Source organism: Scomber scombrus, chromosome 8 (assembly GCF_963691925.1).
Source record: "Scomber scombrus chromosome 8, fScoSco1.1, whole genome shotgun sequence".
In the NCBI taxonomy this organism is placed as follows: domain Eukaryota; kingdom Metazoa; phylum Chordata; class Actinopteri; order Scombriformes; family Scombridae; genus Scomber; species Scomber scombrus.
Window position 1 is genome coordinate 22071265 of NC_084977.1, and position 130388 is coordinate 22201652.

The 130388-nt window shown below is 38.2% G+C and overlaps 3 protein-coding genes across 4 annotated transcripts; 2 read left to right on the plus strand and 1 right to left on the minus strand.

Moving 5' to 3' along the window:
- The first annotated feature begins 1598 nt into the window (after positions 1 to 1598).
- Positions 1599 to 58670, plus strand: LOC133984891 (homer protein homolog 3-like). The gene is made up of 10 exons (XM_062424392.1): positions 1599 to 2000; positions 26207 to 26363; positions 28794 to 28925; positions 30120 to 30227; positions 37094 to 37102; positions 39848 to 39984; positions 44045 to 44201; positions 51462 to 51572; positions 52660 to 52740; positions 54952 to 58670. Exons 1-10 carry the CDS (start codon positions 1996 to 1998, stop codon positions 55135 to 55137), a joined length of 1083 nt encoding a protein of 360 aa, XP_062280376.1. The 5' UTR covers positions 1599 to 1995; the 3' UTR covers positions 55138 to 58670.
- A 913-nt stretch (positions 58671 to 59583) lies between these two features.
- On the minus strand, positions 59584 to 62045 carry LOC133984902 (ubiquitin-ribosomal protein eL40 fusion protein). The gene is made up of 5 exons (XM_062424405.1): positions 61985 to 62045; positions 61432 to 61543; positions 60459 to 60545; positions 60140 to 60242; positions 59584 to 59738 (listed from the first exon to the last, which is right to left on the minus strand). Exons 2-5 carry the CDS (start codon positions 61532 to 61534, stop codon positions 59645 to 59647), a joined length of 387 nt encoding a protein of 128 aa, XP_062280389.1. The 5' UTR covers positions 61535 to 61543; positions 61985 to 62045; the 3' UTR covers positions 59584 to 59644.
- A 9593-nt stretch (positions 62046 to 71638) lies between these two features.
- Positions 71639 to 83830, plus strand: arrdc2 (arrestin domain containing 2). 2 transcript variants are annotated; one of them, XM_062423761.1, is made up of 8 exons: positions 71639 to 71728; positions 72679 to 72933; positions 80449 to 80666; positions 80761 to 80863; positions 81005 to 81261; positions 81385 to 81547; positions 81972 to 82132; positions 82375 to 83830. In XM_062423761.1, the coding sequence occupies exons 2-8, from the start codon at positions 72681 to 72683 to the stop codon at positions 82426 to 82428; spliced, it is 1209 nt and encodes a 402-aa protein (XP_062279745.1). In that variant the 5' UTR covers positions 71639 to 71728; positions 72679 to 72680; the 3' UTR covers positions 82429 to 83830. The 2 variants fall into 2 exon arrangements, with proteins under 2 accessions (XP_062279745.1, XP_062279744.1); XM_062423760.1 differs by lacking the exons at positions 71639 to 71728; positions 72679 to 72933 and adding an exon at positions 77404 to 78279.
- The last annotated feature ends 46558 nt before the right edge of the window (positions 83831 to 130388 follow it).

Here is a 130388-nt window from a genome sequence, read left to right on the forward strand (position 1 = left end):
CCTGGAGGTTCAGCCCCTTCCTGCCCAGTCCATCCAGCTGTACTGCAAACTGCCCTTTACAGGTCGAGAACTGTCTTTCTAAATGAACAGGAGGGTTGAGAGATCTGATGTTCCCTGCTGCATCCCTGCAGCATAGAGGAGCAGTCAGCTGTATCACTGTAACAGGCCAGTGAGCAGCATGATTAGTGCACAGGAGCTGCTCCCATCGCTCTTCCACTACATTTGATTCTCCACTCTCCCATGTTGAGCCTATATTCATGCAAATAACTGGTTTATTTTAAATTGGTGGTGACTCCAAACCAAGAATTAATGAGGTGAAATACAGCTCTTTCGAAGCGTGTTACTGCAGTGATCGTCAATAGTTTTATGAGGAACAGTGTGAAGCTTTAATAAGGAGAAAGAAACGGGTCAAAATCGTCCCGTTTTCTTGTCATTTTTTAACTAATTAGCAGCTTCGTGAAAGTTTTACATTCTAAAAATCTTAAAACACTTCCCAGTGATATTCTTTTGGACTTTTATATTTTAATTTTATGTCTATGGTATAATTGCAATATTCAATACAAGGTTTATATAATTGTATATTTCATATGTGCTTGTGTGTATGAATGCCTACATGTGGTTTTGACTACAACATGTCAAATCAAGTGAGATTTAGAAGAGAAAGTTAAAACATTATGCAGGATAAAGTTTCATTTTTCAAAAACCTTGTAAATGAAGTCAGTGATTTGAAAAAGTTCAAGGATTCAAAACCTTATTGATCTGATCCATTAGTATGCAAAGTATTTTAGAAACAGGCGCTCTGTTTACTGAACTATCACTAAAATATTGAAATTGTGTATGAAATAAACTATATTTCAAAAGAAACCTTTTTACTGTGAGCATATTTTTTCTGTTTTTTTGATTTGGTATAATGTGCTGCATAGTATTTTAAGGGCACTGGTTATATTTGTACATCAGGTTTACTATACTGTATGCTAACAGTACCTGATGTTATGTGATTATCAGTGAGATGAACACAAATAGTCTCTGAGAAAAATCTGCATAATATTCCTGTAGGGACTTATATTTGGTTATTTGATGGCGTTTACTGAGTTATATGATATTTTCATAATCAGATTTCCAGTCTGACCCCCATCATCTGCAATATATCTAATGTTTTGTGATATTATTAATCTATGGTGTTTGATTGGATTACCTTACACCTCTTAATAAGAGCACAAGCAAATGTATGTTTAATATAGTCTGGTTTTAAGTTAGATCAACACATGCAGTGAATGCAGGATTATACATCTGACTGTTTATTTGCTGCAGCATTTTTGAAAGCAGCCATTTGGTTTCTGTTTCCGCCAGTCATTTCAGATATAGCAGGCTTTTATATTGCTGCATCTCATAAATACGCACTGAAGGGGGCTTTTAACACTGTCCGCAGGCCATTTCCACATATATTTCACATTCTGACATTTAAGTGGAAAGTGGGAAAAAAGGAGGGGGTTATCTTGCAGTGCGTATTTTGACCATTAGATGGCGTTGAAGAGTCCCTTGGCTTTCACTGAGAGAGTTGAATGGGATCCCAGTGTGATCTGGCACAGGAGCCGGAGGGGAGCACAAGTCCCGGAGGAGGTTTGAGCTAAAAGCACTCTACAGTCCGACTTTCATCGACATTCCTCCGTCTGTTCGGCCCGCAGAGCTGAGCCAAACGGTTCACGGTGCGTAATTACGCACGGAGACGGTAGATCCGCGGTGTTGCTTGCCGTGGAAATCCGCGGACAAAGGAAGGCAGGCTGGAGTACAACAACTGACTTGAGAGGAGAGGAGTACTGTTGGAAGGGAAACGGGGGTAATCTGGAATCGGAAGTGATTTGTCTTCTTTTTTTTCTGAAATGCAACTTTCGTTCAGGATTTCGGGGTAGAATCGAGTCACTTTTCTGGGCGAAAAAGGACAAAAAGACTTACTGAGTGGAATCAGTCACATATCAGCATCCAGATCCTCGGAGCATGGGGTAAGTTAGAGATTTGTGTCTGAAATGTTCACTTTGCACACTCCAGCTGTCTGGAAGTGATTTGTTAAAATGATGAAATGGTCAAAAAGTGAACTTTGTGGTGACTTGCGTGATTTTCCAGAGCGTTTGGTTAATAAATCCGGTGAAACAGAACCAGCTCTTATTCGTTAAGACTTTCACGATCACCATCATAATTAAAATCAATTCATGGGTTACTGCGCTGTTTTCTTTGTTTACATCCTGACAGGCTGCGTTCAGAGAGGCAGCCTGTCTTTAATTAGTGAACCGTGAAGCTTGACCCATTTCAATCTGGACTCTGATGTCCATATACACCTTAATGACACTTGTGACCGCAGGAAGGTCGTTGAGAGACCGAGGCTGCGTTACGTTAAACTCTTTAGCTGATATAAAGACAGCTGTTTGGGATATTTGTGGTCATATGATAAAACACACGAGCGGAGGTCACACATACATCCTCCAGTTAACAGAAACTGCTGAGGTTTCCTGTTCCTCTATTTGCATCACACACACACACACACACACACACACACACACACACACACACACACACACACACACACACACACACACACACACACACACACACACACACACACACACACACACACAGTTTGGACCTTTTCCAGGCTGATTGTTGTGCAGGGGATACTGGGTGGGTTTGCTTTGGGAAGCTGCTGGTGTCAAGCTGTGCTCAGTCTCATTAGCTGTGGTGTGTGTGTGTGTGTGTGTGAGAGAGAGAGAGTTGTATTATACAAGCAGTTCTCTAGCTTGGTTCAAACACACCTGAATCCTCCAGACATTACTGGAGTCCTTACTGTCAGCTTCCACCTTCTAGGCCAGTTTACTGACCGTTTTCTGTACTACTGAAATGACTATGAGCACAATATTAGATCATAATCAGTACTATGTTTTTTTATTAGGGTTTGACTGATGTTTGTTTTGAAGACCATTTATACTATTGCAGATTTGCTCATGTCATGTCCCCTTTTCCACTTGACAGTGAAGGTTTTAACTCTGCAGGCTGTTTCTACGTGTCAGTCAATGAAAAGACAAAAAATGAAATATTTGAATGCATACAATGTTCACAAAATGCTGTTTTATTATAGTCTTAAGTATGTAAACCATATGTGGATTACATAGATATGTGAGAAAGGACACACTCCATAAAGGTTTGTTCTTTGATTGTCTGTAAGGCCAGACCAACAGTACTGATGCATTCAGGTGGTCTTTAACTACTTGTAAAGTCGATTTACCAAGTTTGGATGTTGCCCTGAAACAGCCAACAACATCTGACAAATTTTCCACTTCAACACATGATGGATGATGTTGTACCAAGATAATGGCATTTATATCGATATAGCAGAAAGTAACATATCAATCATGGTGAGTGAAGAAAGTCTCTCCTAGCCTAGTTCTGTATTCCTTGCATACAGGGACTGAAGCACTTTAAGACAAATCACACTGCGGCATAATGTCCAGGCAGAAATCTTCAGGTTGACTGTAGCATCCACAATCCAGTGGGAAAATCTGTTTTTGAAGGCACATGTTGGATGTGTATACTCTGTCAAATCCTAGGTCAGACATCATCTCTATATCAATGCTACCAAACCGAAACCAGCACCAGGAGAAGGAGAGTCTGATTAACAGACACTTGAACAAAATGAGTGTTCGGTGCACAGGTGCTCTCTGCTGTGTATATTTTGTCTTAAAGGGCTTATCTCTTTTTCCATCCCTGTTTCCTGTCTCTCTGCACTTCCAGCTATTGAATAAATCCAAAATGTCTATAAAAATAATCTTAAAAAAGTGCTTATCTATGTTATCTGACCCATGTAGACAAGGTCAGTCCCGGTAAACAGGGAATATGTAACTGGATATAAAATCAATATGATGGAGCGCTCCTCTTTTTGTGTAACAATCATTAACAGCATTTCCAGGCTGCTGACCAAAACAAAGTAAAGTTTATGTCAGGTTTTTATTGCAGTAGTTTTTTCTTTTAGTTCAGATATGTTTATGAGAAACTGATGACCAACTAAAGTCAAATAAAAACAAAGTATCATGACCAACTGAATGCATTATTGAATAAGTGAGCAGTGAGAAATTCTTTATGGGACATCAAATGTAAGAAAAAGCAGCACACACCAGTTGTGTCCTCCACATTTGTCAAAGAGAACTAATTTCTTGGCCACATTTAGAGAAGCTTCTGGACAAAGACAGCCTGGTTGACCTGTGAGATATAACGTACAGCACATATTTGGGTCATACAATGTGAGTGTTACTGGGGCGGTTTTAACAGATATCCCTTTAGTCAGTATGTGAAGTGTGGAGCTGTGGTTTAATCAATGCTCTGATGCTGTTTCTTTTCTATTAATGTTAATCAAAAGTTTAAGCACATTTGACCTAAATTTGATACCAATGTCAGCCTTGTGCAGCTGTACTGTGTATAAACATCTCATTATTGGATCTGTTCTTGATAATCAGAGTCAAAACTTCATGACCAGCCTTCAGTAATACCTGCCAACCTCTACAGGTACATTGTTTCACCTTGTAACATTGACCCTCTTTCCTCCTGTTCTGCTGCAGAGGAGTTGTCTGCGAGCTATAAAATGTACCCGCTACATCGAGAGAGGTATTAACACGCCGTCATCTCTGTGTCGTGGCTCTGCATGGCAGGGATGGGCGATAACTCAAGTTTAAATTAGTTATGATCTCCTACCACATTACTCTGAGTCTCAGATTGCTGTTATTGATACCTGTATCTTCTATCAGCAAAACCTCCTCAAATGCCTGAATGAATTGTGGTATCTATTCATAATTTATTAGTCTGAGTAACTATACGCTGAGAACAAGCTCTTCAATACAAATAAAAGTAAAAATGAATGTAGGTAACAAAAAAAAAAATCAATATAGTACAACTTTTAATATAAAAGTCAACAATACATGATAGATTGTATTGCTTTGGCTCTTATTAGATCCTCAAAATATAACATAAGGATCTATATGCCTACTATTGATAATTGGGGATCAATCCGCCCATCCCTACTTCATGAAGTAGCCTATTCATCTACCTCTAAACAAAATCCACCTTCATCCCATCCTCATCAGGTTCATCCTACCCTCAGTATCTGTGGAAACTCTGTTACACATTTGATCATATCCAGAGGTTTCCTGCTCGTCATGATGTGCAGATGTGCAGGCGTTGTCAGCACGCTCGCCTCCTGCTGTTGTTGCCTGATATCTCTTTCATCATATCATTCTCCTGTCGCTTCATTTCTGCTTGACTGTTCTGTATATTGTTGGCTAGTTTAAATTGTTTAAAAGTGCATTCTATTTTCAATGTTCTTTGTATGTTCTGCATGTCAAACATACATGTCAAACCTTGAATAGCTACACTTATGAGAAATGTGTAGTGGAGTTAAAAAAAATAAATCCCAAGAACCACTGTAATCACCACAAAACTAAATCCACACTGACCATCATCATCATGTTCTGTGAGAGATGAAACTGTAACATTTCATAGCCACCTTTTCAGCCTTTTGAGTTTTTAATACTGAAAAGTTGAGAGTTTAATATTAACTAAAGGAATATTTCAACATTTTCTTGTATGGATCTAGAGCCTTTAGAGGATCAGCATAGCTTTAGCTTTAGCTTAGCAAAAAGACTAGAGGCAGGGGGAAAGGGCGAGCCTGGATTTGTAATAAATACACATGACAGCACCACTAAAGCTCACTAATTACCTTGTTGTATGTAATTTGTACACAAACAGCTGTAAAAAAAAAAAAGAAGAAAAAAAAGGTAGTTTTAGGGTGAGTTACATGCTTGGAGTACTTCTTGACAAACAGCAGTTTGTTCTGCATCTGTGTGCAATTGTAGTTTGACAAAAAATAATCTCCTCTAAACTCCTCTAAAATCACAAACTGTCATTTTCACAGTTCTGTTTGTATATGAATTAAACAAATATAATATAAATGCTATAGAGGTTTTGTTTGGTTGTATTTCTGAACTTTAGCCAGCTTGGAGTAGCTGGAGTTATTTTGATTATTGCTCTCTGTCTAAATACACTATTCCTTTTTAAAATATAAAATATTGTCAGTTTTTCAAGGTCTATATTTTTAATCTGGGGCTGCACTGGAATATTTTAGGATAATTTACTATTTAAAAAAAAAACTCCTTATGTATCTCGTACTGGCCCTTTATGGAGTCCCTCAGTTCAGCCTCTGTCCGAAACAGGCTGATTTATCTCCTGTTTCTTAAGCCCACCCTCCTAAGGAGCACACTCTGTTCTGATTGGCCAACCCTTGTACGCTGCCCCTCAACATCTGCCAGCTCTGGAGGCTACATTAACAAACCATAAAACAAACTATCGTAGTAGGATTTCACTGCTTTTCCTCATTCTTGAAATGTCAGCTTCTCAAATACATTAGTACATGTTAGTGGCTGACATCCAATCCGAAATGTGACAGTGGACAATGCAAACAACACATGGAAACATGTTAGAAACAACTTTAGCATGCAAGGCTAAATATGGGCATGCGCAACAATCCAATGTCAGCTTTTGGAAAGGTAGAAAAAAATGTCCTTAATGAAGCCTTCGGCGCAGGTTAAAGCCCTGACTTTTGACTTGCAGGGAATATTTCTACATAGCTACATAGCTACATACCTAAATGTCAAATTTGGACCTTTGACCATGTTTAATGTAAATATCCAAAATCATAACAGTATATAAATAACAGAAAAGCACTAAAAGCATAATGTGTCCTCCTTAACTCTGAAACAGCTAATACATTTGCAGTATACCTACTTGCGACAACTTTTGAAATGTACGTACTGTATGGCGGCATAGGTCACAGTATGATCAGCAGTTGACATAAACACCATAGAGTCAAATGGAAGGATGAAGATATTTCTACCCACATCATCTCATTTACTGCTGAAATCCGACGTATTGTCACAGCTCAGCCTCCCTCTACAGCACAGGGGGCTGCTAACTTTGGTTTCAGTGGGAACATAATACGTTAATCTGCAGCATAATACCATAAAAATAATTTGGCGTCTCTGCCCTCCCACTGGCCAAGGAGAAATCAGCTGCTCTGTGGGGAGTAGAGCTTCTTAATTGCCATTTTGGAGACCTCTAAATAAATAAATAAATAAATAAACAATAATCTCACTGTTCTTTCTATTCACTTTGTTTAACCGCATATTATTGGCATGAAGGTGAATAACTGCGGAGATGAAAGATCCATTCTTGCTTTTGTGTCTCTCACTGACCTTCATATCCTGAATAGGCAGAACAGTCCGGCTTTGTGTCACCTTCACAATTTGTGACGGCAGTAAGTTATCAGTCGGACTGCAAGAGGAGCTGACCTTCAGATAAGTGCTGTCATTTGACAAACACGTCCACAGCTTGTGTTTTTATTCTCGTTGCCAGTTAGGCTTATGGTGGAGGGTTTTTTAAAAATCAAAGAGCCAAATTAGATGCTTGGTGAGTTGCTCAACAAAATCTCTGATCAAAGGGAACATAAATTTAAAGATTATTAGTTTACTCCAAAGGCAAACGTTGGGTTGTGGTTTGTGCTGCACATCTGGTGACATGTTGAGCAGTTATGAGTTAGCGTTTTCCCTTGCTGTGCGGTTTTGGTATGTTGTAGTTGTAGCGTGTAATGTTGTTGGATTGGGCCAGACACTTTCACTCGCTCAGGAATGTAGACACGAGGCTGCTCGCTCTCAGAGGTCAGAGGAAATAGACCCTTTAAAGGAGAAATACTTTCAAAGGAACAAAACTGAAATTTGCTAAAGCATCAACAACAACACTGCAGAGTTCCAGTTGTATGTTGTCTTAATGCACAGATGGTGAAAAAGATGCTTGTTTGATGCACTCAGCTGGTGCTTTCATTTGGACTTAATTTTGGTCTTAGATGGATGCAGAAACCAGGACAAACACCGACTAACTGGTCAACACATGTTATTCAACCTAACCTGAAGAGAGGTTTCTATGATAACTTTAGGATTATTATAGTTACTGTTTCAATATTTATATAAAAAAACTATAAATAGTAAATACTGACAGCAGCTTCTTGCCCATTCAGTTATAAGACTTGCTTATTTCAGTTGGAAAAAATACTTGAACCTTATTGAAGATTGTGAGTTTTTGTGTTAATGTTTCATGAGGTGACTTAGTAATGAAATTAAATCCAATAATAAGAGATTTGGAACTGCAGCTGTGGACCTTAACTGTAACTCATGACCATGTTGTTTTGTCTGAATGTTTCCCAAAAAAATAGCTGATCACATTTAGTTTGAGCCCATGGTGACATCTTTGAACTACTTTTTTGTGTCATAAACCCAAAATTAGCAATTATAGGAGACAAGTACAAGCAAAAAATATATATTTTAGAGGTTGTAACCACTAGCAGTTTTGTACGGTGGCCGATGACCTGAGCAGTGAATCATTGGTCTAATTTTTCGCACATTCAGTTTTTTGCCAATTGACTAATTGATTAAGCGAGTAATTGTTTAAGCTCTAGCTGCAACTAATTCATATTAATTAATTGATTAATTGTTTAATCTGCTAAAAGGTTTGGAACTAATGACTAATGCCCATCTCAAGTTCCCAGAGCACGAAATGTATTTAAAAAAAAGCTGAGAAAACAGTAAATCCTCACATTAGAGAAGCCAGAGACTTTTTGCATTGTTTTTGGATCAATGACTAAAATCATTGTTTCTGGTTTATTTTCTGTTGATCGACTCATCAATTAATGAACTAATTGTTCCAGCATTACATTACACACAGCGTTTGTGAGTGAAACTGTTACAATGTGTGAGCAAGCTGACTTGACCTGAAATTAACAGTATAATCAGAGTGATGCACTACAAACAAATAATGACGCACACAACAGTCAGTCATTATGTTTTATTTCTTTTTCCATTATGATGCTTGTAAGTGTTAATCTGAGGTTACACAATGCACAGAACAAAGATTCACAGACATGTAATAGACTACATATCTCTTTGACAAGCAGAATATGAAACAATCATGAAGGGAGATAAGATACAGCAGCAGTACTGTCTGATCTTATTACTAGATTTTGCGGTTGGATTAATCATTACTTATCATTTCTGCTTTCTACTTCAAATGAAAGATAAGATGAAAAATACATTTTGGTGACAGTGTTGTTGACAGAAGTCTCGCATGATACTCCACTGTATATAAAGTAATTTCTTTACATCTCAAGACAGCTTGTTTATCTGCTCTTTTTTGACCCTTGCTCAACCCCTTAGTCATCTCCTCCCTCCTCAGATCTCTTGCAGGAGCTTTACTGCTTCAAGTGTGAAACAGTTGCTTTTAAGTACAACCAATAGGATTTTTCTCTTTTATTTGGAAGCAAGTTTTGCAGCTTCGCCCTCCCCTCGGGCTATTTACAGCCAGCTAAGCTTATAGGCTCAATTACTGGTGGGTTGAGGAGTATTTTTTTCTAGCACAAAAACGACTGGTTGGGTCTGTCTGCAGGGGCCAGACAGGAGGGCGCAGCTTCTGTTTCACAGATGAGGGATTTAGGGTGGTGAATGGGTGCTGAGGTTAAGCAGAGAGATGAAGAGAGCAGCGAGAGAGGATTAGAAAGTGATGACTTGGGGCGAACACACACACACACACACACACACACACACACACACACACACACACACACACACACACACACACACACACACACACACACACACACACACACACCATGTTTCCATCACTTCAGGGGACATTACATTGACTTACATTCATTTACTGGACACTTATCCTAACCGTAACCATAACCACTACATGCCTAATCTTAACCCTTATCATAAACTTATCATAACCCTAAACTTATATTAACTTTAAATCAAGTCTTCACCCTAAAATAAATCATTTACCTTAAGGGGACTTGCTTTTTGTCCCCATAAGACAGGCGAGTCCCCATAACAGAACTGTGTGAACAGATTTAAGTCCCCACAACATTAGGAATACCTAGTACACACACACACACTCACACACACACCACAGATTTGCTATCTGTCTTAGTTTGTGTGTGTGTGTGTGTGTGTGTGTGTGTGTGTGTGTGTGTGTGTGTGTGTGTGTGTGTGTGTGTGTGTGTGTGTGTGTGTGTGTGTGTGTGTGTGTGTGTGTGTGTGTGTGTTCATGTGGGAAAAAACTGAATAAGAAATACATTTTTAAAATTTCTATACTGAAAGCCACCATTTTTTTCTTAGATTTTTATAGCTGTAAGCTGATTAAAATGGGAATAGCTTTGCAAAATAATGGTAATATTTAACTGATATGAGTGAGTACGCAATCTTAATGTAATATATCAAGTCTCATCAGATTTGCAATGGTTTAAAATTACTTATGATACGGAATTATTATTATTTTTTGTATATAAGTATTTTATGCAGTATTGTAATCACTCTGCTGCAGTCTTGTACTGTTGGACACATGTGACTGTGCTGTTTGGGGAGTTCAAAGTGTCATTTGTTGATGTGATGATTTCCTCCTTCAAAGGACTGTCCCACTGTGAGTCTGACAAGTGATTGAGGGCCCCCTTTCTCTCTCTCTCTCTATCTCTCTCCCTCTGTCTCTCTTGCATCAGAAAAATAGAAAATTAAAAAATGCATGAAGGTAGTCAAGGAAATTGTGTCTTTTTAACCATAAACGCACATATATTGTTAACCAGCAGCTAAGTATGTGTACTATTTTGTCCCGTGGCATGATGATAACCCCCGGATATGTTGATTTGGTTCAATAGAGTTGTTTTCCTGATGAACAGGGAGCAAACAACAGACTACAGTTTATTAAACTACACACAACTTCAAACTTAACTGTCCACAGAAGTGTCTTTGTCAAGGTAACTTGATTTCACAAAGTGTTGTCCCATATGTCATGCAGCTTTTGGAGCCTTCAAACTGTCTTGCTCACTTGACATATCACTGGGGACATCTTAAGTCTGTGAAGGTTCAATGCTTATGGTTTTTAGAGGGGACACTGGGCCCCAACTGTGTTTCCAAAAAAATGCTCCAGTTCTTGGTTATTGTCTTGTTTGTCAGGAATGAACAACAATGACTATAGAACATTATATTGTTATTCACACACACCACATCTGAAAGTTTTCTAATTAAGTCCTTTGCTGAATCAGTTTAATTTCTTTGCTCTCAAAAACTGTTGTTCTTTGTTTATTTGCATTCTTTGTATGAGTGAACTTTGCAGCTGATATCTAAATAAACACACACAAAACCGTTCTTGTAAGGTTTTTAATTAAATGTATTCTTACTTTATAGATCTTCAGAGGTCCAACTGCACGGACTCGGTTGCAGATGATATATTTTCTCTAATCAAACCAGTCAAGTTCTATTGTATTTTAAAGGGTTTCGGCTCTGTGTGTCAATATCTGTAATTATCTGAGAGGATTCGAGTGGAGCGTCATGCATCATGAGAGTGTAAACTGTGCTTGTTAATTTGTGGCAAATCATGTTGCTGCTAGTGTTGGTTCTCTCTTTTTGTTTGGGTCTGTTGTGGTCAAATACATTTTGAATAATAATCCTCGAGTGTATAATGATCCTCTTTCCTCCCGTTTGGTTGAAAATGATTTTATGTAAATTGGGTGCATGTGGGTTTTCATGTTTCAGATCAGGACACACATTTTTAACCAATGAAGACTAGAGCTGTCAATTGCCACTTTAAATCATTTTTCAAGTAAATGTGCCAAACATGCTTCTCAGTTTTGATTATTTGCTGCTTTTGTTGTCATTAATCATTGTAAACTGAATATCTTTGGACTGTTTTGGAATTTTGAAGCCATCACCTTGGGCTTTAGGAAACTGTGATATGAACTTTATGCCATTTAATAAATAGACCAAACAATATAGATATATGCCAGTTTTTCAAGTTGTATTTTGAGCTTTATTGGCTCATTCATGTGTAAAAATATGATAAGATATTTTCAACATGACTTAAAGGCAGCATAATTAAACATCTTTCCATTGATACAGTGAAGAGATTATAAGTTATTCATTGCAGTTTTTCCATGTTAGATGTTGATGGTGTAGATTCTAAAATGGTACTCTTGATTAAATTCAGCATGTCTTTCCAACATAATCACTGTCAGTTTATATCTATATGAGACATCGTTTCTATTTTAGAGGAAGTAATGAACCGTTATCAAAGAGGTCCAAGCGGTAATTTGAAACTGAGCATGAAGCCCTGCAGTGAATACACCCTTGGAGGTCAGAGGAAGTGTGTTAAAGCCTCCTTGCTCGCTGATAGCTCCCTGAAGAAAACTCATCCCTTGTATTGTCTGTCTGTCCTCTCCAGCTCATCCAAATGGAGCTATCACAGAAGTCTTTGTGTTTATGGCCGATGCTGAAGGCAGCAGCCAATACCGTTGTAATATTTTCCTGGCCCTGAAAGGAATTATTTCATCTGCATGAATGTGAAGCTGAGAAAGAGCTTGCATGCTCAGCAGAAGCCTTTCCAGAAGACAAACTGTTGAAGTAAAGGGCTGTTTGTTTGGTTCACATTTCATCAGATCTCTCATACTGTATTTACACCCATATACCATTAATTTATCATGAGGGTGTAGTGTTGCTGATGGCCTCAGGGCTGCGTGCATCTATCTGGTGTCATTGCATTTAAGGAGAGTGAGTAGTTAGCAGATTAAAAAAACATAAAACTTTCAGCTCAGACTCAGTTGCTTTACTCGCCCATCCTCTGACAATGGCAAAATATCAGATAAAGGTTTTCTCAAGGCAAACCTTGAGACGTTTCTTTGAGGGAGATTGAAGTTTTAAAGCTGTACACACACACACACACACGACACACTACTGCAGAGTTGTGCGTTACATGAATACAAAGAAATGAAAATAAAATGTTCCAGAGAGGAATGAAAAGTGGTGTTGCCCATAGAGGTTTGAACCACACTTGAGGATTCAGTCCTTTCCCCTCGCTGGCATGTCTGGACTCAGATCTCAGCTGTGGTTCTTGTCTTTGTGCCTCACAGGTTTTGCCTGACTGTATTTTTCTGTCTTCTCTACTCTGACCCTGAAAACAGACAAATGAAAAAAAGAAAAAAACAAGGATGTACTACCTTTTCTTTTTTAATGAAAAACTGGTTTTATAACAGGCAGCTCTGCCAAAGTTTCTCTAAAAAAGCAGCCTCTTACAAGCTTTGCAGATAACTTGTATTGGTTTGATCACATCTCTTCTTTAAGCACTATTACCACTAAAAATGTAGACAATGATTTTTGGATTATTTTGTCAACATTGCCATTACAGCTGGAACAATTGATAGATTAGTTGACACATAATTGATATTGACATTAAAGTGATCACTTTTTTTTCTTCTTTATCATGATATTCTGGCATGATTTTATTCTATTTCTGTATATTGTTTGAGTTTTGTCATTATATCACACAGCATTCTTCTCATATGTATAATAGAGAACAACTACTTGTTGGGGTTGTGTCTTATGAAGGTTTTTTTCAGTGACACATTGGTAAAAGCATTCAGGTTGAAGACTCTTTGAGTGTGTGTAGTGTTACTCGACACTGAGCCGAACTATAGAGCAGCTGCTCGTCTGAATTACATGAGATATATATATATATATATATATATATATATATATATATATATATATATATATATATATATATCACGAAAGCAAACCCACCCATATATATATATATATATATATATATATATATATATATATATATATATATATATATATATATATATATATATATATATATATATATATATATATATATATATATATATATATATATATATATAATGTAATATGTATATAAATGATATATATATATATATATGGGTGGGTTTGCTTTCGTGATATGTTTTCTAGCTTTGCTCCACATTACACATCGGTTTGTTGGATATGTAAAATGTGCACGCACCTACATGCAAACACATAATTTGATACATAATTGTGGACTTCATGCATAAGTAATCACTATTGTAACTGGGACAGTCATTTTCAAGTAAAAATACTGAATATCACTTAGTCCCAGCTTCTCAGTTGTAAGGATTAGCTTTTTGTGTGTTGTGATATGATTCACTGAGTATTTTTTTTGTTTTGAAATGGTGGTGGGAGAAAAGAAGCATTTTGAAGATGTCATTTGGGCTTTATGGGAAATTGTAATGGATGTTTTTCATTATTTTCTGACTGTGATTAATGGATTTTTCAAGAAAATATCTTGTAAATCAATATCAATAATATAAATAATTGTCATAGTTGCATGATGAGATGAGCAAGCAAGGAGATATTCAGTTTGAAGACATGCTCAGATGAGACATTTGTGATGAACGTGTCAATCTTTTGACCTTTTAGTCATGGCAAGTCTTTCTGACCTCTCACATTTAACTTGATGAAAAAACGAAAGATTCATACATTTGCAACCAGTGATCCAAACATTCAAGAGCAATCAGTGTTAAATGTTGAAGAAAAAAAAAACATTTAAACAAGCTCCTTAAGTTAATAACAAACAAGTCACAAAGTATTAATCAAATTATGGCTTGCTGTTACTCTCATTATGCTTTAATAACAATTTATTTGGCTTGGAAGTTAAATGTATGTCTTTTTCTGACCAATGACTATTTGTGCTTTTTTGATAAATAATCATAAGTAATGTGGATACATGACTAAATGGGTAAAGATAAATCTTAGAACAGCCTGTAAGTTAAGAAAACAACATCACTTTACTGTAATGCAGCATTTAAAATCAGGAAGATGATATCTAGTCTCATATCACAACATTGATAAAATATTGATATATTGCCCAGGCCTAATTATATGCCGAATTTCATGGGACAGTTATCTTGGTATATAATTTTCTAATCACTAAATTAAATTGGAGCGTGACTTTAATGTCTAAAAGGTTTTTGCACAATGGACAGTGGTGGTTATGAGCCAAATAGGTGTCCTGTGTTGATGCCTTTTGCTGCGACTCTTCAGTAATTTGTAACAATTTTCTGTTGGTGCTTTCCCCCAAAAAAAATATGTCAAACATTTGTGTATTTATACTGTAACTTTAAACTTGACTGTAAAATGACAAAATCCTCACAAAGCTAAAATTTTAAATCGTGTAAAAAGCAGTGTGATGTAGCTCTTGACGTACATGTATATATCACTTAACATAGAGTGCTATAGTGTGTCTGACCCCTTTAATTACTGAGCTGTAATCTGAACGCAGTTCACTCACTTCCACTCATGCATAGATGAGTAACAGTGAGTGTGTATGACGGAGGGGGAGGGATGGGCGGATGTATGACCTGGAACTGATTAACAGTAATTGATTCAGATGACCCTTCACTGGATTCATGCGTCTGGCACAACCTCTACACGCTGCTATACGACCACAAAGAAACAGCGGAAAGCAACTTGTGAAGTGCTACAATACTTCTACTCCTTCAGCCCATAGACTTTTACTATATTTGACAGCTATAGTTACATTTTAGATTATGTTTACAATTACACACACACACACGAATATAATAGATTTATAAAATATGACTCAGTGTTAGAAATTAAAGGATAGGTTCACAATTTTTCAAGTTTGTCTTAAAACAACAGACACAGAATAAACAATGAAACAAGTTTTGCTTGTTGTTATTATTCCTCCTGTTCACACTGACCATTAAAAGATCCCTTAATGTGCTTTCAACGTAAGTGATGGGAGACGAAATTCACTTTAATTCACTTTCGTCTTTCTGTTACAGTCTTTTTAGTGCCAAATTCCCTCTTTTTGTCATAATCCATCCATTATAGCTCAACAGGGAATTCAATACTAAAAACACTCTAAATATGGAGGATTTACAGTAGAGTCCAAAAGTCTGAGACCACTTTCCCTTTCACTTACATGACAGTTGATGTGATTAAGTCAGAATGCTGAAGCCTCACATTAACTAAATAAACTAGATAAATAGATCTAGATAAACTTGAAAATACATTTTTGCATATAACAAGGGCTGTGGATTTGTGCCCTCATGACTTACATTGTAAGTGCATTATGAAGCCACATGTGTCAATGTTCATATGAAGATGTGACTCTTGTTTTAATCTAGCTGTTGTGCTATTCTCAATGAGGCAGCACCAACAAATTTTAGTTTTATGAACAAGTGCCGAACTGGTAAGAAAGGCGGGGGAGTTGCTGCCATCTTTAAATCTGTATTTCAATGCAGGGAAATTACATTAGGTGATTTTAGCTCTTTTGAATATCTCTGTTTTTTATTAAAAGGTGATCCAAAAGTTCTTTTTTTAATCATTTATAGACCTCCAAGATACTCAGGAAAATTCATCGACGAGTTTGCTGAACTGCTGTCAGTTATCTGCACTGACTACAACTTTTTTATCATAACAGGGGATTTTAACATTCACGTAGACAATAACATGGACAGTAATGCCAAAAAACTCTCTGCTCTACTTGACACTTTTGGCCTCTTGCAACATGTGAAAGGGCCCACACACACTCGAGGCCACACCCTGGATCTGGTTATCTCTAAAGGAGTTGACATTTCTTCTGTTGATGTTAAGGACTTGGCTCTTTCTGATCATTTCTGTGTGTTCTTTGACTTACAGATCATTCCAAATGTTCAGTTAACCTCTGTGTCTATTAGGAGAAGGTACATAAATGAGAATACCAGTGCAAAGTTTATGGAGGCTATAGCTATGTCACCAACTGTGAGTGCAGAGTCAGTTGATGAACTCCTGGATAATTTTAACTGGAAAATTTCAAATGTCATGGATACTGTTGCACCTATTAAAACTAAAACCAAGACGACCTTGATCAGACAGAAAACACCGTGGAGGAACACTATGATGGTAAAGGCTTTGAAAACAGAATGCAGAAAAGCAGAGCGTAAGTGGAGAAAAACTAAACTTCAAATTCACCTTGACCTCTACAAACAAAGTCTTTGTAATTTTAACTATGAGTTACTCAAAGCTAGACAGCGACACCTTTCTGAAATTATTAATAAGAACATCAACAACACTCGCACTCTGTTTGCTATGGTTGATAAGCTTACAAACACCCCTAAACAGATAGCTCCAGAACTCCTTTCCACAGATAAATGCAATGAATTTGCTTGCTTTTTCAGTGAAAAAATCCAGTCCATAAGGTTAAATATCAACACAAATCAACAAAACAATAAAAAGACGCAATCCCTAAGACCTCCCAGGAATAACTCAACTGCGATGTCAGAATTTAAAACAGTTGACCAAAAAACCATAGAGGTAACAGTTCAGCATCTAAAACCATCAACATGCTGTCTTGACACAATGCCATCAGACTTTTTTAAAACTATTGTGAACTCTGTCCAAACAGATTTGCGACAAATAATAAATAGCTCACTTCAATCAGGCACGTTTCCTAAACCCCTAAAAGTAGCTGCCATTAAGCCGCTCTTAAAAAAGAGAACGCTGGATGCTTCCATGTTAACCAACTACAGACCTATCTCAAATCTTCCTTTTATAGCCAAGATCATTGAGAAAGTGGTTTTTAATCAACTCAGCAATTTCTTGAACTCCAGTGGCCTTTTTGACAAATTTCAATCAGGCTTCCGACCTCACCACAGTACAGAAACAGCTCTTATTAGAGTGTTAAATGACATAAGGTTAAACACTGACTCAGGCAAGGTGTCAGTTCTGGTCCTGTGGGATCTCAGTGCTGCGTTTGACACTGTGGATCACAGTATACTGTTGAACAGGTTGGAAACTTGGGCAGGACTCAGCGGAACAGTCCTAGAATGGTTCAGGTCCTACTTGGAGGAGCAGAGTTATTTTGTGACCATTGGAAGTTATGAATCCGATCGAGTGGCCATGACAAGTGGAGTTCCTCAGGGGTCAGTTCTTGGACCCCTTCTGTTCAGTCTATATATGCTGCCTTTGGGTCAAATTCTGCAGAACTCTAATGTACACTATCACAGTTATGCAGATGACACGCAGATATACCTAGCACTGTCCCCGGATGACTACAGTCCAATACAGTCATTGTGTCACTGTTTAGAGCAAGTAACAAATTGGATGAACCAAAATTTCCTTCAATTAAATCAGGACAAAACTGAGGTAATTGTTTTCGGCAATAAAGAGAAGAGGATTGCTGTCAGTAAACATCTCGAGTCACTCTCTCTAAAAACTAGCGACCAAGTCCGAAACCTTGGCGTGCTGATAGACTCAGATCTGACCTTCAGCAGTCATATCAAATCAATCACCAAAACAGCCTTCTATCAGCTTAAGAACATATCCAGAGTGAAGGGTTTTATGTCTCAAACAGACCAGGAGAAGTTGATTCATGCTTTCATCTCCAGTAGACTCGACTACTGTAATGGTCTTCTGACTGGACTCCCACAAAAAAGCATTAAACAACTGCAGCTCATTCAGAACGCTGCAGCTCAAGTTTTGACCAGAACAAAGAGATCAGAGCACATTACTCCAGTTCTAAAGTCTTTACACTGGCTCCCAGTCAGCTATAGAATATATTTTAAAGTTATGCTACTGGTCTACAAATCACTGAATGGTTTAGGTCCAGAATACATGAATGTCATGTTAGTAAAATATAAACCCAGTAGAGCTCTGAGATCTACTGACTCAGGTCAGATAGTGGAGCCCAGAGTTCAGACTAAACATGGTGAAGCAGCTTTTAGCTGTTATGCTGCACACAACTGGAACAAACTACCAGCAGAACTGAAATCAGCCCCAACTGTGAATATTTTTAAATCCAGGTTAAAAACACTTCTCTTCTCCTGTGCTCTTTCAAAGCACTTTAAATTTTAATCTTTCATTTGCACTCTGTCCTTTTAATGATTTTAAAGCAAATCATTATTTTATGCTGCAATCTTATTTTTAATGCTCTATTATAGTATTTTATTTCTCTCTCTTTCTATGTTTCTGTACTTTGTTTTTATTATTAGTGTGTGTGTGTGTGTGGGGGGGGGGGGGGGGGGGGGGGTATGTATGTGTTTACTATGATTGGGTTTTATTTTTATTTCTCAAATTCCATGTTTTTTTCAATTTTTTCTGTTAAATGTTTGTTTTATGTAAAGCACATTGAGTTGCCACTGTGTATGAAATGCGCTATATAAATAAAACTGCCTTGCCTTGCCTTAAGATAGACTTTGAACCCATCCTTTAAACTTCCTAACAGTATATAAAGTGGATACAATTGTGCAGGAGCTGTGGGACAGAGGGGTGGTCATCATAATTAATAAAAGTCTTTAGTTTAAGTGTCTTTAAAGTTAGCAGCAGGAGGTGATAATTAATTTGAAATTCAAGGTTATTCACTGATTGTGGCTAAAGTCTATGCCCCTAATATAGATGGGAGTGAAGGCATGCTTGATGGATGATAAACTAATTATAATGGGAGGAGATTTCTATCAGTTTCTGGATCCAACCCTGGACCCCAGCTGTCCATCCTTTCTGGACAGCATAGATCAGTGGTGTAGCTGTGCTGGAGAATTTATGTTGAAATACATTTTACTCCTTTCCCATAATGTATTTCCAAGATCTACTACATCTGGATTTCCAAATATCTCCTCTTTTCCACCCTAGCCTGTGCTATGGGAAGTATTATTGTGTCATCAACTCCTTATTTATCTCATACTATGTGTTGACTGTGGCTCAGGAGGTAGAGTGGCTTGTCAATTAATTGGAAGATGGGAGGTTCGATCCCAGGCTCCTCTGATCTGAATGTTGAAGTGTCCTTGGGTAAGAAACAGAACCTCAAATAGATCTTAAAGGCTATGCAAGCGGTGCATGAGTGTGTGTGAATAGGTACTATATTCGATCTCCTGATGAGCACGTTGGCATCTTGCATGGCAGCCTCTGCCATCAGTGTATGAATGTGTGTGTGAATGTTGTAATGCAGTGTAAAGCGCTTTGAGTGGTCTGAAGACTAGAAAGGTGCTGTTTAAATACAGTCCATTTACCATCATGTTGATATAAACTTAAAGAGGATATGTAATGTACATTTCCAGGTCTATATTTACATTCTGGGACTGTACTGGAATATCTTTTCATGATTTACAGTTAAAAAAAACTCCTTATTCATTTTGTACCGACTCTTTACACAGCCCCTCAGTTCAGCCTCTGTCTGAAACAGGCTGTTTTAGCTCATGTCTCTTTAAGTCTCCCTTCCTGATGAGGTTGCTCTGTTCTTATTGGTCAGCTTCTGGTGGCTTGGGAAGCTGCATAAACAAACAGTAGTAGTAGGATTTCACTTTTTCTCATTCTTTACTCAAAATATAAACTTCTCAAATACATCTGTACATGTTCGAGTCTGAATCAGATCAGAAACATGTGAGCAACAAACATTAAGAACAGATGGCCCTTAGTGGGCATGCACCAACAAATTTAGGTAACTTTGCAAACTAAGTTTTCAGAGCAAGCTGACCATGTTTAACATAGACATCGGACATCATAGCAGTATAAAAATAATGATGAAGACCACCAAAAGCATGATATGTCCTCTTTTAATGATCCTCTTTAGTAAATCAAGTTGCACAGATTTCCAGTCTGTTTCAAGATGGCAATTTCAGAATATCTCTATCATTGTGTAAGTGTTTAAAATGCTCAGAGAAATGGAAATTTGAACATATAAACCTCCACAACAACTGGGTTGAATCTACTCCGTTACTGAAAACTGTTTCCAAGATTAAGAATGAATTTTCAGTGACATGTAGGATATTGTTTGTGACACTTAAACACTCTTGTGGTTTTTTATTAGATAGATTTCTGTCAGCTTGTCACTCTGTCAGATTATAGATGTTAGGGTGATTGTAGTTTCTGTAGCTTTACTGTAACATATAGTTAGTTATCCAGGCTGTCAGATATCAACTGTCTCCTTCTACCCTGTCAATGCAGGGTTTCACTCTCACATCGCCTGATTTGATTAAGGGACTCCCTACAGACTCATGTTAATTGGATCAGGTGTGCGTAAAGTATATGACACTGTACAACATCAGAGTTCACTTTTCTCTGCTGTGCTGCATTAGTTCTGACAAGACTTCTTTGGCCGTCAAGTTACTGTGCACCTTAGGAGGAATTTAATCCAGTTTTAATCTGCTCATATCATCAAACCTCGATGTGAAGCATCCTGTCTGAGCTGATGAGTTTGAGGGGCTTATCACAGAGCAACGTCAAGACGGGACTGAATGAATGACAGGCCGCTCATTCCTGCATGATCCGGTGTGACGGCTGGGAGCTGATGAGCAGTCAGTCATCACTTCTCATTAAGATGAGAGTGATGATAGAATGGAAATCCTGACAGAAGCTACTCTGCTTTGATGTTTATTCTTATTTATTTTTGGCTTATTGGCTTCATGCCTTGAACAGCCTGGTTATAACTTATGCAGGCAGGTGTTATTGAGTAAAATTAAGTACTTTCATGGTGCTCTTTAATTTGCTTGATTCATGGAGATGTTTTGAGCAGGATTTTACCTCTTGACAGATGGATAATTGATGAGGTTTACCACACATTTCAGACCAGACGCTCCCAAATGAAAAGCTTAGTTAATATATTCTCACCTCCTTCTTTTGCTTTCTTAAACTTAAGAAAATATTTGTGCTGCTCTCAGAGAATTACACACATTCATGTCATAGTTGCTGTACTGGCCTCTGCTTATTTTCATTTGATAAGTAGCTGCATGGATGGCCCTGCTCAAGGGCAATTGGGCGGTAGCTATAAGAGGTGATGGAGATCATTACTCGTGCATTGAGGTTTTCAGGATGGGAAATTTGATGCAGCGATTTAACGCTCATGTTACCCTACAGATGCCCTGTCTGTAACAGTGCTCGGTCTTTGTCATTCTTGAAAGCAGATTGAGCTTTTAGATTACAAACATTTCTTGTAGACATAATTAGGTTTAAATAAAAATATAATTAGTGACTATTTAGACCTGCAGCTTTTTTTCTTTAAAATCATTGGCAACACTTTCACAGTTTTTTCAGCAGGACCAAATAATCATGGTGCCTTTCACAGAATTTGTGAAGCTGGGGTACATTTAATATGCATTCAACATTTTGCATATACTTGCAATTTTCTGCAACAGCCTTTGCAATCAGTTGGCCTTTTTTTGGCATCTCAGCAATGAAAAGTAACACATTCATGGTGAAAGCTCTACACTTCATTGGCATATAAAATACACTCCAAATAGCCATCAATGCAGTCATGGAGCACATGCGTACAGTTTTATATAATATAAATATTCTTATATAATAAAAATATAATAACATTTCTAAAATGTACTCATAATGATAATAGAAAAAGTACTGTGAACTCTCAGGTCAGATGGGTTTTATTAAAGGAATTCCTGCTTGGTCTGACTTTATCTTTGCTTAAAATTCAACCTTTACACTTATTTTGCTTTTCAGTCCTTGATCAAACTATCATAGAAATCAAACCGCAAACAAATAACTTTTGCAGTACTTCTCCAACCTCTGTGACAAATTAGAAGTTTAAATCTCAATTTAATCCCAAAAGCCAGGTGTATAACAAATCAGATTATTTCCCAATACCCTCACTTGTGGTTTTTGCAAGTAGTCAAGTGGCCACTTGTGTGACATATTTCAGATCACCGAATGGTGCCAGGGTGCCTGTTAAGACCACATAAGTGTTTATCAGAGCTCACTGGGACACTCTTGATAAATAAAGACACCCTGTGTACCATGTACAATTGATTTGTTGAAGCAGGGCTTGGATCAAACAATCAGTATTTACAATATCAGTCAGATGGCATTAAATAAACCCACACATTCAGGAGCTGAGAGAAAAGAGCAATTAAATCAAATTAGGCAGCAGGTAGGTGTATTGTACCTGAAAGAGACAAAACACAACATTAGTTTTAATGGTTTCAGTCTGATAAAAAAAATTGAAGGAATGGACCATAGGCTTATTTTTTCAAAATCTTGGATATTGTATATTATACTTATATTTACATTGACAGTGTATATGATATTGGTTGCATCAAGAAGCACAGATTAATTGTTACACCATAACCATCTTCTGAGATTCTGACATAACATACTGTTTGGACATTAATAAAAATAGTAAACAGTAAATCCAACTTTCAGAAACTTCAACTTCTTCTTGACTGTTGATAAAACCAGCCAATTGCCATGTGATAGGTGACACTGGACAACTGGACGAATGTTGTGCAGTATGCAGTGGTGAATTGTGGGATACATTTATCACATCAAAGTGGTATTAGGAGAAGTGTGCGTCAAGTGTGGGTTGAGTGTAGTGTGTTTGTGTATATTAGGCATTCTTGCCTACTACTTGGTATTGTGTGAGGGTGCACTTCAATTCTCAAGACAGCAAGGGTGAGTATTGGGATGCACCCATTGTCTTAGTTTCATCTATATGCTCAGCATTGAATCCATGTTGTTCAGTCGACTCAGCTGTGCCCTGGTCTCTGCTGCTATTGTCTATTGACAATTGTGGCTTCAGTAATCTGTGTTGAAACAATAGCGACTATTGTTTGTATGCAAATATACAGTAATTCAGCCAAATCCAGCAGGGACAATGCTTCATATAGCCAGTGCTGACCTATATAAATGCCTATTTATCTTGCTTAGACAAAGTAGAGGGCCTCCTCCCAGCACACATTATCCTCATTAATATCAGTATCATTGAGTGGCAATGGGAATGGCTCATTACATACATTAACATTATGCAAACTCTATTAACTGTGTAATGTTGCATGGATACACCAAAGTGCCTGTGTAGTCCTTTATCGTCCTGTGAGCCTCTTTCCTCTGTTAGTCCCTGTAGCGAGTGTGTGTTTGTCTTCAAAGAGAGCAAGATGGCTAATTGGACAGTTAGCGGTTAGCAAATCTTCAGCTTCATTTGCACCAATAACCTCATTACACCAGTGGAGCGTCATCAATGACCTCGAGGTTTCTGAAAAACAATCACATTTGGACATTTTGAATATTTTTTGTCTATTTATAGGTCTATCCACCATCATGGCACACTCATTGGAAGAGTGGGGCCCCAAAGTGTCACTGGTTTACATCCCAACAGACGAACAAAATGAAGCAATGATTATATTCAATTCATGTTTTACCCTTTTGGCTTTGACCCGTACACTAAAGATGTTATTGAGTGTGATATTTCCATTTTAAATGTATTGTTTAACTGTGAATTTGTTCTTATTGTTGCTTAATTTTCCCATAAAACAACACATGGAAGGTTATCACTTGCATTGCATTCCTCTTTATGATAATGTATTCCATCCAAAAATAATATCTATAGCCAGTATATTTATATACATACTGTAAATCAAAGGAACAAAGTAAACAATGAACTGGCTGGTATAATGGGAAGACTCAATGCTGCTTCTATCAAAGATTAAAGCTAGAAGCTCATTAAAATTGAATAAAAATCAAGCAATAATATACAGGAGGTTATGTAATACCAAGTGTGTAGCAACTGTAGGTGCCTATACATGTACAAAACTTCTACATAGACCCTAAATGATGCTTGGGAGAACTGATTGTTTCAAGTCAATGTGTTATGATGCATAAAGCATAAGTAAACTTGAAGTGACTCTGAAACTGTCATGTAAGTATGCCACAAAACCTCAACTGGGGTGAGTTTCTGCAGAGATAAACTGGTTGAGTGAGGAGTGCCACGTGCAGATGGATTTATGGTTGTGATACAGCTGAGTAGCATATAAAGCGGTTTGACCGAAAGTGATACTCTCATGTTCTGATGAAAGTAAAAAATGATTGATGGCACAACAAATGAGGTGCACTCCAAAAAGTATGCCTGTAATGCTCACGTTCCTGTCTTACAGTTTCATTTGTTCTATTAGTTTCAGTCTACTAGTATCAGTGCAGTGCATTATTAGTGTCTATGGTTTTATAAATAAATTCGATTTTTTTTCTTGCAGTCGTTTAAACAAACAAACACAAAAAACAACAATCTTATATATTTGCAAAGAAGGAGTTCAATTATTTCTGTCCCTCACTGTAAAACAAAGAGAAACTGTTACTCAAATAAATTTCAGCTTGTGGCTTGTGATGGATTTCTTTATATGGTCATCAGCTCCGCTAACATTATGTCATTTTTCCATTGTTTTGTGAGTAGTCACGCCGAGTCATGACTGGGGTCGAGCTGGCATGCTGTGAGTGTTTTTCCATTACACAGCAAAGTGAAATAAGTAGTTTACCTGTTGGAGATGTGCTGGTCGTCTGCAGCTCTTCATCAAATATAAGTTTCTGCTTGCAGCTCCACTAATTCAGTGAGGGACATGTTTCATTTCAGTTGTCCATGGAAACTGTTTGGAAAAGGCCAGGCAAATAATTGGCAGGTGACTGGATGAACCATCTGTCTAGAACTGTCTATCACCATCTTACCTTTGGAAGCAGCTGGATTTGGGATAATCCATCTGCCTTCTAGTGGAACCACTGGTGGTTCAAGCTCATAACTTGAAGCCTTACAAGATGGATTCTTGTGTGATCTCATGATCTTGTAATCTTATGAATCCAGCTGCCACACAAGGTAAAAACTGAATGGTTGCAAAATGCGCCAGTATAAGATAAATAAGGAGTTGGTTTTTTTTACTGTGAATCATGCATCCAGAAATGAAAGTACAGAGCTGGAAATGTGCATAATAGGTCTCCTTTAAAGCAATGATCAACTGGGAGATTATCACTGTAGTGATGCCAGCAGGTGCTCAGGGGACAGTAGGGGACAAATTGCAACATGGAAAATGGCAGTTATTTTCTTCTTTTTCTGGTTCATCAAAAGATCACAGAATTTTGTAACATGTTAAGGAAGAAAATTATGATTTTTGACCATTTTTATCAATGCTTGGGTGGTCTAAGATACTTAAATTTTGCACCAAATCTTTATAACAAATGGTATCAACCCAAAATATTGCTGCAACAACTTATGAGACATAAATGGGCATGGTAGTGGCCATCATATACTTCCATCATAATGTGGAAGCTGTAGGTGTGGTTTGAACGTTGTTATTTCAGTACTGTAAAAGGTGGCAGGTTTATCCAGTGAGCTGAAAGTCCCTCCTCTTCTACAAAGAGGAACCACTTCATTATACTTCAATGTATGTTTTGTGAATTAACGTGTCACCACTAAATCAAATGTTCTGATTTTCTGTTGTGTGTGTGTGTGTGTTTTTTTTTTAAAGGGAACAGCCCATCTTTAGCGTTCGAGCTCATGTCTTCCAGATTGACCCGGCCACCAAACGCAACTGGCTCCCAGCCAGCAAACATGCTGTTACCGTGTCCTTCTTCTACGACGCCAGCCGCAGCGTGTACCGCATCATCAGTGTGGGTGGGACTAAGGTCAGAGCCTAACACACACACATATATGTGACACACAAATGTGAACACATAGACACGGATACATAAATGCTACAAAAGTGCATAGCACACTGACACGTGCCTGTATATGTATATGTATATGTGTATATATATATATATATATATATATATATATATATATATATATATATATATATAAAAGGGGAATTCAAGCATTTCATGGGTTAGAGCTTGGTCAGTGTTTCAGTGGGCGTTCCTGTCGAGGAGACACTGGTGACCCTTTTCAGGTCACAAAACTCAAATAGTGCTGCTTAGGAGAAATGTAAAGAATGTGAACAATAAAACATTGTGTAAAACAATATTTTTTGCTAAATCTTTGTCAGCATTGGTTGATTTTAAAGTACTCTATTTAACAAGCTTGACATTTTTAATTGATAATTATATTTCTGTCAAATAAAGTCAGCATAAGATGTGTTACATAATACAGTGAGACTGGATGAAAAATCAACTCAAAGTTTTACGGAGCTTACTTTTGTCTTGTGTTATATCTACAGTCACATTCTGTATGTTTTGTTGTGGTCAGTAGTAAGTTTATAGTATGTTTCTCCCATGGTGTTAGTTCAGCATCAGTTTGCTGACTCTTGCTGTGGGAACTATCACATCCTTCTGACTTGCATTTGAATTAGCCCACTCCTGCATCCCATCCTGCAATTCTTAAAGGGAATTAAATATGTTTTATATTTCGATGGGACTTTCATGGATGGGAATTCAACAGTCAAACTCGCATAGCAGTATATTATTAACACACACACATTGGTCATGCTGCATCCACAGCAGCAGTAGAGCAGCTGAGAATCCCAACTCTAACTGGATATCTTGTTAGTATCTAAATGATGACTACAAAGCACTGTGCTTTGTACACAGCCAATTGTGCCAATTTACCGCCCTGAGACTCGAGGCTTTTGGGGAAGAGATTAAAGAAACCAACATTTGGCAACAAATCCATCTTATCAGACTGTTCACTTGAGAGTGTTACTGAACAGATCATCGTCGCACACCACAAGAAGCTTTTTCACACAGCTCTCTTTCTCTGCCCTGGTTGTTGGATATATTGTCTTTATTTGCATGCAGCCTGTTGTCCAGTAGACCCCCCCATGACAGTTATTTAACTGCACAGGCTCAGATTGCGGATTCTGATGATTACATAATGTAAATGTAATTCCTGGTATTGATTTTTCTGTTACGTGTCATTGCTAATGAGCATCCTAAAGAAATATGTAAAGCTCCAGGAGCAGCATGTTCACTGTAATGAGCTGCTGCACAGTGAATAGTTGACATCTTGATAATTATATGAAAATCTGCATATTTGCTGGTCAAGTACATTATAAATGAAAAATAACCATGTGCTACATAATGAATTTGGCATTTAATGGAATTATTCATATTCTTCTGGTTGGCTTTTGATATTGCGAATCATGTGTCCTTGAAAAGGACCTTCTTTTGAAAGCAGGCTTTTTATGCATGTGAAGCAGCTTGATAAATGCATTTCTTTAAGAGCCTGGAAGCACCTAGGCTAGTTATGGCAGAGATGGAGTCAGTGCACCTTTATCACACTGTAGATTTTTTAGGTGTGGACTTGCTAGAAAATTCAAATTTCAAACGTGTATGAAATAAAAAATATGTTGGTAAATAGTGCTAAAGGAATTGTCTCATCTTTATATTAGGGTTTATACTGGAGCTGCAACAATTGCTTAAAGAAAATAGTGAAAAATGTCTAATGTAACTTCCCAGAGTCAAAGCTGTCGTCTTCATACACGGTTGCCCATAAAGTTGGAATAATTTTGTTTTCAGACACATTCCTCTTTTTATTTTCTATTTATACACATCAGTAATCACCTTTGATCAGGTGCAATGAGATTGATCAATACAATTTTGAGAATATATACACTTTATCTATCAAGAATAAATCACATTGTCACAATCATTTCATGAGAAAAAGTAAAAAATATTTTTTTCCAACTTTATGGGCGACCGTGTATGTATTGATTTGTCAAACTGAAAGTCCAAACCAAGTCATATGACAAAGAAAATCATTAAATCATCTCATTTGAGAGGCTGAAACAAGCTAGTGTTCTGCAGTTTTGCTTAAAGATGACTAAAATGATAATTTGATTATCAAAATAGTTGCCAATTAATCAGTCGACAAATCGTTCCAGCTCTAGTTATACAACATAGACACTACATACCCCATCCCCTGTATACATGTTGGCTTTATACTTCCATATTCAGTGCTTCCATGTTTAATATCCCTCTCGGTTCTAATTTATATCCTGTTATTCTGTGCTGGATACTGATATTTATCACACCAACATCTCACTTTTCCTACTGAGATCATCTGTCTTCTTTTATTGATGCCTCACTGTATTATTGCTTTATTCTCTGTGGTGGCAGGCCATCATCAACAGCACCATTACCCCTAACATGACCTTCACCAAAACCTCCCAGAAGTTTGGCCAGTGGGCAGACAGCCGGGCCAACACCGTCTATGGCCTGGGCTTTTCCACAGAACAGCAGCTGCAGCAGGTAAAAACAAATCATACACGCACTCAAACAAAATACTTCAAAGCGTCTTTCATTTATTAGATATTACACCGACGGGGTAGACGAGGGGAAAAAAGAGAGACTGTGGAGCAGGGGAGGACCGTGATATGATGATCAAGGAACTGCTTTCACTTTGTAATAATCCTTTATTCTTGTATTTGTCTAGGTCTTATATTTATGCATACATTTACTAAATGTCTCCAGTACAAGTATTGAAATACAGTTTTTCTTATCATGACAAAGACTTTCACACATGGCACACATCTGCTTTATCTCCAAGATTTTAACTTTGCTGTGATCTCCTGGAGTTCAGACTTGCACCTTCTGGGGTCTTGATATGTCTGATCCATTCTCTGGAGCCCAGAGATACTCAGTTTATCACAGAGGTCTGGGAAGAGGTGTGAGTGTTTATTTGGGGCTAAAAAATCTGATATATAAAAGATCAGTTGACTAATTGTTTTGCTTTACTCTGTGCAGTACAGTTTTCATATTGATGCCGTCGTATGTTTCCAATGTTCTGTAATATTGAAAAATAACCTAAATAAGAGAGATTTTTCCACATTTAACAGAGGCTGTTATCAAGGGTGCAAAATAACAAGGGCAGAATGAGCCTCACAGTATCTGGACAATACATTAAACAAATGTATGTTACTCTGATCTCACTGATTTCCTGCTCAAGTTAAGTAAGATAGTGTGACGCGCCAGATGGTTAGTTACACCGAAACATCTGAGGAGTTGTCCTTGGCAACTGTTTAGAAAAGGTCAGGCACTTTCAAAAAATACTTGGCAGGTGATTGGATGAACCATCTGTCTATCACAGTCTTACCTTGCAAGGCAGCTGGATTCGCAACCTCGATTGATCCGAACCAACCTTGTTTCAGACACAAACGCCTAACCTTAAGAGGTTAAGTCTTACAAGATAGATTCTTCGGGATCTTGTGAATCCCGCTGCCATGCAAGGTAAAAGTAAGAAGTAATTAAATTCAGATGCTTCTTTATTTTTCTAATAAACCATCTTTATCAAATATGTAGAGATGCTGTAAGAAGATCGGGAGGAGTGACTTGAAGGTGGTGTAGGTGGTGTGTGTTTGTGTGTTTCTTGCAGCAGCAATGAGTTTTCAGGAAATCTTGGCAAACACAATGTGATTGCTACTTCTCCTCTTTGTCGATCTGCAGTTTGCGGAGCAGTTTAAGGAGGTGAAGGAGGCGGCCCGTCTGGCCAGGGAGAAATCTCAGGAGAGGTTTGAACTGGCCAACCCTGCACTCAACATTGCTGCCCCACAGGTAAAGCACCAATGCCTTTTAATTAAACCTCCTGTCAGCCCATAGTGTTTTCAGTTCTTCTTCTTCTCTTTTTTAGCTGATTAGAGCTCTTCTCAGGTAGAGGCTGGGTGGAGATATTTCCATATGCTCAAATGAATCAAAGCTGCAATTTGTTCCACCAAAAACAGACCAGATAAAAATAACATAGCTCAGACAATGCATAGTCTAATCAGCCAAAATAAGTGAATAATAAGGGAACATTTTAGTAATAAATGCATTTTTGTTGAGCCAAGTTACTTACAATTTTCTATAGTTTAAGAATGAATTAGCTCATGAAAGCTTTTCCATTTGCTGATCTGAAAACTTTCCACGGACCTCAATCTGAACAGTTTTCATTAGGAACTATTTTCTCCTGAAGGAAAAGAAATGCTGAAAACCGTCCACTGGAGCTTCTGTGGATTATCCCGAGTAACTGGGACATTGTTTCTGCAAAGGCACATTGATGTTGAGGGTTTTTAAATTGAGTTTTACAGCGCCACAAATCGAGTTCATTCACCTTGTCTTGTATTGGGATGATGAGAGAATTCTCCGGTGGAAGAAATCTCAAAACCTCCGAAAATAAAAGCAAACTATCTGCATGGAGGACAGATTTATTCCTACTCAATGAATCAAGGGTATTAAGGGGCAAGAAAAAAGTATTTCTTTTTTTATATTTGGGTGAACCAACCTTATATGGAGGGAAATTGGCAATAATATCTGCAGCTATGTCAACCGTGTGCAGACACCACCAAGGGAACCACCCGTGTTGGTAAGATTTAAAATAAGTATTATACTGTAAGTAGAATCTGAAAATGAAAGCATTTGCTGATTCAGAAAATTTCATATCAAATGTGACAAAAAGACAAATTGTCTCCATGGTTGGACATGGCCTTTGTGATTGAACCAGTGACCTTGAAGGTACATGATGGTCTCCGTAACCCCCAGTCCAATACGACTGAATGAAGCTGTAATATCCCGAAGAACTCAGTGCCTTTGTTTCTATTTTAAACATATACAGAATCACGAGGGATTAGATGGATCCCCATCTGGCCGCTCCATTATTTCCCCATTGGTTAACTCCATTAAAAGATTTCATGCATGACAAATGGAGATGGTAGGCAGAAAGAGACGCCGGCACTGAAGGTGTTTGAAGGGGTAGTAATGGCCAAGAATGAAAGAAAGAAGAATGAGAGATCAGGAGAATGGAGGGGAAAGAGGGGAGATGGAGGGAGGGAGGGAGGGCAGCTGAATCATCCATAATTGAAGGGAATCTGGCTGCTGCTGAAATGACAATGGCCAGCTTTTATCCTGCCAGCATTGGTGATTTCTTTGTGACTTGAAAACTTTGAGGTTCATTTGGAAAAGTGAAAGTTTGCCAGCAGTGGAAACTTTTTGTCCTTCACCTTTTCTTCCTCACAAAAGCTACTCTATAATGATATTACATTACATATAGATTACATCACACAGGGTGATATTTTCTGTGGCAGTTCTTCTGACATTTACAGCATCAGTGGTAACAACACAATTGCTGCTTCACAGTGTTTTGGTGGATACAATTTATTGGTCTAAACATGGAAGAAAGAATATCACATGCAAATCTTTGGGAAGCTTCAGGGCTGCTCTGCCGGTCGTGTTTATTATTGAGTTCTGCCAAGAAGAGTCTGTTTGGTTGTTGTAGCCTCATGGATTTAAAACAGATTGAGTGTGTGTGTGTCTTAACAAAGAGCCACTCAGCAGGTCTGAAAGACTGCAGAGTCACGTTGCCAACCTCACTGAGACATTCAGATAAGAGCTGGAGGTTTGTCTTGTCTATTTATTTAGCAAGGCTGAGAAAAAAACACTCCTGGATACAGCAAAACAGATAATTCATTTTAACCTGAGACTGGAAGGTCAAAGGTCAGCTCAGTGAGTAACATTTATATTTTCAGGTTGAGTCTTACAACCTGATGTAAATCATTCTGCCATTTGCTGGACACTGATAATATTTTAATCTTCCACATCTTCTAATCAGAGATAACTGTATTCTGATTCATACTCAGATCAGAACTCAGTTTGTCAGTGCCTCAAAGTATTTGACTTTGAACAGTTTCTCTTTGTTCGATCTCTGTAATATCTGCAGACGTTTCACCAAAAATACTGTACTGTAGTTTTGTCGATGACAAGATTCACTCTGAGATCTAAATGTGTTCAAAATAGTTTGATAAATGGTATAATGAACTTGTCCAAATAAATATATACTTATACTTATATACCAAATAGGGATGCAATGATCCAAAATGTTCTTGTCCGATAGAGGTTCATATTGTATCTCTCAACTCAGAGTGTCTGACGGATACTGGAGCTCGCTTTTGGAGGAATTTTACAATAACAGTGACAAAGACACTGTATTTAATGTGGACTGGTCACATCATGGCTGCACACAGAGTAGAGAAAACAAAAAAATACATTACAGAATACATTAAAGAAAGATCTGTACAGTTCCCGCTGTTTCAGGAAAGCTTGCCATATCCTCAGGGACCCATCTCACCCAGGACACTCGCTCTTTGAGCGGCTGCCCTCAGGCAAACGCTACAGGACATTGAGAGTACGCACAAATAGATTACACAACAGCTTTTACGCTAAAGCCATAAATGCACTAAACTGCATTAAATAATGGTAATTATTTATTTATTTTTGTTTCTGCACTTTAAAGACGGCATCTCAATTTCGTTGTGCCTTGTACAATGACAATAAAGACTTTCTATTCTATATATTCTATGTGTAAAATCTGACAAGACTGTCCTCTAAAAACTTTTAAGTAGCTTGACATGATCCTGTTTTGCACGTGTGTGAATTGAATTTCTTTCTCCAAAGGCAAGCAGAGCTGTTACATTGTGTCACCATGGAAACCGCAGACCTCTTTGAATGTGAGACAATGCTTTGAAAATAACATTCTCATTCCACACGCACACGCGCACACACAGACACACACACACACACACACACACACACACACACACACACATACATAAACCATTTGGACACGTGGTCATGTTTAATCGATTAGACACACACACACACACACACACACACACACACACACACACACACACACACACACACACACACACACACACACACACACACACTCTCACACACACACGCACACGCACGCACACAATCACACTCAACACCACTCACCTGGAAAGAGCTTCAAGGTCCAAAGCGGGCAAGCAGCCTGCGCCGTTTTCTAGATAAGACAGCACTCATTGATTTTTGTGTCAGGCAGTAAACACAGAGGTGTTGTAGGGGTGTTGTTGTGGTTATTATCACATTTTCTCACTTCTGAATCACCACTGTATGTAGTAAGACACCTTACTGCTGACTCCTCTGAACCTGTGTAACATAGAAATAATACCTAAACAAAGCTGTTTACAGAGTGTGAACATGAGCATATTGTATGTGCGAACTACAGCCAAGTTTTGTTGGCAGCTCCAGTGTGGCCATAATGTGAGTAAAGGACTCCATTAAAGGTGCAGTGTGTAGAATTAAGTGGCAGCTAGTGGAACAGACTTGGCAGAAATAGAATGTAATATTCAAAAGTATGTTTTAATAAGTGTAAAATCACCTGAATAAGAATAGTTTTGTTTTCATTAGCTTAGAATGAGTCCTTTTTATCTACATAGGGAGCAGGTCCACTTCTATGGAGGCTGCCATGTTGTACCGCCATGTTTCTACAGTAGCCCAGAACCCACAAAACAAACACTGGCTCGAGAGAGCATCTTTGGTGTTTTTCATGAGTTTCACAGCCACTGTAGGTTAGGAGGGGTATGCAGTTTGGTGAAATTTGCAACCTCATAGCTACATGCCACTAAATCCTACACACTGGTCCTTTAAGGATGACATGACTTTTATATATCACAGCATTGATTAAAGTTTTCTATCAACACCTCAACACATTGTTAACGAAAACAAAATACAACAAAGATCACTGACTCATACCAACTTTTTGAGCAAACAAGTATGCATCACAGTAACTGTACTGCTTGAGTTAAATCTTACTGAACCAAAACAACCAACATTGTTTAGCTACACAATATTATTATTATTATTATTATTATAATATTGTAAGTATTAGTATTGAAAAAATCCACTAGAGACAGACAAATATACAAACCTTCCATTATGATAAAGTGACATGTAGAGTATGTTGGTTTTTAGAGCGCAAAGGGGAGATTTCAGTATTTTCTTGTTGTATTTTCCACATCACCCAGTGTATCAAGTGAGTTTTGCATCACCTACAGCTGGTCAGTCAAAGCCCTGGGCAGTAACCATCTACAGCACTGCAGAGTTGTATCCACATACGCAGCCTGAGGCTTAACAGACCACACACTTTGCCTCTGATATGTGGATGGCAGCGGGGGATCTGCATGCAGTAAAGCTTCAGCTCTTAGGCTTATTTACAGAACTCAGAGATAAGATGGAGGAGGAAATGGTGAAGTTCAGTGAAATAAACATGACAAATAATAAACAGGGCCGTACAAAGAGCACTGCACAACTGACAAGTGCAACTATTATAAACAAATTTATACTGAAATGTAACATATAAAAATATGTGTATATCTATGATTGATATGATTTATTTATTCATTTCTGAAATGTTTTAGTATTTATGCCCTTTTGGGAATTGAGCCCCTACCATGGCAGTGTTAGTGCTACTGTACGTAGTGTGCAATAAAACATAGCTTCAATATTGTAGAGGATACATGAAAAATGCAAAAATAATTGCTGAAATATTTAACTGAATGAAGGCATACACCTAATTGTAATACCAGTACCTCACATATACGTATGTACAGTATATAATGTACATATATAGATACTTGGCAAGTTGAATATTTTATTTTTGTGCACTAAAAAATTTATTATTTTTATTTCCATCTGATAATAATTAAAATAATAATAATTGTTTATTCATTACATATTTCAAAGTGACCTGGCCAGCCAAGAAGAGTGATCAGAAATCTTTAATCTGTCACAGAAAGATAAGAATAGATGCACATAAGTGGAAAATAACAAGATTATGCATAAGCTTAAAACCTAAAACAATAAATATAACTCATCTTTAAATGGTGCTGCCATTTCTTCTGTAGTCACCTACATGACTGCACATAATTACATACCAAGTTTTCTTATACCCCAGGTTGTACATCTGCAGTTTGGAGTTTGGAGTAGCTTAGCTTATTGGGAAAAGTATTCTTTAGTAGTAAAATAAGCACGCACATAGGATAGCAAGTATATGTGAGGCTGATATTTAGTATATTAATTGCCACAAAAAAACCCAACTATATTCCACACTAGCTTCTGTACAATGGACTGACTATGCAGAACACCTACCCACCTGAGTGGTAACATGAAGTGCAGCGATTGAGAGAGCATGAAAAACTAGTCATCAAATAAACCAGGCAGGTCAGAATAGATTGCTAAAGGTAATGGATAAATTATTGAAACTTACAGCTTCTGCTACTCCAAGTGGTATTAGGATGAATCCAAACATAACCAAATCTGGGGAAAAAAGCCTTTTGTGGACAATTTCAGGAACACTATGTCTTGTATGATGAAAATATAGTAAAAATATCACCATCTATATATACAATGTTGTAACTAATTATACTTATATAGGGTTATCTAGTTTAAAATCACTTCAAACAAACAACCAATATGTCAGATGATGTTATTGAAGCTTGGGTTGTGGGTTTTGTCAGACATTAAAAGGCTGTAAATCCAGTAAACAGTAAAGAAGAAATAACATTGATGTCCGGTGGAATCTACTGAACAACTGTGTGAGCACAGCAGGACACAAGCTGTTTCCATCCTCTGACAGGTAACAGCTGTCATTTGTTTGCTCCTGCTGATTGGAGCTTTTTTTATTCAGCAATTTCCTTCCGTACATGGCATCTATACAGAAAGAAGCAGACAGAAATGCCAGTCATCAATATTTCAAGCCACAGAGTTGGCATTTAAAGCAGCTGAAAAAAAGTGTTAGTGTTGTATAGTGGGGACAACAGGTAAGGAAAGCATTGGGAAGCATGGGCACATGAATAAATAAAGGTGGTCTCAATGAAACACAGGATCTAGAAACGGGAACTTTATAAAGCTAAAGGAGCAAATGGACTGATGCTCAGATAAATAAGTAAACAGTGTAGATGTACTTAGAGGAACAGTAGTGCAGGGACGTCACCATGAAAGCTCTCAGGAAAGCCGTTTAATATTTCAAGTATTTGAGATTCCATTGATTACATAGCAAGTCTTCTTTCAGGACCCCCAAAATGTTAAGTTGCTGCATTGAGCAACTTAACACAACACAGGCATCCTCACAAACACAACTTGGCATTATATTTTGTGTACTTGTGGATGATTTGTCTTGGATTTTAATTGTAATTTAATCTGTTGATAGTAAAATAAACCATAGAAAAACATAAATGTATTCCATCTGTATCTTTATTCTGTCTCCATCATCGATGCAAAGCACTTAGTTGTTGTTTGTGCACTGCATTTCCCCGGACTGTGACCTCTTCTTCCTCTGTTGATATAGTTTGTTGTCTTAGTCTGTTCAGTTGTCTGTCTATGTTCGTGCTCCTGCTAACTACCCACTGATTCTGTTCATTTTAAACAAAGCAGGAACATAACAGGAATCAGTTCTTGTGCAGAAACAGAGGTTGAGTGTTGGGGGTGGGGGGCGGTGGATGGTAAAGCTTTCATGAACATTCTTTGCAATTCCAATAACTGTTTTTTTTTCTCTTTCTCCTAATATGCCCCTTCCCTCTCCCTTTTCCTGATGCATCATGGGACGTGTTCATCTCCCTCAGCTCTCCCAGGTGCGTAAACACACACGCTCTACTCCAAAAGCAATACAAAGACAACCGTCTTCTTTTGGCTGAGGGACCACTGTGCCGCACTCATGTATCGTAGTGTTGCATGGACGATTCTGCTCAATAATTCATCTGGAGTCTGATCAAAGTTGACTTCAGAGAAGCTTCAGAACACAGCGTGCATTTGCTACAAAGAGAAGTTTTTGTTAAGGAGGGCAACAACAATGCAAATCACAATATTTAAAGTGTACATGTGACGACGTGCAACTCAATTTATGAGCCTTTTTCTGAATTTATGTCCTGTAATTTGGAGAATCCAGGCAGTACACTCTATTTATCATTCAATAGCCCTTGGGTGAAGAAAATACACAGATATGTCCTTTAAAAGTGCAAATTGGTCCTTTGAACTCTGGCTAATTAGTGGGTCGTTGGCAAGCTTATGCTCTCGTGTCTGCCTTGTTTCCACTCAGCCTGTTAGCGAACAATATATGGAAAAACTGCTGTAAATTTGTAATCCCGTTTATGACTTAAACATGATCTACATTATGAATTATTCACGGATACGCACAGCCGATCTGTTGGCTTTTGGGGCTGGACTGGAGTTGTCGTAGCTTTGATTTTCCTGCTCTTGGGTTCTTTACACTGGACACTGTGCACATTCACATGCTGTGTGTTTTATTTCCATATCCATCCATAAGGGCAGACAGAGCTGCAAGCACTATAGATAATAAAAACATCATCCTTGTGGGAATACAGTCAGGCTATCTCAAATTAATAATACAAGGTTTTTCTACAGTAAGTGCAGAGTTGTAATGCTTAAGTGAAGCACTTGGTAGTTGACAATTTGAGGTTTAGGTTTTCACACAGAAAAAGATAGAAGGTGACAGGGGGTATAGAAATGTGCCTAAACTAATTAATCTACATGCTTTGAAAAAGGGGGGCTGAGCAGTCTTTTAGCCAACGGCCTCATAGTGAGGAAAATGGTTCACAAAACTGTGTGAAAAGAAGCCCAAGCCCATTTCTGGGCAGCAGGGAGGCAACATATCAAAGCAGATTGGTTGGACTTGACTGTGCCTGCCTGGAATCAAGCCATCTGTGTGCTGTAATGTCATATCCAAAGTCTTTTTTTGACATGAGAGGGAGATGAATGGCTCTTCTCGTAGTATTCAGTTTATTGAACCTTTTTTTGTTACTGTAGGATACTCCTAATGGAGTATGGGCAAAACCGATATATATTTTGCCGATACAGCAGTTTACTTATGCAAAGATGAATGAATGAACTACGCTTTGCTTACATATATCCCAGTAACCACATCTGCTTACTAATGTTCAAATCTAATAACAAGGCTGCACCAGGGAGCAAGATGAACTTTCTTGTTGTGTTGTGGCTGCAGATCCACGCAGGAATGTTCTAATTAAAGGTCACAACTGTGATAAATTAGTTTTTCTATATATATGTTACTGTGGGACAGCAACAGTCTCATTCATAGCCTTTGTCTCTATTCCAAAACTCTGATTTGTAGACTGAAGGTCAGCTAGGTAGCTGTATGAGTCAGTATTAACATGTAACTTCAGTACTGCACTGCTAATACTCTGTAGCTTCTATTTCTGCTTGAACGTCAGATGGATTAATAATAAAATAAATAAATCTCTGTAAAGTAACACACAAAAAAATTCAACATATCTCTGAATGATTCAACCTTCCTAAATATTACGGTTTAGTTTCAATTAAATGTACCATCAAGTTTGTTAGAATATGCTGAAAAAAAACCCCAAAGCACAACGAAAAACTATCTGGAATCAAGATTATCTTTAGATAATATAACTGTTACAATACAGCTAGAATATACAAGATATGCAATGCACTATAACTTTGAAGCCAGCATGGACCAGAAGTCCTAAAAGTGACAGAGATCTTGTGATATGAATGAAATTTGCAGAAACGTAGACCCTTAAAAGAGACTGCTTGAAGATTATCTTAATTTAATCTTAATGTATGACTATCTGTCTTTTTCTTTTGTTGCCGCTGCAAAATCTAGACTAAAATCATGCATTTAATGGCAATTACTACATTTTTTTCAAAGAAGAACAAAAAATTTAACATCATCAGGCGCCAAAATTAACATTTAATTCCTCTAGTATTTTGGTATTGAGTGGAACCTGCTCCACTCATCATAATATTGCCAGATGTGCAGTGAATATCTCAACAGACACACATTGCAGCATGATACAGCACACACATAGACACAAACACCAGATGAATCCTTGGAGCGAGGAACTGTACTTTACTCATTTCCTCCTGCAACAGAATCAGGTCTCTGAGGCTGTAGGGGAGGCAGCTGGGCTGTACACATGGTTGCTTGTTCGGCATGTTGCCTCTTTACAGGAACCCATAAGGGACATATTGAGCAATGACAGGTTGAGCTCTGTCCTGTCTTGGTGCTGTGTCTTGTCCATTTTGTTCTGATGACAGATACAGCAACACTAATTGGCTGGCTCAAGCCTGAACCTCTTAGCCAAAATCTAATCAACTGTGTCCTGTGTCAGCTGTCCACAATCAATAATGTGTGTGCATGGGCATGTTGGCATATTGGAGCTTTTGAATTCATTTTAATTGGATCATCTACTTTGTTTAAATAAAATGATAATGTAGAAAAAGTGTCATATTAAGGTAGCTGCTACTAACTTCATGTAGACTCCATACTAAAACTTATGTTGTTGTCCGTGTTGGTCCATGTGTTGTCACTACAGGAGTTTTCAGAGGAGCGTCATTCTCCGCCGCTGCTGACCGTAAACGGGCCGGGCGAGGAAAAACTGTTTCGCAGTAAGAGCGCCGATGTGGAGCTGACAACGGAGAAGGAGAGGGTCAAGAAGATGTTGTCAGAAGGGTAATAACACAGTTTTGTTTTTTGTTTTTTTTGTTGCACGATAAGGAGGTTTATACTAGATTTGAAAAAATTAGCTGATAGCCAATTAATGGAAAATTTATCAAAAATGTTGACCATTTAAAAGCAATTTTTATGCAAAATGCCAAAAGGTTACTGGTTTCAGCTTTTTAAATGTTAATATTCACCCTTTTTTGGTGTGGTATGGTTGGTTGGACAAAAGCAATTTGAAGACATTACCCTGGGCTCCAGAAAGTTTTTCACTATTTTCTGACATTTTATAGATGAAACAATGAATCATAATCAATGAATCAATAAGGTAGGGGGTGTATTATGCTATAATTGAAATTATAATGCATGTCACAGCCAAGGTTTATGCCACCTGCCTTTGTGCACACCACTCTTTTTGTCTGAAAGCTAAGATCTTTTAATACTATAACAAAGCAATGATAAACCCTTCTAGTTTACATTCATGGGTAAGATATCAAAACCTCAAAATGATTTTTTATGTAGTGAACACACATACACAATATGAAACAAAATGGCTTATAATCTTTAAAGAGTTGTTCCCTTAAATCTGCAGGGATTGAACAAACACTGTTCTGTCTACACTCACAAAGTATGTTACTGAAGTCTTAAAAGTACATTTATGAGACAGCATATTTTACTTATATTTTATTCAAGATATTTATTTGACAACAAGACCAGAGAGACAACAACAAGAGATAGACAGGAAGAGAAGGACGACATGCAGTGAAAATTTGTACTCAGAGCTTCAGATGTGTATGAAAAAGTATTTAGCTTTCAGCAAACCATTCAGCGCAACAACAATAAAAAGATCTCATACAATAACACACAAAACGCAAGGACATAAAACACACATTAGAATAAAACAACAAAGAGAGCAGCAGATGTGTGTGTGCGTGTGTGTGGGAGTACTGGAATAGAAATTTTATCCGTTAGAGTTTAGAAAGTTTACTACAGAGGTTGTAATCCTGTCTCTAACCCCAGTTTGGCTACATGTAAATGCCCAAAGCACTTTGTTGAGCTCTGTGCTGTGAATGACACTGACTCAAACCGCCCATCCTCTGGCAGAGGGCAAAAGAAAACAGCGATTAAAAGCCATTACATACCAAACTGCAAAGCTTACATCTGCTAAAGCTTCACAATCCTCTACATTTGTTAATTTAACAATAGAAATGTTAATCTGCATCACAATGCTTTTCTCTCAGAACTGCGTCATTCAGGTAATTGCAGTAATTCATGAGAAAATACCAAAAATGATTTAAAAAAATGCCCAGTCTTTAATGTCAGTGTGAAATCGTACTGTATGTGAATCTCATATAAAAATCAGTTCACATGTTTTTTCTGATATCCTGAAAACGTGACCTCCTTGGCATCCATAACGGCAGACTTGTGGATTTAGTCTGCAAACAGCACATACTGTTATCTATACAGAGAGCTGAACTGCTCCCCACACTGATACTGAGGAGTTTCTTTCTGAAATGAGAACTGCTACCAAAGAACTGAGAGCAGAAAATGAAAAGTACCATAAAATCCCCCATACCTGAGAAACTGTTCATTATATTCTGGATACTTTTCCACACAGGGTGCTAATCCAAAATTAAAGTGGTGGGCAATTTAGTACTGCACTCCAAACTTTGGGAGCCAAGAGACAGATTGAAGGGGTGCTCCACTGATTTTACACATAAAGATCAGCTTACTTGTCATGAAGACTACAATTAAGGGCATAAATTAAAGGCATGGACAACAGTTTGTGTATTGTATTATTTTTCCACAAAAAAGGTTCATTTACTAAGTTAAAAATCTGCATCTGCATTCAAAAAAACATCATAATCTTTTTTTTTCACCCAAAAGTTTCAAAACCTGCTTGACAAAAGATGTCGTCAAAATCAATACTCTAGTGTTTGTGTCCTGAACTTTGCATGTTGGACCATGATTGACTCTCAGCATAGTTGTGATATCACAAATCACGCTCCAGAATTCACGCCTTAAAAATATGATGTAAGCTGAGCACAGAGATCCTTTACTCCTCCAGCAGATAAATGTGAAAACTGCACTGTAGTGTCAAACAATGCACATGCATCATTCTGCACAGTGAAACTCAAACATTGAAATAACAATAAGTTAAACACATTTCTGAGCGGAGGAGGACTTTTTTTTAGCAGTGCTCCACTCAGAGAGAACAATTTAATCATGTAAGCGTTTGTCCTTTTCTCTTCAGTTTTTGTTCTAAAGCTTCACATACTGACTGAGCTGGATAATTCAGAGAGGCTCGCTTTCACTTCTTAAGAAACATAAAAGACTTGATAAACTAGAAGCACCATAATGAGTCAGTCTAAAGGTTTCTTATTTCAAAGCAAAACACAAAAAAGTGCCATCTGCCTGGAGACAATGCTACAAGTGGGCACACACTGTGATGTGCGTGTGTGTGACGTATTTAAAGTACATGGCACACCAAACTGCAAAAACATGTTCTCATAATTGCCTAAGTAATTTCCCAAGGACTTCGCATGTCGTTTTTATTGTGTGTGTGTGAGAGAGACTTAAGACCAGCCATGCCTGACTGGCACTGAATTTAGCACCTCATAATTATCATCATTATGGTGGCCATTACTGATCACTCAACCTCCCATCTGAGAGCAGGAAACAGAAAAACACTTGTCTTCAGAGGCTTTACAACCTATTATACAGACGATTGTATTTTATGATTCTTATAATCCTGTGCAGGCTTTTCTCTCCTGTTGCTATGGTGAGTAGTTTTATGGTTGCTAAGCTGTTAGTTTGGTCATCATGGTAAAGACTCTCCATTCGAAGGCTCTCTGATTTATTAAATATCCTCACTAAACGCTGACCTTTACACATGACCTGATTTATCTTCCCCACATGTTGATAAAGGAGAATACATTACACATGTTGGTTTATTTTTTCCATGCTACAAACCCACTGGTGTAGCCTAATTATCCACCTCCTACTATTCTGTTCTGTTGCAGGTTATAAGCCATATTATTTTGAAAAATCCCTGTAAACAATTGAGACAAACCATCATATTGTCTTTGGTTTTGAGATAACCATTAATCTTTCATAACTTGACAGTCATAATTAATGCTGGTTGTTGTTTTTATTATTATAAAGTTGATATGTGTCTTACACATGTTCAATCCTTGGGTTGCAGGTACATGCGTGGAGCAGGATTGCATTACAAGAACCCTCTCAATAACATTAATGACAACATATCATTAAAAAATGAATAGCATGGTTGTTGGTTTAATTCACATCCTTGAGCAAGGCATTGCTGGTTAGCCCAAAAGCCTTCATGTCGTGAGCGTGCGTTCGAATTACAAAAGGTTTTCAGCCAAATTGATATGTAAATGTAATCCATTTATCCTTCCATTTAATAGAAGAAAAAACTGATATAATGTCCCATCTTGTGGTACATCAAAAGTTAATGGGTTAATTAAAAGAAACTACATTTTAATTACAGTGAGTCATCTTGATCCATCTCAGACGTCTTATAAATTAATGGGTCTGTGGTGTTTTAAAATCCAAAATATGTCAATCAAATTCCTCCACACAGTCAGTGCAGCGTAATATGTCATTATCTTCTCCATTTTCTTCACAAACCCGCTCTACATCTTTAAAACTACACTAAAAAGTATATTCATATTAATGATGAATCAAGTTTCAGTTTCCTCGTCCACAACTGTTTTGGTTCAGTCTCATAACTCTCATCAGAGTTGTTTTGACACCAAGCAGCTGTTTTCAGCAAAAAGTCCTAAAGGTTCACTGAACACTGCCTGCCAGCCAGTGGAGCATTTAGCAGCTAACAAGTCAGATATTTTAAAGGAGCTGATGGAGACCTAAAAGAGAGCTGAGAGGAGAATGAAAACTGGACATACATTCATTGGATAGCTAGTAGCACAGGTCAAAATGAATATTAATGTTGCTGTGTGTTTGCTGGATGTATATTTAAGCAACTGTTTACGGACGCTGACTTTATACAGTGATAATATGTGTCTGTGTCTTTTTGTGATCCCCTCAGGTCTGTGTGTGACATAAACATGGAGGCTGAGCTCTTCACTTTGCAGGACAGTAATGCCAAGCTGGTGGAGGCGCTGCAGGAAGCCAACAGCAGCGTGGAGCAGTGGAAGAAACAGCTGGCTGAATACCAGGAGGAGACAGATCGCCTCAGAGACCAGGTGACCATGTGCAGTGGGTGGATAAAAAATAAATAAATACATTCACCTTGAAGTTAACAGCAATGTAGTGCTGTTCATAATGTTTAATACAGTCTGCTGAGACACACATTTGGTTTGAAGAAGAAATAAGAGAAGCAATAAAGCTTTCCCAACATAAGAAAAAGTAGGTGAGATGGAGGCTGGTCTGTTATTTTCATATTTTGGGACCTTTTAGAGGATATTACAGTTATTATTATCATAATTTACTGAAGCTTTGTTTAAAAAGAAAATTAGTTTCAAAAGTGAGCCTATAGTGTGAACTGTCAGTATTGTTGCTGTGCTTTGTTGGGGTGTTTTCCCTTCCAAATTAAGGGCTAATGGATAGAGGTATGTTTTACAGATTGTAACGCCTTCTGAGACTTCTTTGTGATATATAAATAAAATGTACTTGACTTAAATATCAATGTAGAACCAGAAGACAGGAACAGTTTTGAGGTCTGTTGTTTAAACGAACACCTGCAAACTGAAAGTGAGAGTTTGTCTGTGCTCATAGTGTATATTTCACTTAGTAGTCAACAAATTAATTTTCCAATACATCATAAGTGAATTTAAACAGATACAAAGTGGAGAGAAATCACATCCAGGTCTGAAAAATGATCATAGAGCACAAGCTACACAAGGTAACTCATATTATGGGGCTATGTTGTTATATTGTACAGATTTAATTACATCAGTTTGTTAGGGTTAGGGTTTTCACAATTAAGCACTGCAGAAGTTGGCAATATTGCATTACTTATATTAAAACAGTAACACCAGAAATCAGCAATTGCAAGTTAACAACAACAACAACTCGCACTGAACAAAATAATCCATCTCAATAAACATGGATAGAATTCCTGTTTTATTTCCTTGTGCTGTGTTGTTGAGTGTTTTCATATCAGTGCTGCATTATGTTCCGCTCTCCTGCCAATCACTTCACACCCAGAGGAACACATTTCTCCTCCAGCAAATCTCCCAAAAACACGTCTCTCTACAAACTACACTGTCACATCATTGTCTTTTATTTAGAGCACCTACATAAGCTGGGCAGTAGTTCTTTTCAGTGTAATTGTGATTATGTAAAGCTAAAATCGAATTATTTACCACATACATTATTGGCGGAAATGTGAAACTGATGTAGATAGTTGTGAAGTACTATGACGTACATAATCATTTATTGGTAATTATATAGAAAACACGATTAAGGTTAAAACTGTAGACCAAATCATCACACCTATATACAGTATTTTAGCATGTATGTACTTAATGTTAATGACAAGAGAACAAGAAAACCAAGCAGCTCCTAGTAAGCAGAAAGAGATTGTATGACGTACTTCTGAAACATTTCCTGTCATTGCCTCACTATGGGACCTCTCAGACAGCAACGAGATGTTGTGCTGTTTTTTTTCAGACGTGTCTGTATCTAAGTACCACACCAATCCCCACACAGACTTGGTGTATTCCAAACTGCAGATGCATTTTTCATCAAGCCCCCTATCCTTGGGATATTTCTGTTGACAGGCTCCCGTGATAATCGCAGGGCCAGAACACAGACATTTCATCTTTAATTTGGGAAGAGAAAATGATGCCCTTGGTCAAGCTTAACAAGCTTATTCAATGCGACAGAATTAAGTGCTGCAGCAGCCGGCCTTCAATGGAACTATTATCACTGGTGACACAGAACTGCCCCTTTCTTTTTATCCTGTGTTGTGGTTTCAACTATCTCTTCGAGTCCAGGTGAAGGTTACCTCCCAAATACACACATACACAGCTACACACACACTGCAGCAAAATCAACCAGGTGGCAGGAAGTAGAGCAGGGCCCTAGGGTTTGGAAATGGGGTGTTAAGGGGGGCAGGGATAAGGTTGTTTTTTTTTTTTGGGACAGAACACCCTATACTGCCCACCCCCCTCCCCCCTCTCTGTCCCAGTTAGAGGAAGAAGATAAATCACCGTATAGGAGCAGAAGGAGAGAGGTTGGCTTGCTTTCTCTCTCTCTCGTCACACTCTCGGTTTCAGCCATGTTTGCAGAAAGGCTCTGGGTTTATTTTGTGGGTTGATTCTGACTTGTTTCAGTGAGAATTGTTGGTGGTTTCAGCTTGACAGTATGGCTTGCCTTTTAGGTTATGTTTCGTGTTTTTTTTTTTTTTTTGGCAACTGTAGTTTTTGGACACATTTCAAATTTTGAGACATTTCACATTTTAGATCTTTATGATATTGTGCATTGATATTTTTTTGATATGCTGCCATTACTATGCTTGTTTGCAATCATACATCCATCCATTAACTTTACATATTTACTGACAATAAATATACACAGTGGACAACTGTTCACACTCACATTCACACCTACGGGCAAGTAAGAGTTGCCAGTTAATCTAACCTTCATGTCTTTGGACTGTAGGAGGAAACCCACACAGAAAAACCAATCATACTTTTCTTTGCATTTGTTATTTTGACATAATTGATCAAATAGGTTTACATTTTGTAGATTGTAGTCTCTCTCAACTCTAGTCACACACTTTCCAAATATGATAAATATTTAGAGAGCTCATACTTTCAAAGAAGCAGCACAACCCTAATTCTGTTAGATTTGTTGTTTAGTTTTAACCCTAGGGTTAACCCTAACCCTAACCCAAAATGAGTTAGCAAGGATACAAACTTTACTAAAGGGCTTTACAATTTGTAAAGCCCCCTGATTTGGAGATTGCATTTTGCCATCTTTTTAACAATAAACTTTGTAAGATAATGACATAATGGATAGTGGATATTGTGCTGCAGGAGTGCTTGTAAAAAGTTTCTTCAAAGATATTTTGACATTTTGATACCTTCTATAAACAAACACAAAAAAACATTTCTAATTTCATTGATTAATTTCATTGAATTAATTTAATATTGTGAATAATACATGGATAAAGTAGAGCTTATTGTTCGACAATCACCATCTGATTTGTTTTGGGGGTTTTTGGTGCTGCATCTGCATTGCTGTCTTATTCAGCCCTATACTCCCAGCTCATAGATGTATATACAAAACATCTCCTGTTGATTTATTAATATTTAGAGAGGTATCAGAGTGTTTTCAGTTTTCTTTCTTCATGTGTATTTGTGTGTTGAGAGTTGTGGAGCTGATGCCTCTGGAGACAGTAGCTGTCATGTACACAGTGGATATGAAGGGGTTGAGTCCTCTGGGACAGTTCAGACCCCAACCCACCTTCCAGCTACAGCGGTTTTCTGAAGCTCTGCTTGGAAGGCATGCAACGTAGCGTAGCATAGAATCTATAAAGAGCCCGCTTTGAAATTGCCTGTGAAAATACAGAGGAGCTGCTTGAAGTGGAGGTGGGGGGGTTGTTGACGTGTGAGCAGGAAACCCTTTCTCTCTTCACACATACATTTACATTTCAGACATTCAGCCAATGCAGTTATCCAGGGTGAACTGAAATGCAAGAAATAATAAGCAGTAACAAAGGTTGCAGTGATTCCTGCATCATCAACATCATAGTAACCAAAATCAAGGGTTAGGGTCTCATATCCCGGTTTTTCTGTAAAAGAAAACCTTTTCTGCTTTATTTGAAATGCCCTTCAGTATTGCAAATTGTCAGGACAAGCACACAGCAGTATTTCTACATATTTGGGGCTTCAACTTTCAATTGTTTTCCCACATTGATTAATGTTTCATCTATAGCAGCGGCTCCCAACCCAGAGTTCGGGGCCGCATTAAGTGTTTGCAAAATAAATATTAGGGGTCGTGAGACAATGACATGATAGGACAAAAGAGCAACACATAATTCTTCTTCACAAAATGTTGTTTATCTTATCATACTTTCCTCTAATCTTTGCCCTTTTTTATGAATTACTGGATAAGAAGCAAATTGCTCTTCAGTTGAAATAATCAAAATTAGACAAATACATTTTAAAAGGGTCTAAAACCAAAAAAGTTTGGACCACTAAAATTACAGATCATGTAGGCTACAACCAACAGTAAAAAACCCAAAGATACTCAATTTAAATTCATAAGGACTTATAAAGTGACTCATCCAAGTCAAGGCAAGGCAAGTTTATTTGCACATTTCAACAACACAGCCATTCAAAGTGCTTTACATAAACATTAAATGCATCAAGACAGGACATAAAAGCAACACATTAAAAGCAAGACATTTAAATACAGTTAAAAGTGTTAAATTAGAAATAGGCTAACAGAAAAGTTGCAGCCGACCTGCAGTCTTCTGGGAGTTTATTCCAGATATGTGGAGCATAAAAACTGAACGTTGCTTCTCCATGTTTAGTTATGACTCTGGGGACAGAAAGCAGACCTGTCCCAGACAACCTGAGAGGTCTGGATGACTCATAATTTAGCAGTGTCTTTGACAGACAGGAACCGTGTAGGGATCTGAGAACTGGAGTGATATTCACTTAGTGAGGATTTGAGCAGCAGCATTCTGAATCAGCTGTAGCTGTCTGACAGACTTTTTAGGGAGACCTGTAAAGACGCCGTTACAATAGTTGAGTCTACTGAAGATAAATGCATGGATAAGTTTTTCCAAATCCTGCTGAGACAGAAGTCCTTTTATTCTTGATATATTCTTCAGGTGATAGTAGACTGACTTTGTAATTGTCTTAATACGGCTATTGAAATTCAGGTCTGAGTCTAATCAATAAACATTTAAATACTGATTATTTTTCTGTCAATTACGAGTCAGTTAACCAAACAATCATTACATCTCTTCATATTGTTACTGTGATGTCAATGCTTACACTCCTCACTGTTGTTTATACTTGACTGGCAGACTTTAAGGTTATTCTTGTGACTATAAGCCACTGTGTATAAAGGATGAACTGCCTAAGTGTAAATGATCAAACAAATGTTACACCTGCCAGCTGTAATCGTGTCTGAAGTTAGGCTCTGACAGATGTGAGTACACACTGACATGCACACAACGAATATAATCCAGTTAAGCCAATTAAGGCAACGCTCAGAATATTCAGACTGTTGTGTAAACCTTTTTATCTGATTGTCTAAATGAGAAAACTGTCACATAACTCATTTAACCCAGATTGTGTAGATTTGTGGTACATTAGTAGATTTATTCACTTTTTTTTTCAAACTGTGCATGTCAGTCAAGATTTACAAAACATGCAACATTATGCAGTGAGAGACTTATCAGTTTTAAGTCAATGCATACAATGGTTATTAATATCATGTAAACACTTGGGGCACAATCAGATTATTGTTTTAAGCTGATTAGTCTCAGAGTTTGCGAAAGATACAGTATACTGTTTTCGAGTATTGTAAACTAAGTGATCATTTAATCCTTAACAGTCAGCATTAGTGCATTAGACACATGAAAGATAACTGAGTCGATACACAGTGAACAACAAACTTTGGCTTTTCCATTAATATGTTAAACGCAGGGAAGTGGGTCAGCTCGGGAAACATGTTTTTCATAATTTTTCACAAGGTCATATCCTTCCAGCAGCTAAGGAAATCTGCAAGGCGAGTTTTCAGTGTTATGACCACTGGCAGCAAAGCCTTTCTTTTTTACTAAAACATTGCATACATACAAACACATTATGCATATGTGTGTGTGTGTGTGTGAGAGAGAGAGAGAGAGAGAGAGAGAGAGAGAGAGAGAGAGAGAGAGAGAGAGAGAGAGAGAGAGAGAGAGAGAGAGAGAGAGAGAGAGAGAGAGAGAGAGAGAGAGAGAGAGAGAGAGAGAGAGAGAGAGAGAGAGAGAGAGAGAGAGAGAGAGAGTGTGGGAGATGAAGATTCAAGAGAGGTGAATGAGAAAACGTTGTTGATTCTTTTGCAGATTGCACAGCACAGTGATGCATGATAGATGCTGGTAGAAACACTCTGACTATTTGAATCTATCTGACTGTTGAAATCGCTTCACTAGCTGTGCTTGGGTGTGTGTGTGCGTGAGAGTGTGAGTGTGCGTGGATGGATATGTGTGGGCGAGTAGGCGATGACCCTCTGTTGGTTTTGTTCATATCCATCAGTAGAAATCACAAAAAATATGTGTATTTGTGTGTGTGTGTGTGTGTGTGTGTGTGTGTGGGTGTGTGTGTGTGTGTGTGGGTGTGTGTGTGTGGGTGCCTGTATATGGTCTGTGTATATTTGTGTGGGACTGTATTACTGCATTACATTGCTGCCATCATATAAAACCCTTTTAATACTAATTGTACTGATATCCATTTTTTCACTGGAGGTGAGAGGCCATGTGTGTTGTTCTCTGGATTTGGATTACACCACACGTTATGTTTATAAAACCTTTTTAAAAACCCTTCATTTGATATTTGTTAAATGAGATCCCAAAGCATCATTCTACTCATTACAATGAGTTTCTGGATTATTTTTTACCTCCATCAAGCAGATTCTCATGTTCATCCTTCAGAAGAACTATGCAAAAACCTAATAACACATTATCGAGATTTCTGAACTGATCAGCTTTAGACCAAAATAAAGAGTCTTTCAGCATTGTTGAAATTTGTGGTATGATCAGGTCTATTCTGCTGTTGACTTTTAGCAGACACCAACGCAGAAGGGAACCATATTTTTCACAAAATATACTTATTTCTTAATATTTATTTATTAATTTTTTATTATTCTTTGAAATACTCTGTACAGTGTTACACAAAATCTACTAGATCCCAGTCAAGTTACAACCAAACTAAGACATAGCTGGAAAAGAAGGCAAGAATGACTATTTAATTAGTGTTTACTCTCATTTCTTCAGTTTTATATAGTTAGTTTTTTATGAATTTAGTTTTAGACATTGAAAGTCTATAATCTAAATAGATCTAAATCTATAAACTATAAATATTTGGACTTATTTGCAGTATTGTGTGAAATTGTGCAATTCTGAATCTGAATTATGAAATTGTGATGTGGTGGCTTATTAGTAAGAAATCACATATTGTTTCGTATGCATGACACAATAATAAAAACTCAACTGATTACTTCATTTAGAATAAACTATAAAATAATTTTCAGTACTTACAAGATCTCAAAAAACCTTTCTAACCAAAGTTTATTACCAAATACTTCGTGTTTAGTGCTAATTAGCAAATGTTTGAACGCCACTGTGAACATTTTAGCATACTGGTGTTAGCATTTATCTCAAAATAGTGCTATGACTAAGTACATTACTAATCTTTGTTATCTTGTAAAAAGTATTTGAGCTGCATATACATTTCATTTCTCATTAAGTCTGTATTAATTGTACGTGTGGTTGTGTGTTTCAGGTGGCAGAACTTGAGTCCCAGCTGGGGCATCCTGCTGCTGCTCAGACGGGTAAAGAGGAGCTGAGCCGTTCACTGGAGGAGCTGGAAGCCATGCTGAGTGCTAAAGATCAGGCAAGACACCTTGTTCACTCCCTGTACTGCACACTGTCCAAATCTATTTACCATCATCCTGCAGGGAAGCTCCATGTGGAATCCAGTCCAAAGCACACCACATACCAAATGTATTGCCAGCAATCAGTGAACGTTTGTTTTCAGCTTAAGTCTCCATTGGATTAATTTAGATTGGAAACATCCAGGAAAATTAATCTTTCTGCTTTAGGCAAGGACAGCTAAAATAGTGTCAGTTTGAATATTTGTTCTGTGAATCATCTTAAAGCCATTAAATTAGATTTTCCTGGTTCAACAAGTTTGATTTTGTCTTGGCCGAAATATAATTTCTTAACGACATGTTGAAAATATTTACATGGTCATGAAAGAACCGATTGTGTGTTTTGGCTTTTACTGAACCTTAAAATTCTGTAAAGGCCTTGATTAATCTTCAAGGCACTTTAATTTTTCTTGTTGATTTATTGCTTCGGTCAGGCTAAATAGAGCTTTGATATCACGCCACAGCCTTACAAAACAAAACAAAATGAAAGTTGAGACAAGATGCAGATGATCAAAACATGTTAAGTGAACTCAGGACTTAACACCTTTCTGGTTTACATTAAAAGTCTCCAAACCTGCTATAATATAACTTTTAATGGTGCAAAATAACCATCTTGTGAATATTTTGTGCTTGTTTTCACCAAGTCAGGGTCCATCAGATGCATGCTGAGCCAGACACCATTTTCCCTCGATGAATAAAAAGGATATCAAAGTGAAATATTACTCGCTGCTGTCCTCCAGCCTCATTAACATTACCATATCTGTCACGTCATCTAAACAAGTTCTACTTTTGGCAACAGGGTCACAGTGATAGGTTTCCCTGGGGGCCAAACCTCTCTCCTCCCCAGGAACATCAAGGTGTCCCAAATCTAACCAACCCTGGTGTATGATAAATGATGCTGTTTCTTTCAGAAGTACATCTCTGAAAGGAATGAAGTATTTTTTGCTCCATAATGCTCCAAGTTATGATAAACAGGGATGGTGGATGCATAGGGATGGGGAAGGCATGTGAATGTGGCATTGTGACAGCCTGACATTATTGTGTTTTCAGGAGATTGACAATCTACAAAGCAAGAAAACAGATGTGGGTGAGCTAGAGAAAGAGAGAGAGGAAGCCATGCAGAGACTTCAGGTAAGCTGACGAGCAGCTGAGTCCATTGTTTCTCTCCTCTGTAAAAGTTATACTGGAGTATTCATACCGACTCATCTCGCTGCAGCCAACAGCCAGAAAAACTTGCTTTCCAATTTTACTTTTGATGCTGAAAAAACGACACATTTCTCATTAGGACTTAATTGACAAAAATGTATAGGCTCAGGATCATTTTTGGAGCACATACTGTAAACTATATACATCATTCAAAAATTTTACATAAAAATACTGCATGTAAAATTGTATAAATAATAAACACTAATATAAAGGAAGAGAAAATAATAATACACAAAACAAACAAGTAGAGGGCCAAATTAGACACCACTAGTACCATTAGATTGCTTCCCAATAAAAGCAGTTGATGATTTCTTCATTGAAATAATCTTTAGGAATCTACCTTTTCCACTTTATATGACAGAGATGTTTTAGTAGTACTAAAGTTCTGAAAACATTATGTTAAAATGTAGTGTCTATATGAAGTAAACTGACAGTCAATTTGAGAGTGATATGTATTTAAAATCTATATTTTGTTTTTGTTTTTTTACCTTGATTTGTTTGTTACTCCATACATCACCCTAGAAGAGAGAAATTACACGTTTAAGAAATCCTATCACTTTAGACAATGGTGGGATTTAGCAGGTCTTTAATGTTCTTTTTGGTCTCAAACTGTACATTTCTGGCAAGGGACTGGTTGGTTGTACTCATGAGCTAGTGTGATCCTGCACAATATTCCGAGTTAATGGGATTTTTCCCCCCCTTCAGCAGCTTATTAACAGAATTATATTAAATTTGCACAGCACAAATTGGTTCTATTCACCTATTTAACAATCGGAGCTTATATTCTATCACAGAAGAGATACTTCATGCTACTTAATGCTTGTGATACCCTTATTCATCTGCAAAGATGCCACCAGATCGGTCCACTTCTTTTCAAGTATTTTACAAAGAGAAAATTCACTGATTTCTGCTCTGCTCTATTCTGATCATTAAAGCAGCAATGTTTTGGGTCTATTTTGATGTTACTGGTTATTTTTCCCACCATATTCAATTTTTTTTATGTTATGGTCTAATTTCAAAGCTTCCTTGTAGTCCATGCTGGTGTCTTCGGTTCTCCAAACTCCATTCAGGGCCTCACAGTCAACTTATGGAAAATCAAAGTGTGAAAGAGCAGTGCAGCAGAGAATGGGTACAGGAGGACTAAGCATTTCAAGGAGATAACAAATTGTCTTGAATTTCAAAGTTAATGCAGGACATTATACCTGATGCACATTGCATAGCCTTTATTATGTCCTCTATCATTTTTTAGTAGTGCTGTCAGTTGTGAATTGTGTATATTCATATTTGACCTTTTGCTGTCCTTGAATTTATTCCATAATCTATTCAATGGTGCATTTGGCATACAGAAATATCTCGTAAAGCACGAAATTGGACATTTCTATTTGCAGTATAAACAGTTTAAAGCAAATGCGCTTAATAGGAAATTCTCAGATAACTTTTACTGCAGATAGCAGCGGCACAATAAATAGAAGAATTTACAAGCTTTTAAGAAAGGTTGTTCAAACTTGCAGGTCTCAACTGTACCTGCCAAAGTGCCTTTAAGCAAAATGCTACTACAGAGCTGCTGTAATGCAGTTGATATTTTAGTCTGTGTACAAGTGTGCCACATTCATGCTGAAATTGAATACAGAAAAAATATCTAGGTATGTAGAGTACAAATATACTGAAATAAAGTATACTTGTCATCATTTAACTCCGTTTGCAGTTATAAATAGTTGTGTACAATGTCCCAATTTGATATAAAAGGGCTTGCAATCCATCTTGCTTGCCTAAAATTTAGATGGAGGAACTATTGAGGCAGAAGAAAATCAATGTAGAAAGTACATGTGCATTACTGCCAGTCCTTTATCCCCTTCAAACATTTATTATCAGGGCATATTTATGGACAGAAATGGCAAATATACCAGCAGGAAACACTGTAGTGAAAGCTTACATTTAGTACTTTTCAGACTCTCTGACCAGAGTGATTTACAAAAAAATGCAATCTAAACATTTCAGAGTGCTGGTTTCGCATCCTGATGTCACAATAAACAAAGGGGGTGTCATGTACAATTTAAACACCAATACAGCCAGAAAATATCAGAAATACATCCAGCTGGAACTTAACTGCATTAACGACTGTGAATGTGCCTACAGGATCTGGAGAGACGAAACACGGAGTTGGAGGATCAGGTTCAGTGTGCTGAAAAGACGCTGGCCTCGAGCCGGGAGGAGCGGGATCAGGTGGAGGTGGAGGTTCGACAGATTATCGAGGTTCTGGACGTCAAAATCTGCGACCTGAATGACCTGAGACAGAGCCTGGCAAAACTCATCGACAAATAGCGACAGCAGCAGTAGGGTTGCATCTCCACAGTCAACGCCGGTTTCCTCCATTTGGCCTTGATTTGTGTTTTACTAATGCAACAACAGAGGACAAATCAAAGCAATTTGGAGGGAAATTTACAGAACTTTACCTTCAGGGATCTGTTTTTAAGATCAGTGCAGGTAAACAACACGTCTGAGAAACCTCTTAAAGGTGTTATGTGCAGAATAAACCATCTGTACTGTATCTCATTGTCACATTAATGTCGCAACACTGGTATAATTATCATGAACAGTTAACAGTATGGTCTGATTAATGACTCCTACTTGTTTTTCTATCGCAATTACTATAAGCTCTGTCTCACAGACCTCCACCAAACCCCAGAGGGTAAATTGATTCTTCCTCCAGGTCTTTCTTTCTTATGCCATCTGTGACTACTGAAAACTCCTTTTTATGATGCCAGAAATCAATACAGTGTATTTCTATAGTAGTCAGACCTGATGTCTCTCTATATGCAGAGAGGAGGCTGATAAAAGCTGAAAGCTAAAAATTGCTAAAAGTGATGGTCTCACTTGTCTAGGATAATTATATCAGTGTCTCAAAATAAACAATCAATAATACACAAAGCACCTTTGAAAGGAGAAAAATCTGTTTAAACTTGCTGTTTTGCAAAACTAGACATTTACAACGATTCTAATTGTTATAGCTTATTTTTGTGCTATCTTTATTTAATATAGAGTGGGTATTCCACCCCTCTTAGTGTATTTCTCAATTTAACAGATTAAGAGGCATGAGTAGGAGTAAGACTAAAAAAGAATGAAATATAATGACTTTGACAAGGAGTCTCAGTCAATCACTGATTATTACTGCAGTCATCAGCACTTGATATGGTTTAAAGATACAGTTTTACGGACAATAACATTTTATACCTATACTAATTAACTCATTTTATGGACATTTTGTTAATAGAAACAACAAAGTAACTGTCCATAAATGGTTCTTGCTGTGTAGTTTGGCAGAAGCCTATTACACATTAAACTAATAGCCTGTATAAATAAGGCATTTAGATTTGTATTTTCTCATTCAAATACAGTGAGACAGTGCTAAGAAGATAAAAAATCAAGACAGTAGTAAGTAAAATGTCTACTTTTACAAAATCATAATATCTATTTTGGTGTCCTCCTTGCTTAATGACTGTTGAGATGCACCCTGTTGGAGTTTGGTCAGGGTAAGGACAAATGGAGGCAAAAACCCTGTATAAAGTCGGCTACAGTTCACCATCAGCAGCCTGGACTGGCCTCACACCAGCCAGAACATCAACAAACTCAGAGATGCAACAACTTGCTCCTGTCCTGTCCTCTGAGGATCGCCAGCGTACAACTTTTTTTTGGTTTGTTTGACGAGGACTGCTTTTTCTCACCACTTATTCTATTATTCATGTTCATCGATGAGTTGCTGGCAGTCAGGATGGGAAATCAACAATGGCTACCAGCCAAAATGCTGCTAAATTCAAGCCGCGGCTGGTAGGTGTGTCGTCTCCACCAGCCGTTTTGACAGGTAGCTCAACATTTGAAGGGAAGGCTGTGATGTGTCACTGTGGCATATGGACAGACGCTGCTCTCCCAACCTGATGGGAGATTGCACTTGATAATGTTTGTGCCAAGTTTTATTTTGTTTACATTTGTCAGTGTTCACAGAATAAGCCAGTTGTACTTTGTATACTTTCTCTGTGTTATGCAACACTATCATTTACCATAATAGTAATAATAAGCATAGAGAGAGGCTCAGCGAAGCCGCAGAGCATAGATCACTATGAGAGCACTGCATGAGCTCTGCAGAAGTCCCGTTCTTGCCAAGGAATGGGAGGCTGTGTGTGTGTGTGTGTGTGTGTGTGTGTGTGTGTGTGTGTGTGTGTGTGTGTGTGTGTGTGTGTGTGTGTGTGTGTGTGTGTGTGTGTGTGTGTGTGTGTGTGTGTGTGTGTGTGTGTGTGTGTGTGTGTGTGTGTGTGTGCGCGCACATTTCTTAGCAGCGAGCGACCTCAGACTGCTCAAGTTAAAAAGCACAACTGCAGTAGTTTTAGTAAATGGGTACTTAATTAACTTGTCTGTCAGCTTTGTATGTAAACTTCTGATGCACATTATCTATTGATCTCTGCTTCTGGCCCCCTGATGAGTTATTGATTTCTTCATATAACAGTAATATAGGTACAAATAAGGTGCAGACTTTTGCAGCTGATGCAGCAGTAACTGCCAGCGTCATAATAACATGTCAAAATGTGACTCAGATAGGTCATAATAAAATCTGGTCATGTAATAAACTACCAGATAATTATATTAAGCTGAATTTATGACTTTATAAGGTTTGTAATATTTGTAATTGCATGACAGCTTGAATTACATTTTTTCTTACAAGATTTGCAAAAGTAGCCAAAATGATTACATCAGGAGCCCCAATAACCTTTAGTAATAATATGTTACGGTGTTATGTAGCTATATGTTACATTAAGAGGTTTTACTGTACTTTCAGTCCAGAAAGACTGACGTTTCATCACTTTGACAAGTTATTGCACCATCTGGCAGTTCTGGACTCAGCTGCTACATGCAAGCATCACTGAATTAGCAATAAAGTTTCTAGCATAGACGCTTTGTTCATAGTTGTTTCCAGTAATTTGTAGGTAATGAGACCTCTGCAAAGCCTTTCTTTCATCCATTTTAACAACATTTTAATGACAGATTCTACCCGCCTTTTATCAAGCATAAAGAAAATGCAGAGGCCAACCGCTCCTCAGCATGGGCTCCACACGGCTGATGTCAGAAACTCTTACAGTGGCCTTATTCCAGTGTATAATTACCGCACAATAGCACTGTTAATGCATGATGAATGGGTCTTATATGCACAGAGAGTGGTACAGGGAGACTATCCTTCACCTGAAAAACCAGGACTCAACTCTGATCCCATAGCTACCCATGGAGGGGTTCTGCTTGGCAACAGAGGAGACGGATTGTCTTCAAGGATCAATTAAGTTGTTGAAAGTCACCAACTGGAGCAGAGGTTAGATAGTTTAGGTAGACTGGATATACCAAGTTATAAAAGTCCCTAAAATTAACTGAATATATGAAGATGGACTCTTTAAATACACTGGAATAAGGCCTTTTTAAAACAAAACTGTTGCTAACCACATGAGAGAATGGAGTACCAAAGACACACCTGTCACGCTCAAGCCACATCAACTGGAATTAACAAGCCGCCTGTACGATGCTGAACTTCATCTCCATCAGATTATCAAAATTAAGTTTGTTGCTCATGATTGCTCAGTGTCCAAATCATTACACCTTTCAGTAAGACTCAAAATACCTCAGAATACTTAATTTAGTTCAGGTTTCATTGAAGTATTGGTACAGATGAGAGGAAAACTGTCGACTGGTGTTGGTCAGTTCAAGGCCACATTTTAGATTTTTCACAACAATTAATGAGTTTGAAGATAGGTGTTTGTATGGGATTTGACAATGTGATAGGAGTTCCTTATATTTGTATAGAACTGTTTAACATTAAAACTCTGTCATGCAAAGTCACTGCTGTGTTCTTTGTGGGCTCGGAGGGGGAGAAGCTCAATGTTTTTCTCATCAAGTATTCCTAGTTTGCATATGAAACTTTTCATGATTTAATATTTTTCCCAGCTGTTCTAGTTTAGACTGAATTAAAAGATTTTGACATTCAACACGTGAGCCACAAATGAAAATAATGATGGGTCAGTCTGAACTAGCTCTGTACATCAGGCTTTTAGGTTGACAAATCTTGGTGTAAATTTCTATAAGACAATGATTGTGCTCCACTTGGCTGTGCCACCTGCCATGTAGTGGCAAAAGCTGTTAACAGCAGGTGGTGTAAATACTGCAGTAAAATATTTTCACAGCTTTTAGTGTTAAAAACAGTAACTTTTCCATTTGGACTCAGGCCTAAAAGCTATGTGAGGTACATTTTAGTCTATATTATCAATGATGCTCTTGGGACTGTGTGGTATTTTGTTAATGTGCTACGCTGTGCAATTGATTTAGACCAGCACAAGCAGTGTGCTGTTGTGCCATATTAAAATGAAGAACAAACCACGTCCAACTGGCAGTCACTGTGCCCATTGGGTTTTTGAAAGCGCCTACTGGTCTCAACTGGGTCCTGTTCCAGGAGGCAGGTTTACTGAGATAATTCATTGAACTGACTTCTGGCTCTATTTAACAAACTCTTCTCATGAATATATTTCATATTAATTTAGGTACATACAGGAAACTAACAAGAGTTTATTGTACCAGTTTCATTTGGTTTCGGTTGGTTTACCGTTTCTTGTTATTAAAGTGTACTGAACAACCTCACAACCGTTTAATGCAACCCTGCGAGTTCAAATTAGGCCAAAAATTCACTATTTCTTCCTGCTGTGTATGTGCTCCTCTGAATCAATCAAATCGGACACAGTAGAGTTTTCTTACATTTATTTTAACACAAAAATGGCATGTAGAGCCAACTCAGCCGAAATATCTACTTCAGCTTCTTCTTGGGGCGCAAGTTGTTGGTGTGTCCACACTTCTTCTTGCGGCAGTTAACAGCACGTGGGTGCAGACGGGCATAGCACCTGAAAAACAAAAACATCAGAAATGAATGCTATAAAAAATAAAACCAACATTAAAATCCTGAAAAGAGACAACATATGGGTCACAACTTCAAGTTACATCTGAGGATCAGCAATAACATTTTAGATTACAACTAAATTGTGTGAGACACTTCCAGCATATAACTGCACACAGCTACGGTATGAACCATAACATCAAGAAAACATTACAATAACTATGCCTCTTTGTCTAGTTTTAGTTTGAGTAGCCTGGCCTTTTTAGATTAACAACATACTTTACTAAAATCCAGGCTTACCAAACCTCACTGCCGGTGGTGCCTTTTAGAGTGGTATCTCCAATTCAGCCCTTTCAAACAAAAACGGTACCATAAAAAAAAACTGATCGGATTGTATCCAGGACTTACTTGCGGCAGATCATCTTGTCGCAGTTGTACTTCTGGGCCAGCTGCCTCAGAGAAGGCTCAATGATGCCACCACGCAGACGGAGGACCAGATGCAGGGTGGATTCTGGTGAATAGTTATGATGCCTTGATGTTTATCTCAAACTCAGTCAACATACAAAGCAACAGACAGTATTGGAGTATTGGAAATAAACTTTGACTTGAGTTTATGTGATGTCTCTCTTTTATAAACATTTTCAAGTGTTTTTCCCTCAAGATAAGTTGCATTAAGTCAGGCTATTAATCACACAACAGCTCTGACATTAAACTTGATATCTGTTACCTTTCTGGATGTTGTAGTCAGAAAGTGTGCGTCCATCCTCCAGCTGTTTGCCGGCGAAAATCAGACGCTGCTGATCAGGGGGAATTCCTGCAAACACAACAACATTATTAACCCACTTACACTTACATTATGGAGGTTGAACAATAACTTTTATTGATGTACAACTGTAAGAAAAAGATGAGACATGTCAAACTAGAGTAAGAATGTATTAGTCAGCTGATATTATCAGCCGATAGTAGCTTATCACAGATATATTGACATTGGCATATGTTGTCTGATATGCACCAACTTTAAGTTATACAGGCATCGTTTTATGTATATTTGAGCCTTTTTCTTAATTCATGTTTGATATATACGCACATATTTTGTATATTATTATTTATAGGAATTTATAATGATTACATTTCCAGTGAAGTTTACCGTTTCAGTGCACTGTTAAACTATTTAAAAAAAAAAAAAAAACTGTCTGCATTACATATCTTTATCACATGTGTTTGATAACCACATTGCATAAAATGTGTGCTTTATATACATATTCTGTATATACAAGATTAAACGGCCAATATTTCGATATTTTCGAATTTTTTACTCCCTAATATCGCTATATGCACCAGAAATCCAGTATTGGTCAAGCTCTAATTTCCATATTTTCAAAATGCCTACGAACTTACAAACTTGTGTCTGCTTACAGATGGCAGAATTGGAAATGTAACATTAAAAAAAATCTATGATCTGATGATACCCACCAATTTAGGAGCAAAGATCCCAGTCTCCATTAATTAAAATTTAGTGGGGTGAGCCTTGAGCAAAATATCATTTTAACACTCATCCTTCAGTTAGACATGTTAAACATTTAAAGGAACACTTACAAAGACTTTTTTTTTTTTTTATCTTTGTCATGACAGCACAAGTCTAAGCTGCGGACTATCTGTCAAGACTCCTAGCACTTAAAGTGTTTTACATGATGGCTCACCTTCCTTGTCCTGGATCTTAGCCTTGACATTTTCGATAGTATCGCTGGGCTCAACCTCGAGGGTGATGGTCTTCCCCGTCAACGTCTTCACGAAGATCTGCATGATTGCAGGCTGTTGGAGAGAAAAGTGAGACTTCAGTGCCGAGTTTAGCCGCGCAGCTAGCTCACCGAACACACGGTGACGGGCCGCATTTTACATAACACACCGACATTAACGACACAGACAAATCAAACATTTATCAATACAAATAGATAAAAATGAGATTTCAATTCTTTGTGAACAGTTATATTGACCGTGTGCAGACTGGAAGTCAGTAAAGTTGTGAGCTAAACTCGGCGCAAAGCGGACTGTTCAGGGCCTCGCCACATGCGTATCGCTAGCGTGGAGCTCAATTACAATTATCTCCCATTTTCACTCACATAAATAACCCTCTGACACTCTGTATAGAGATACTACAGTGTTACGACGAACAATATGGTGTTTTAATCACAATTAACACCTCGGTTTTCAATTTAAATGGGTAAATAGGTACTGGACGAAACGTGTACCCACCCGGCCACTAGCTGAGCCTCAACGAAAAGAGAGCGGAAGAGGCTAACGCTGCAGTACGTCACTTCCTTCTTTTGGGTTTCCATAGAGATATAATTACGACACAGATCCATATATACGGCATATTATGTTTTTAACATGTGACTAATGTTATGTATCATAGGGAAAGGGCTTGGCTTTTGCATTATAAGAGGTGTATCACAAACAAGGTTAAAGAAATACACTTCAAAATCCTACATAAAAATTACACCACAAACTTTCTGATTGGTAAGTTCATGAATATTGGGGTCTGTTGCACTTTTTTTGTGACCAATTTTTTTGTTTCATTTTCCAAATGGAGGTTACACAGGCAACACAAGGCAGACCGTACACTTACAGAAAGAATAAGTAATATAAGTTATAAAGTAAAAATGCATATGATTGCCTATTTCCCAATTTGTCTGCAGCCATTACCCAACATCACCAAAAACAATAAACAATCCCCACAAACATCCCATAGGTCCTCACCAATATACACCATCACTCCATTCCAAACAAAACAAAAACAAAAAACATCTTATGAACTTTGTCATAACAATATTGAATCAGAAATGTGCTAAATCTATTAATAAATGCAAGGGTAATTACTTAAAGTTTGTTGAAATTAGTATTATCAGAATATTTCTTTCTTTCCAAAGACATATAATTCATATTCCTAATCTTTTTGATGAATTTGGTAATATGCTGTCCTTTGAACTGTTTATGTCCGTACACAGTTTACTTTCAGAGCAGTTAATTCCTATTGTGCAATTCCAAATTAATGAATCCACCTTGTGAAAAGCCAATTTAGTTATGGTGAGAATAATATACCACAGCCTTTATTGATGTTGAATGGAATTGAACTAACAAATATAAATTGTAACTATGAATATTTGCCAAAAATTTCAATTTCATAAAATTGAGGGTAAGTTTTTCTGGAGGTCTCATGTTGAGAACATGAGCTGGAGGCTTTTGCCTTGTTAGTACTGTATTTCAAATAAGGTTAAGGAATTACATTTCAAAATGTTACATAAAATATACCCTGCTAATTGTCTTATTGCTAGGTTTACAGACATTGCTATTTATTGTACCTTCTGTAAACATAATAGAGAAACCATTTCTCACATATTTTTTGATTGTGAAATATCTCAGATATTTTGGACAGCTCTAGAGTCTCACTTTTTCAAAGCTGCTGTCTACTCTTTTAAACATATCATTTGTTACCATGATAATCCAGATGATGGCGCTCTTCTATTTGCAAAGTTTTTTATTTACAAACAATTTCTCTAAATCACTACTTAAGCTCTCTTAAGTAACTTTTTCTCATACTGACTCAACTGATTTCTCTTTATATGACAGGTTACTAAAAAACAAAAACGTTGGCTAACTAAATTGAAACATTATGCAAGTTTCCCCCCTAAAACATCTGGCTTAATATATTTATATTTGTGTATGTGTGCACTCCTGTTTTTTATTTTTATGTAGATGTCTTTTAATATTTTCAGTTTATGTTCTTCATGTGCATTTTTGTGTCGTATTTTATTTGTATGTGTTGATATTATTTAGGCTACCTGAATATTTGTATATGATACTTTTATTAATACAAAAAAAGGGCAATTGAAATTGTCCATTAACTTTATTTTATATTTAGTGTTGTGTGTTAATCTATTACAACATATATGTTATAATCGATGGTATGAAGAGACATATGAACATACATAAGGAATGTTTCGGGATATATGGCAAATTATAATAACATCGACACGATTGATTGATTGATGGATGGATGGATGGATGGATTGATTGATTGATTGATTGATTGATTGATTGATTGATTGATTGATTGATTGATTGAATTTACAATTCAAGATCAAGACCACTCAATTCAGCGTATGATTCAGCATTCAGGCTGAGGAAGGCAACAGTGTGCTGTGACTCACTTTATTAAAAGTTGACAGATGAAGCAACTTCTGCCAAATTAAATACCTCAATGCAGTGATTCAGAAAAACAGATGATGAATCACACTTTGAGTTTTGAGCACATCTGATGATTTGCCAGTTGGCATTATTTTGTCACTTTTAAAAGACTCATAATAGATATGGTTACTGCTCTATAATGAAGTTTGACTGACACCTGCTGTTACAATGATGGAAGTGATTCTGAGCCACATCATGGTGAACATGCATGTGCACGTCAGCATAATGTGTGAATTTGTGCAACGTGTAACAAGCAAATACAGTGAAACATTAGATTAAATCGTATGTATTTTATATTTTATGGATGCATTACATGTATTTTAAGAGCAAGAACCAAACCAAAACTTTCTTCTGATGTGCTGTTATGTGTATACATGGTTTATTCAAATGTTTCTTATTGTATTATATTATATTTGCATAATATACATATAATATAGATTGCAAAATATACCAACATTTGCATCTGCATCCCACCCACAAAGACTGACCAACACATCAAGAGGGGAATATAATAATAATAATAAAAATTAAAAAGGATTGTGCTTTTTTTAAAAATTGAAAGGTACTGCCTTTGATAGAATTAGATTATTAATGCTGATACTTTGTTGTAAACACAAAAGGAGTGAGAATCAGGTAATTTCTTTAGTATTTGATATTGTAATTGTATCCAAGGTAATGCTGAATTATACATAAGACTCTTGAATGAGCAAAGTACGTCCATTCCAAATATTTAATAAGTTGTTAAGGGGTAGTGGGAGCCAATTCTGTCTTTTTCTAACACCAGTAAAGAAAGGTTGTGCAGATTTAAAGATCCTCAGTAAGAAAAAGATTTTTCTTTAGTTTGTTCAGCGGGTGTTGCTTTTTGTAGATTTTCTTGCTGTAGAATGCTACAAGTGAATAGTTGACATTCATTCATTGCATACGGCCTGGTAATAGGACACCATGTCATGCATTTGTTTCTCTGCAGGAGCAGCAACAGTATCAACATCATCATGTTCCACAGCACAGAGGTTTCCATGGTGAGGCATTGTAGCATTTTTCACCTGCTTCAGAAGAAGATTATGGCTAGTGTGGCTTAACCACACAGTAAATGTGAGCAGGACACCGCTGGTTTCCAACATGACTGCAGTGGTGAAAACACTGATTCCAGCCCGTCCTGTGGGCAAGGACTCCTTCCTGTCTACCAACATCCCATTTCTGGACAGGAACAATCCAAAAGCCTTCTCAACTAGTTTCAAGGAGCACTTCCAGCCTGTTTGTTCCAAGAAGGCAGATCCTGTTAGTCATCCCAGCCCAGCCCAGGTGGACCACAAGGACTTAAGGTACATCAAAGAGTACCTGACAGAGGCGATGGTGTCCTACCAGCGTCACCCATTGCCACAGATCACCCGCACACCGAGCTGGGCCAAGCTTTACACCAACTTCAAGATGCAAAGAGACCATGGTGAAGTTGGCTTCCTCACCACCCAGTCCCAGACTTTTCAGCCCAGGCCCTTCCAGCCCCCCTCTGCCTCCATCCAACCATCACTGGCCATCAAGACGATGCAGCAAGTGGAACAGTTTCCAGAAAGCATCCAGAAAGACTCCTACCCCCCGAAGAATGGCTCTCCTCCTATAAAACCCACGGTCAAACATCTAGGTTAGTGACAGCATTCGTACTTTTGTTCATATTTTTTTCCTGCATTTTCTGATTAAAAGGGTATAACCATATTCGATTATGGGATCAGTGTTAAGCCATATAAGATTAATATAAATATTCATCAAATTTGGATAAGAACTGACTCTCAAATTTTGGGTAAACATGCTAAAAAGATGTCAGACTTACCGTGCAACATCATTGCCTTGTAATCAATAACAGTGAAGGAATCTGTGTGAGGGTTCATGTCTCAACCCTGCAGAAAATTGTGTTTAAATTTATAAATGAGAAAGTGTGTGTTTCTCTGTAGTAGAGGGCTTTCCCACTATAAAAGGGGACAGGCGTGAAAGCGGTTTTCTCTCCCACTACAACAACACCTTCCAGGGAGCCTGGAGCAGACCTGTTCAACCTGTGGAAAAGGTAACACAGCAGGAGCAGCAGCAGCAGGTTTTGGTTTTGAGCCATCATAATTTTATTCCAATTAAATACTGCATGGCTGGAATGAAAACCTCCAGAGTCTCAAGGGAAACTGTTAAAAATAATCTCACAAATGTTCACTTTTTCTCCTACTTTGTATCTCCGGTTCAATATTCTCCACAACTGCTGTCCTAGTTTCTTTGAAGATTAAGTTTTTACTTTCAAAACATATGATCAGCATAAAATATAATTAGCTTTCATAGATTCAACCACCCAGCAGTGTATAGAACAAGATAAAGTAGCTCAACCTAGTTCTACAAAATTAAAAACAAAATATCAGCAGCTGATGTTTTTTTTTACATTATTATTATTATAACCTAACTCTACCCTAACCCTAGATATGTTTTGAACTGCTTTATCACTGGTCTTTTAAATTGAAAAAAATTCGGAATACCACCACTACTACCACTGGTACTAATTACATACAAACACAATATAGCTGAGAAGACATAGTCTAAACTGTTATTGATTGACCTTTTAGAATTATGCCTCTGGCCCAAAATGTAGATTTTTATTTTCTTATTGTTTTACATCTCATAATAATACTGGTTAAATCATGACACATTGAGTAGATTTAGGATCAATCCTAATCTGATCTGTTTAAAAAATGAAAATACCATGACAGCTATGAAGCATTTTTAACAACACAGCAGCCATTTTTTTTCTGACTGACTGACTCAGGTCAAGGTAAAGTGCAGGCTGAGCTGCTTTATGCTCTGCAGTGTATGCTACACACTATGACAAGGAGGAGCACCTGCATCATCAGCTTTAAGTTGACACAAGAGTGACAGGGGTACTGACCTTTTTAGGACGATTTCCATGTTATTAGCATAACACTGTGACTGTTTTTATGGTGTCTTTCTTCAGCACTCCTCCTCAGTGGCTATGGGTAACCCTGAGAAGATTGTAGAGAGAGAGACAACCCATGCTGTGTCGTTCAGCCAGCCCACTGTCTGCAGGTCAGCTTCAGGTCTTCAGCTTTTCTGCTTCACTGGAAAAAACTACATGTGACGCAGTTTACATCCCATACACAGAGAAGTCAAACAGTAGAGGAAACTATGGCTGTATGGCCATCAGATGTGTGACCTGTCTTGGTCTCACTGCATGTTGGTTGCCTGGTGTGAAACACGTGGGAGGGTTTAAGGCTCACATGCAATGTTGAGTAGATTTCTACACACATGAATGTAATGAAAGCATTATGGAAACTGCATTTTTTGATACAGACCACCAGTGATGAAAGAGCGTTTGAAGCTCAACCTTGGAAATTTCTCCAAGGACCCATGGTCGTCTACAGCCAGAGAAACCTTTTGTTACCACAAGCTGGGTGAGAGTTTTCAGTTTTTATGTTGAGACAGGTTTCTTTCTCTGAGTTTTCATCTTTGTATACTGACAAGGCAGATATAACTCTTGAAAGTCCCATTCTGAATTCTTCACTGGAGTTTAGGGGTTAATTTTTATTTAACTGTTTAATTTTAATCGTCACTCACAGCTTCAGTGCCTTGTGTGTTTGTTGTGTTGTTTCTGTGCATCACATTCCCATAATAGAAAAAACCCTAACGACATTAAGCTCTCTTACTTGTTCACAATTTCACCACTAAGTCTTTTTATATTACCTTCATTATAAACAGGCTAGGATGACAAAGAATTTAGCTACAGATAAAACACTGGTTCATTAATTTATCGAGTCTGTGTGGTTCATTTCCCAGAAGATCCAGTTGTGCTGACAAGGAGGGACCGAAATTTTAGCTCTGTACCTGAAGGCGACACTGATATGGGGCGCAACAAAGAGAGGATGTCAGTCACCACAAACAGAAACTCCTTCTCTAATGTGAGATATGTAATGTCCTTCCTCACCTGCATTATGTAATTCAAGGACAACAAATTCAGATATTTCTGGCAATAGAAAACTTTGTTTTCCAGAGTTATACATAAATTGCTCCCAAAATGTTAAAGTATAGCATGTTTTTCCCCAAAGAACACTGTAAGAGTCAGCTATTGTTTGAGTGAGGCACTTTGTTCTGTGAGTCTTGATAATGTTACTGCTGCTTAATGTAGAGTAAACCCATTAATTTCCAATTTAGGTTCATTTATGCTTTCTTTTCATAATTTTTTATGGACTTTGGAGTACATTTTGTTGGAGTTTGTTTTGTCAAAATTTTGTGCAGGGATTTTACAGTGTCAAATGTAATCATGCTGACTATGTTCATATTTGTAGCAGAACCACACACAGCTTCCAGTACATGTAACCGGGGCTGACATGATGACCAAAAGCAACGTGCAGTTCAGCCCACCTCGTCTGTCAGGTCTTTACTACACTACCACGACCACAGAACACTACTTCAAAAGGGATGGAGAGCGGCCCAAACCAGCCACCCAGCTGCCAAGCAACATACTGAGTGGACCAGGTGATGGATTGGTTGAATTTGTGTGTTTGTAATTAGAGGTACGTGTAGATATTAAATATGTTTAATTTGTTTAGTTGAACATGGAGTGAACTTCAGCACCACTGATATTGACTTCCTGCCAAAGAAGACCTGTAGAGAGGCACCTTTTCCGTCACAGCAGAGGGTAAGAGATCATAAAATTCCATTTAAAAGTTGGTTAAATTAAACTATAAATAATTTGACAGCTGATGCTCCTGAGCAAGTGGACTTGTTGTGTCCACACATATGTATAGACTCTCCTTCTCTTTGTACACTTTTACTCAGCATAATATTATATCATAATTAGATTTTTTTTTCTCTCTCTGTTTATCACATAGAGCAACATCAGGTTACCATTGGGCCATCAGCATTACAGCACCACCCACAGGGAAGCCTACACAGCCAAACCTTTGATATTGCAGCCTGATGGCTGCAAACAGTTATCCTCTCATATTGTCATGCAGTGACTGAGAATCTTGTTCAGTGACTCTTGTGCAGCTCCTGAGAACATATGCGAGATGTCAAGAATCGTGTTCAGATAAACATTTCAAAATATTTCAAAACACAGTATACTGCATATATTTGAAATGCTCTCGATGTAGTCAGTCAGGTTCTGTATTGCACTTTAAAAAAAGGGAATCTGTGTACAATTGTTGGACAGATAATAAAACACTAACAAATTATATGCAACAAAACGCTAAAACTCAGACATTAATGAATAGTACAAAGACCATGTTGTGCTCAGCTGGCAGTTCGGTTAATTTTATGGTCTCAGCATGGCATTATTTTATTCAAATTAGGCAGAAACCCCAGTTTTAGTTTGATTTGTGAAAACCAAAAATCATTTGTGAAAAACAACAGACTTAAAAGTGAATTATCACTAGAATAAAATATGTTTCTACAAGCACTAAAGCCTGGCCATTAAACATTTTTTTCAGAGGTGGCTTAAATGGGACAGTATACACACACTGCTGTTTTTTGAGGGTGTTAACAAAATCCTATGTTGTGAACTTCTCTGGTATTTCTCTAGTTAAATGTTTCCTACATTTCCCAGAATTATTTTCAACGACCCACAGAAAACAGGTGCAATGTTGTTGTGTTTACATGTAGAATTTGAAGGCTGATCTTGAGTCTTCCAGCCCATTTGTGCTCGTAATAACTTTTAATTTTGAGCATGCATCCAACCAAAGTCACATCATCCCTCTGTGTCATGTGTTTTCCAACGCACTGCAGATGAATGCTCATGGGCTAATTTTACTGGGCTGATAAATGAATAAACTGTTACCCAGAGCAGCATAGGGGTCATTAGAGTGTGAAATATTGAAGGAACGTGCAAGTGCAGCCTTAGCAGTCGGGTGGCTTAAACATAAACCTTAAACTCGCCTGTAATATTTAGGCCAGAGAGGGAAGCATTCACTGACTTCACTGTCCTACTTCCACCCTGTTTACACTGTCAACGCTAGCTGCTGAGAAGAAGGTTAGCGTCTGATTCGTAGAAAGATTCTCATCCGCTCCTTCAAGCATGATTGACCACAAACCTGTGAAAACAATCTATGTTGTTGCAATAACACAGCCTTGAACCTGAGATGCAGGCTCTGCTGATAAAAAAAAGTTGGCAGACAAGCAGATGTAAATACACTGAATCTGGGGTTCATCAACCTGGTCAAACAGCAGCAGTCCAGGTACAGGCTAGAATGTTAGCTGGCCAACAATTCCAGGTTCAGGTCCAAGGTGTACAGCTACAAGACCATGGTTAGATACCAAATTAAACTCCAGACTAAACCAAGGCAGCTCTTGTTTATTTCAGATGCATCAAGACACATGCCAATTATAGACTAAATTGTCAGCGAGACATTTTAATTAAAGATCATGGAATGAAGGAAATGTGTAAAATTAACAAAACTCATGTTTTTATGATTCATTTTTGTAGATATGGTCAACTGACACAATATATGCTCAAGGACAATCTGCTGAATAAAATGCATGACCTTGCAAATTTAAAAGGATACTGTTGTAGACATTTGAGCAGGACACATGCAAATATCCCAGCAAAACTATTGCTACATCATACTACAACTATATGAAAGCAATGTAGAGATATTATAGGGATTCATCTATTGATAAGACATGCCTGAAAGTAAAGTAAGCTTGAACTGAATTCCAGGTATACCTAGTGCAGTGATTGTGATTTTATTCATAATGGTGATACCTTATTATTAATTAGGAAAACTTAAAATAATTTTAGTGATGTGATCATGTCAGAAACGTAGCATTATAGGGTGACTCTTTCCATTTCTGAGGCAGGGGACCAAAAAAACCCAAACAGAGAAACCATATTTTACTAACAGTTTGCGTGTGTGTGTGTGTGTGCGTGTGTGTGTGTGTTGTGTGAACTCCAGGGAGTACCAATCAAACAGGTGTTTGTTTATTCATTTTTAGAATGGCTTTTAGCTGTTTTTACAAATGAACTTTTCACTTGCTCTGTGCATTTTGCACACCATTGTCGCTTTTCCATTTGCAAAAAGAGAGAAAAAATACACAACAAGCATTAGTTTTAACCATAGACTATGTTTTTAACTAGAGAACACGCACTGTCACAAATTAACTGACCCTGCCTTCAAAATAAAAGCTTAATGCTGCCACGTAAACAAAATATCAAGGTAGAAGTCTGTTTTTTACAACAACAAAAAAGTTAGTACGCCCTTTTATGCAATCTCAATAGCTTTATAGCTTTATATGGCCGTCTCTTACACTGATCTATAAGTGGAATAAAAACGAACAGGTTAAATACAATTTACATTTGAAAGGCAAAACCGGAAATTGCCCTCTTATCTTACAGTCGACCCACGCTGACCTCCTCGCACTGTGCACGTTGTACAAAATGATATTGTTCCTATGTTATGGTTACGGTCTAGTTAAGTTTAGGCACACTAAGCGCTTGGTGACTTAAATGTCACATTTTTGGGTTAAAATCATCACTCGCGTAGTCTGGGGTTACCATAGTCACGTCCTCCACCTCCTCCGTGTTAAAGTGGGCGGACGTGACTCACATGTGCTCATTGTCATTGGCGTAAAACAGAGAGCTGCCACCGTTTATAAAGGCCGGGCTTTCCATTGAACGTCCAGTCAGCGTGAACACACAGTCCGGCTACTCTTACAGAAATCTTCACTCACTGGGAAGAAGAAGAAGTCCACATCGTCGGTCCTCTCTCGTCGGTGAGTTGGAGTCGTTTTTTTCTACATTCACAACCGATTTTATATCTCGGTTGGCTGAGAGCTCTCGGCAGTGTATAAATGTCACCGAAACCCAAACAAACACCGGCCATATAACGGAAAATATAAATATTAATAGAAAATCACTGCAAATAAAAACCGTGCATTGCTGCAGCAGAACTATTTGTCCCGGCGGAGGAATCATGGCAATAAGTTATTACAGTTTTATTTACTGTTTATTTTACTTTGTTTATATACTGTCTATTTTATTTATATAGAATTTCATCTATTTTCTCTTATTTGATCTCAAACATATATATTATATGATATAATTATATATATTGTAGCTCATATCGTATTTGTGTTTGCTTAACAATCATGAAACTATAAATTGTATATCTAAGTGTTGATGAAATGGAAATGTTTAACTGCATATTCAGACATTTAAGCAACGTTAACTACTGTTTTGTCCTGTACAAGACCCAACCCATAGAGGAAAATCATGCAATTTTTTATCATTACAATATGTTATTAAACTATTCTGAAACGTGTGTAAAAACAACAACAACAAAACAGGCTGCACTAACAGTAGCTATATCTGCAGGGGTGGTCCTTGCTTTTCTTGGGCTTTAAGTGGCACCACCCAAACCCCACCCAAAAAGTAATATCCCTGTAAGAAAACTGTATGATTTAAGAGGTCAGTACAGGTTTTCTGATGGAAGTTCAACATTTTTTTATCATATTATTTTAAAGATGTATTAAGGTTCCTGTGCATAATTCTATATGTGTTAGGGCCCCAGCATGAGTGCAGGAGCCTAAATGGCCTTGAGCTGGCTCTGACTATTTGCAGTATGATTATTTTTTCCCCCAGCACCTGAAAGTGTGTTTTAAACACATTTCTGACATGACTGTAATCCATATGATTTGTTTGCTATTTTTGTTGTCACACATAGTAATGACACTGAGCTCCATAAAGTCTTTCCAGTTGGAGCTGGATGGCCCGGCTGATGCAGCATTCATTGGAGGAGAGGTGGTGTCCGGGCAGGTGGTCCTGGAGCTCCGGAGAGACACCAGAGTGCACTCCATGAAGGTGCAGGGAAGAGGTGTCGCCATGGCACACTGGCTGGAAAACCGCGGCATGAACTCAGTCTATAACGACTACACATCCAAGATCACTTACTTCAGGAAGAGACAGCATCTGATCCGAGGTAAGTAACAAAAGCCGCAGATGGTGTTAGTCATCTTGGTTGGTTAATATTCAGATACAGTCATACTGCATTTATTCATGAGGTTGGAGAAGTAAAACCCAGCAGGTTGCTTTGTTTTTATAGTTTTGTTGTTGAAATATGCAATGATTATGGTTTGTAATATTTTCATCCTTATAATGTTTTGCAGAGGTTAATTTTTCAACACAGACCTAGTTATAAATTAGCAAAAACAAATGCATTTTAGTACTTATTTGGGGCAGAGAGCCAAATGTGCCTGGTCAACAAGTTCAGTTGCGATACATTGACTGGTGTTATGGTAGTCCAAAGGTGACCAGAAATTTTAAAAAGGACTATTTGAAGTAAAGTGTAGAATTTGGGATAGGATGGGATTTCTGGCACAACTTCAGCTACATCTAAGGTGCATGGAGGAGATAAAAAGTCTGAAATAGTCAAAACTCCAGCAACACCTGTAGTATAAAATATTGTGAAACATAAAGCTGTGCCTTCCTTATAAAGGGGAGACATTAGTGTGATTTGTGCTGACCTTGTAATACTTTACTTCTTCCCCCTACTGTGTCATTATAATATCCTTATAAGACATAATACACAGTTTGTAGCTATACATGGTAACTGTATTTTAGCATTTATTGCAGCTGGTGGATGAAAAAGTTCTCTCTGTATTCTGAATAATGTTGTGTAAAACTGCTGATCTGCACTGTCATGTGCCAGCTGGTAGTCACTGTGTCTTGTAGTCGCTGCAGTTTGCAAAATGAAGCCACCTGGGCCAACTGTGTTGCATGGAAACCTGGGAGAGAGGTCGACGTTGGGCCGTTCAGATACATCTGCCAGATAGCATAATCCTAACATTAAACACAAATCCATCAGCTCCGAGTCCAAATAAACACAATTGGTTTACGGAGTGCTGTGTTGCACAGGTCATAAGTATGAAATTCCCCCGGTGTGGAAGGCACCAGCGAGAGAATATGGGCCATAGTAGCTGAGTAAATAAACTGTAGACAGTGGTTAATGTTTCATTAGCTGCTTTGTACACAGCATATTTGCTTTGACTCCCTGATCTGGTTGGACAGGTAAATAGGATTGCACGCCAAATACAGATAGAAACAGAATTAAGTGTTATTGGTGCTTTGGCAAACAACTCAACCAACTCAAACAATCTAATTTCCAGGTCTTTTGCTGATGAGATCTGCAGCAGCTGCATCCTGTATACACTGTGATTAAAGGTGCACCAGGCAGGTTTTCCTTTATTAGTATCCAGCCAAATTTCAGCCTTTATCTTAAACTGTGGCTTTGAGTAACACACCACCTATTACCTGGGATGCTGTATAGGCTATTTAAAATGTTTAAAATTGATGTTAGTCAATAAGTACTAAGTTAGACCAGTAGAAAAGAAAGCCAAAAAAGGTCAAATCTGTATTAAGAAATTTGGTATATTAACTTATTTTTTAACAAAGCAATTAACAAAATGTAAATGTAATAATCAATTTTATGAGGACAGTAATGGATGTTGGCCTGTAATCAAAACTAAAGCAATAATGCAGCATGACAACTTGAATTATAAACAAATAGAAATTGAAATTGATCACACATAAAAAAAGTAGGGTGACATCCAAATATCTCCTATGTCTCCTATACAGAAGCGAGGGAGCGCTGAAATCTGGATCAGTCATTGTGCATTGCCTTGCTAATCTTCTTGATATAACGCATTACTACAGGGGCCGCCTCTTTGAGCTTTAATTAAAGAGATACGTTTATTTTACAAAGAAGTCCATATGGTCACTTAAGACGGCCACAGCTGTGCAAACTGTTATTCTGATGAACTACAGCTTGAATGATCTTCGAAAATAGAACAAAACGTAAAAAAAATAAACACGTGAAATAAAGCAACTAACAGTATAAAAACCTGCTTACATTGGTGCAAAAAAATTGTCATTTTATAAATGCGTGTCCTTAAGTACCAGTCGTTTTTGTGTTACTTCCTTCATCACCCAGGTATTTGTAAGTCCATACAACCCACATAAACGTGCACTTTACTCTAAACACTTTACACTAAAATATGTAATTTTGTTTCCTAGATGGTGAACAATGAACAATGAGATGCAGAGCTACTGTCAGCACATTGGTGGGTTGACCTGTAAATGCGTCAGACCCTTAGCGTTATCTGCACAATCTGGAATCTGGAGATCAGGAAATAACAGAGTTCATTGTTTTTGCAAAGCTTCTCGCAAGCTTCCTTTAAAAAAAAAAAAAAAAAGACCTGCCAGGGGACAAAATCAGTGTCACTGAGCTTACATTCACATTCAAGTTCTTTAATAGTTGTAAATACAAATGTTCAAAAGAAATAAGGGTGTCAGGTTCTGTTTTCTTGTGATAAGTGCAGCAAGAAATGAGGAAAAAGAGAAAAGGAGAGCAGGAAGGAAGGAAGGAAGGAAGGAAGGAGGAAGGGGTGGGTGGGAGCAGTTTAAAAAATCTAGCCTGGGTCGCCATGGCAACAAGGAAAACAACACGTGGCCCCCCTCAGCCCCGCCCTCCTCCACAACACCAGCTGCTGTTCTCCATTCATTCGGCAACATTGTGTCACTTTGCAATTTTTAACTCATTTATCTGTTGTTTGCTTTTAAAAAACAAACTTTTCTGTGAATGATTTTCCGCTTTAAAGGCAAAAATTAATCTTGGAGAAACTTTTGGAGAATTTTGATGTGTTTAAGGAGTTTCTTCACTTTTAAGAATTGTTGTTACCCCTCTATAAAAACTTGCACACGCAACAAATTACACTTTTTCAAATACTAGGAAGGGCCCAAATGTCGTTAAATGTTGTGTACTCAGCAGCTCAGAGTAAACAAAGAGAAATGCATGAAGGATTCATGTGTTTATTTTAGTCTGCAGCAGTGCTGAAAGTGTTTTTCAGCCAGGAGTGATCGCACAAAGTCATCATTACAACAGCAACATTTATCAGGCTGATCGTGCTGTGCAGACAACACATGTTCATCTTATCAGGACTGAGGCAGGGAGTCCTCACTTAGCCGGGCTGTTGCTCCTGGTCACCAGCAGATGGCGTGCAGGGCTTCATTTCACACTTGGGCCAGGGACTCCTGCATGTTTTTTAAGCAGAAAGTTCCAAATTCATGCAAACTGGACCACTGACCTCCCAAATATGACATTGTTTTGTTGCTAGTGAGGTCTTTTCACAATTGATTTACACTGGTAATAAAATACACTTAAAGCTCCTTTGACTTTGTGCCATTTTCTAATCAGTAGGAAGTAAAATGACATATTCCTCAACTGAGGAGCTGCATTGTGCTTTTTTTTCCACATTTAGTGAGCAAGCATCATCTACCAAAACTTTTACAACTTTCCCCTGATTCACACACATCTCCAGCAGAGTGCAGACTATGTAAAAGCATCATTGGTAGTCATGCAGCTGTGTACGTTGCCTCCAGATCGTCAGATGGTGGCAGTGGAGAGCTTGAGGCTCCCTCTCAGGGAACAAAGCAGTAAACAACTTTGTTTTTCTCAGACCATACTTGATTTTTGTCTGTAGGCTCTTGAAATGATAACGATATGAAGCCGTGTTTGATTAGTTTACTCATTGTAAAGGAGGAAGTTGACTTTGATTGGATCTGGTTTTGTTTGCAAATGATTTAAGTGCATTTGAAGTGTAAAGAGAAAGCAGCACTGATGCTATGATTCAGTCAAGTGACAGTTTTCTTTATGCAGAGATTTGTAGTTTTCCTTTGATTTAAGTATAGTAGCTGTTTTTCAGACAACTACAGCAAGAGCATGAGCTTCATTCATTTGTGCATAGCTGTGCATTTTCCATGTGCTTAGTGGCCAGGCAATGTAACAGTATGTTCAAAGCGACATGGAAGAAGCAGAGTAAACAGCTTTGGTCCAGAGTGAAACTATTTTCCTCTGAGCTGTTCTGGGAGGATCTTTGCCAGACTGAGACATGCTCAGTAAGCCTGTTTTCTTCTAAGAACCTGTAACCATCAATCATCACTAGGGCCTGTTTTCCTCTGCTGCCTCCACACCCAGTCTGCATGTGTATTATGTTGCCTTCAGGTTCGGTCTGGAAATATGGGTGTTACGAAAATAGTCAAACACAATTTACCTAAGTTGTAAATAGGACTGAGGAAGTGGGAATTTTCCCCAACATCCAAGTTGTCTGGATGTGACTCATGTGGATTTGCTTTCATGAAGGTTGTGACAGTAAATAGGCTACAGGGTGCTTTTAGTTTCATTTTCTCATTGGTTGTCATTTATTGTAAACGCTATCATCACTGATTATACTTGTCTCAGTTTTTGCCCAGACATGTTTAGTTATTGGAGCTGTTGTCTCCTCTTATTACAAGAGAACAAGATGTGCAGAAAAACAGGGGATAGCTTGGTGGTTGATAAAGAAAAAAAAACAAACATAATGCCAGTTTGGTGAAAAATGTTCTCTGTATGTGTAATGATGTGTAGAACAAAATTACTCTTTAAAAGGTTTTGGTTTTAAACTGTGAGATGTGATTCTTCTGATTTCCAGCTGCTGAAACTGATTTCACTGTTGAAATCAAAAGTTTCGTTAGATGTGATGTGTGTCATGTGTTTCTAAAAGTGTGTTTAGTATTGGAGACAGCTGCTGCCGTGTTTTATTTTAAAGCTTCAGTCTCCAAACCCCCCTTCTACTCATCGTTTTAAACCTCCCTGATAAGTTTTATTGTTAATTTGGACCGAATAAAGCAGTTTACGTGCAGCCACGGGTCGTATTTACAGCTGTAGTTCTGGGACGTCCGTGCGTAGGAGGAGCCTCTGAAGGCAGCATCGCCCAGCCTTCAACCTCTCCTGAGGGCTTACATAATAAATTCAGAGAGTCCGCCCACCGTGCACCCTGCAAATAGGGCTGCCGTCCGAAACTGATCAACAGTTTGAGCTTTAAACTAGCGGAAGAAAGAAACCCACAACCTGGAGATCCACTTCAGCACACTTCATCACACTGCGGAACAAGACTTTAGGAAATACTAACTTTTTTGCGTTTTGAGAGGACTTGCACAACCTGCAAAAAAAAGAAAATGATTTTCGACAAGTTAAATAAGTTTGACATCGTCTTCGACTCTCCGGAGGTGGACTGTCCTCCCGTGTTCAGCAGCGGGGACGTGGTGTCCGGTCGGGTGGTGCTGGAGCTTTCCGGGGAGAGCCGGGTGGACTCACTGAAGCTACACGCAGAGGGCTTCGCCAAAGTGCACTGGACCGAGTCCCGGTCCGCTGGCTCCAGCACCGCATACACCCAGAACTACAGCGACGAGGTGGAGTACCTGAACCGGAGAGAGGTGCTCCTGCAGGCAGGTCAGTGCTCTCTGCAGGCACGGTGATGGGGGCGACCACAGAGGGTGCATCCACAAAGTAATTATAGACAACTAAAACTAAACTAAAGACTTAAACTAGGGGTGAAAATACTTTTTAGTTAGCTTAAATTAAAATAAAAACTAGACTTGAGAAAAAAAACACTAACTGAAACGAAATTGTGCTCTTACAAAAGTAACTCCGATACAATATAACTAAAAAAGAAAACGTCTTTAGTTTTAGTTTTTGCCATTTTGGTCAATTTTGTGAACACAAACATGAGGAGGCATTGGTACATGTTTACTGAGACTAGGATGTCTGCATGACTTTATGTCACCTGCCTTCACAAAGGTGTTGTGTTTGCATTGTAAGGCATGTTCTGAACTTCTTCAATCTTGCTCCTGACAATTACCCCCCCATATAATAATAAAACTGATAAACGTAACTATAACTGTAATAACTAATACGTGCTTTAACCTAAAAAAAACAAGTCTTCTTCTCACTGAGCAAATGCCAGGCTTATGAAACAATAGTTAAAATGGTGCATTTGTCTGGTGATAGTGGGCTAGTTGTTTGTCTCTAAACAGGCAATGGTGTTAGTATGAGAGTTAAATGTTTGATAAGAACCAGTCCTGTTTTCTCTGGTTGTGTAATGTCAGTCTTTAAACGGTAACTTGTTTCAGTAAGTGGTTTGTTGTTTTCTTCACATTTCATAAGTTATGTTGCTTGTGACTTAAGTTATAAACTACTTTAGATGGAAAGTTGACTGGACAATCTAAGCTTGATTTCTCCCATTCACCTGATAATACTCAGTGAATCAAACAAAAGTCAAACGTGAATTAAGGTTATTTTGTAAAGAGCTTTTCCAGAGAGGATTTCTGTGTTGTTGGGTGCTTCCCTGAAGTAAAACTGAACATGCCACAGTTTCAGAAAGTGCACCAGACGATTCAGATTTACATTCATTCATCGACTAAATCATTTTCAGTTGGTTATTTGCCATCTGAGAAGTTTTGTTGTTGCTCTTATTGATATACACGGAGGAAAACAGCAACTGTATATGAAGGGAGCAATAAATGCTGCAGCAGCTGTCTAAATACTAATCTCTCATTGTGAAAACATCTGTTGAAAGAAATGGTACTGGCATCAGACTTCTCCTTGTTTGAAGAAAGTCCTGGGTTGTTTTTCTCCTCCAGCGCCTCAGGTTTCTGTCTTCATTCATTGGGCACAGAGGCATTTGTTCAAAGTGCAGACAGGAAATTCTCAGCGAGGGGTTCGTCGATTTCTACGTTGTTTTTCTGCAGTGTTCAGTTGGTCTTTTTATGATGCTGCAGTATAAAAACACATCATACAATGTTTAAGAGTAATAATTAGTTTTTTGCAGGTGTGCCTGAAAATATGTGCTCATTACATCCCACTTGACACCGTTAAAAGGATTTCACACTGACAGTATTGTTATGGAAATCAAATAGGCATTGCCAGCCAACAAGGGCACATAAATCACACTGAGTCTGTTAAACGCAAACACGTGTTCCTGGACCTGTGCAGAAAGGGAGTGAAAAAAACAGAGCAGTTGAGACAGGCTGTACAATACAGCTTGAGGAAAACATGCTCTCAGTCAGCACAATGGAGCAGGAACCGCCCCTATGACCAAGCACAGGCCATGTGATTGCAGAGAAAGAGAGATTTCTATTGCAGCAGCGCTCATGCTAAAAAGTTCTGTTCTCACTCTTTAGTCTAGTCAACTTCATTAATGTGCATTTTTAAAGAATACTGGTGTTTTTAACAAAATGTTTGCACCAGTTTTGCTTGTTCAGCACAATCCCATTAGGTTTTATTTATCTTCTTCAAATGAAACCATTGGTTGACATTCATTCTTGAATATTATGAATCCCCTTACAGATGAATAAGATAATCAGTCATGGTTAAGATAAAGAAAATCTGGTTTCGTTCTTAGGACTTGATTGTTTCATATCAGCATTTTATTATTTCATTGCACTTCTTCCAAATAATCACCTGATACCAGCAGAAAGAAACTGGTCATTTAGGACTTTAAGTTACACCCACTGACTCTCACCTAAACATCTTGCACACCTTGAAAATTGAATGGACAAAACTGAACCAAAACAAAAAGAAGTGAATTCATTGTAATCTTTTTCTTCCTCCCTCCTTTAGATAATGGTGAAGTGACCGTCCTTCCTGCTGGCAGACATGAATTTCCATTCAGCTTCCAGCTGCCAGAGGAGACGCTGGTCACCTCTTTTGAGGGCAAACATGGCAGCATCCGCTACTGGGTCAAAGTTAAGCTACACAGGCCTTGGTACACTGTCAAGAAGATCAAGAAGGAGTTTACAGTCATCGAGCCCATTGACATCAACACACCAGCCTTCCTGGTGAGCATCTCAGCCCTCGCAGTTTATGAATGTGTCATTAAACACTTCATGATTTTCTGGGTTGCACTTGCTCATTCGGTTTCATCATTCCCAGGCGCCACAGGCTGGAACAAAGGACAAGATGGCAAGGGCATGGTACCGCAACTTTGGACAGGTGTCTGTAACTGCAAAGATCGACCGCAAAGGCTACACACCAGGTGAGATGTCTTACCACCTTAAACAACATCTTCTAGAAACACAGATCTTTTTTGGCCAGTTTAGAACTTTTTGCAAATCCTGACATGCTCTCTCTCTCTCTCTCTCTCTCTCTCTCTCTCTCTCTCTCTCTCTCTCCACAGGTGAGGTGATACCTGTCTTTGCAGAGTTTGACAATGCTACCTCCAGATCAATCGTGCCAAAAGCCTACATCACTCAGACCCAGACGTTCATTGCCCGTGGCACCATGAAGCAGAAGCACTCGGTGGTGGCCACACTGTGCGGTGACATCGTGGGCACCAGATGCCGAGAGACCTGGCATGGTCGCGCCATAAAGATCCCGCCTGTAGGTCCTTCGATCCTGCAGTGCCGCATCATCAAAGTGGAGTACATGCTCAAGGTGAGCTCAGTCTCTGGTTCAGTTCAGTTCTGATTCCCTTTTTTTCATGCAGGCTCTTGCTGTTTTTTGGATCTGCACTTTGCACAGATGTAACTAAAAGCTTTCCCCGTTTTCTCCCACCAGGTTTGTGTTGATGTTCCTGGGACATCCAAACTGTGTCTGGAGCTGCCGCTTGTCATAGGCACCATCCCCCTCCATCCATTCGGCAGCCGGACCTCCAGTGTCAGCAGCCAGTACAGTGTCAACCTGGAGTGGCTGCGCTTGGCCATCCCTGAGCAGCCTGAGCGTAAGTTGAACATTTGTAGCTTTTGGTGCAGATAAACACATGAAACTCAGAGTGAGCAAAGCACCACAGACTTATTATTGTTTTTTCACCATTTTTAAAATCTGTGGTCTGTGTTCAGGGATGTAAGCAATCTTGACTCAAATCAAATCAAACTCAGTTTGTGGGCTTGTTCCCTCATTTATTTTATATGACAGTTGAATGGCAAAATAGCACTGTCTGATGCCAACATGCATAAACAAACAAAGGTTTTGATTCAGTTAAAATTCATGTTGGATCAAATCAGTGTTTGTTGGTGAAAAGGGAAGTAAATGTTATGCTGGGTTTTTAAGAGTTTTAACAGCAGTGATGACTCAGCAGCTTAGTGTTTGGACCAGTACTGCTCTGAGTCAGACCATTGGACTAATCTAAACCTCTTTCCCTGCAGCTCCTCCAGATTACAGCTCTGTGGTGACTGAGGAGCAGGCTGAGCAGTGCAACAATGCAGTGGTCCTGCAACCGGCCGAAGACCTGAGTGGGATCCTGGAGCGCCCCCTCCAGGCTTTTGTCCAGGAATTTCGCTTCCGACCTCCGCCAGTGTACAGCGAGGTGAGTCATCAAACGATACCCACCTACACGAACTGTTCACCAAGTCTGATTGTAGAGAGGTGAAGAAATGGTTAAGACTACAGCTGAGTTGTATAACATTAACTATATGAAAACAAAGCTGGGGGTGTTGGACGAATGTAGGCAGAAAGTATCATAGTTCTGAATGTTTTGCTGTTAGAAAGATTATCTGCTTACGTGGAGTTTAATCTTATGTGTCTTTTATCTCCATTTTCTGCCTACAGATTGACCCCAACCCTCAGCCCTTGAGCATGAGACCTCGCTGCATGACGTGTTGAACCATGAGCCCTGCCTGAGCGTCAAGCGACTTAAATTGATGAAACGAATCAAGAGATTTGTCTTCTCCTGGATTACTTCTCTCTGGTAAATGACACCTGGTCCCACCCAGTGTTGTGGAGAAGGACCGGAGCGCCACGGAGAGGTCAGGAGAGGAGATGGAGCTCACAGGAACTGAATGTCAGTAAAGGAGCCCACACTTTGTTTCCGCTCCTTAAAGTAAAGTGGACGCTTTCCTGTTCTGCAGAGAGGAAAGCAGCTTCTCTTCATCAGTTCCTGTCCTCCCCAAGTGATTTTTGGCTCCTGACGAAGCGAGTAACAAGTACCTCCCAATCAACGTTACCCTCATTTGAAGTGAATTTAGAGATTTATGGAGTTTGGGACATATTGGGGGGTAAAGATCACTTGATATTTGTGAGGTGGAGAGTTGGAGTTGCACCTAGTATTTCAGATGTTTGAAAGAAGCGCTCATAATAAGCTGACACATGTTTAGGATCACATTGTCATCTTTGAGTGTCGTAAATAGAGATGTGCAATTATTGTGTTCAATTTCCAACTCCCTCTACACAGTAGATTTTAACAGCCTACATTGCTATCAATGCATTGTGTGAATGAACAGCAGTGTGCCTATGATGATTTCTACTGTTACCTAAGCACATACTGTATCTGAAGGTGTGACGGTGGAGAAACAAGTTAAATAAGCAGATGTAGACATATTTTATGCACGTAGGCAAACAATGTGTAAAAGGGAATAATACATATGCCTTAATTATCTGCCGTTGAAGATTGCATGAGAGTTTCAGGGAGTCATTCTCTCATTAAGTTGATTGTATTCTGAAAGAAAACTGAGCAAAATCGGTTAGATTGTATGTGGATGAACACCGTTGGTATTGCGTTAATGCAAGACTTAAGGCACTTAAGTGTCAGATAGCTGTGGTTGTTGATTTTAGCACAGTGATAAAATAGGATGAGCAGTGTGTGTATAAAACTGCACAAGGCTCATAGATTAGCTTTCCCAGCTGCTAAACAAAAGGAAAAGGAGGAATAGGAGGAGACCTCTGAGCCATGTGGTCTGAAGGTATTGATGGGAGCCAGATGCCCCGGTGCTGTGGAGCGCTTTGTTAAGCTCGACCAGAACACACTGCTCAGTCGAGCTTTAAGCTGGAGATGCCACTGAAATGTATGGACATAGAACATTCCAAAAACTGACTCGGGATTATGTTTTCTCCTCAACTTCCAAAAAAAACCTGTCAGGAGTAATGAAACAAGTCTTCAGGGTCAGCTGTGTGACTTTGGTGGCACGCACTGAAAAACCGAATGTATTTTTATACAAATGCAATTGTTGATTCACAATCTCACCAAAGTTTTGTAATTGTTTTTTCTAATAAAAAAAGATTAAATGGATGTTTGTTTCCAGTGTTTCCTTAAATTTTGAATGGTATGTAAGCTGTACGCAGCATGTTGCATGCCAGTGAACTGATACATCATGTTCAACAGTGTGAGTCAAAACTATATTATTGCCAAGGGCAGGGTTCACTGGAGAAACAGGCTACACTTACTGGATCAAAACAATAATTACAGGCTGAAGTTTGGCCTGTGACTGCTCTAATATTGTACACTTGCGCAATCCAGGTTTTTTTGGGTGCCTTTCATGCTCCTTAAAAAAACTGGAGGAGTCGAGAGTTATTGCCTCATCTCACCCCTGAATTATGTGTCACAGTTGATGTATGAATCTCATCTAGTGTCCTCTTGCACAGTTTGTACTTTGTTTACATGAATATTCAACAATGATTCCAGTTATTTTTTACCACATTTAAACACATAACACATAGGAACAAACAAGCAGCTCAGTGAATTATACACAATGTTACAACAAGCTATAAACAAGACTGAAGGCCAAGATAAAGACATTTTCTGGCGCTTATTCAGCAAACCATCAGCAAAGTAAAATAACTTCACTGGAGAGGTTTTTATTGCAGTGTTGAGACAGAGAAGGACATCAGTGAAAAACTTTTGATAACCTTTTAAAAGCAATTTATTAAGTTGAAATACCAAACTACTTTAATGTGAGGATTTGCTGTCTCTCTCTTTTATATAATTCTAAATGGAATAACTTTGGCAATTTATTTAAACAATTAATCAAGAAAGTAAAAAAATGATAAAATGATAATTTATTACAGAAAGAAAATGTTTTCCTCTTCATGCAACTCAGAGGTCAGGCTGAGCACCATATGCAGTGGTGTAGTCCTGTTATTTTGTTCAACTAATCCGTGTGTACACTTTCTCTTGAAGGTTTTTGATTCCTCTCACTGACTTGTTTAGGATTTTGAGTTGCAATTGTGAGGCATCCTAACAACTGAAATTACATAGAGGACATAATATAGATGAAAAGGACAATCACAAATGTCAAAGGACTAAAAGGAATTAGGATATTCACATTGATAATATGTATAATAGTTCTGCTTTTATCAATACTGAAAAACAGGAACCAAGAAGATTCAGAGCTTGTTTTGTAGCTTCATATGGTGGCTTCTGCAGTGAGGGGTTAGAGTCTGCTTGCAGCCTTCAGCTGGTAGACATCAGCAGTCAGCAATTACTGACATGTAGGAATAAACTCTTAGTGGTTTGCTTCATGAATGTGCACCTCAGGAGAAATAAGAAGACAAAACTTGCCACAAGTGCAGAATATTTACATGTAAATAAACTAAGCTATTGTTTTGTGATTTAAAAAAAAAACATATATATATTTTGGAGCATTTTATACCCATATTAGACATTCTGACAGCAGAGAGATGATAGGAAATTAGGAGGTTGAGAAGGGAAAATCTGTCAAAATGCAGTCAGTTCCAACACCAGTCCTGTTTTAAAAGAAAATCAAAGAAAATCAAAAGCTAAAAAGCAGATTTAAAGCTGAATTTGTACTGGGAAAATAGTTTTTTAGAAGTAAACAAATCCAAACCAGATCACACCCCTTTATATAAACTGGGATTCGTTACATTTCTGAATTTTATACTTTTAAATTCCTTTTTCTGCAACCTTAGTGGACAGGCGCCCTTACAACAAACCTTAAATTAACTGGTTAAAACCCTCAATCAGTATCGCAAGTAAAGACAGAGAATCATAAGCTACATTTAAATCTTTATTTTGGTCTTTTAAAAGTTGTTTTACCCCTTAGAGTTATTTTAGCATCATTTTAATACACTATGAGGTAAAGTAGTTTTTAAATACAAAGTCAAACCAAGGGATGTTGTTCCATAGTGACTGTAACTTACAAACATCCTTTCTTTATATGCATGTGACAAGAGTGAACATCCACGCCTCTGACGCTCTGAGGTCTTACTGGTTTCTATGCATCGACCTTACAGTGACCCTCTGTGTTTTTATGAAGGATCAGTGGTTTGTTATGACAGATGCTAACAAGACTTTTCATGACTTTTTCTCCTGCAATGTCCCACATGTTCTTGTAATCCTTTTTAATTGTTGTTATGAGTCATTTAACCTTTTAGATGTTTCGTAACTTTGGGTTCTCCTTCTGTTAAACCTGCCCACCTGCTTTGATGTGAATTATTACTAAAATGTTCTCTGTGTATATTAATCTAATTAGTGCTGCTTATTTCTGCTATTAATTACTTTTATAACTACATATCAGAGCAGTCAGGTGCTAACACGACACACAAACTAAATAGAGAAGAGGCTGAATACTACATGTTCATGTTTTAGTTGGTTTTATAGATCTGGGTTCTATGCTCATATACACTTTAAGGTTCTCTGCTTGCATTTTTTAAAATTAATTTAAACCACAAACGAATCACACAAACTCCAAGAAAACAGGTCAGTGAAACTGTTCTAATTTAAAATTAAAAAAACTGGGCCCACATTTTTTTATTTTTATAATAAGGTCATTCATTGTACATTGTTTCTTTGTGCATCTTTTGTCACTGTTGCCACCTATTTTGCTTTCATTTTTCTTCCCATTTTTTCCCATATGAGGATAATTAGGTCTCATTTAATGTATTAGTGTAATTACAGTCTCTGAACTGTACAGGATCTAGTCAGGTAAGGTGTTAGTCGTCAGAAGGATCAGTTATCCTATATACGTACAAAAACACTCCCAACATTCAACTTTTCAGATGATTGCAGTGTTATTTTGGAATGAAGCCCTCCCTGTAAATCCACACACTATAACCTGCATACCTCCAGTATAGCCTCTGGGTGTTTTGCAGCCTAGATTTGTGATGAGTCAAGTGGACATGGTAAACAAGTCTTTTAGCACATCTGTTTTTTTGACCTGATTAAGAGAAACATTGAATCTGACCTGAAACTCAGGTCGACTCAATAGAAAGAGATAAATAGAGAGATACCATACTGTTTTCACATTCGGAAAAACGTAGGAACACTCAAAATGTAAAGTAAACGACAAATAGAAAGACTTAAATTATGATGTGTGTGCCAATGCTTTTAAAAAGCACATGCATTTGATTTGATTTCAACATCAAAATCTGGGAAAGTTCGAAGGATAATTTGGTCAGTAATGTGTCCCAAGAAATCTGTACATCCTGTTTGTTTCTGCCCCTCACAGACATGCAGACAAACCTCAAAACTAACTTGACAAACTTGACAAAAACCATCTTTGACAACTTATTTTTCTTCTTAAGTTTTTGTTCAGTGCTCAATTAGGACATGTTGTAACTTGTGCCGTGGCTGTAAATCCCCAATTACTAATTACATTTCTGAGGCGCAATGAATTACAGAACAAGGTGGTTACATGGCACAGATTGTAAACAAACATGTTTGTATGTGTATATCCAGTGTGCCATAGAAATATTTGGGAACAACTTGCCTGAGGAAATACAATGATTTTATTCAAGGTCTTTACATCCAATATATCTTCTAGCCGTCTGGGTTGTATAGTTTAGTGTAACATGACAGCTTAATTATGAGAACTGTTGAAGTTTTATTTTCAGTCTGGTCAAGAAATATCTTCAACATAAACTCATAATGTCTATTTTTTTATTTCTATAAACACTGTGTTAAACACAAAATGAAATTAAAAAACCCCTAAGCCTTTAAATCTGTGACATCTGTAACTTTTGACATACATCAACTACGTGTTTGCTTCCAGTTGTTAAGCTAAGGTAGGCTAACACACATGTCCACTACTTCTTGTAATGGAGACATACATGAAAACAATCCTGGCTCTGAGTAAAAGAGCAAAAAAGCATATTTCATAAAATGTTGCTTCTTTAACTTGCAGACAATTCTCGAAAGATGTTACCACCAATAATGTGGTAAACCTGGTTAACATGAGATTTGTGCTTCAAAAGATATCAAGGGTAAATTTGGATATTACACTGTCATAAAAGATTATAAAGTTAGTTGTTTGGTGAAGGGGCAAAGCTGATAGCAGAGCAGTGCTGGGGTCAAAGTTTTCAGTTTAGTGAATAAAGCACGGTGTAGTGAAGAAGGACTGTGCAAAATGCTAATTTTGATGATAAGAAGTTGTTTACCAAGAGTCTGTTAACAAGAATCCTGTCCTGACATGAAGAGGAGTCACTATACAATTACATACTGTGACCTAGATCTTTACTCAGCAGAAAGTAGCTGTTAGAGGCGGGGCTGAAAATATCGTGCCATGTAGATTTAAAACCTGTTCTGGGCAAAACACCTTTTTGTGCACAGCAGAAGTAGAGTGGAAAAGCATGGAAAAGCATCCAATGGTTGTTTGACCAAAATCTTAGAGATGTATTTGTCTATGTATGTGTGTATGTATGTACTGTTTCTATGTGTACAGACAGAACACCATATGAAGTGCTGAAGTCTTTTTCTTGGAGTCTTTTCATTCTTCTGACTGACTTGTTTTGGACTTTGAGTTGTGTGTGTTTGTTGGGTGCACTTAATGAAATGGTAACACTCAATGATAGGAGTGGCCGCTTTGTCAGGTGTGCGGGGGTTTCCGTGGAGGTGGTTGCTGGGTGTATGTGTATATGTGTGTATACAGTATATGTGGCTGTAAATAGGTAGGAATGCATGTAGGTCTATAATGATGCATGTATTTAAAGGGTATGTAGGTTATGCATGAGGATGTATTGTTTTTTTGTGCTTTTTTAGTCTAAGTGATAGTACATAGTACTTTAGTCATCTGTGATTTCTCTATGAAAAGGGAACCACAATGGAAATAAGTTATCTTTTAACTTAACTGTGTTATCCTCGACATTTTAAATGAATGTGTGTTTGTTGCAACGTGTGATATTTTACATATATATATATATATATATATGAAAATAATATTAAATAAATCAAATTGAATCAAAGTGCAGCACCTATTGTGTGTCAATTTTATTTGTGTATCCCAGTATCAAACATCACAAATTTGCCTCAGGGGGCTTTACAATCTGTACAGCAACACAACATCCTCCACCTCAATTCAGGTAAGGACAAACCCCCATTAAAAAAGAGTTTAATGGGGATAAATAAAAGAAGAAATCACAGAAGAGGAACTAAGGAGGGATCCCTGTTCTAGAACAGACAGATGTGTGTAGATGTGTGTACAAAATAGACCGTATAGCAAAATTACAGAAAATGCAGGATCATAAAATTGTAGATTGTCATGTCTGGATGAGGGATTCCTCCCGTATTGGCCTTCCTGAGTTTCCAAACTATGGATCTGAGGATAGAGGGTGTCATTATGTAAAATACACTGTGAAGCCCTCAGAGACAAACATGATTTTAGGCTTTATAAATAAACTTGACTTGTACATACTTGTTGTGCATTCAGTTTTTTTTTTTACTCGTGGAGAGTGTGTGGGAGTCATTAAGAGCTGTTCTCAAGACATTGTTGACTGGCTGTGGAACGCCTCGGCTCATCACACCACCAGACACACACACCCACACACACACACCCACACCCACACACACACACGCACGCACGCACGCACGCACACACACACACACACACACACATACACACACACACACACACGCATGCACGCACACACATGCGCACACACACACTCTCTCAGGGCCTCATGGTCACTTTTTCACTTTTGATTTCACCCTCTTAATCACAGCCAATCACACTACACCAGAGCTGGTGCCATAACTCACCTCACCTCTTGTGTGGGCCAATAGACAGTCAGGATCAGAACTGTATTTACATTGAGAGAGCAATATGTTGTTATTAAGGTGTAATAACAACATATTGAGTTTCAGACACTGTCAGACACGCAATACAAGACTTACAGGACGACTTACAACCACGTCAGACAGCCTCTGCAGCTAGAATATTTTGCTGGTGATGTTGAAAGTTATCATATAAACAACTTCTTTCTCACCGATAATAATATGACCAAAAAAATAAATAAATAACTGATGGCTTTCGGATGCAATTAGGTGACTCACAAGAGCAGCTGATGTGTTTTTCACATAAATGAAGAAGTTTCTGGATATTACATAACAAGTTGCTTTCTGTGGTTAATGCCAAAGACGTCAAACTATGTTCCTGTTTGTAACTTGTTTCCCAGCAACCCCTTCTTTTTGTCCTCTGTTCAGATCCACCGAAAAGCAAGATCAGTGATGACTAAACTGTCCATACCAATAAGTGCAAAGCAAACACTATTACTTCTTGAAAATTACGACAAAGGACCCTACAACAGATGTAGTCAGTAACTTTGAAAATAAATGCGTGGATTTCACAGTGATTCATATATTATTGCAAAATGTATCATCACTCTCTTAAACATTCATTATTATGTACTATGTATTATTATTTAGCATGTCTGTAATGCACTCGGAGTAAGACTGTTGTTGGGTAACAGTTAGCAGATCAAGGACTCTTGATACCAAACTTCCTCTTTTAGCATTGTTGTAACTAACTGAGAGATGTGTAATTCCTCACAGCTCTGCCGTTTTGGAGTAGCATCAGCGTATCTTATAAGGATACATTTGGCCTCATTGTTACGTGTTTCTTCTTTGGACAAGACTGAATACAAAATGTATCCAATCACGATGCATCTGAGCAGAGGTGGCTGGTCAAGGTTGTTGGGAGGAAGTCAATCATCCTGATTTTTTTTCTTCTTAGGTTTATAATCTTTATCAGCCTGCATTCCAAACATATCACAACAGGACTGGAGGGAACGGCGGCAGACAAACCAAAACAAGCACACAGTTGCTTTACCTCCTGCACTGAGGCATCTGAATGGGAGGACATATCCAGGAGTTGTTTTGGAAGACATCATAAGACTTTGTTATTGCTGTGTTGGATAGGGAATGCAGGGAGTCTGATGGGTGTTTTAGAGTGCAGATTCGCCCATGGCCAAAAATATTATGTCTCTGAACGTCAGTCTCTTCCCTGTGTTTGCATCTCTTGAAGTTTTGCCTTGCGCGTGTCAGAGATTTGTACAACACTGTGAAAACAAAGCAGGATTGGGCTCTTAAAAAATTAGCACGCCAACTAATTTTAGGCCAACAAAAGGTTTCAAAATATCTCCTCTACAGCTGTTGCTGATGATCACCAACACATTTCTTTGTATGATCTATCGAAGAATAAGAAGAATAAAAACATCAGTGATGTTTCAAAATGTGAGAATTCTGTGTTGCTAAACAGGAGTGTTGTATGAAGAGATATAATGTTGACTGTGCAACAAAATTGTAACTTACTGAAAAGTGTGTCATTATTTAATCCTTTGATGTGTGGGCCAAGCTGATGAAATGTCGCTATAGGCCATATGATGCCCACATGCCACTCTGTTCTGTCTGGAGGCAGGCGATGTGACGTCAGGACTTCAGATCAACGCCTTGTTGACTTTAAAGAGAGAGGGGATCAGTTTGCAGCTCCCCTCCCTTTTCAAGACTTCATGGAAATCAGTGTAACTTCAGAGGGGTCACAGAGCAGACGAGCCTCCCACTACAGCAAAGAGCTGCACGCTGTTCCCCAGAATATTCTGGACGGGGAGAAATACCATGTAGAACAAACAACATCCCGAAACAACATGAAAAAAAGAGTAGCCTTGTTTATGTCTGCCCCGCCCACACTTGTATTTCAGGGTTTCACAAAATCTACTTGTTGCTTTGTGCTGCTTATGGTCTGTCTCCCTTTGTTTCAGAGCTCTGCGACGCTCTTTGTTTGTGAATCTTCCTCAGTACAATGGAGGCTCCACACAGAGCCCAAAATGCATGACGTCAGTGCCAATGCATTTTAACAATTACATCAATCTTCATTATATTTTGAAGTGCCATCACCACAAGTTGCAGCTTGATTTTTATACGATTGAAAATAAAAATGAATCTCAAAACCCTAAAATGTTTATATCAACATCTGCTGGGCACCAAACACTGACATATGGAACAGGCATCATTTCTTGGTTTACCAGCCTTTGGCAAGTGAGTCAGACAGTTTATTTTAGAAACTGTCTACACTGTTTTTGACAGTGAATTACTGCTGGTCCATCTATTAGGGGAAACATCGAGTACATTTTTATTTTGATCTCGTGCAGTTCAAATTTGGACCAACAAACATATGCAGGGTTAATTTATACAATTATATACAATTAACATAATTAATATACTAGATAATTTACTATAAGCTAATGATAATGTTAAGCTAATGTATGATAAATTAAATAAAAGTGATATAATGTGTCTGTAAGGTCTCTATGCTCTTATAAGGAATCATCATAATATGTTGGGTTTTTTTGCATTATGAGTCAAGAAACTATGTGATGCTTTCTGGATATTGTGGTAATATAAAGTGTCATTGAATAAAGAATTACTGTGCTACCATGGTGTACCATGCATCTCTAAATTGAAAAAAACTGTGTTTTCAGCTCTGAGGCAATGCATTTTTCAGATAATCCAGTGGGTTTTTATTAAATTGTTTATTTTGCTTAAGAAGTAAAAGAATCTTCTAAACCCAAAAGGGAACATTTGATCATTGAGTTTGCCTGAAAAATTCAAAATGACCATATTTGGAAATTTATGTTTATTAATTTATTTGGACTTTAAAGTGATCACAAATTAAAATAGAAGTTTAAAACCTGTACCTCTCAGATGCAACAATGAACCAAGTGTAAAGTCAGTCATTTGAGGCTGTGGCTACCTGTTTAAACACAGAGAGTTGGTCAGATAGTGCAAATGTATTCCCTGTGTGTTATATGCGTAGAAGGCATACTGTATGCATGTTATTTTCCTCTCCTATGCGACGGTGCACGTGGCTGGGTTGTTTGGTTGAGAGAACTGGCTGCCTGCCAAGTCTGCAGGGAGAAACTTTCTCCTCCATAATGTGACAAACATGAAAGCAGCACTGAGGAATGTATTTTTCTTGGAAAGAGCGCAAGATTAGCACATAGCGCTCTCAGAGCTGCAGAGCAGGAAAACAATTGCAGGGGTAAGCTGATGAGACGAATGAGTTTTGACTTGAACGTGTTGCCCAATCATCTTGCTTTTCAGGGCCAAAAGAACACCATGTCCCACGAAGGCAAAATAAGTCAGATGTAAACACTCTTAAAGCGAAAAGGGGTGTGTGGCAGTACTCGGTGTCGGATATCCTGAATAATGTTGAAATGTATATAAGGAGAGGGAGACCTGAGATAAACTCATTCCTTCAGCAGCAATGGCTCCCTTGCAGTTTGTTACAGCAAAACTACAGATGCTCAAACATGTTTTACAGTTATTTTATGCAACACATATTCAATTTCTAAATTCCAGTTGGGTGAGAGAAACTAAGCAGGCAGTTTATGGACAAATCCTATTAGCTGGACAGTATGTCTAACTCTGATGCAGTAGTCTCATCCAAGTAAAGTGTCAAATATGCTGATACTAAACAGCAGCTGAAAGACTCAACAGAACATTTAATCAAATTTACACTACTGTATCAAGCAGGCCTCCCCATTCTAGGAGGGGGATGTTTGTTTTTACACACCATGGAGTGAATGTGTAATTTCGGTGGAAGGAAATTATTATTAGCTGTAATCAGCCTGCTTCTGTTTTTTTTTCACAGCCAGCAAACTGTTGGCTGCTGTTCTGCATTGTTGTGATTGGTCTGTTTATTTCGAATGTGGACTTCAAGTGTTTTTTGGCAATGTTTCTAACTGGGCTTCTGATGCATTCAGCAGTACCTGTGTCAGCTTGTTAAAGTTTTCTCTCCTCTTGACACTCTCTACTCTAAAGTTTTGCAAAGAAAAATGACAAATGTGTGTGCAAGGCTTATGTTTACTTCAATCATAAAGCTGCTGTGATCAGACCAATCAGCAGAGTATATGAAAAGAGAGCCAGCCAAAACCAAACATCAACTGAAATAGGAACATAGATACATAGAAAATAAGCTTCAGATAAGATTAAATTAACAACAGAAAGCAAAACAATTCTTTTGGAAGAGAACATGTAAAACAGTCTCTTGTGTGTGAAGCTATTTGTCATTGTGGCCTGAACTAACAGCTCTTTCACTTTCTTGTTCACTGCTCAGTGCTGTAATGGCAATCAGGAGATCCACTGGAAACAATGGAAAAGCTCATTTTACTGGTATACAAGTAAACTCTGTGATATAATACCTGTTTCCTCATGTGTAAATATATCAGTTGAAACAGTATAATCAGGAGAGATTGATTTGATGACGTGTAGGAATAGACCACCCAAGGTCCTTCTCCACCACCACACTCTTTCCCATAACCTCTGTTCCTTTAATGCAAACCTCCTGTCTCCACCATCCAGGATCAAGCACCAAACTTGGGTCAACAGGATTTTGGACAGATGCTGCATTATCATAGTATTGTTCTGTTAAGACCTTATCAAAATCTACACCAGCAGCAGATGAGCAAGTACTTACTGCCCATAATGTGTGCAAACAGAATCATGACGATAGTCTTGTTTGTTTTTTTATGAGCACCAATCCGATCTCACATCTGCTGCCTTGTCTGCATGTGATAACACTGTTCTGATGATGGAAAATGCGTTCAGTTTTAGATATGCACTATGAATATTATTGTCTCACTTCTTATGCAGTTTTTTTAAGCTGAGCTTTTCCTGTTTTTTTTTTTCTCTTTCAGTTTGCCATTTTAGTCACGTCACATGATTTATTCCTTTTAGCCTCAATGTCTTATGTAAAGCACTTGGTAACTTTACATATTTATATTTATGTTATATTTGTATCTGTCTCGCAGGCTGACAACATGCCAGCTGATGTCTCCTTTTCACTTAAATCTCCATAAAATCTCTGTACTTCCTCTCTCTTCCCTCTCCCTCTTGTTTTGCATCTTTTCTCTCACATCATCTTTCCCAGGTCTCTATCTCTTTGACCCTTGACCTCTGTACTACTAGTTTCCTGTTGACTTAATGTAGGAATGAAAACATACTGTACTCTTGCACACACTGCCAGTAGTTCTGGATAAGGGTGTCGGTTAAATGCCTAAAATGTAAATGTTATTGTGAATGTAATTTGATTCGGACTGTCTAGGACTTGTTATTGCCCCGCCATAAGAGACTCCTTGTTTGGAGTGATCTGATCTGCTGAGGGGAGGTGTAACTCACTGCAGGGAAAGACGATGGACTGTGGTTGGTTGAGATATGGGGTCGATGTTAAGCTGTTCTGCCTGCCTGCCTGCCTGCCTGCCTGCAGAATATCACAGAAAAATAAATCTGTTATTTTGCAGTGTGTATGGTGTAAAAATAGAATTGCTTATGTTTACCAGTTCTAATGTTTGCAGTGGGGAGACACAGGGGTTATTGTCAGTACGGTGAACGATTTTTAAAAAGAGTCAAAGAAGTCTTTCCTGCCCCAGTGACTTCTATTCATTCATTGCAGATTACATAAGAAAATTATAAAACCTCTCAAATATGTTGAGTTTATGGTTAAAGAGACATTTTACCATTGGGCTGACTTCTGACTGAATACAATTAACTGCACCAGTAATCAAATACTGTATTATACATTTACCACTGTGCACTTAATGTACAAGACAAAAACTGCAATCTATCTATCTGTGTGAATTTGTGTAGCTGTTGAAATTAAGATCAGTTGACTTCCCTTGGAGAAATACACTCATCTCTGTTAAAGATTTCACATTCTCCATGCGTTGTTCATTAGTTTTCGGGGACTTTCATGGCTTTTCAGCTTCTGAAAAAAAAAAAAAGATTTATTTATTTTTTTTGTCTGTGCATGACACAATCAATGAACCACAGTCCTGTTTTTCCATGGTATGATGGTTTGATTTACTATAAGAAGAAGCAGACTGAGCTTCTGACCTTTTCACATCTATTTTTGTGGCTACAGTAGTAAATTGAGTTAAGTTAGTACTGGCTCCTATATTATATATGGTAAACTATATGTGCTGGAGGACAGTCAATTATAACGCATTACTTAGAAATGTGTGTTCAAACTAGTGGAAATCAGATTAAAAGCAAAGAAAAATCTGTTACAATATGCTTCTCACTATCAGCGTTGGCGCCAGATCTTGTTTCTCGACTGTCAGATAATCCTGTTCAATATGATGTCCCACAGGCTCAATATGTGGTCAACTTTCTTTTGTTGTCATGTCAATTCTATAGATTATATTGTATAACACATCCAACAAAGTGAACACGGACACCATCTCTCCGTGGGTTTTTAATTATCTTCACCTCTCAGAGCTTATCCTCTTAGGGCTTTCCCTCGAGAGGAAGGGCTGTCCTGGGTTCTGACGTCAGACTTTATGGGTAAGTAAACAAAGACTAATCGAGGGAAGAGCCATCATGTAAACAGAGCTGTTGTCAATGTCAACAAGATTCAGATGTAGAGAAAAACATGGGCTAAGGTCAAGTTTGGAGATTTGAGAAAATAAGAAGAATGGGAGAGAATAGCATGAGACTTAGTTTTGCATTTTGTTTTTTCCCCATGAAAAATAGATTATACTTCCACTTATTTCAAATGCACCAATAAGGTCATGTTTAAATGTAATATGCCTGGCCAGGACCAATGTGTAAGATTTAGTGGCATCTGGTAGTGAGGGTTAGGGTTAGGGTTAATTGCAGATTGTAACCCTTTTCTCTCACTCCTCACTTTCAAGCGTGTAGATCGAAAAATGCAAAAGGCTCTCTCTTGTCCATTCCGGGCTACAGTAGAAACATGCCGGTGCAACATGACAGCCTCTCTATGTGGAAATAAAAGGCTCATTCTATGATAACAAAATCACAAGGATTCTTATATTGATGGCATTATACCCTAATTCCTATATGTCTATATTCCTGTGTGGTCCTACCTTCAAATTGTATGTTTGCTGTGACGTTGTTTTCCTATGGTGAAAGCAGTGGCGTCCAACTAGGTGGAAGCACCATTTGAATTGCCACCAAATGCCGCACTCCAAGTTAAATTTATTTCAACTTTGACGTCAGTTGCCGCTGACCTTTTCAACTAGACAACAGCTGTATGTGATGTAGCTACAAGTGGCAAATGCGAACGGAAGTTAGAGAGTGATGGAAGGAAAACTCATACTCTGTGTTTCACTGTCTGACTCAGACTGTGATTCCCATATGCATATGATGTCAGAAAAAGAAAGACAACTCGCTCTTTGTGAAATTATTTTTTATTACAGAAATTAAAAGACGAAGCAGAAAGGTCTGATGACCGAGATAATTTAGTTTAAGATAAGTGTCTACTCATCTGACATATACTCTACACACGTGTTACTGTAACTCGCCATGCCTGCTGTTATGTCAGCTCTTCCATCCAGTCATGTCTCATCCGCATGATCCTTTCTTGGTTAAATCCACTGAAGACCTTGCATGAATGTTAAGAAATTGTGCTAACTTTAGAAAATTGCTTGTTCTGGTTGTAAACATTACATTCAGTTGTCTACATTCCCACAAGCTACTAATCACATAATATTAAGAACATAAGCAACAGTAGTCTCAAAATTATACAGTAATGTTGTCTGTGGTCAAAAACAAATGAGAGGAAATGAACTGAAATGTAAAAAAAAAACACATTAGTTGGAGGATACAGTGACTCCTTTCCTGTGTTCATGCTTCCTCTAGATTAAGTTGTTTTAGGACACACATTTTTACACATTTTCCAGTTAATGCACTACATAGAAAGTTAAGTCAGAGAAAAAATATAATTTGAACATTATTAGCTGTTTGTACAAAGGAAATTATAAGGTAATAGACCACAGTGTGTGGTAGAGGAGTCAACAAGTTACAAGTTAAGTTTTTATAGAATTTAAGTTTACATATACATTTATATATAAATGCCTCAAGTGTGATTTTATCTGTTTTTTAAACTGTCATTTTAATCCCAGCTGACACTACTGCCCCTCCCCTGTGTCTCTTTAGTGTGTCCTTTCCCACAGAAAACCTATTTACAGCAGCAGTGACCTACAACTCAGAGAAGCAGGTTGTTGGTTGAAATTCCAGACATCTTGGGAATCTGCGTCGGCAAAATAAATGAGCAACACTCTCAGTCTTTAGTGTCTTTAAGCAAAACATTTATCCTCGTTTCAGATTCTGGTCTTAACCTGGGCTTTTTTTATCTTTTTCTTAGCAGTCTCTGTAAAAGGTTGTTATTGTCAGTGACAGTAAAGAGGATGACGTGTCTTTTTAGCTTTAATTGGGCCTCTTTTTGCCTTGAGGGCTTTTGTACGATCATGAGGAAGTTCACAAAAAGGTTCTCTAGCCTCATTTACCAATGCACACAATAGAGATGGCAGAAAAGTAAGAAAAACAGAGTAGCTGTACCACTGTGCTTAAAATGTTCTCCCCCATTGCAGTTTTTTTTCTTTTGTATTAAACAAAAAGTGCATTTAACGAGAGATTGAACCTCACAATTTTGTATAATTAAGCGAGAGGTATCAACCTCCAGTCTCACAATTGGTTTACTTGTCTTGAAGCAAAAGTTCAAGAGTGGCCTTGTGTGATGTAACTAACAGAAATGTCTGTATGGCACAATCGTTGACATGTTACTAAAAGCCACAATGTACTTACAACTAAAGTAAATGCAGTTGTGGCAGCAAAGGCAGAACACAACAGCATCTCTGGTGAATCAGAGACAAATAAATAATGAAATGAATACATTTTTGAACAACAAAATCTAACAGCTGTTTGATTCTCATAAGCCTGCAAAAGATCTTTAACAAGCACCTTGCTTCTGTGAACTTCTGTGTGATGTCTGTCTTTTGATACTATCAAAAAAAGAAAAAAAGAAAAATATCCACACAAAAAAAGAAACTTTAAGATAAATAGCACATCACATGAATTCATGCTTACTTTCAATTTAATTCAAATTTTCTGTTTATGCAATGGAGTGACTTGAGTTCAATTAAATTTAGATAAGGTATATTCATGCCTTTTTACATTTATACTGGTGAATATACAGTAGTTTAAGGAGAAAACTTTATTTTACAGCACATAACTGGCTTTTGCCTTATCTTAAATGACTGAGGGCAATACTGTACTCTTATTTAAGTATTTCATTGGTAAAAGATATATATTTTTGCAGTGTGTGTGTTTGTTTTCTGACCACAGGCAGTCTTGGTATGTGGAGCTCCAGGAGACCTGAGCACAAAGGTGTTTTTGCCTCTGCCATTGGCTCATGTGGGATGAGGTGGTGTTGTGGGGGCGGGGGCGGGTAGTAGCATCCCTGACTTATGACTCAGTATTTATGGGGGCACGTGGAGCTGTGCACTGCCTTGCATGGGCCCCTGTGTGAATGTCAGTGCAGCCAATTTTACAGTGTCACTGTGAAGTTCTGCAGAGAAGCATTAGGAGGTTCACTATGCAGATATGTGGCCAGGTTCGTTCATCTAACACAGGGTGTGTTATTGTGACTTTGTTCACACTACAGCTTAAAGTTTCCTAGAAACCTGTGTTTGTTCTCCTGCTGCAGGCCTCAGGTCTGTGTCAATAGCAAAAATCTCCACAGGGACACATTGTTTATGGTGCATTTTTGATAAATAAGTGATATCCAACGTCTGTTCAGGCCAGAAGAAACCCCCATGAAACGTGGTTCAAAAGTGAATATCTGCACATTAGATTATAGTTTTTCCTGAACCCTTTTAAACAGACTATGTTTTAACTCTGGTTAAAAGTCACCCAAGGGTGCCGATGTTGCATAGTTGAATCTAAATATCCAATGTTGAATTACAGTCATTAGCATAACTACAAAATTAAATTCCATGTAAATGTATAAATGTTCCAAGAAGGCAACCCAGTCTTCTAGAAGCTATGGTTATATTTTAATAATATGCAATGGCAAACCTGTGCTACGAGAAATCTACCCCCACCTGAATTACATTTGTTTTCAGCATGCATGTCTGCATCCATTGCTGCTGAACAATCTAGTATAGTATAGTATCTAGAATAAAATTGGTGGCAGTATGGACTCCTGTGGCACTCATCTAATAGTAGATAAACCGTCTTAGGGTTTATCTACATATGCCAACATATTCTTGCAGCCTGTTTATCAAAAAGCTTTGGGCAGGTTTAATAATAGATCCAAAGAAACCCCATCTAGTAAAGAAGTGCAACTGAACAGACCCTTTTTGATTAATGACCTGCTCAGCTTGGCTTTTAGAGTCATCTCTGACTATCTCTGTAATTTTTTATTTTGTGTCCAAATACAGCCAGTCACACAGCACAGTGATAGATGTATTTGTACATATTTTTGTGCATATAAAGATCAGCTGTGTCTGCATCATTTAAAAGACTAAAGTTCAATATTACAGTGATAAAAATGCTTTTATGGTTATTATGTCCTGATCTTTGTATCTCTTTTAGCTTAGCTACATGTGACATAACTTCTATGTAACTGTATGACATGTCCTCGAATCCATTAAGTCAGCTTCACTGACCTTGGTTTTTATGTCCTCTATCTCAGGTGTTTTCCTCCTTGTGGGAGGCATGTAGGTTATAAAAAAGCTTTGCAGGACTATAAAGTTGAGCGGTGTGTGAAATTCAAACAGCCCGTTGAGGGAGGAGAAGCAGAGAGTGAGATAAAGAAAGAAAAAACAGAGAATTTAAATGGTCCTGGTATCACTGTTCCTGCCCTGAAGTCAAATATGTCCTGTGTTTTTTATCATTTACAAACCACAGCCTCTATTTTTAGTCTTTGGGTGAACAGGGGACGTGTTTGCTGTGACCTGACTGTGACTTTCTTTGGCAGCTTCAACATGTACATTTAGGAGGATAAAAGCTTTGTTAGCTGTACATTTCGTTCTGTTCTGTGACCACAGCTTCTCTCTACAAGAGGAAGTAAACACACGCTTTACCAACTTCACCACGTCCGCTGAAATGACGACAGGCAGGATTTGGATGCATACCTTAGCTTTCATTTCTTTAACTATATCTTAGCCATAGTATTGTCGCATTATAAAACATATTTATAATTCATTGGTTTGGGCGTCAGGTCAGATAAAGCTTGTGTCGTTCTGGAGTGCATGAACCAAAACCATCATTGAAAACTGTAACATTAGCTGCATTAAATGTACAGAGATAGGTGGTGAGTTGTTGGTGTTTACCTCACATTTATAGCACCTCAGTTCAGATGTGAAACCAAACGTGTGGCTCTGTACATTTATTCATCCAAGTGTTTAGTGCGGAGAGATGGAGGAGGCCAATGACACGGCTGTCGTGCTGCTCATAGAGATTTAGCAGGCTCTTCACACGAACAACACATGCTCTCGGTGGATCCCAGATGATTCTATACATAGCAGAACTTTCCTCTGAGTCTTCAACATGGAACATATCTGACATGTCTGCTTACTTTTAGCAGTAAAGAAAAATAGGAGGCAAATGAAAAGCTAGATGGATCCTGCTTAATTGTTAACAGAAAAGTACAACACAACAACCTTTTAAATGTTTAGCCATATCTTCTTCATTAAAAAAATCAGAAATCAGATTTCACTTTAGTGGTGCTTTCATATTTGTGTGCAGTTAAACAAGTTCATGATTGGACAGTTATCAATACTGGCTGCTTTTGGGATTTTCTCACTTTAGTTTCAGGTATTCTGTGAATTCAAACAAAAGACTGTCACTAATATATCAGCAACCCTCAGGACATAATAATTGCTTTTGTGATGTTTTCTCTGAAAAAAAAATGCTGACATTTAATCAAAATGATCGGAATCCTTACTCTGGTTCATCATACTTGCTTGTCAAAAGTGAAACGAAAAGTATTTACCTATCTCAAGGCTGGCAATGCAGAGATAAGATGAATTTGTTCAGCAGGTCCATGCAGTGCTGTGGAGGGGTGTGTGGGTGAGATAAACTATGTGATACAAAGTGTTGTGAACTGAACACTCTGTGTAGTTGAGATTAATTTTCAGCTCTAAAAGAAACTGCTAATAAACCTACAACAAATCTCAATTTGAACCTCTAAAAGTGTTGTGGCACAGAAGACATATTTACACAGGTTATCAGCTCAACTCTGACTAAGATAAGAGTTGCTAATGTAAAGTTTGCCTTACTAATGTGTGTCAACACAGCTTAGGGTTGTTGTTAGTGAGAACTCACTGTAGCACTCAAATATGGGTCGTCATTTCAGGCATTTATGATGCTTTGATTCAGAGGTAAACAAATCCTCTAGTTCCACATCACAAACATTGCAGACAGCTACAGGTAGTCAGTACTTTTCATAAACATATAAATGTCTCACAGACACTTGTTTCACATTTAAAATGATATAAAGACAGACAAGTGGATGAAAAATTCATCATTCTTCATTTCACTACAGGAGAAAAACACATTTTTATCATCTGCTGAACTGAATATTGCACAGAGATTCTGAGTTTGCATTACAGAAGTGGGATTGTGTGTTGAATATATTTTAAACCAGTGGGATAAATTAAAAGAATGGGAAATTGCAGTGAGTGGTGGGTAAACCTGCAGCGTCTCTCCACAGTTGAAGGCTGCTGCTGTAAACAAGCACCTGTCCAGTGCTGCCAACATCACTTTAGATCCTGATCATGTGTAAGAACATACTGTATGGGTCACATTGGTTGTTAAACAGAGGTGTGGTTCAAAGGCAGCTCTTCAACACAGTTAATGCAGCTAATATGTGTATCTTCCTAACTAATTATTGAGCCTTTACAGTAGATTTAGGAGGGGTCCTGGGGCCATTTCAAGAAAGAGGTTTACTGTATTAGAATGAGATGAGTAAAACAGGTATTTTTATAAACATCTGCCTGGTCAATATTTGGGATTTACTTTACAAAGTTATATGGATAACTCAGGGCACCATTTTTTTTAGCCATGCTTGTAGTATGCTTCATGAATGTCTGGCAACATCCAATACACCCCATTGCTTTTACTACTGTATACTGTATACTTACTACTCATTTCACTGCTGCCCCTTTACTCTATGTATCTTCATCCACATGAAGCCTCACTGTTGAGAGGAGAATAACAATCACTGCTCCTTCTGTCATGATCAGAGAACTGTGGTGTTTTTCGTTCAACTCTTCTCTCTGGAGAGGTTCCGGTTTTAGAGGTTTGTACAGGCGTGTATGGGTTGTTGTTGAAGAACCAGTGCAGCAACTTCAGATTGGGAAACAGTACATGATGCTGTTTTTCTTATTAAAAATCTGTCTGTCTCTGTTTTAAATCTCTGTTTTGCAGATGGATGTTAGAGTACTGGCTGTATTTCATTGGGGGGGACAAAAACAAGTATTGAAGCAATCAGAGAGACCTAAGAACAGTGAAAGAACGAGAGATAAAAAGTTAATGAAAAGTTAATAAAAAGTTGTGATGATGCACATATGACAAAGATAGAATAAAGATAAGATATTAGTGTTATGCAATTAGTAATACAAATAATGATAATAATAATCTACACTCAACACAAACTAAAGCATTTCATAATAATAATAATAATAACAATAATAATTCCTCTGTGTTTTTCTATGGGCACGTGCTGAATTGCACGTGCCCATAGATCCCTCGACACAACCTCAGACTTTTGGCAAGTGGATTTGACTTTGTGGAATTATGGCCTGTCTTGTAATGACAGATGAGGTTAAACAGAGGACAGCCTCCCTCCTCCCTTATGGCCACAACCCTCTTGAGCTACACCACCATCACCTTCTTCCCATTTCCAACCCTCGACCCCACCACCACCCCATCCACCCACAGGCTCACAGCAAACTGCTACTTCAGAGGAAGTCCTGCTGGTCTCGTGTCAAAGGGCAACAAAACAGGCTCTTCCCTCAGCTGGTGATTGTGCAGGAATGAATCTAAACCCCCCCCCCTCCCATCTACATCTTTCCCCGTCTCTCCTCCGTCCCGCCCTCTCTGCTCATTCCCCTCCCGTTTGTTTTTCAGTCAAAGGAAATCTGAAACTTGTCAGGTTTGTTTTTCTCCCACTTCTGGCTAAGTGCCTGCTTTTAAAGCCCAGGTGTTGGAGAACAGGGAGTCATCTTTCAGAAAAACATGAGGTAGATCGCGTGGGAGGAGGAGAGGAAGGTTGACATTGCTGGATGTTTTTTATCTTTCAAACCAGTCTGTGAGTCTGTCAGCTGCCAGACAAACAATCAGTAACAAATTCTTCTTTGTTGACTTAATATGTACTAGAAAAGAACAACAGTTTGTTTTTCACCCTCTGCTCATGACTGTGAAGGAACTTTTTTTCTAAAAACAAAGGCACCCTCCATTTTGGTTTTATGGCCTGAAAATGTACTCTTCATGTTCATTCTTAATGCACTCATCAAACCAATATCCTCATAAACTATATCTATCCAGGACTAAATCTGTTAAAGGGTTTGGTCAAAAACATATCTATTGCTGCTGCTTTTTTCCTGTGTCACTGCAGGGGAATGTTATTCAACTAACTTCAGCTCAAATGTTTTCAGACATTAAAAAGTTTTCTGTAGGGAACTCTTGGTGCTGATTTGAGTGAACAAACAATTTCCATTATCCAGGACTTTTTACTTTCTTTTTGTTTTAACCCAGTATGGTATTATTGTCATTAACATTTTCCAAAACTCTCTAGTGGACTTTTGTGTTTGTTGTAAGGTTAAACTGAGAAGTATCAGCCTCAGACTAATCCAAAACACGCAACGCACTAACGTTCGATCAGCATCACAGAAGCCGGTCAGACATGGTTTTCTAAACATATCATAGGAACCACTTTTTCATCTAAATACTTGCATGATGTCACAGTTGAGACAAAATGTGTGAATTGGAGTTCCCCTTTCATTTTGGTGATATTTTTTGAGGTGATATTGCTCCTCATTGCACCATTTTGACTGCATGGATGAAATAGGGGTATTGATGTGGTGCATTTTTGTTATGGCTAGCTGTAGTCTGTTAAATAAAAAAATGACTATTGTTAGCATTTTATTTAGTACTTATTGATTGTTTCAGAATAACTGAAAAAAACTGTTATGAATAAAGAAAAATATACAAACAACAAGCACTCTTTTAATTGAGGTGTCTAAGTGTCTGGTACAAACTGTCAGAGTATGTTTGTGTCTTTGACAGTCAGGATCTTTTCCTCTGCAAAGAAGAAAACTCAATGGGGAGTCTTTAGGGGAAACAGAACTGGGAAAACAGATTCAACCCCTGATGTACCCCCTGACACCCATCTACCAGATCCCCATGGGAAGCCGTAATGCCTCCTCCTCTTCCTCTCTGCTCCCACAGCCAAAAGCCCAGCTGGAGAATCATAAGGTCACTCAGCTGATTTAATCCCCGGACTAGGTCACAAAAACGCACAACACTTGGAAAAGGACCAATACTGTTGATGTTGACGTATGTTCTCAAGATTGTTATGAAGCAGAATTCATTGACTTTCGGTGAGAAAAACATGTTTTTTTAAAAACCTGAAGCAGGCATTGCAGAAACAGCAGATTCACAGATGACAGTGAAGTTCACAAGCTTGAGCTAATGCAGTCATTTTTATTGAGACATCAGGGAGGTTTTATGGAAGCCACAAGCCTCTCTTTGTGCTGTTGCAAAGTCCATAGTCATAAAAATGTAGTCACAATGCTATTTTCATTCATTGCATCTCCATTCACCAAAATTACTAAAATAAAATTGATTTCTATGCATTTTTTAAATGTTTGTCTCCGTAGTTATTTTATGATTACCGTGTTATTGGTTGTATTTTTTGTTTTTAAACAATCCTTCCTAAAGCTGCAGTCAATCCACAGGGTAAATGTAGTGTTTTTGCTGCTTGGAATCTGTCCTACACTACACTCTGACCACACCTCAGTCATTTTCTAGTCTGTCAAATGCTAAGAAACATGTACAGCGCAACTTCAGAAAACAACTATGAAGGATTATATAAGACATCTGGTCACGCAACACTATAATTCAAGACAGAAATGATGGTGGAGAGATAGTAGGACTGAACGAAAGTCAGAGAGAGGTGGAAAGAAAGAGTTACAGGCAAAGAAATTGACAGAGAGAGAACTGAAAAAGACATGGATTAAGTAAAAAATTAGGTTAGATAATGACAAGAAAATAATAGTAGAAGTAGCAAAACAATTGCATACAGAGGGCAGAGTTTGTTTTTTGTTCCTTGCTGACCTTATCATATGTGTCTATCTGTTTGTGTGCATGTGCTGTGATGAAAGCAGGACTGGGTAGGTGACGCCATGCATGGGACTGATGCTCAAAGAGGACTCCCTGTACCTGAAACCACCAACAGGCAGGAATGCCTCCGACACAGAAGCCCTATTGTGGGTCATATCTGGTTTGAAATCAGCAAAACCAGCAACCAAATCAAAAGGCTTGCTCCCTCTTGGATGGATAGACGAATAAAGACAAACAGATACACTTGGTGACCTGCAGTGAGAACACACTGTACTCGGCTGACAAACTCTGACAGGTGGATAAGCCAAGAGAACATCCTGTAAACAAACCTCTTCAGGTTAGCTGCTGCAGTCGCATTTGGCTTTATTAAAAATCAACATGAATGGCCAAGCTATACACCGATCAGCTGCAACATTAAAACAACCTCCCTAATATTATGTAGGTCTCCCTTATGCCACCAAAACAGCTCTGACCTGTTGATGCAGGGACTCCAAAAGACTTCTGAAGGTGTCCTTTGGTATCTAGCACCAAGGCATTGGCAGCAGATTCTTTAAGTTCTGTAAGTTGGGTTGGATGTCACATGGATGTCATGGATCATACTTGTTTTTCCAGCACAACTCACAGATGCTCAATCAGATTGAGATCTGGGGAATTAGGAGGTTGAGGCAACCATGGAGGGGTGTACTTGGTTTGCAACAATGTTTAGGTAGATGGTACAGGTCAAAGTAACATCCACATGAATGCCAGGACTCAAAGTTCCCCAGCAGAACATCACTTATTGCATCACACTGCCTCTTCTTCCTATAGTGCATCCTGGTACCATGTCTTCCCTGGGTAAATGGCACACATGAACCCGGCCGCCTACGTGATCTAAAAGAAAATATGATACAGCAGACCAGGCGACCTTCCTCCATTGCTCCATGGTTCATTGTAGGCACTTTCAGCAGTAGACAGGGTTCTGCATGGGGACTCTGACTTACTAACACCCCATATACAACAAACTGCAACGCACTGTGTTCAGACACCTGTCTATCATAGCCAGCATTAACTTTTTCAGTAGTTTGTGCTACAGTAGCTCTTCTGAGGGATCAGATCAGACTAGCCTTCTCTTTCCATGTGTGAAATTGCACGTAGTGTCAATGTTGTCATATATAGTTTAAAAAAGTTTCAACCTTTCAAATTTCAGTTTTCTATCCATGAATTGCAGTTCCAATTTGACCATATATATGACATCCCTCTTATAAAAGTAATAAGTTAATGTAATAATGCATCATGAGGTTACCTGAAATATAAAAGTAAAGGTTGAGGGGTAAGAGCTGAATCATGGATTTTCCATATTGAGACACCATGGAGTATATTTATTGCATTTATACTGCCACCTCTGAATTCAGAAAACAAAGCTGATGTGTTTCAATCAGCTATTTAGAAACTAGTACATCCTGTTGCCATGCCATGTAGTTGTACATCTGAATGGATAAACAAATGTTAATAATGTCAACACTCACTGGCTACTTTGTGATCAGATCTCAGAGGGAGCCAGATGCAACAGTTTGCACAGTTTGTTAACATTTATGAGGAAGTCAAGTCACATGCAAACAAGGTACATACATAATCCAAAAAATGTAATCCAATCTGAATACTTTGGATTACTTCAAAATCAAATATTGAAAATATTACGCCTTACAATAAAATATGGATGCAACAATAAAAATTGGAGTTCCACAAATATAAACATCTCAAAACCTTTTCAGTGCAAATAAAAATGCATTTGGCATATTCAGCTTTTACAGCTGGTCAAATCAAATTATATTTAAAAACTACAACTTACAAACTACAGGTGTACTGTGTATATCTACAACATGTGGGCTGGTTCATTTGTGTAAGTTTTTGTTGTTGCTGTTTTTTAATCAATGGCCACATGGAGGACTTTGCTCTTGTAAAACAGAGGAGCACTTACTCATTGTCAGTAAAAAGTAATAAAAAGTCAATTTTCCATCAATAATCATTAAAACTAATATAAGTAAAGTAACCATTAACAAAACTGGCAACCTGGTAACCTGTGAGGACTAACTTAATGATATACATATAGAACATATTCTGCATTTAGAACTCGTCGAACCAAATCACGCCCTGCATAAATGTCTACAGTTGTACTGAAGTAAACACGTTTTAGTTGATGATGTTTTCTAATCAAGGGCCACAGGGAGGAGTTTGCTATTGTAATGCAAGAGGAGCACTTGTTCAAAATGTTAATCTGTCAGGTGGTTCCTCTGGGGTGTAAATATGTTGCCACCTTGGCTGATGAGCTGTTTGACAGGTGTACTTGAGGATGAGATGGTGTTGGGTTTAAGGAAGAGCCCCTTTACCCTTGGAAAGGCATTGATGCAGTCCCCTAATGACCCCTCTTGACACTTTCAGACTTCATTAACAACACCACATTGGCGTTTTCAGGTCCATAACTGAAGAAACCCTCATCTGAACATGAATTCACACTGATGGACTGCTGGACTCAGCATCATCACCTGGATCTGGGTGTGTTAACTTTGACACCAAATTGCATGCATTTCCTCTCTTTCAGTTTCTGCCAGCCTCCAAAAACAAAACTGTGACATAGTTGCTGTTGCAATTTTTGCATCCTGACTGTTAAACAACATACAAAGTTTGTATCTATTGCTGCCAGGATGCTGTCAATGACATCAGAGAAAAAGGGTGTTGCAGCTCTCTTCTCGCAAAGCCTTTCCTTCAGAATAAGAAGTGTGGGTATATTCTTTTAAGAAGGCATTATCATTGGAGAACATCATGGCAATCTCCAGGTGGTAACAAACTATTGTGCCTCACTGAAAGAGACAACTTTTTGCTCTGCATTATATTTTAAGTTCCAGAGAGTAACATGTGGAACCATGAGTTTTTTTCCCTGTCTCTCACAGCTTCAGCAGCCAATGATGACTGGTGGGCCTTGTTCCACGAGGCTGAGTATTTGGCCATTGCATTCTAGTACACTTTGTGATTTCCTCCCTAGCTCACCACCTTCCAATGGCAAGTCATCCCAAAAAAGCTCCTATTGGAAACTGTCCAATTATCAGCTGTTGTGCACACTGAATACACTTTGCCTAGCTTTGCTTCAAGTTCTTCTTTCACGTGCATGTACGCCTTATCAAGCCGAGACATCAGTGTCTTTTGAGTCATTACAGTCTTTCCTCCACTTATGCCCTCAATTAGTTTCCTGAACGCATGTTGTTGCAATAAAGATAATGACTGGACAGCATCAAGACAAGAGAACTTACTTTGGTTTTGGATATATTTTTCACAAATTGTTCGAGCCTGGCTTGTTTCACTGGTAGTTCTCCAAGAGTCTGATGATCTATTTTGTTAGGTCCTGAAGCCTCTGTGTTGAAATTGGTTGAAACAAAATTCTATATCCCCAAGCTAAACCTATCCTTCACATTTTTCTTCAGTGTTAGCTAGCTAACATTAGCTGGTTGACCTTAGGCTAACTGAGAAGTGTTTCTTCAGATTTGAAGTTGGGTTAAGAATGACAGCAAATTTGGCTTACACAAATTGCACTGGACATAACTGTTCTTTTGTTTTGAGAGGTTGCTGCTTGAGTCTTTAATCTTGACTCAACACTTTTTTTTCTTCTGTCAGAGCCACCAAATAAAAGTAATGATGATGGTTGATAAATTAATAGAACATTGAATATCATGAAAAAAAGTTTCATTATTTTAAAATTGCCATATTTTAAAGACATAATCAAAAATGTAATCAAGTAATTACACATTTTTTCAAATGTAATCTGGGCTGATTATAGTTACTTATCTTTTATAATCTGATTATGTTATCCAGATTATATGTAATCCATTACTACCCAACCCTGCACACAAAGATGTCACATTTGACTCTGATGTGGTGTGACGTCACACTACTAATCTCACTATTTTGAAAAGACATTACATGACATGTATACAAGTGAGGTCTCTTGGACTGAGTCCCCCCTGTGAGTCACTTTGTTGAACTTCTCATGCTATGTGTGCATGAATAAATATAAAAGATAAGAAAAGCAGCTGTAAACAGAAATATTAATATATGGCATATTCATTCATAAACATGCAAACACACTAACACACAAACACTTCAATGCATGTGCACAAATGTTCATTAAAAACATATGTGTATGAACAGAGCAGGGACCAAATTAAAAAAATAATACATCAACAAACCACAGCAGACAGGGTGTCAACTGCTTTTCAAATACTAAGCATGCACTGTGTAAGCTTACGCACACACACAGGCTTCCTCTGTGCGGCACCAGCTGTGCGGAGGCTCCAGACATTTAAGTGTAATAACATATGGAGGATGTGCGTGCCTAACTGTGTGCTTCTGTTTGTGTGTGTCTTTTTGTGCAGGCAGTGTGTGTGTGTGCATGTGTGCATATGTGCATGTGTGTGTGTAAGGTTGTTGTTTTAATCCTGTTGCAGAACTGCAATTGTTGTATGCATTATGCATACAACAGAAAACTAAATAACAAAAAAAAGTTTTACTATTATATTATGAGGGGAACACAAATTGCACATAATAAGTATACACATGCAAGCAGTGTACTATCTATAACAAAGCCTAAGAGTGTTTTTCCAGGATGTGTATGTGTTGATTGTGCAGAGCTCTGCAAAGCGTCCCTGCAGAAATTCTCAAACCTGCATCAGTCAGCAATAAAACAGCAATTCTGACTTTCGACCCCTTCACTGCAGGCTGCCTGAACCTGTAATAACTGAAACTTCCTTTTTTAAATGTCTCACAGTACTTGATGTGAATTTGATGCACAATATGCATCATTTAAAAAGCCACAGTTTCATATACAGTACATGTAATGCTCTCACTTTCTCACCACAGCAGCTCAGCAGTTTTTTTTGGTACAAATGTTCATATTGTTATCATTGATACTGCTGATTTTGCACATTGTAAAATCTATTTTGAAGTTATCTATTTTGAACATATGACAAAGTGCAGAGCTGATGAGCTTGAGGTGCAAAGCACCGAACTTGCTTTGACAAACTTGCTTTCAGCATCAGCCTAAACAACAAAAGGGAAGTGAAACTAAAAACTCTGTGCATGTGTGTGTGTGGGTGTGTGTGTCTGAGGACAGACAGCTGGGAACATCAGGCCACACCCACCGCTCTCTCATTGGCTGTGTTGTCGTCAAGCGCATTTAATAAGAAAACAACTCCCTGCTCAGCCAATCAGGACGGACCTAGAATTTCCCGAACATGCCACAGCACCTTATCTGTGGTGACATCACATGGCCCTTTAAACAGCAAACCACAGAGTTTAAATGGCTTGATGAGGCAGAACACACACGTAAAACACCACACACATCAAGCCACCACAGTTTTTGTGAGTGGGTTTTGCAGTCTGTATGACAGTTGGCCCACTAACAGGATCTTTGCAAAGTTTATTACAATTACAACTTGTGGCATTTTCGACCGCAGTGCATTGTTTTATTCTGAATATCTTTTTAAATATATGCATTTCTTGAGGAAGCTTGCAGTGTACAGTATGTTTACTTGTTGTTTAATACACTTGTTAATTCACACTTATTGATTCTTCATGTCTGTGTGTACTTTACTGTACTGTATTGTCTAAAGGTTTTGATGATTTTTGTGTTAAAGATGGACATGAATTGGCAGTAGCATTCACACTTTTTCACTAAATATGAAGTTTTCTTACCCTGAATCATTACGTTTATATTCCTTTATAGTGTTTATATATTCATTAGTCAAAGTAGAGAAATTTGTGCTATATAACTTATATAACTATTTTAGAGGTTTTGTTATAATTTTTAATAAGAGTGCTATGTAGAAGCTGTGCTGTCTCCTTTTGCTCATAAAAAATGTCAGAAGTGTTTGGAGCCTTTGGACCAGCACCTTTTTATGCCTTGTGACCACAATATCCCAAAAACACCTTGAGGGAATTTCTTCAAATTTTTCACAAATGTCCATTTGGAATCAAGGACGAACTGATTAGGTTTTGTTGGTATAAGGTCAAAGTCACCATGACCTCACAAAACATGTTTTGAAGACATTTTACATTTAAATAGTCTCTGATTGGATCACCTTGGTAGCCAAGTTGTTACCACACATGGCAGCAGCCCTGGTTTAGGACCTATGCTGCAGGTCATTCCCAGCTCTTTCGGCCTCTATGCCATGTACTATCAAATAAAGACAAAATGCTCAAAAAATAAATAAATAAAAGACAGCATGTTTCTCACTGGAAACTACTCACTAGAATCATATGTCAATATTGTGATGACTTCCATTTTGCCAGAAAATACTATTAATACCTTTTTATTAATTTCCTTCACTACCAATATTATATGAGCCTGGCAGACATTGATGTAAACTGCAACCTGACTGGTTGGTGGAGACTTACAACTGCAAGTCAATGTTACTAAGCCAGTTTTTTAGTATTTTTCTATAAAGATTATCCTCTTCACTTTAGAAATCCTAACATTTAAGAAGCAGTGGGCAGTCATGGCACAACATCAAGGACCATCTCCAATTTATAGGCAAGTTACTTGGTCAAAGGCAACAACAGGATGTCCCAAATACCCAACATGTAGAACATGCAATTTGTACACCGAAAAGAGCAGGGCGAAGACTTGATTTATACAATGACAGTAATGAAAGCCCTTGCGATGAAGTACTGTAAACAGAACAAACAATGTTGTTTGTGTTTCACACAAAACGTGTTTGTGAGAGGAGAATCCAGGTGAGGGGGCAGATGGTTTGTTGACGGCCTTGCAGAGAGGAAACTCTGGGAATTGCAGCCACTGGGTGAGAGGTCACAGCCAAGTGGGTGACGGACCAGCAGCACTAACTCTGCCACTTTTATTTGTCTGAAGGGTTTCTGGTTTCTGTTCCACAATTCTATATATATCTATGTGAATACCTGGAATTCATCATAAAAACAACAGTGCATTTCATGATTGTTTTTTCCTGTTTACAGCAAAGTTTCAGGACGTCTCAATTTAAAGTTGAAATGACTAAAATCAACATTCAGTGGAGTTCACCAGTAGCCAAATTATTACAACGCATGCCACCAAATTGTGACATTCTTGGTTCAGCTGTGAACTTTCTTGCATGTCATACCTTTCTCTTTTTTTCCTGTTTGTCTCTTCAATATCGACTGTCCAGGAGTCTCCGATTTGTCTCAGATTTGGATTGGTGCCAACGAATTAAGTTTTTGAACTCATTATAATCATGACAGAGACAAATATATGTTATAATATAATGAAATATCTGCCCGTTACATAGCATCATCTGATCATTGAAATCTGGATCAAAATATCTGTCACAGCATGAATCTCTCCTACTTACAGACACACTTTGGATAATTTACAAGACTGAAGAACACCACTGAGTAATTTCTTCAGTGTCATTAAGTTTTGATCTTTCCTTTATCTTTCAGCTTTCCAGTTGTCTTTCAGACAGTTATTCAGTCTTGAAAAGTGTTGACAGTAGAGATATGGAGGTTTCCATGGCTCTGGGATGATACGTTAAAACTATCTGAAAGTGTTAATCAACCCAGATGAATGAGTGTTCATTTAAATAAATGGTCAGTGTCAGTTTGTACAGTTTGTACTGCAAGTTCTATTAACTGACAGTTTTTTTAGCATCAGGTTTCAGCCAGTAATGGTTTCTTATCAGACTGTCGTATTCTCTGACACACACCTACCTGCTGCCTGTGTTTTGTGCAGGTGGAGATATAAATCAGCCACACACACCCCCATGCTGTCGGCAAGCACACACACACACACACACACACACACACACACACACACACACACACACACACACACACACACACCAAAACAAAGAGCTGTGATGTGATGTGATGCACGTCGCACATGGGGAGAGGAGAAAAGTATTTCCTATGTTCTGCAGCTGTAAGCATGTGACTGATCAGTAAGTGTGTGTAACAGCCCCACCCCCCACCTCCCCACTACTGCTGTATAGAAAACAACACATTTTTTCTCTGTTATTTTACACATTACTGATCCTTGTGAAGAAAGTATTTGCTCACTGCATGGGTATTATAGTATGTCTGCCTACCATTTCAAAAGTGTGTGTGTGATGTGGATGAGCATGTTTTGATGTGTGAATTTGAGTGTGTGTGTGTGTGTGTGTGTGTGTGTGTGTGTGTGTGTGTGTGTGTGTGTGTGTGTGTGTGTGTGTGTGTGTGTGTGTGTGTGTGTGTGTGTGTGTAAGACTAAAACACCAGTGAGGCAAATGCAAATGTATATGTATTTATGGATGCTTACATAATGCCTGCAGGAAGAGAACAGAAATGTATACAAAGTCCACTGAAACTTATTTGTCAATGTTGATTGATGACTGCAAAATGCAATTTTTCGTATTAACTTTATACCAGCATATGTAATTTTTTCATGTTTTTGTACAGTATATTAAGTATTGCATTGATACTGATATGAGAGATGGGACCCTTTTCTTTGTAAATTGAGGGCCAAAATAAGTTGAAATGACATTTATAGAGATCCATCATAATTTGTAAAACAATCCTTACATTGTTTATAAAATGTGGACCAAATGAGTTCAAATGGGTACATAAAAAGTTATTGGGAAATAATTATTTATCACACCACAGATGTAAAAGGTTGTTGAACTTGACCTTCTGCATGCTGGAGTGTCAAAGCTTGCAGTAACTCAACAAAAGAGTCTACATACTCAAAAACATTCACTTTTCAGGAAAGGAGTGTAGCTTGCAGGAATACCTAAAAAGTCCTGGGAATAAATACTGCATGTATTTTTATAGTGAGAGTGTATTTGTGCTAATTCGAGGAAACTCTGTCAAATTTTCCTCTTCAAACTCCAGAAAAAGAGTCAAGCTAAAAAAGTGTCCTTGAATGAGTGGGAACATAATGGGAAGTTGGCTCACCAAAACCTCTAACAGCTCCCCAACAACAGGAAAAGGCCTTGTAAACTTGGACCGCTCTGGTTAAACTTTGTGTTTGCTCCCAGAAAAACGAATTCTCACAATGTGGTTAAAATTATTATGACTGTTATTAACAGATATCTTTGTGTTCACCAGTCAAAAAAGAAAATACTTTTAACTGAAGAAAAGTCTGTTCCTGAGTCTGACACAGCAACAACCAATCCCACTGAAGATGGTTCATTAACGAGACAGAACACATGATTGTCTAAGTGTAGAAGGTTGAAAGTGTTGAACTGTTTGCAAGGAGAATCTCATTTTATTCCAACCACACTGAAACCATGTGAATCAGATTTTACTTTACCCGGTTTCAAAAGCTTCGTCACAAAGAGTTATCCTATGTTCTGCCACTAGAATATATGCAGCTAAAGATAGTCAGAGCTCAGAGCATGTCTGAAGGACAGAGGAGGAAGTGTGTGTGTGTGTGTGTGTGTGTGTGTGTGTGTGTGTGTGTGTGTGTGTGTGCTTGTTATTGCTTTTCTCTCTTTGTGAGTGCCAGTTTGAGTTTTACACCACATAGTGAGAACAATTGAAATGTTCTGAAGCTGTTTAAAGGATCAGAATTAGGATTTGATTCAGATCAGGACTTTTGGCAAGACATTGCTAGAAGTTAGAGTTAGGTTAAGGCTTGCTTTTAGAAGGAATACTAGAATTAATGAGAGTTGAGGGTGAATCCCTTCTTTTTAAAGCGTTTTATATCATTATAATTCTCAACAAGGATTAAACATCATCAGTCAAAGCAACTACAATGAAATGAAATCAAACTTCTAATTAAAAACTTTAAATGTTCTTTTACCAGACAAGTAATCCATCTCAAATCAGAGACAGTGTTAAACTACAGAGTAAACACAGACAATAGCAGGCCCTCATAAGAACACTAATCCTAATGTGTGTTTGTATGCACATATGGGAGGAAGAAGTAGGAGGAAGGAGGAGGCGGGGGTGATGTAGCTCCCAGCACTGGCTCACGCCGGTTTGCGCTGCTTCTCACTGGCCCATCCCCACAGCGAGGTTGCGAGGTTAGCGAAGGGGCGAATGGATTTGGGGTGGGTAAGAGAGAGAGGGGGGTGTCTCGACTGCCCTTTGCAGCACTGGGAGCCTTGGCAGGGGCACTCGTGACATGATAGGTATCCGCATGTAGAGAATGCATGCAGAAGCCATCACCACTCCCTCTGTGAAGAATCAAGTCTAAGATATTCAAGTCTGTCATATGGAAACTGTTAATGCATCACACTAGATGTACACATTTGCACAGATGCAGCAGAGACATTCAAAGACTGTCCTCATGTTCACACACATGCCCAGCAAGGTTATTGTCACTTTGTAGTCTTTTTTTTGTTTTTTGTTGATACATTTACACAAAACACAAGACCCTCAATGGAAAGTCAAATTATTGTGACTTCTGATCAGATCAGAACTCTGATGAAACACATCAATCAACAAATACATCAAAGATAAAAGGATAATCTTTGTTTTTTGTACTTCTTTAAAGAAAATTCTTCAAATTACCCAAAAATACTCTGTCATAGACCATTTCACATGTACTGCATGTAATATATGTACAGTAAACAAGCAATAATCAGTGAGATAAGACAGTGAGTATTCTCCCTAGAGGGTCTGCACCACAAACATCAACAATCTCTATGTTTCATGTGAGCATGTGCACTTGTAGTGAGTTGAAGTAACTGAGATGCTGCTCAGTTGCACAGCTGTTCAGCTCAAACAGCAGCAGCAGAGTCACTGCTGTGTTCAGTCACTTTTAAAGGAAACAAGCAGCTGTGCTTTACGAACACAGGGCAGAGGCAGTGTGTTTGCTCATACTTTTCTATGACTGCAGTATAGTCCAGTGAATATCTAATAGTGTTCGCATATGGCATTTTGAAAGAGATTCAATGTCTGGAGTATTTACTTTTCTGGTTGAGTTTTATCTGTCCAAGAGAGAACAAGGATATTTGAACTCTTGTGGCACCACTCACTGCACCGAGGTGTCTTAAACAGTCATAAATCAGAGGAACTCATTCTCATATTAGCCTATTAAGTTTTCTTCACTGAATCTGATCACCAGGAAGAAAGACTTTCCATTGTTCTCAGTTAGTTACAAGTTACAGGAACAGGAATTACATTGTATTTTGACTCCATTTTGCTGCCTAATTTTTTGTCTCTGTCTTGGCAAGACATTTGGTTTTTTTCTATCCAACAAACAGGCTGCTTGTGAGTTCTTGAGGGTTTAGTTTACAAGCGCTGGTTCAATTGTAATTGCAGCTTAGACAAGCCAAAAACATAAACGCAACCAAGATTTGTACTGTTTTTCTGACTGCCAAAAACCAAGTGCAGGTGGTGTCACACGTTAAGGCTCTGTTGAAATACTCATGGAACATCTGTAGTAATTGATCTGATGGTTGTGGTCATCGCTTTCTGTTAGTAAGATTTCTTTTTTTCAAAATTTCCACTTAAACTGAATGTTTTGTCCGCACTTCTGAGAGGAAAAGTCACCTGCGAATGACTCTACAGTGTATTTACTTTTTCTGTAGGCCCACTTCCTGAAGCTTCCCTTGAATGCTATGTAGGAAAACACAGTCCATCTAAAGAAACACAGTGTTTTCACCAACTATTACTAGAAGGTTCCTTTTAAGGTCTGGCAGCTGAAAATAGAGAAAAATCTAATTTTTCCAAACATTTCCTTTTGCAGAGGGAACCAAAATACAGCATGCACTTTTAATGGATACATCTGTAGCCATTCATTGTAAAGGGAAGGGTCATACCTTCCGCAAGGTTTAAAATACAGCTAGAGAGTTATGCAATGGAAAAACTAAGTGGTGCCGCCTCGCCTCAGTCCAGGTGGAACTGATTTTCAGTTGTGGCTGATGGAGAGACTTTGCCCAAGTATGCTTGACTTGGATTATAACGCATGTTTTTCCAATCAATGAGGTGGTGAGGATTTGGATTTGGAGAAAAAACAGTCATTCAGGATTTTGTGCTTTTAGACTTTTAGACTCTAGTTATGCACTGAGATGTTTAATGACAACACCCTTCAAAACATTCAAATCTGGATGTTTTTGAGGAAACTGAAGAGCTCCACGGCAACATACTTGACCATCAACTTGCCTCACCATCATAATCCTCATTAGGGTTTTGAACCAACACCTTTTAGATACTTGCTTCTCAAGCTTATCATGTAACAATGTAACAGCTTCAAGCAGCCTCAACTCTCCAGCATCCAGGTAGAATTTGGAGGGAGCGTTGACAAAAAACTTTGAAATTATTCTTTTTATTATTACAGTTTGCTTCATTAGGTCAAGACTTGAATCAGTAAAAGTATTTTCCTGCCATCATGTGCACAGAGAGTTGTAGCAGGAAGTCAGCAAGTTCGGGTACAGAGTGACTCAAAATAGCGGAAGATTCATGAGAAACTATAAATGAAACGTGGTATCCAGTTTTCATGATATATCCATTAAAAAAAGGCACTCTATCTCTACAGCAGCTTAAGTTTACATTGTGTCAAGTATTTAGCTAAGAGTGGAAGGAGCAATAGGTGGATGATAATATAACTTCCTAGGTATTCTCTTCAAGACCAACAGGTCTTATGGGAAAATTAGTCTTAATCTTGCAAATCACTAGTGCCAGCAGCACTACTGGTTTGGGATAACTGGTTTATTGTTTCAAACTTTTTATATAAAACTTTGATTTCCTCCTGGTGCTATACAGGAGGTATACGGGACACACTGGAGTTAGTTTACCAGAAGCATATTGGAAGTGGTGCTGTTAGTGAGAGTAACAAAGATGATCTTATTGCATTGATGGCAGCAGCTCTGAGCTACTCCAGCAGAATTCAGCTGCCTTTGGTCATGCGTTATAAAACCTGTGAGTCAGCACAGAGCACCTACTATCTCACACTGTGGTGGATTGATGACTGCTCTGCATGCAGAAAGGCTCCTGGCAGTTATAGGGTAAGGTCAAAGGTCAGGAGTCTGACCCTTGGCAGGGCCTCCTCCTTTATTTCAGATATCCAATGAGATTACCCCACAGTGCTGGAGACACAGGAGTTTATACATAGTGTGCATCTCTCTGCCCATCAAGCCTTCAGCCAGGCCTAATTACAACTAATACAAGTAATAGTCTTTTTTCTACAAAGCACATGCATATTGTTACATGCATATTAACATTGCTGCACTTTATTGTCTAGTCTACTGATGATACAGCATGTAAACAAATGTTGTGTGATGTGGGTGATACATGTTTCTTTAATTCCTATTAAGAAAGTTACATATCATTTGGTGGGCTTTTTTTGCAGATGCTCAACATGTATTATCAATATCAATTATTATTATTATTATTATAATTATCATCTTTCCTCCGAACACCAAGGATGTGTATGTTAGGGTTGATAATCCTGTCAGTGCCCCTGATCACTGAGAAATGACAATAAAGAGGATCTTAAGGTCTTAAAAACTGAACAAGACAAGTCACAGTCCTCTTTATTTTTAGGATAGGAATGTTTCTTAAGCATCACAGTTATACTATAAGAGAGTGACATGAAATATTAATGAATAATATGTTTATTTGTAAAATATATTAATATAATATTCAAGGCTAATATTTATGTAAATGTTACCAAACGTTACATTATCAGTCTAACCCCTTCAATGAAAACCAAGTCAAACTGCTGTGAATTGGCTGTGATGAATGATTCCATATTTGCTATGATGAGAGTAGATTACTGTGGCTGTAATGTATATTAATAGATTGTGTCTGATCTACAGTGAAGACAGCAGACTGCGTTCACTGGTCCAGGAAAGTACATGTAGACCTTGCCAGCTGGCTGAGACCAGGAATAGTGTCAGCTCTCATGAGCACTTTGACCGACAGCTAGCTTACATGTGCGTGTCCCAGTGACGGAGACACCATTGCCTCTGACCTCGATGCCCCTCTGTTATCAAGGTTTTTTAACAGTGCTCACCTACTAAAAAACAAGAGCAAATTGCAGTTCAATAAGGGGGCTGCAGCTCCTCTCAGACATGCACCTATTATTTCTTCAGAGTGCTTTTACAATCAGTTTCTTCTACATTCTTCACATTCTTCATTCCAAAGTAATCCAAACGTTTTCTTCTATCTCTGTGGTTCTTCCAAAATCACTAAATATGTTTGAGATGACAATTATAACATTGCTGCATATCCTTTAACACATCCTTTATTTCTTCATCACATCATTATATTTCAGCACATCATCATCATTATCATCATCATCATCAGTTAGCATATTTCCTCTCTTGCTGAAGTAGGTTAACTAACTCACACCATGTTACAAATGAATAAAGGTATGTAAATAATTTTCTTATTATCCTTTTGGTCTCTACTGTAAAGTTTTGTTTTTAATCAATCATCATATGGCTGCTGTTGCTCTTTCTTTCAATCAAGAATGTCACTTCGATGAACATTCTTCATATTTCATTTCATTTAGTAATCAAGACCAAGTAATCAAGTCCTGCAACAAGCATTTTTTTCAATATTGATTAATCTGTAGGTTATTTTATCATTTAATCTTTTTTTGCTAAGTCATCAGAAAACAGTGAAAAATACCCATCACAATATCCTGGAGCCTGATGTGATGTTATCAAACGTCTCATTTTGTCCAGATAACTTTAAAATACCTGAAGTATTCAATTAACTGTAAACTGAGACTAAGAAAACCTATTAATCCTCACATTTGAGAAACGGAAAGACCTGGGGCTGAAAGAGCAGATTCCACTGGAAAAAGAGAAAAAGAGTTGAAATTCAGTCCCTCTAATATAAACTTTCTGAATGTACTTTGTATCTACACAGTATCTTGCAAAAGATAAAGATTTAGCTTGTTTTTAGAGGACCAATGATGTTTTTCATATTTCACATTTTATTATTATCAGTTTCCCCATATGAATTACTGAAGTATTTCCTTTTTTTTGTTATAACCAGCTTATTTGTAAAGATTTGTGTTTGTATAACGTGCTTTAAAAAACGTGTTGCTTTCTCTTAATTACTTTCCTTATTATAATGATTAGTATATAATGTTAATGTAAAACTTGCTTCTTTGTTTCTATCTAAAGTGTTTTCTGATAATAAATATACCAAATACGGTAAAACAGATCTGTATACAAAAAACCAGACCAAATAAACAAGGCATAAATCACTCCTCTAATGCAGTAAGGCTGTAAGAACAGAGTGGTGACACTTTCTTGAAAGTGTCACCACTCTGTTCCATTTTTACAGTATCTACATATAGATCCACAATGCATAGCCACAAATAAGTCCTTGATGATTACACCGACTGTAGTACGGGAACAAACTGTCCCACCAAAAGTATGCGTGGATGTTCACTAATGTCAAGCATGTCTGCCTGATAATCAATACACCCAATTTGACTCTTCCAGGACACCTCCTGATTCCTTATGTAACGTGTCGGGGAACACCTGCCCGCCACTTTAGTCCCAGATCATCCCGGCATCACCACCCTGTCCTCACGCTGCCATGGATCCTCTTACACTTCTGTGGAATGTGTATCCAAATTGTTCCTGGTGACAAGCAGCGCATGACGGAGCGGTAAAAGAAAAAGTTCAGCAAGTCTGAGTCAGAGGAAATAGAAGAGGGGAGGAGGAGGAGGGAGCTGAGGAGGGGTATATAACTCCAAGAGTCAGCCTACGCTGGTTCAGACCGGTTTCTGCCCCTTTTCCCTGCTCCTATCTTGCCTCTTCTCCTCCTCCTTTCCCCTATTTCCCTCTCCTCATCTCATTGCTTCTCGGTTTCTTTCTTCTTCTCCTATTTTGGTTCAGTACTTTCCTGCTTAACTTCTTCCACTTATTTCCTCTTTTCTCATATCCTCTATTCACCACTTTTCTTATTTGATTTCCTCTTATTTCCATTCACAGATGTTTGGCTGTGTGCTAAATGGGGGACGCAAAGCCAGAGAGAATATAAGTGTTGTGAAGTGTATGCTTGAGATAGAAAAAAGACAGAAAGACTGAGAGATAAACAGTTCCTCTCATGCTCTTTTCTCCCACAAAGTATGCACATAATCTGTTCTAAACGCAACATATTCTTAAAAAACTGTTACAATGTGCTGTATTCTTTGTTGCAGAAATTCCTGATAAAATCATTTTACATTCATCAAATTTGAGCCAGGTCTAAACATCTTAAAGTATTTCACTTGTAGTTTGAGAAAAGTAACTTAAATGAAAGGAACTGACAACAGGAAAGAAATAGTATTGAGGGTTAACATACTGGAAGGTGGGCCTGATTTGTACTGCTGGCTGTTGATAATCTAAACAGAGATGGATGGGCTTTGGTATTTCTTAGCAAAACTGCAGACCCCCCCTTTCTTCATCAAGCTGGAGGAGGCTGGAGATGTAAACACTGTGATGCTGAACAATGTTTCCTCCTCCAAGCTGCCGGCCAGATGGATTTGAGACTGTCAGCAGTGACACAAAGCACCAGCACAGCCAGCTGAGATGAAAAACTGACGGAAGACTCCTGAACTAAAGATTTACTTTTGCCTGTGCTGTTGAAAGTACACTATGTTCAAATACTGTGGCTAAGTGCACTAAAAGAGTAAAGTTTGATTCTATATTCCACATAGTTTTCCCAGTTGATTAATAGATTATTTTAGGGAAGCGCAGTGCAGAAATACAGTAGCAACAGACACCAAAAAAGGATAGAAAAACTCACACAGAAACCATTCAGACAGAATTTAAGACATGACTTGATCCAGCCAAGTTGGAACGGTTGGTCATCTATTTGACCTCAAAACCTTTCTTGCACAGTTATCTTTGGCTCTTATCATGAGCTTTACAACTATATGAAAACCCATTCAATCCAAAAGATGTTTATGAAAGTTATTTGTGTTGTCCTGCGCACAAACAGGCAGATCTGGTAACAGGGAGACATTTGATAGCTTGACTTTCTAATTAAGGCTTGTTTACAGTCTGTGCGAGGTAGTGGGCAGAAATGCTGAGCATGTTGACCAGTACGCACTGCACCTAATCATTTCATTGACGGTCATCACTCATTAAAGCTACATTGTAATGTTCTATCAATTCTTTCTGTTTCCTTGTTTTAGTGTTTTTCATGCAACCTTTCATCTCTGCCTGCAGGAAATCATCCACTTGCACTCTGGCACAGACTCTGGCATTAACATCTACAACACTTGCTGGAGATGGTGCTTTAAGAATCTCATTGTCCCATTGCAGTTATTTTAAGTGCCTCTGTGTGGAAGGATCAGCTAAATAAGTGGTGATGAATGTAAAAAGGTGACAATGATAATTCTCCACTTTAACAGTTGCGTAGTTATATTTCTTTTCCAGGTATGATCTTTCAATGGAATATATATGTTGAGGTTTTAACCATCTATTGCAGCATTGCAGTTTAGGGTATGCTCCTGTGATGCTCCAGAAATAAAGTTAGTCTAGTCAGTCTGAAGCAGACTGAGAGCATGAGGTAAACAACATAAAGATAATCAAGATTGGATATACCGGCACACCAGTTCAGGAGGAGATAGGTTGGAAGAGTGAAGGAGTTCAATTTATTTGGAAGCAGGCAGCAATGTAGCAGTGAGGAAGCAGTGCTAAAGTGTGCGTAATGTGTTTATATGGACTTTGATATAGGACATACTCATGTGTGACTGAGTGGTATGTTGCCTGAACTATTGTAAGCTGCCATAGTAAATGCAGCTTTTCAAGACTTCCAAGTTGCTCAAAACTTATGTTGGACTTGAATAATGCATGAAACCAAAAAACAAACATGATGGTGAATGCGGTATGCATCACCACCAGACAATATGATTTGCAATCACACGGACAAAATCACATGTTGTTTTACAAAAACTAAACAGAGAAGACACGGTAACTGACAAAGCAAGACATTTTTTAGTACACATGGAAGTTGTCTCTTGTTTTGTAATAATTCATTTTCCCCACCTCTCAGACACAAAAACCCAAGTCAACATACATCAACATCTATGTGTTGTACTGGTAGAAATTAAACCTGTAATCTTGGAAGTGCTCCACCTCTTCAAATGCAGGACAACCAGCATTCTGCAGCCACATGTTTACTAGACGCTGACCTTGTTCTTTCTATGATTTAAAATATTTGTCTAACCACAACAGGAGTTAAAAATATTCTGTGGCCAACACCAGATATCAACTGTGATGATACACTCAGGGATTAAAAAGTGAATGTTTTTGTGTTTCAAGGTGAGTCATGGGCATCTGCATGAGACAGAGACTACAACAACCCGGAGGCAGTTAAATTACATCATGCACTCCCTATTGAAACATAATTAAATGTCTCACCACACCTGGCAATTTAAATTCTCCACCAATAATCAGATTGAGAGGAACAGTCACGTATAATAATACTTATGTTCGTGTAAAGATTTCTTCAGTTGGAACATGTAAAAACAGAAATAAATGTGTAAACATGTCATCAACCACCAATAATAAAGTGAATTCAGCAGATTACTGTGTGTAAATGGCCTTAACAGATTATAAAATTAGGCATTTGTTCTGGCTTGTTGTGGAAATGTAATCTGGAAAATTGCAAACTGAAGAAGTCCAAGAAGATAAGGCAGTTTGAAGGAAAATGAACAACAGTGGAAGATGATCTAAGGGAATTTTTTCCTTTTACAAGCAACATGTAAATCTTGACTACAAACACAGACTAGATGGCTGCATGAATCTTGGGACTGGCTATGGAAAGCCACACTCTCTCCTGTGAAGGGACAGACTCCCTGTAGCCTGCAGGGAAAACAACAGTGTCAAATTTACCCATATCCCACAATGTGGGGGAAGAAGGGTCAAAGTGCAATCAACTTATGCTTTTACTTAAAGCAATATACTGTAAATACACAGGGAGACATTTTAGTGTTTTGCTCAAGGATACTTTGTGAAGAATCAGACCTTAGACTTTTCAGTTCATGGTGCTTTGCCACGTACCAAGAAGGATTCAATTACTGTCCTACATATGTTGTAAAATTGATCATCCAGGCAAAGCCATATAATCATCTGCAGCAGTGTACATACAGTGGAAGTCATCAAAACACCTGGAAAGTAGCACAATCACTGCAACAGAACAGGTGCACAATTAAAATTTCCGTTGTCAGCATTTTCCATCCCTCAAAATATACATTTCACAAATAGTTCCCTCCAGACATAAAGTCACAGAGCAGCAAGAGGCTGCAGTATAAGCTGCAGCCAGGCAAACACACAGTCATGCTGGTACCTGCAGCAGCCCTCAGAGGAGACTTTATCTTTCAGTCTTTTATCCTTAAAAATAGGGAAAACTTTCACAGAACCTCAAAGAAAGTCAGTTCATGAGAAGTGCCTCAAATAAACAGGAAATGAAAGCAGCATTGTAATAGACATGTTGGGAAATGGCAGTTTGTTGTAACATTAACTACTTGTTCATTTTAAGTGGGTTAAAAGGAAAATGATCGATCTGTACATCTGCCAAGTACTGAGGTCATAACTGCCACCTGTCCATCTTGTTCCTAATTGGCCTGAGGGATTCATTTGAAGGGGAAGCCATGTTTTAGTTGTTTTTATCAGATGAAAAGTGGATGATAAAACTAAACTAAATTAATGTTCAGTAGACATTTCTGCGGATTTAAAAAAATATAGTCTCTCTTTACCAATTGTGCTCTTGATCTTGATGTAGATACATATGTCAAATGCTTAATTATCCATTTTTTCTAACTAACACAGACTATGAAACCACATTTCAAAAGCATAGCCAATGTGTTTTTAAGTTTCTATTTTAATTTGTCCTTTTTTTTTGATCTGGCCTGACTCTTCCAGATCACAGCAGCCCTTTCATTTCAACACGCGCTTAGTGCACTTTAGGTTAACAAGGCTACTGGCAGACTTACCAGCACAGAGAGTGAGAGTGCATGTGTGTCACCCAGTGTGGATAGATAGGGTGGTAGGAAGGGGGGAAGGGGTGGGTGTTGCTTGTAAAACAGACTGCTGTGTCACACGACTACATAGTCAGCATAGCTCCCTGTTTAGACGGCTCACCCTCATCCTCCCACCTGCGGCACTCCAGTCCAGATATCAGCTGGAGCTGCTGAGTCAGAGCTGAGACTGTCTGAACTTTCTGCACTCACAGTCCCAAATAACAAGGAGGGGCTGCTGTGTGTTATCAATTAATCATTACTCCCCGGCATCATTTAGAGTTTTTTACACCAAGTTCACATGCCAAACAGGAAACAGCTACCACACTTCTGAGGTCAGGACAGGAGTGAGGCAAGGATGCGTGATGTCAGAACTAATTTTCAATACGGTCATAGAGTAGGTGATGCGAAAACTGAAGACCAACCGAGAGTCAAAGACCATGACTTTGCACACAAACACACGAAAGAAAAACATCCGGTCTCAACACCTTTTCAAAACAAATAGGATTGAAAATTAGTTTGAAATTAACAGAGGTTATGACTTTGAATGCACAAAATCCTCCAATGATATAAATAGATGGAACATACCTACACACAACACAATACTTTATATATCTGGGAAGCACTGTTAAATATGATGGAAGAACAGGCAGTGACATCAAAAGCCAACTTAACAAGGCCAGAAACACCTTTAGAGTGCTGAACAATGTGTGGAAGTCCCCCCAGTACAGCATACTGCACCAGAGCTGTGTTCTCTCTACCCGGCTGTACAGCTCAGGGTGACAGAGACAGACCTCTCCGAGCTGTCAACATACCACACTAGAAGGCTCAAAAAACTCCTGTGCATCTTCTGGCCAATACCATCTACAATCAACAACTTCATGCACGGCCCTTTCAAGAGGACATTGACACCATCATCATGAGAAGGTGGTGGAGATGGATTAGACACATGCGAAAAGAAGAGTTGCCCTACCCTGGACACCAAAGGAAGGTGTAAGAGAGGAAGACCCAAAGAAACCTAGCACCGAGGAGTAGAGAGAGAACTGAAAGTCCTGAAGCAAACCTGGGGTGCCATCCAAAAGTTCGCCCATAACAGACAAGAGTGAAGATGCTTTGTTGCTGTCCTATGCCAGTAGGAATAAACCTCCATTAGTAAGTAAGTAAGTAAGTAAGTAAGTAAGCCCTACATTAATTCTGGGATATATAATCATTAAAAATAATAAGAAAATACAACAGCTTATGAGACAGTCATCCTCTAGGTACTTTTACACTGCATAGTTTACATACTTGATATGTGTACTTCTACTGGATACATATTTGAGTAGCTGTCTTAATCTCTATTCTGGCACTTCATAACAAATGGAGAGATGCCAGGGAGAGAGGCAGCGATCCTCTAAATGACAGGAAGCAACAGTGTTTATGAAACATGCTTTAGTTTTTAAAAAAGCACCCTTATGTTGTGTGTATATATGAAAGTATTGGTATTGTTTGCACCTGACCTATTATACAGTTTATTACTTTATAAACAAGTCTCACCACATTGTTTTCTAAAAGTTGCAGCATTTAACAGCACTTGATATTCAAGTATTAAGGAGGTAACATCCTTTAACACACTCCAGTGTCCTTCATATTTTGTTGGATGTGAGGGTTTTAGTAATTTGTTACCATGATGCACAACTTCCATTTTGGTGGAAATCATGAATTGAAATATTTTTCTGTCATAATAATTATTTCATTCATATCAACTTACACTACCGTTCAAAAGTTTGGGGTCACCCAAACAATTTTGTGTTTTCCATGAAAAGTCACACTTATTCACCACCATACGTTGTGAAATGAATAGAAAATAGAGTCAAGACATTGACAAGGTTAGAAATAATGATTTGTATTTGAAATAAGATTTTTTTTACATCAAACTTTGCTTTCGTCAAAGAATCCTCCATTTGCAGCAATTACAGCATTGCAGACCTTTGGCATTCTAGCTGTTAATTTGTTGAGGTAATCTGGAGAAATTGCACCCCACGCTTCCAGAAGCAGCTCCCACAAGTTGGATTGGTTGGATGGACACTTCTTGCGTACCATACGGTCAAGCTGCTCCCACAACAGCTCAATGGGGTTCAGATCTGGTGACTGCGCTGGCCACTCCATTACTCGATAGAATACCAGCTGCCTGCTTCTGCTCTAAATAGTTCTTGCACAATTTGGAGGTGTGTTTAGGGTCATTGTCCTGTTGTAGGATGAAATTGGCTCCAATCAAGCGCTGTCCACTGGGTATGGCATGGCGTTGCAAAATGGAGTGATAGCCTTCCTTATTCAGAATCCCTTTTACCCTGTACAAATCTCCCACCTTACTAGCACCAAAGTAACCCCAGACCATCACATTACCTCCACCATGCTTAACAGATGGCGTCAGGCATTCTTCCAGCATCTTTTCATTTGTTCTGCGTCTCACAAACGTTCTTCTTTGTGATCCAAACACCTCAAACTTGGATTCATCCGTCCACAACACTTTTTTCCAGTCTTCCTCTGTCCAATGTCTGTGTTCTTTTGCCCATCTTAATCTTTTTCTTTTATTGGCCAGTCTCAGATATGGCTTTTTCTTTGCCACTCTGCCCTGAAGCCCAGAATCCCGCAGCCGCCTCTTCACTGTAGATGTTGACACTGGTGTTTTGCGGGTACTATTTAATGAAGATGCCAGTTGGGGACCTGTGAGGCGTCTGTTTCTCAAACTAGAGACTCTAATGTACTTATCTTCTTGCTCAGTTGTGCAACGCGGCCTCCCACTTCTTTTTCTACTCTGGTTAGAGCCTGTTTGTGCTGTCCTCTGAAGGGAGTAGTACACACCGTTGTAGGAAATCTTCAATTTCTTAGCAATTTCTCGCATGGAATAGCCTTCATTTCTAAGAACAAGAATAGACTGTAGAGTTTCAGATGAAAGTTCTCTTTTTCTGGCCATTTTGAGCGTTTAATTGACCCCACAAATGTGATGCTCCAGAAACTCAATCTGCTCAAAGGAAGGTCAGTTTTGTAGCTTCTGTAACGAGCTAAACTGTTTTCAGATGTGTGAACATGATTGCACAAGGGTTTTCTAATCATCAATTAGCCTTCTGAGCCAATGAGCAAACACATTGTACCATTAGAACACTGGAGTGATAGTTGCTGGAAATGGGCCTCTATACACCTATGTAGATATTGCACCAAAAACCAGACATTTGCAGCTAGAATAGTCATTTACCACATTAGCAATGTATAGAGTGTATTTCTTTAAAGTTAAGACTAGTTTAAAGTTATCTTCATTTAAAAGTACAGTGCTTTTCCTTCAAAAATAAGGACATTTCAATGTGACCCCAAACTTTTGAACGGTAGTGTATATTTGGAAACTTAGGCCTCCTGCTCCGGTATACTAGATCCTGAGATGTACAGAACCAGTCAAAAGTTTGGATACATCTTCCCTTTGCCTTGAATAAGTCAATGTGTCCAAACTTTTGACTGGTACTTATGTAACTTTTCTTCTTCTTCTTTTTTTAATAAAGTTTAAAGGTGCCTGCTTACTACACTTCTGTTCAGTGCATTTTTGTAGTACTTACATGAAAAATGAGACTCATAAATATAAAAAATCACTTGCAGTTCATGTCTGGAAATTATCAAATGGCTGAGCAATTATTGACATATTTGTCATCTCAAAAGCATTTCTTATCCATACCAACCACATACAGAATGTATGGCCTCAGCAATTATTATATCCTGGATACATCCCTGATTCATTTACACAAATAAATAAATTATAGTCTACGTATAAGCCATTTATTTAAGTGTTCATTACACCTATTTATAAATACATTACACCTCTTTTTTGATTACAGAATAGTTCAATCTTGGTCAGGCTGTTGGTCATGCAGTCACTGTGTTTTGGTTTGTGGAACTACAGTTTTTGCAGAAAAACATCATCTAAACACAGACTACCACCTCATAGATAGTGTTTGCTGTCAAACCATCAACTCACTTTTAATGACACACAGTCATGGCCTCAAGGCCGCAGCATGTTGTACTATTTTTGCTTTGGGTGTTGTCGTCAGATAATTTAAGATCAATAACACAAACTGGTGTGTCAGGCTTCTTGATTGTTGTGTGTTTTTGTATTGGAACATTAATTTGACAGATTTTCCAACCAGATTTAGATCTTATAACCTAGCCCTCATTTCATCCCAACTGTGACTCAGTGTCTCCCAACCAGTCCACATGAGGCTCCAGACATATGAACTGAGGAGCCATTATTTCTGCTGACACAGCAAAAGCTCATACATGGCCACAAGGTCATAAACATAGCTGTGTCTTGTAATGGGCCATTACTATGCCTGATCAGTCTGAAAGCCAAAACATCCCAGATAAAGTCAAGCTGAATGACAGATGACCGACCTGAAAGAACTGAGAGAACTTTTTTTCCATGTTATTAATGTTTCATTATTTAGCCTAGAGTGGTTTTGCTGAGTATGCACACTACTCTAGTTTCACTTTAATAATCTCCAATCAAAAGAGACTAAGTGAAAGAAAAGT

What these genes read in the sequence shown, in the direction of transcription:
- LOC133984891 (XM_062424392.1), top strand. An exon ending in CAGATCGCCTCAGAGACCAG is followed by an intron (nt 44,202 to 51,461) that starts GTGACCATGTGC and finishes TGTGTGTTTCAG; the next exon opens with GTGGCAGAACTTGAGTCCCA. An exon ending in AAGCCATGCAGAGACTTCAG is followed by an intron (nt 52,741 to 54,951) that starts GTAAGCTGACGA and finishes ATGTGCCTACAG; the next exon opens with GATCTGGAGAGACGAAACAC.
- LOC133984902 (XM_062424405.1), bottom strand. Translation starts at nt 61,534, where the DNA reads ATGCAGATCTTCGTGAAGACGTTGACGGGGAAGACCATCACCCTCGAG. An exon ending in TAAGATCCAGGACAAGGAAG is followed by an intron (nt 60,546 to 61,431) that starts GTGAGCCATCAT and finishes TTGTGTTTGCAG; the next exon opens with GAATTCCCCCTGATCAGCAG. An exon ending in GACAAGATGATCTGCCGCAA is followed by an intron (nt 59,739 to 60,139) that starts GTAAGTCCTGGA and finishes TTTGTTTTTCAG; the next exon opens with GTGCTATGCCCGTCTGCACC.
- arrdc2 (XM_062423760.1), top strand. Translation starts at nt 78,006, where the DNA reads ATGATTTTCGACAAGTTAAATAAGTTTGACATCGTCTTCGACTCTCCG. An exon ending in CCGCAAAGGCTACACACCAG is followed by an intron (nt 80,864 to 81,004) that starts GTGAGATGTCTT and finishes CTCTCTCCACAG; the next exon opens with GTGAGGTGATACCTGTCTTT. An exon ending in AAGTGGAGTACATGCTCAAG is followed by an intron (nt 81,262 to 81,384) that starts GTGAGCTCAGTC and finishes TTCTCCCACCAG; the next exon opens with GTTTGTGTTGATGTTCCTGG.